General features: G+C 45.5%; 2 protein-coding genes and 1 pseudogene across 7 annotated transcripts in view; all 3 read left to right on the forward strand.

Annotated features, from left to right (window-relative positions):
- LOC139535531 (SLIT-ROBO Rho GTPase-activating protein 2-like) overlaps positions 1-18,901 on the forward strand; it is a 119,421-nt gene extending 100,520 nt beyond the window's left edge. For 3 of the 4 annotated variants that reach the window (XM_071335020.1, XM_071335021.1, XM_071335023.1), the window contains 17 exons: positions 919-1,140; positions 1,527-1,628; positions 2,137-2,334; positions 2,568-2,652; positions 3,470-3,497; positions 5,811-5,841; positions 6,559-6,619; positions 7,372-7,449; positions 7,613-7,747; positions 7,869-7,974; positions 11,000-11,224; positions 11,964-12,040; positions 13,113-13,311; positions 13,624-13,752; positions 14,058-14,283; positions 14,564-14,674; positions 14,797-18,901. In XM_071335020.1, the coding sequence (XP_071191121.1) occupies positions 919-1,140; positions 1,527-1,628; positions 2,137-2,334; positions 2,568-2,652; positions 3,470-3,497; positions 5,811-5,841; positions 6,559-6,619; positions 7,372-7,449; positions 7,613-7,747; positions 7,869-7,974; positions 11,000-11,224; positions 11,964-12,040; positions 13,113-13,311; positions 13,624-13,752; positions 14,058-14,283; positions 14,564-14,674; positions 14,797-15,303 (2,520 nt within the window). In that variant the 3' untranslated portion in view covers positions 15,304-18,901. The remainder of the gene's footprint in view (positions 1-918; positions 1,141-1,526; positions 1,629-2,136; positions 2,335-2,567; positions 2,653-3,469; positions 3,498-5,810; positions 5,842-6,558; positions 6,620-7,371; positions 7,450-7,612; positions 7,748-7,868; positions 7,975-10,999; positions 11,225-11,963; positions 12,041-13,112; positions 13,312-13,623; positions 13,753-14,057; positions 14,284-14,563; positions 14,675-14,796) is intronic. The other variant, XM_071335022.1, reaches the window with a different exon arrangement.
- Positions 18,902-19,167: 266 nt separating this feature from the next.
- Positions 19,168-39,394, forward strand: LOC139535532 (inhibitor of nuclear factor kappa-B kinase subunit epsilon-like; annotated as a pseudogene).
- Positions 39,395-54,388: 14,994 nt separating this feature from the next.
- On the forward strand, positions 54,389-121,696 carry LOC139535534 (ras association domain-containing protein 5-like). 3 transcript variants are annotated; one of them, XM_071335027.1, is made up of 6 exons: positions 54,389-55,282; positions 91,271-91,395; positions 118,065-118,169; positions 118,398-118,728; positions 118,879-118,994; positions 119,229-121,696. In XM_071335027.1, the coding sequence occupies exons 1-6, from the start codon at positions 54,436-54,438 to the stop codon at positions 119,370-119,372; spliced, it is 1,668 nt and encodes a 555-aa protein (XP_071191128.1). In that variant the 5' UTR covers positions 54,389-54,435; the 3' UTR covers positions 119,373-121,696. The 3 variants fall into 3 exon arrangements, with proteins under 3 accessions (XP_071191128.1, XP_071191126.1, XP_071191129.1); XM_071335025.1 differs by having other exon boundaries at positions 54,391-55,282; positions 118,062-118,169; XM_071335028.1 differs by lacking the exon at positions 54,389-55,282 and adding an exon at positions 81,368-81,590 and having other exon boundaries at positions 118,062-118,169.
- Positions 121,697-121,896: the final 200 nt, after the last annotated feature.

A 121,896-nucleotide genomic window follows, 5' to 3' on the forward strand; every position in this document is an offset into this window, starting at 1 on the left:
GTAGCATACCCTCACTATCATGAATGACGATGTAGCATGTAGCATACCCTCACTATCATGAATGACGATGTAGCATGTAGCATACCCTCACTATCATGCCCTCACTATCATGAATGACGGTGTAGCATGTAGCATACCCTCACTATCATGAATGTCGGTGTAGCATGTAGCATACCCTCACTATCATGAATGACGATGTAGCATACCCTCACTATCATGAATGACGGTGTAGCATGTAGCATACCCTCACTATCATGAATGACGATGTAGCATGTAGCATACCCTCACTATCATGAATGACAATGTAGCATGTAGCATACCCTCACTATCATGAATGACGATGTAGCATGTAGCATACCCTCACTATCATGAATGACGATGTAGCATGTAGCATATCCTCACTATCATGAATGACGATGTAGCATGTAGCATACCCTCACTATCATGAATGACGATGTAGCATGTAGCATATCCTCACTATCATGAATGAAGATGTAGCATGTAGCATACCCTCACTATCATGAATGACAGTGTAGCATGTAGCATACCCTCACTATCATGAATGACGATGTAGCATGTACCATACCCTCACTATCATGAATGACGATGTAGCATGTAGCATACCCTCACTATCATGAATGACGGTGTAGCATGTAGCATACCCTCACTATCATGAATGACGATGTAGCATGTAGCATACCCTCACTATCATGAATGACGATGTAGCATGTAGCATACCCTCACTATCATGAATGATGGTGTAGCATGTAGCATTTTTGAATGGACATCAACGGGAATATCTCATTACCAAAGATGTATTGCTTTGATTTTACCCATGCCTTTCTCAGCTATTTGCTGAATTGAACAGCTCTCTCTCTCTCTCTCCCTCTGTCTCCCCCACCACATTCTCTCTGTCAGTGCTGTGACCTGGGCTACCATGCCAGTCTCCACCGTGCGTTGCGGACCTACCTGTCAGCCGAGATGAACGTGGAGGCATCTAAACACAGCGGTCTGGAGGGCCTGGAGAGGGCAGTAGAGAGCCTGGAGCCCAACGGGGACAAGCAGAGACTGATGGAGACCTACAACAATGTCTTCTGTCCCCCCATGCGCTTCGACTTCCAGTCACACATGGGAGACACGGTACGTGAGTGCGGTGGGGGGGATATACGTGCTGTGGGGGGAACGGGCTGGTTGTGTTGGGTGAGGGGTGGAGGGGTTAGTAAGTGTGTGAGTTTAAATCCGGAATCCGTAGCGATGAAACCGCCACGTCCGTTTGTGATAGAACAGCAACAAAGATTTGACTTCAGTCGACAAAGACAGTTTTCCCCTGTGACATGATTGCACCCGCGGTAGAACACTAGAATATGTACTGTGATTATTTTTTTTGTTACTATGAATGCGCCTGGGGCGACCAGCATGTGGATCTCAGCTGTAAACATATTGTCTGTGTCTTTCTCATTCTCGCTCTCTCTCTCCCTCTTGCTCTCTCGCTCTCCCTCTTGCTCTCCCTCTCTCTCTCTCTCTAGATGGGGGTAGTATGTGCCCAGCAGCCATTAGAAGGGGAATTACTCCAGAGGTGTCAGCAGCTGCAGTCCCGTCTCTCCACCCTCACGATCGAGAACGAGGAGGTTGAGACCTGCACTCCTCCGCCTCATCACTCCATTTTACCCTCTTCATCTCCCCCATCTCCCCCTTCATCACTCCATCATTTCCCCTCCTCCTCCGACCTCCTCTCTCACTGCGTCTGTCCGTAGCCTCCTCTGTTCTTCGGGACAGTTTGGATTCGTCTGTGGCTTCCCACTCACACCGTTTTCACCCACATTTAGAAGAGAAACAAGAAAAGGAAAAGGAAAAAACACCCTTTCCTTGTCTACATTCACAGTCTTCTAGCCAGCTCTGACTCTGCTGATAGCTACTTTTATCGAGGAGTAATGTCCTTGCTATGACTGAGATATGTGCTTGTCTCACCTAGTGATCTTAAAATGGAAACACTTAACTGTAAGTCGCTCTGGGCACGAGCGTCTGCCAAATGACACAAATGTAAAATGTAAACATCTGTAAACCGAGTTTATGAAACCATCTCTCTCTCTCCCTCTCTCTCCCACCCCCCTCCCTCCTTTCTCTCCCTCTCTCTAGGTGAAGAAGACTATGGAGGCCACTCTGTCGACCATCCAGGACATGGTCACCGTGGAGGACTATGACGTCAGCGAGTGTTTCCACCACAGCAACTCCATGGAGTCGGTCAAGTCCACCATGAGCGAATCATTCCTCAGCAAGCCCAGCCTGGCCAAGAGACGGGCCAATCAGCAGGAGACGGAGCAGTTCTACTTCACGGTGAGAACCAATAACAGAGCAGAGATGTGCGGGGTTGAGGACAGCGGGGTGTTATGGTGATACACGTACACACGTTCAGCTCAGGGAAGAGTCAGTGAGGTGTTGCTGTGGTGATGGGCACATTCACATGCGCTGCCTAAGGAGGGGTCAGTGATGTGTTGATGACACATACTCAAACACTGTGCACAGTTACTAACTTCACCCCCCCCCCCCCTTCTCTCTCTGTACTGTAGAAACTGAAGGAGTTTCTGGAGGGGCGGAACCTGATCACCAAACTGGAGGCCAAACATGAGCTGATACAGAAGACTCTGGGAGAGAGTGAGACACACACACACACAGTCACAGATGGCATCAACTGGATGTTTTTAACTGAGCATGTCACTGCTAGGACAAATAGTTTGAACATGTTTCCAATAGCGTGTGAGAGAGCTGTTTGTGTGTGTGTGTGTGTGTGTGTGTGTGTGTGTGTGTGTGTGTGTGTGTGTGTGTGTGTGTGTGTGTGTGTGTGTGTGTGTGTGTGTGTGTGTGTGTGTGTGTGTGTGTGTGTGTGTGTGTGTGTGTGTGTGTGTGTGTGTGAGAGAGCAGAGCATAGCAGGGATTGGAGGACGGGGGGGGGGTGGGGGAGGCCACAGAGAGCAGGCGCGTGTTGGGCCACACGAAGGGCCACACTGGGGAGCAGGATGGGGCAGGGGGGATAGGATATGTGTCGGCTGGAGGGAGGAAGAGCACAGCTGCAGATTGGAGGGGGGGATCCTCTGGGATAGCTGGAGTTATGGCTCCTACAGGAAAAACCATGTGTGTGTTAGTGTGTGTGTGTTAGCGTGTGTGTGTGTGTGTGTGTGTGTGTGTGTGTGTGTGTGTGTGTGTGTGTGTGTGTGTGTGTGTGTGTGTGTGTGTGTGTGTGTGTGTGTGTGTGTGTGTGTGTGTGTGTGTGTGTGTGTGTGTGTGTGTGTGTTAGCATGTGTTTGTGTGTTTGTTTGTCAGCGGGTGTTTGTGTGTGTGTATTCCAGGGGAAGTCTGTCACAGTTTGCTGCGGCCATTTCCCTCTGCCTCTGTCTCTTGCTTCTGCTATAACTAACTGTTTTTCTCTCTCGCTTTCTCCCCTCCCCCTCTTCCTGTGTCTTCACTGCTTTAGGTCAGAAGACTGACTGTTGTCTTGCCAGGTAGGTGAAGGAAGGAAGCACACACACTTCCCATCAGGAGGTTCTATAGTAGACTCTACGGTCTGCTTGACTGTCTACAAGGGTGTATTTATGGACACATACTCATTATTCTGTTAGCGCACATTGTATGTGTGTGTGTGTGTGTGTGTGTGTGTGTGTGTGTGTGTGTGTGTGTGTGTGTGTGTGTGTGTGTGTGTGTGTGTGTGTGTGTGTGTGTGTGTGTGTGTGTGTGTGTGTGTGTGTTCACATACACTCCCCTACGTATTTATTTGGACAGTGAAGCTAAAACGTTTAATTTGGCTCTTTACTGCAGCATTTTGGATTTGGATTCAAATATTTCATAATGAGGCAACAGTGCAGAATGTGACCTTTTAGTTGAGGGTATTTTTCTGTTTTACCATTTTGAAATGAAGGCACTTCATGTGTCTAGTCCCCCCATTTGAAGGTGTCAAGAGTATTTGGACAAATGTACTTATAGTGTATTAAAGTAGTCAAGAGTTTAGTATTTGGTCCCATATTCCGAGCACACAGTCACTACATCAAGATTGTGACTCTACAAACTTGTTGGATGCTTGTTTGTTTTGTTTTGGTTGTGTTTCAGATTACAGAGCATAAAGTATTCATAGCCCTTGACTTTTTCCACATTTTGTTGTGTTACAGCCTGAATTTAAAATGGATTAAATGTATATATTTTTTTGTCACTGGCCTCACAATACCCCATAATGTCAAAGTATTTTTGTTGTGTATCCTTTTTTACAACTGAATTAAAAATGAAAATCTGAGGAGTAAAAATGTGCTTAACAATACACATAACATGAACATAACATGAACATAACATGCACTAATAGTATTTAACATGATTTTTGAGTGACTATCACATCTCTATACCCGACACATACAATTATATGTAAGGTCCCTCAGTTGAGCAGTGAATTTCAAACACAGATTCAACCACAAAGACCAGGGAGGCCTTGCAAAGAAGGGCACCTATTGGTCGATGGGTACAAATAAAAAAGCAGACATTGAATATCCCTTTGAGCATGGTGAAGTTATTAATTACACTTTGGATGGTGTATCAATACACCCAGTCACTACAAAGATACAGGTGTCCTTCCTAACTCAGTTGCCGGAGAGGAAGGAAACTGCTCAGGGATTTCACCATGAGGCCCATGGGGACTTTAATAGCTGTGATAGGAGAAAACTGAGGATGGATCAACAACACTGTAGTTACTCCACAATACTAACCTAATTGACAGAGTGAAAAGAAGGAAGCCTGTACAGAATAAAACATATTCCAAAACATGCATCCTGTTTGCAACAAGGTACTAAAGTAATATGGAAAAATATGTGGCAAATCGATTGCAACACATTACTGAGTACCACTCTCCATATTTTCAAGCATAGTGGTGGCTGCATCATGTTATGGGTATGCTTGTAATCGTTAAGGACTGGGGAATGGAGCTAAGCACAGGCAAAATACTAGAGAAAAACCTGTCGGTGAATGGCAGAGTTTACAGCTTTGATTTAAATATGCTTGAAAATATATGGCAAATGTTCCACTATCCAGGTGTGGAAAGCTCTTAAAGACTTACCTAGAAAGACTCACAGCTGTAATCACTTCCAAAGGTGATTCTAACATGTATTGACTTAGTTGTTTGAATACTTATCTAATGAAGATATTGTTTTATTGTTTGTTTGTTTTTTTTTACAAAATGTTCACATTTTTCTTCCACTTGGATATTAGAGAGTATTTTGTGTAGATAGTTGACAAAAAAATGAAACCCATTTTAATTCCACCTTCCACAAAATGTGAAAAAAAGGAAAGGGGTGTGAATTCTTTTCTGAAGGCGCTGTATGTTGTACCCAATAGAAATGAATGGTAAATAATGTATTTTTGTCATTTTGGAGTCACTTTTATTGTAAATACGATTAGAATGTTTCTGAACACTTCTACGTTAATGTGGATGCTACCATGATTACGGATTATCATGAATGAATCCTGAATAAGGATAAGGAAAGTTACAGAGGACAAAGATCATACCCCCGCAAAGAAATGCTAACCTCCCCTTTAATTGGTAATGGTGAGAGGTTAGCATTTTGGGAGGGGGGTATGATCTTTGTTCCTCTTTAACTGTCTCAGTATAGAGCCAAATGTACACATTTTTAGCTACGCTGTCCAAGTAAATAGATCATTTCCAGAGTTGTGTATAAATAGTATCTCTGGAGGCGTAATGACAGAACAGTGTTCTCTCTCTCTCGCTCTCACCTTCTCACTTTTTATCTCTCTCTCTCTTTCCCTCTCTTTCTCTCCAGCGACAGGAGGAACTCTGCACTACGGAAGCAGGTAATTGTCTCTCTCCATTCAGAGTGTGGTTTCCTGTGTGTACGTTGCTCTCTCTGCGTATGGGGTTTTTACCTTTGTCCTGGTCTCACTGTCCACTGCTCTGCATATTATGCACCATCCCCATGCCATTCTCTTGCTAGGTCTACAGACCACACCATCTGAAACAGTTCTGCAGATAAACTGTACTGTATTAGAAGGGTCAGTGCTATCCTGGATCCTTGGGACATCCCTACCCTAACCCCTAACTCCATACCCTAACCTTAACGATATCCCTTACCTGACCCTAACCTTAACTTTAACCTTAAACCTTACCTTTAATGGGGTAAAGACTTCCCAAGGACCATATCAGAAGAGATAGATTCCAGTTCTATTATAACATCCAGTGAGTCTAGCTAGCGCCCCTAGTGGGAGCCTTTTGCTATGATCCTCTACTGTCACCCCCCCCCCCCCACCATTCTGTATTCTCGCGCTTCCCTCTCCACTATGAAACCTCTTCCACCTCGGTGTGTGTGTGTGTGTGTGTGTGAGTGTGCGTGCGTGCGTTCAAGCATGCGTGACTCCTTTTGTATGTGCCGGGTGCCTGATTGCGTATGTGATTCTTGTATCCGTGTGTACAGAGGGAAATGGTCAGGGAATTGTCCTCCCTCTCCTGGTTACCTCCGCGTTGTATTCTCTCCTCCTCTAATCCCCCTCTCCTCTCCTCCTCCTCTCCCTCAGGATGCTGGCCAGGTCATCCCTCTGATGGTGGAGAGCTGTATCCGCTTCATCAGTCGCCATGGTGAGGACGCCCTGCTACGTGCTCTCATTGGCTGGGTCTCTGTTGAATAGGTCAACGACTGGCTGTGTCTCTGTTGGCTGTGCCAATGACTGGCTCTGCCTGTGTGGATAGGTGTTTTGTGGTTGGCTTTAATAATAATAATAATAGAATAACCTTAAGTATCAAGACATTGCAATATAAATAATTAAAATACAACAGAATAATGAACAGCCTGTCTCGGTGGTCTGCTGTCTAGACGATCAGTAACATCTCTCGCTCGCTCGCTCACTCACTCACTCTCAGTTCAATTCAAAGGGCTTTATTGGCATGGGAAACTTATGTTTACATTGCCAAAGCAGGAGAAATAGATTATAAACAAAAGTGAAATAAAAAATATAAAAAAATTGCAGTAAACATTACACTCACAAAAGTTTCCAACGGAATAGAGACATTTCAAATGTCATATTATGTATATATACAGTGTTGTAACGATGTGCAAATAGTTAAAGTACAAAAGGAAAAATACATTAACATAAATATGGGTTGTATTTACAATGGTGTTTGTTCTTCACTGGTTGCCCATTTCTTGCTGCTGTGATGGCACAGGGGACTCTTCTTCAGGTTCGTCTCTCTGTAGGTGATGTCTTTGTTATGGAAGGTTTGGGAATCGCTTCCTTTTAGGTGGTTGTAGAATTTAAAGTCTCTCTCCCTGTCTCGCTCTCGCTCTCTCTCTCTCTCTCGCTCTCTCTCTCTCCCCCGCTCTCTCCCTGCAGGTCTGCACCATGAGGGCATCTTCAGAGTGTCTGGCTCTCAGGTGGAGGTCAACGACATCAAGAACTCCTTTGAGAGAGGCAAGACTACACTACCCAGAAATCCCAGCTCCAGCGATAGCATAAATAGAAGGACCTGCTTATCTCACAATACTTCTTCTTTACCCCCCCCCTCCCAAATGTCTTTCCTTTCCCCTCTTTCTTGTTCTCTCTCCTCCATCCTCCCTTCCTCCTCTGTCTGTAGGCGAGGATCCGCTGGCAGGGGATCAGAATGATCACGACATGGACTCCATCGCTGGCGTTCTGAAGCTCTACTTCAGAGGCCTGGACCACGCCCTCTTCCCCAAGGAAGTCTTCCATGACCTCATATCCTGCGTCTGTGAGTCTCCCCCCAGTGCCACGCCTTTTTACCATTATCTTACCCTACAAAAAGACCACTGTCCACTGGTGAGTGTGTGCGTGTGTGTATGTGTTCACCCTTTGTGTGTGTTCTGTTTCAGCTATGGAGAACCTGCAGGAGAGGGCTGTCCACATCAGGAAGGTTCTGCTGTCTCTGCCCAGCAACACTCTCATCATCATGAGATACCTGTTTGCCTTCCTCAACTAGTGAGTAACGCTGCACTAACGCTATTACAACACAAATGGAACGTTACCACAGGTCCGTGAGTAACACTACTGGTGATCCCACTGCACTACCAAAGCTGTGCTCGGGCTAATCTGGAATGTTCTATTCAGAGTCTCCCGTCCCTCTATCCTTCCCTTTCATCCCTCCCTCCCCTCTCTGCGGTCTGCGTCTAGCCATATGGTTTCTCCAGCCAGCGGAATCTGTTCCAGTTTCACTATCATTGCCAGAATGAGGTGTGTGTATGTGTGTGTGTGTGTGTGTGTGTTTCCCATGCTGGTATAAATGGCTGCTCTGTGTCTGTCCGCCTCTCCCCTGGGTCATGCAGAACACCAGACATGCCAGTGTCACCCTTTACTTCTGCTACTATACACACACACACACACACACACACACACACACACACACACACACACACACACACACACACACACACACACACACACACACACCTACAAGGGGCCTCTCAGCTTTGATGACTAAACCCTCCACTCTTGGGGTGGAGGTAGAGAGAGAGAGAGAGAGAAGGAGTGAGGGAGGAGGAGAAAAAGAGAGGGAGAGGAGTGTAACTTGAGCACCCAGACAGGCCTCTTATGATAAAACCTGTTTGGAGCTGGTCCATTTTGTCCAAGTGATTCAACATGACCCCCAACACTCCTGGCCCTCTCTACCCCCTCCCCCCTCCCCCATGGCTTATCATCTGCTCTCTGTCACCATACCATGTGGGGGGGGGGGGGGGGGGGCTGAGAGTGTGGTCAGACTGTCTAGCCTTGTCCCCGAGAGTGCACTCATCCACACAAGATTGAATGGACTTGCAGACCTTTTGGGTTGGAAACTCCCTTTAAAGCACCAATCCAATGCATGGTTGTTATGGGGTCTGGAATAGAAAAGCAAGTAAGAGACCAGGCAGTTTAAAGAGGTAATGAACTGCCTGAGAGCTTTATAGCACATTCTGTAGCCTGAGAGCTTTATAGCCCATTCTGTAGCCTGAGAGCTTTATAGCACATTCTGTAGCCTGAGAGCTTTATAGCCCATTCTGTAGCCTGAGAGCTTTATAGCACATTATGTAGCTTTATAGCACATTCTGTAGCTTTATAGCACATTCTGTAGCTTTATAGCACATTCTGTAGCCTGAGCGCTTTATAGCACATTCTGTAGCCTGAGAGCTTTATAGCACATTCTGTAGCTTTATAGCACATTCTGTAGCTTTATAGCACATTCTGTAGCCTGAGAGCTTTATAGCACATTCTGTAGCCTGAGAGCTTTATAACACATTCTGTAGCCTGAGAGCTTTATAACACATTCTGTAGCCTGAGAGCTTTATAGCACATTCTGTAGCCTGAGAGCTTAATAGCACATTCTGTAGCTTTATAGCACATTCTGTAGCTATATAGCACATTCTGTAGCTTTATAGCACATTCTGTAGCCTGAGAGATTTATAGCACATTCTGTAGCCTGAGAGCTTTATAGCACATTCTGTAGCCTGAGAGATTTATAGCACATTCTGTAGCCTGAGAGATTTATAACACATTCTGTAGCCTGAGAGATTTATAGCACATTCTGTAGCCTGAGAGCTTTATAACACATTCTGTAGCCTGAGAGCTTTATAGCACATTCTGTAGCCTGAGAGCTTAATAGCACATTCTGTAGCTTTATAGCACATTCTGTAGCTATATAGCACATTCTGTAGCTTTATAGCACATTCTGTAGCCTGAGAGATTTATAGCACATTCTGTAGCCTGAGAGATTTATAGCACATTCTGTAGCCTGAGAGATTTATAGCACATTCTGTAGCCTGAGAGATTTATAGCACATTCTGTAGCCTGAGAGCTTAATAGCACATTCTGTAGCTTTATAGCACATTCTGTAGCTTTATAGCACATTCTGTAGCCTGAGAGATTTATAACACATTCTGTAGCCTGAGAGCTTAATAGCACATTCTGTAGCTTTATAGCACATTCTGTAGCTTTATAGCACATTCTGTAGCCTGAGAGATTTATAACACATTCTGTAGCCTAAGAAATTTATAGCACATTCTGTAGCCTGAGAGATTTATAACACATTCTGTAGCCTAAGAAATTTATAGCACATTCTGTAGCCTGAGAGATTTATAACACATTCTGTAGCCTGAGAGCTTTATAGCACATTCTGTAGCCTGAGGGAATGGAACCCTGCTTTCCACTAATCCTGGTTAAAACATTACAGTCCTGCACCCACCCACACACACACACACACACACTCTTTCTGGTTTAAACATTGCAGTCGTATACACACAGAGACACGGACACAGATGATGGGTAATGATTTCAACAGGAATGCGATAAAGGCGGTACGTGTGTGTGTGTGTTCATGTCTGGGTGTTCGTGTGTGTGTTCGTGCTTAACCCTCTTCTCTCCCCAGCCTGTCCCGGTACAGTGACCTCCTGTCCTCTCTCCCCAGCATGTCCCAGTACAGTGAACTCCTGTCCTCTCTCCCCAGCCTGTCCCAGTACAGTGACCTCCTGTCCTCTCTCCCCAGCCTGTCCCGGTACAGTGATCTCCTGTCCTCTCTCCCCAGCCTGTCCCGGTACAGTGATCTCCTGTCCTCTCTCCCCAGCCTGTCCCGGTACAGTGACCTCCTGTCCTCTCTCCCCAGCCTGTCCCGGTACAGTGTTCTCCTGTCCTCTCTCCCCAGCCTGTCCCGGTACAGTGACCTCCTGTCCTCTCTCCCCAGCCTGTCCCGGTACAGTGACCTCCTGTCCTCTCTCCCCAGCCTGTCCCGGTACAGTGACCTCCTGTCCTCTCTCCCCAGCCTGTCCCGGTACAGTGATCTCCTGTCCTCTCTCCCCAGCCTGTCCCGGTACAGTGACCTCCTGTCCTCTCTCCCCAACCTGTCCCGGTACAGTGACCTCCTGTCCTCTCCCCCCAGCCTGTCCCGGTACAGTGACCTCCTGTCCTCTCTCCCCAGCCTGTCCCAGTACAGTGAGGACAACATGATGGATCTCTATAACCTGCTGTCCTCTCTCCCCAGCCTGTCCCGGTACAGTGAGGACAACATGATGGATCCGTATAACCTGGCTATCTGCTTCGGGCCCACACTGATGTCAGTCCCAGAGAGCTGTGACCAGGTGTCCTGCCAGGCCCACGTTAACGAGCTCATCAAGACCATCATCATCCACCACGACGGGGTCTTCCCCGGGCCACGGAACCTGCAGGGGCCCGTCTACATCAGCCCAGGGGCCACTGACGAGTACTGGTGAGTGGGGGCGCAGGAGTAGGGGACAGTGTGTGTGCGTGTGTGTGAGGCAGAGAGGTGCAGGGGCCCCTATACGAGTAGTGAGGTAGACACAAGGGACCTGTTTAATACTGAGGAGAACTGGTGAGCTGTGTGTGTGTGAAAGGTAGAAAGTGGTAGAGACGGGACTAGGGGATGGTGAAGGGTTTTAGGGTTTTGGGGGGGGGGGGTGTAGTGATTTAAGGGTCTGGTCCAGCCCAGAGGAGCCAGGAGGATCCGCTTACCCACAGAGTGCTGATCTAAGGCCCAAAAGACACACACACACCTCTGGAATATCCAGGCCTAGGTTGGACCAGTCCATTAGTGTAACAGTAGAAGTGGCAGGTAGGCAGGCATGCCGGCCAGCTTGCCAAAGCAACCCAGAGACACTACAGTAACGTCGAAGATCTCTCCAGTGAAGAAGATCTCCGTCTCTGGCCAGACCTGAAGTGTCTGTTTGTAACTAGATAAATGGAAGTATCTGATGTTGTCATATTGAAACCATTTCATCTCTCATCCTCTCATTCATAAACACATGAGCTCTTTTAGCTGAAATGTGTGTTTATCAGCTGTAGGTGGTCACGTGGTTTACACACTGACACACACACCCTCAGGGAAAGCACATGTACATCTCTGCTCTGTTTTGCTGCATGACCAGCTGTTTCACCAGTTGCTCATTTTCCCACCCCTATTCAAAATCACATCTCTCTCTCTCTCTCAGTGATCCCCACTGTGAGCCCCCCCTGGTGGACATACCTGCTCCTGACACCATCTCTGTCATCCACAACAGCGATGATGGTGAGTACACAGCAATATGTACACACACACACACACGCTGTTGATTGTTTTTCTCACATAATTCTTCTTTGGACTGTAATGAGCCAAAGCTTGCCCACTGATGGCAAACATGATGCCCACGGATGCCATGCTGCCCTCCCTCACTCACTCACCCACTCACTCACTCACTCACTCACTCACTCACTCACTCACTCTGCCCCTAACTCTAAAGCTGCTTCTATCAGCAACATTCTGCTTCTGACACCCCTTGCCCCCTGGCCACGTCATACAGCCACACTCTGACCTCTTACTTCATAACAGCTGTGTGATCACTCTATGACTGTGTGCTCCCCAACCTCTTCGTCTGTAACCAACTGCTGTGGCACTAACCTGCTTGATACTAACATGCCTCCCTCTCTCTACCCCTGCCCCTCCTCCCCTGTTTCTCCCCTCTCTCTCCCCTGTTTCTCCCCCCTCTCTCCCCTTTTTCTCCCCTCTCTCTCCCCTCTCTCTCCCCTCTCTCTCCCCCTTTTCTCCCCTCTCTCTCCCCTGTTTCTCCCCTCTCTCTCCCCTGTTTCTCCCCTCTCTCTCCCCTGTTTCTCCCCTCTCTCTCCCCTTTTTCTCCCCTCTCTCTCCCCTGTTTCTCCCCTCTCTCTCCCCCTTTTTCTCCCCTCTCTCTCCCCTGTTTCTCCCCTCTCTCTCCCCCTTTTTCTCCCCTCTCTCTCCCCTGTTTCTCCCCTCTCTCTCCCCTGTTTCTCCCCTCTCTCTCCCCTCTCTCTCCCCTCTCTCTCCCCTTTTTCTCCCCTCTCTCTCCACTTTTTCTTCCCTCTCTCTCCCCTTTTTCTCCCCTCTCTCTCCCCTATTTCTCCCCTCTCTCTCCCCTGTTTCTCCCCTCTCTCTCCCCTGTTTCTCCCCTCTCTCCCCTGTTTCTCCCCTCTCTCTCCCCTGTTTCTCCCCTCTCTCTCCCCTGTTTCTCCCCTCACTCTCCCCTCACTCTTCCCTGTTTCTCCCCCCTGTTTCTCCCCCTGTCCACCCCCATTTCTCTCTCTCTTTATTTCTCCCTCCCCCTTCCTACCCTCTCTCTAACTCTCAGGCTCATTGGTCGTTTCAGAATCGGACCCAATAGAGGCCATTGCTCGCTTCGACTTCTCCGGACGGACCAACCAGGAGCTGTCATTTAAGAAGGGCGCGTCTCTCCTACTTTTCCAGCGAGCCAGTGATGACTGGTGGGAGGGCCGCCACAACGGAGTGAACGGACTGGTGCCTCACCAGTACATAGTGGTTCAGGACATGTAAGAAACCACAAGACCAGTGGACACCAGTTTACACTAGTACAGAAGGTTTCAGACCAGTACAGACCTGTTCAGCTCACAATAAACCAGTACAAACCACTTTAGACCAGTACAGACCTGTCGAGATCAGTATAGATCCATTTAGACCAGTACAAACCAGTATAGACCAGTACAGACCTGTCCAGATCAGTATAGATCCATTTAGACCAGTACAAACCAGTATAGACCAGTACAGACCAACATAGAGAAGATGAGAGAAAGGAGTTCTAGTTGGCTTGGCTGTAGTCTGATGTGTGTGTGTGTGTGTTCCAGGCCGGACGGGGGCAGAGGCAGTCCGAAGACTGAAGCAGAGTTGCAGGAGGAGAGAGTGTCCACTAGGGGCACCGCTGCCTCTCCTACTGGAGCTCATGTAGCGGACATCTACCTAGCCAACCTCAACAAGTGAGACACACCAGGCACCAATCACAATACAGCATCTCGTCATTTACACCTTCACTGACTCAATCAGATCTCAGTCTGTTTTCACCTTCTCACTAACCATTCTGATCTCTCCCTCTCCCTCTTTCGCTTTTTCTTTCTTTCTCTCTCTCTCTCTCTCTCTCTCTCTCTCTCTCTCTCTCTCTCTCTCTCTCTCTCTCTCTCTCTCTCTCTCTCTCTCTCTCTCTCTCTCTCTCTCTCTCTCTCTCTCTCTCTCTCTCTCTCTCTCTCTCTCTCTCTCTCTCTCTCTCTCTCTCTCTGTCTGTCAGGATGAGGAAGAGGCCTGAGTTGGGGAGTATTCGTAGGACCTTTTGGGGGTCTGAGGGGGTCCAGGGGGGTGATGTGTCCCTGTCTGGGGCGACAGGAGGGGGCGTAAGGACGGCCAGTCTGCCGGTGGGAGGGGCTCTGGTGAAGGAGGGCGGCGACAAGCGACCGGTCAGCGCCCACAGTGTCCTCAACTCCTCAATCACGCGTCACTCCTCTCTCAAGACCAAGGTAGCGTCAAAAACATAGCTTCTATTAGTACCGTACTATCGTTCTTTTTCAGTTGTTGGGTATTATTATCTGTCAGTGGAGGCTGCTGAGGGGAGGACGACTCGTAATAATGGCTGGAATGTAGTCAATGGACTGATATCAAAGACATCAAACACGGGGTTTCCATGTTGTTTGATGCCATTCCAGCCATTGTTATGAGCTGTCCTCCCCTCAGCAGCCTCCACTGTTCTCTGTTAATTATTGTTATTGCTGATTGCAATGACTCTTATTTGTTGTGTAGGTGGAGAGCCCTCAGTTCTGCAAGGCGACTACCACGGGCCGGTCTAAGAGCTTCAGCAACCACCGGCCCCTGGATCCTGAGGTCATCGCTCAGATGGAGCCCACCTCACAGGTGCGCCCATCTCTGACCTCTGACACCGCACCTCTCACCTTTGACCCCTCACCTCTCAGCCAAATGTGTGTGTGTGCGTGTGTGTATTCTGATTTGTATCTGTCCGATATCTCCTGTTTTAGGATATCGAGGCGGCTATGAGCTCTGCTCTGAGTGAGCTGAAAGAGCTGGAGAGGCAGAGCAGTGTCAAGCACACGCACACCCCCGACGTGGTGCTGGACACACTGGAGCAGCTGAAGGGTGTGTGTGGGGGTGGCGGCGCGTCCGAGCCCTCCAGTCCCCTCCACTCCCGTCTGCTGAGGGACAGCGAGGGCGCAGGGTCTCCACACTCACACCCCCTCCAACGCAGCGCCTCGTCCGCTAGCGACGTCCCCTCCTCCTTCCGCCCCTCCAAGCCCAGGAGCCCCCTGCCCTCTTCCGCGTCCTCCTCTCTCGCCTCCTCAGCCCTCTCTGCCTCCACTCCCTCCTTCCGAGAGCCTCGCCCTCCAGCCACGCGGCCCAAGCCGGTGGTCTTCCCCAAGGGTGGAGGAGGCGGCAGTCCGGCTATGGGCTCCCCAACCACCACTGTCCCCCCAACCCCTCCTCCCCCACCCCCACCCCAGCCCAACGACAAGTCCTGCCCCGCCTGAGGGCACTCACTGTCACACCCACCCACCCACCCACCCACCCACCCACCCACACACCCACACACCCACACACACACACACACACACACACACACACACACACACACACACACACACACACACACACACACACACACACACACACACACACACTCCCCTTCGATCCACACACCCTGTCCCCATCTCCCCTCACCCCAGTGATAAGTGGGATAGCTCTCATCTTGGATCAGCTTACCCTCGCAAACTCTTAACCATTTATGGGGAAAACCCCCGAACCATATGTAAAGCATCCATGACTCAACTCTGCCCCCTCTTGGGAGCTTCAGTCATCACACCTACCTTCTGACTGACACGGACTAATACAGAAAATCAATCAAGGCATCAAAATGGACAAACAGCCTGACAAAAAGAGATATGGCGCCTGTACTGTATATACTGGTGTGAGGTGTGCCTGTGTGAGGTGTGTGTGTGTGGCATACCTTACTCTTGAGTGAGAGCACTGTTTGATTTTAAATAGATGGGACATTTATCCCCAACTAACCTTGAGAATACTGGAGTGGACGGGAGGAGTGGTTCACCTGGTTGTCTGTGTGTGTGGCAGTGTGACTCCTGGATTCCACACTCACTGAGAACACACAGACCGACTGTGGAACAGAGAACACTAACTAACTCTGTAGAAACTCCGTGACATGTTCACTCTGCTGCTTCAAGACTGGGGCAAGACTGGATCTGCCAGCCTGGACAGAAAGAGAGAGAGAGAGAGTTGGACTGATAGATGGATGGGTGGACAGATGGAGGGACAGAAATGAGGAGAGGACCAGAGGATAAAGCAACTCCGGGTGAAAAGCCGGGCTATATCTCAGATAGAAAAGCACTGGAGTTGAGAGTGCAGGGGGAATGCCTGTTTCTATGTGAGGAGGAGAGAGCTAGGTTACATCTCTGATCCTCCTAGTTGTCTGGGCAGCAAGCGGCGTGTCGTGGGGATTCATTTTAACACAAAACGCTAACCAGTAGAGTTGCTTTACACTAGGGTCTTTTCTACTGTACTCTCCTAGACTCTCCATCAGGGCTTTTCAATTAGCGGCCCTCAGTGGCCAAAGTAATGCTGATTCTCTTTACTAATTGGAAATTGATTGACCAACTAATGTCATTGATTTGCCAGAGAGTCCAATCACCTGTTTCCCAGGTGGGAAGGAGTCCCTAGAATTGAATGCAGTAGTGACGGGCCCTCTCCAGGATCAGAATTGAATAGCCCTGTTCTACATTCAGTACAACCAACATAGTGCAACGCTTGTCTGGCTTTCCAGCATCACCTCCTGCTGGTGCATAAGGGCACGACGTGGCCTTGCTCAATAACCACCCTGTCTTTAGCAATAAGAGTCTGACAGAGACTCATCAACTCATCAGCATGCCAGGCCTGCTGCTTCTCTCACCCTTATATTCCCGGCATTAATATACACTCTATTACAGAAGTAGAACACACACACACACGCATGCATGCATGACGTGTGTGTGTGTTCTGTGGCAGCTAAATGCCTTTTCAGGTTCTCCTCGCATGCTGGGGCCACAGCAGTCGCAGTGCTGACTGACTGACTGCATCTATCTACAATACAAGCAATGCACCTCTTCGACCAGCTGCACGCAAATTATGACTCCAAACAAAATCCGCAAACATGTTCTTTATCTGTGTATATGTTTAATAATCATGATGCTAACTGGAAAAGTGCAGATGAGGAATCTCAGTGAGGTGGAAGAGTTTGTTTAGACACGAGCACAAACAAACCTCGTCAAGCACATTCGGAATAATTACATTATGCTTCTTTTTTTCCAGTTGTTAGTTAATCCTCAGAATATGTAATACTGAACTGTGTCTGTCAGTGACTCTTCACAGCTCTTGGAACTTAAAGGGAAAACCCACTCCCCAAAATAATTTGGTATTTGTTTCATTAGTCCACTGTTGATACAGTCCCGAACTTGACTGTTGACCTTCAAAACATTTTCCAGGATATTTTGCGTCATCGGGATGATGTGGCCGGTGACACTTTTCTTCTTGAAACTCCCAATATCTTGAAAAGTTGACTGTTGACCTTCAAAACATTTTGGGACTGTATCAACAGTGGACTAATGAAACAAATACCAAAATATAGTTTTTAAGTGGATTTGCCCATTAACTGTGCATCATGAAGGGAACCAACTAATGGCAGCTTTCTGGGGACAGGGGGACCAACAGGAAGGGGACACCACAGACAGCATAGCCACTTCCTGTGTCACCAGAGCCACTCTGTTACCAGCATCACTGCTCACTAGGCTTAATGTTTGTGTGACTGACTAGTACTCAGTCCCAGTCATTTCAGCCATTTCTGGAAAAGTGTCACTCTGTTGTTCCTCTACCAATAGCATTGGTGTGTATCATGGCGGACCAGCATCCAATCATTTATTGGATTTATATAACCCAATGACATGAGTTAAAGCAACAGCCCTGAGGTCTGTTCTGTTGTGCTCGTCTTTAAGAGAACCTCTGCTGTGACTCCCTAACTGTCTGTTACACAACTCTGACTGTCGCATCACGTGGTCAATGTCAAAACAGTCCTGTCCTGTCTGTCACTGTGAGATCATTTGCATTTTCTGTAGTCCGAACTGTGATTTGTCAAGGGGGAGGTGACAGAATGTTTTGATTGGTCAGTGGGAGGCGGGATGCTCTAGTGATTGACAGCTTTAACACCCGGTCTGAGATCTTCAATGACAGGGCTCAGAGAACCCTCAGGGGAGAAGGGCAGAACAACCAGTTAACCATGCAGACATTTCTGTCTTTCCCCCTCTCCCTATCACCCTCCTCTCTCTGTACATTTCTCCTTCTCCTAGCATTCTCCCGCTGTTCCCACAGACATGCACCTTTTCCTTACACATTTCCCTCTGTCTAGTCCCTTCCTCCCCACCCTGCAAACCCCAGGTATATAATTGTATTATTGCAATCCCAAATGCTATGTAACAGGTGGTTGAATTCTTAAATGTAATGTTTTATCTCTGTGTGTATTTTCAGATGTATTTCACGATGTATTTTACATAGGGTTGCTCCCCTTACCTCATCTTTGGCCACTGGGGCGATTAGGCATTAACACACATGTCATACGAACACACACTCATGGGTGATGCTTTGTGGTTAGAGTCTTTGTTCACCTGGCTTCGCTGTATAGGAGTTAGGAGCCTCAGTCTCCACAACGCAGTATCAGTTCATCTCCAATCAATCATCGCACACTTGACATTACAGTGTGCTCACGGGCTGATTTGAGTGAGGATGATTTTTATTCTGATTTAACTATTGTTAAATATGCATTTCTTGCCCATTTGAAAACACAAGACCTAAAAAAAAAAAATGGCTGTAATGTCAAATATATTTATAGTTGTCTCTGTATTACCGGAGAATCCTATGTTAAGATGTACTTTGTATATACAATGTTGTACATTACAGAGGTACACTGTTTTTCTGGTACAATATTGTACAGTAATAGCAATAGTAGTTTAATCAAATAGGTCTTATATAATTCTATGTCTAGTTCTTGTAGTAGACTTTTTTTTAAATAAACATCGCTTGCTATAAAAAGTCTCTGCGTTGGCGGGGAGATTGTGATGACAGTGACGGGGACGACGACGATGGATCGCAATGCATCTGGTTCTGTCTTTTCATTGTTTTTCTCTCTCTCTCTCTCACAAACACTCATAGGATGAGACTTTTTGCATTCACCACTTGTGTCTTCAGAAGTGCTGCATCCACAGGGCTGTGTTACGGAGAGAGGGAGGAAACACGGTGTCTGTGTCAACGAAGAGATGGTGAGGAAGTATATGGTGTAGTCTACCAGGCAGGTGAAAGTGATAAGACTGTTTCCAAAACGGCTTCCTTCTCGTCTCCTCCATCAGGATGTGGTTTGAGACGTCCTACCATAGATAGGCAACATATGTTTATTAGGGGTCAGGAGATCATTTAGTATAGGAAACCTCAAGGAACACCCCTCACAGTTCTCTCTAATAGTCCAGGCCTGGACATCATAATCAATATGAATATTATTATCTTTCCTTCATTTTCAAAATGGAAATGTCCAATAAATTACAGTAGGCCCTGTGAAACCTGAAAACCTATCGATGTGGTAGTGGTCTCGGGAAATCAAGACCAAGGAGCTTTGTGGGAGGCAACCCTACAGTATAGAGCGATGTAGTAGACAATATAAACCACTAAATGTCACCAAAGCCGGCTGGTTCAAAATTCGGATGTTGCAGCACTGCACCGAAACTTGCATAGAATCAAAGAGTATTCATTATATTGATAAGATAGTCGAGTGATCGCTCTAACAATAGAAATACCTGTCCTCAAAGGTGGAAGGCAGGGACGAGGTGGGACCATTCTAGCCAATGAAAGGGCAGGTACGCGTCTGAACAACAAGGTACAATTGAGTTGGTTTCGTTCACTCATAACAACCTAACCATTACGAAACTTCTATCAAAGCGGCAATTACATTTTTTGTCAAGCAAATTCGACACTCTGTCATTGATCTCCATACAAAAATGATTCAACTCGTTTTCATGGACAGATTTTGGGCAGAGTAAACCGTATTTCCACTGAAATCTTCAAACATAACCCCATTCAGTGACGGACAATACATTGGGAATTGTCATCGGATTTGTTGGGAAACGTCAGAGAAATGTGTGCAATCGAATAACGTTAGTTCGAAGTTGTTTGTCACTTCTCACCACTGTGGGGAGAATCGAGGCTGGTAGGATACTTTTATTCAATTAATCGAGCCTTTATTTTGGACAAAATTGGCAATACTTTCCTATCCGTTTTCAAAGATGTATTTTACAATTGTCTGCAGTGTTGTGTAGAAAATAGTTTTCTGTGTCTATTTTCTGTGTTTAACACCGCCCTGTCAGAAATCCCATCACAGTTGTGACAACACCTGGCGGGTCTCGTCTGAGAACGTTTTACATTGTATCCCCGGCTGCAACAGATGTGTATCAACGGTACCATAGACGTATGATTCGAAGCAGTTGTATGTATTGTAACGACCCTGGGTTTATAAGCGCGGAAATCGACTCTGCCGCACGAGCATGCTTTTGCGGCACAGTCGATAGCTCGCCGGACCTCGGGCTAGAAGGTTGAGGGTTCGACACCTGCTCCCTGCCTGTTTCATGACAGTATCATATAATGTAACCGGTAGTCTCTCTATTCACTTGACAATTTGAGAACTTCGTTCACTTGTTTACCTTTCTGACAGGAACGAAGTCCACATTTCCTCAGACTTTATATGAACGCCTTCATTCTTAATTTCCTGTCAATAGGTTTCATTCTGAAGAGAAAGTGTTTCTGTTCTTGACACACAGCCTACATTCCATACCTCAGCCAACCAGACTCCTCCAAAAATGACAGAGAAAATGATTGTGAGCACAGCCAACTACCTGTGGTCACTGGAAGATGTGCTTGGGCACGGGGCCACAGCCAGCATCTATAAGGCCCGCAACAAGGTAGGACTCCAAACTCCCCCTTACAAAAAAGATTGCAGTTACACTTCTTCCTCTTCGGCCATGTTTATAGGCGCTTGGCATCCAACGTTATGGTACATTACCACCTATTGTACTGGAGTGTGGGCCAGAGACAGGGAGAACATATATATTTTTAAATTTAACATTTATTTAACTAGGCAAGTCCGTTAAGAATAAATTCTTATTTACAATGACGGCCTACACCGGCCAAACCCGGACGACGCTGGGCCAATTGTGCTGCGCCCTCTGGGACTCAAAATGGGACTCACGGCCGGTTTTGATACAGCCTGGATTCGAAACCAAGGTGTCTGTAGTGACGCCTCAAGAACTACCTGCCAGGCCTGTTGCTCTTAAAGATAACAACATATTTGAGACTATATCTAATTATGTGCTACTCAATATACTCTGAACTCATTTCCTGTATCCACTTCTCCCTCATACTAGATGTCAGCCTCTCTCTTTCCCTCTGATACTCCCCACGCTGTAGCAATACATGCTCCACGGTCTCTGTTTCCTGTCAATAATCACACTTTCCTGTTGGATGCTTTCCTATCATATTTAAAGTCTTATTCAACCGGCTGTGTCCCACCCTTAATCTACTGGCTGTGTCCCACCCATAATCTTGTAAAAATAGCCTCCTCTCTTCTTTCCCTTCCTGCCGTCCTCCCCTCCCCGACTTTCATCTGTACTTGAAATAAATGCCTGCCCTTATTATCTCTATTCCACTGCTCCTGCCATCTCTACACCATCACTGTCCATATCAGGCTTTTTGCCTCTGCCTTTCTCATTAAAACTACAACATCAACATTCCCACTACTAAGTGCTTGTTTAGCCAGTATATCAGCTGCCTCATTCCCCTCCACCCTCACATGGGCTGGGACCCAAGTAAAGCTTGTCTGTATGCCCATCTGTCTAATCCTGCCGTGGGTTTGTAGCACCTCATAAAGCAGGTCTTGTCTGCTACATGAGCTAAAGGACTGCAGACTCATCAACACTGCACATGAATCAGAGCAACAACTAGTCTGTCTGGCTTGACTTCCTCCTCCTGCTGCAATTCCAACAGAATGGCCATCAGCTCCGCTGTATATACAGCCAGATGATCTGTAATACGTTTCCTGACTGCCACCCCACATTCCTGCACTACAAATCCTGACCCAGTATGTCTTGTCCTTGGATCTTTTGAACCATTGTGTAAATGGCCACAAAATCCTGATACACAGTATCCAGACGACTCTTAAACAAATCAGATGGATCAACACCCTCCCTATCTTCCTGTAGTCTCTCCAACACTTCTAGATCAACTACTGGAGGCGGGAGTAGCCATGGTGGATTTACAGGAATAGCTACCGTTGGACTAAACTCCCATACAGTCCCATCTCCTTCGCCTGGGTATTACCCACCCACCCAAAGCTCGTCCTCCTGGAAAAGAACACTGAGTTCTCTCTACAGAGAACCTGAATCCCCCAAATTAATGCACACCACTCTACCTCATCAATTGCTTCCTGTACCTTCCTGACTATGTAATGGCACATTTGCCATCTGCAAATAACGACCTCCCAATATCCGGCCGTACCTTAGAGTAAACATAATTGATCATGATTGAGAACAATAGAGGACTAATCACGCTCCCCTGCGGTGTACCGTTATCCACCAGGTAGCTGCCTGATAGAGACTTCCCCACCCTCACCTGGATAGACCTTCCGAACAGGAAATCCTTTATCTTTCGTCTACCCCCATAATATCAAGCTTGATTAACTACCCCTCCTTGCACATCAAATCAAATCAAATGTATTTATATAGCCCTTCGTACATCAGCTGATATCTCAAAGTGCTGTACAGAAACCCAGCCCAAAACCCCAAACAGCAAGCAATGCAGGTGTAGAAGCACGGTGGCTAGGAAAAACTCCCTAGAAAGGCCAAAACCTAGGAAGAAACCTAGAGAGGAACCAGGCTATGAGGGGTGGCCAGTCCTCTTCTGGCTGTGCCGGGTGGAGATTATAACAGAACATGGCCAAGATGTTCAAATGACCAGCATGGTCAAATAATAATAATCACAGTAGTTATCGAGGGTGCAGCAAGTCAGCACCACATCATATCATATGGCTTCTCCACATCAAACAAGACAGCTACAACAGTCTCCTTGTTCACCTGAGCCTTCCTGACCTCTGCTTCTAAGCAGAGTCCATAGTTCCCCTACCCTTCCTGAACCCACTCCGATGTGGCGATACTAGCCCCCTGCTCTCCAGGAAGTATTGCCCCCACACTCCTCCGTCCACCATGGGACTGCTTTCCCCCTCCTCCCTGAACTCTTAGGTATAGCCTCAGTAGCTGCCCCCACTAACGCTGTTCTCACCTAGTTATTCATACTATCCACATCCCATCTCATATCCACTCGAGCCATCACCTCACTCAGCTCTTGAAACTGATCCCACTTTGCCCTTCTAAACACCCACCTGCCTACGCCATCCACTGACACTTCCTCCTCCCTACTGTGCATATTATGAGGTAATGATCACTCCCTACTGTCGACTCCTCCCATACCTCCCACTCACAGATTCCTGCCATTGCATTAGATACCAGCGTGAGGTACATCCTGGTCCCTCAGCCATCATTCAGACACACTAGATCTTTCATTTCTATCAGATGTTCCATCACTTGGCCATTTCCATCTATCCGTTTCCCCCCAAGAGCGTGTTGTGGGCATTTCAAATCCTCACACCACATTACCTTACTTCTATTCTGGCCCTCCACCCTCTCCAGCACTTCCAGGTCCAATATCTGGATTATAGTAGTTCACTATCACCCCTCCTCTCAACCACACCACCACCACATATTCCTGTTCAATACCTCTGCTTAGCATCCTGTAGGCAAGTCCTTGCTTCATGAAGGTGCCCCCCCCCCCCCCCCCCCCCACATCAGGCTTAACTGGCAAATCCACAATGAACTGCTTGAACTCCTGCCCATTAGCCAATAGGCTTCGAGCATTCCATTGTAGTACTAACACCATAACTAAGATCCAGTAATACATGACTCCACCCTCGGCTGATTGAGGCCTCTTCCCAGGTCAACCCTGTCATACTCAGATGTCTCCCAGCAGCCTTCACTATTAGCTGAATCCTCTCTGTTTTAGACTCTACTTTAGCTACTTTACTATTGATAGCTCCTGCTATAAATTATCTATGTCAATATCCATATTGATGCTCCAACCCATGTCTCCCTGGAACCTGTATCTCCCTGGACCTGGACCACCCTCACTGCCTCAGCATATGACACCCTTCTCTCCACTCGCACCTGTTGCACCTCCGCTACCTGCTTCCTTGCCTCACACCCACTGTATGCCACGCTATGAGCACCCACACAGCTGCAGCGCGTAGGCTGTTCACCATCCCCACACATCCCATACTCATGCCCCTCCACACCTGGCACATTTTCTCTTTACATGCTGTTGCCACATGCCCAAACCTCTGGCAGTTATAATGTCTTCAAGGCTTCGGTACATGAGCCCTCACATAATAACTCGTATATCCTATGGTTACTTTATTTGGCAGTAACCGGTCCTTGGAAGTGTAACAGAATAGACGGGCTGTCTCCTCTCACTCCACCCCTTGTTGCTGGCAACCTTTGAACATTCACTAGAGCTCTTCCTCTCAAGTTGTGGCTTTTCTCTTTTATTACTGACTCTCACAGGCCCTCCTGTTATCACCCCTTTAATCCACTGCTTCCCTGCTCGATCAGTCCAGCTGCTCCACACCCCCTTAGACTTCCCTATTTGCTTTGCTCAGAGCTGTTTCCCTCTGCGCCATGTCCTGACAGAACACCAACAAACTCCCATCTCTTAACACTTTAGCATTCACAACTTCCCCAGTCAACTCTTTTGTCACAGCCGTCAACCTTATCGGACTCATCGCCCCTACTCCCCCTTCCACCCTAAACTTCAGAATCCCTTAATGCTCCTCTTCACCTCCCTGCCCCCCTCGCGACTTGTCTTACCCTTCCTCGGCACTCTCTACCTCCTCTCTGCTGCTAGCGTTGGAAACTTTTTTGCTCTCCTAAAACTTCCTTTCCCGCCTCCTCTCTGCCTCCATAGACCTCTCGCTCCCCTTCAAACCCCTACACCCTTTCTCTCCCGCTTTCATTTTCTCTTTCTTGCCCCCCCCCCCTTTATTTGTACCACTGTGCTCCATACTTGCTTCACTTTCTTCTCTATCACTATCTCCTACCGTCTCTGACCCAGTCACAGCACAGCCGTGACGAACCGCCACCACACCAATAAAGTTTGATTGTCTGCAGTTCCAGTAGTATGACAGGTGTCAAAGTGATCCTCAGAGCCACATCCGGCACACACAGTTGGCTCCCAGGGTCCACATTGAGAATCACTGACCCTGATATACGCCATGTACCATTATATGCGCCAGCATCTCCCCAAATTACACACATCAGCGCGAACACGCACTGTTAAAGTACATCAGAGTATAAGCAAACTTTACTGAATACAAATATAAACGCACCAATGTCCATTACAGGTCATACAATGAAATCAGTCAATTGAAATAAATTCATTAGGCCCTAATCTATGGATTCCACATGACTGGGAATACAGATATGCATCTGTTGGTCACAGATTGCAAAACAAAAAAGGTAGTGGTGTGGATCAGGAAACCAGTCAGTATCTGGTGTGACTACTATTTGCCTCATGTAGCGCGACATCTCCTTCACATAGAGTTGCTCAGGCTGTTGACTGTGTCCTGTGGAATGTTGTCCCACTCCTCCTCAATGATGTGCGAAGTTGCTGGATATTGGCAGGAACTGGAACACGCTGTCGTACACGTCGATCCAGAGCATCACACACATGCTCAATGGGTGACATGTCTGGTGAGTATGCAGGCCATGGAAGAACTGGGACAATTTCAGCTTCTAGGAATTGTGTACAGATCCTTGCGACATGGGGACGTGCATTATCATGCTTAAACATGAGGTGATGGTGGCGGATGAATGGGATGACAATGGGCCTCAGGATCTTGTCACGGTATCTCTGCATTCAAATTGCCATCGATAAAATGCAACTGTGTTTGTTGTCCGTAGCTTATGCCTGCCCATTCCATAACCCCACCGCCACCATGGGGCATTCTGTTCACAACGTTGACATCCGCAAACCGCTAGCCCACACAACGCCATACTCATGGTCTGCGGTGTGAGGGTGGTTGAATGTACTGCCAAATTCTCTAAAACATCAGAGGAGGAAGCTTATGGTAGAGAAATTTAAATTCTATTCTCTGGCAACAGCTCTGGTGGACATTCCTGCAGTCAGCGTGCCAATTGCAAGCTTCACCAATACTGGAGACATCTGTGGCATTGTGTTGAGTGACAAAACGGCACATTTTAGAGTGGCCTTTTATTGTCCCCAGCACAAGGTGCACCTGTGTGATAATCATGCTGTTTAATCAGCTTCTTGATATGCCACACCTGTCAAATGGATGGATTATCTTGGCAAAGGAGAAATGCTCACTTACAGGGATGTAAACAATTTTGTGCACAAAATTTGAGAGAAATAAGCTTTTTTTGTGCACATGGAACATTTCTGGGATCTTATATTTCAGCTCATGAAACATGGGACCAACACTTTACATGTTGCGTTTACATTTGAGTTCAGTCTAGATCAAACACAACAAAGGGTGAGTGAGATGTCATGCGATCGCTAACTTTTGATAACTAACTTGGGGTGTGTGTGTGTGTCCGTGTCCCGTGTAGAAGACAGGGCAGCAGGTTGCAGTGAAGGTGTTTAACCTGGTGAGCTACAGTCATCCATACAATGTTCAGATGAGAGAGGTCGAGATGCTCAGGAGACTCAACCACAACAACATTGTCAAGCTCTTCTCCGTGGAGGAGGTGAGGAGGGAGGAGAGGAACCGAGGCAGGAGGAGAAGATGGGTAGCAACAAACAAGTTTTTTACCTTCATCAAACTCGATTAGTCATGCCCCCCCCCCCCCCCCCCCCCTCTCTATCTGTCTCTCTGTCTGTAGCTGAAGAGTAAACAGAGTGTGTTGGTGATGGAGTATTGTTCAGGAGGCAGTCTGCTCAGCCTGCTGGTGGAGCCAGAGAACGTCTTCGGTCTACCAGAACCAGAGTTCCTCATAGTACTACATTGTGTGGGTGAGTGTGTGTGTGTGGATGGATGGAGGCGTAGAGAGGTTAGGAGCCGGGGGATGAGAAGGTGCCCCCGCCCATCATTTGGTTGAACCATTCGTCCTATTTCCTCTAGTGCACGGGATGAACCATCTGCGTGAGAACGGGGTGGTGCATCGGGACATTAAGCCTGGGAACATCATTCGTCAGGTGGGAGAGGACGGGAGGTCCATCTATAAGCTAACAGACTTTGGAACAGCCAGAGAACTAGAGGACGATGAGAAGTTTGTCTCCCTCTACGGAACAGAGGAATACCTGGTGAGAGAGAGAGAGAGAGAGAGAGAGAGAGAGGAGAGGAGAGGAGAGGAGAGGAGTACAGAGCGGAGTGAAGAGGAGAGGTAGTGGAGGAGAGAAGACAGGGAGACTATGGGGAGAAGAGGGGAAAGGTAAGCGACAGCGTAGTTTATTAGGATCCCCATTAGCTACTGCACATGCTGCAGCTACTCTTCCTGGGGTTCACATAAAACGTACAAATACTTGACAAAGTACAGACAAGTTATAGACAAGAACAACAGGACGGAGAGGAGAGATTACGTCGAATGTTGTCTCAGACCTGTCTGAGCGTGCAGTGTTTCCTAAGCCTCAGCAGATAACATAAGTTAGGGCAGGTTATGGTATTTAGGGCAGGCTGTGTAATTTAGCGTGTGTGTGTGTGTGTGTGTGTGTGTGTGTAGCACCCAGACATATATGAGCGTGCAGTGCTGCGGAAACCCCAGCGAAAGGCCTATAGTGTGAGTGTTGACCTGTGGAGTATTGGAGTGACGTTTTACCACGCTGCCGCCGGTACTTTACCCTTCACACCCTACGGAGGACCCCGCAGGAACAAACCCACCATGTAAGTCTGTGTGTGTTGTGTGTTTCATAGCTCCAACAGTTGGTGTGTATGTAATTACTATGGGCAACCTGTAATTACATTAAAATGAACAAGTTATTGCTATTTAATTGATTTGGGATTCCTCAAAACACAACACCAGATGAAACGGGACAATAAAACGCTAGTGTGTTCCTTCTCTGCTCCCACTCTCCCCCTGTCGGTGCCATGTAGGTATAAGATCACCACAGAGAAGCCGGTTGGGGCCATTGCTGGAGTCCAGAGGGTTGACGACGGCCCTATAGAGTGGAGCTACCACCTGCCACAGAGCTGTCAGCTCTCTCAGTCAGTACCTTGTTTGTGTGTGTTTGTGTCAGACATTTGAGGGACAACTCTTTTTTTTCTTCTCCAAATCCCTCTCCTCTCACTCTTCCACTTCTTCTCCCCCCTCCCCTCTGTGTGTGTAGGGGTCTGAGTGGTCAACTGGTGCCAGTGTTAGCTGGGATACTGGAGGCTGACCAGGAGAAGTGTTGGGCATTTGACCAGTTCTTTTCTGCCACCACAGACATATTACAGAGAGTCTCAGTCCATCTGTTCTCCCTGCAACAGGCCACAACTCACCGCATATACATTCACCACCACAACACGTGAGTATACACCCAAACACACACACACACACTTGCCAGTCTTCACTCACACCCACCTGTGCCCCCACACCTCTCCCGTCTCCCAGGGCGGCCATCTTCCGTGAAGAGGTGGCGTGTCAGACGGGGGTGGGGCTGGAGCAACAGCACTTCCTGTACCTGGGTCATGACCTTTCCCTGGAGGGCTCCATGAAGATGGTCGACTTCCCCCCGACCTCGCCCTCCCAGCCCCTACTGCTGCTCAGCCGCGCCCCAGAGACACACGCTGAACTCCCTTACAGAGAATGTAAGCTGATCCTCCTGGCCCCTTTGGCCCAGACCCTTAAATCACTAACCCCCCCCCCCAAAAACTAAAACATTCACCATCCCCTAGCCACTACTGTGGCCCCCATCTCTACCCCACACAGACACACATGTTTTTCTAATTGATTTAAAACCTGTAAAAAAAAAAAAGTGTTTTGTCTTCTGTAGCAGAGATGCCCATTATCCCATCCCGGTTTGACCTTGTGGCTGACTGCTCTTTCTGCAAGGTAGGTGTGTCACTCCACACACAGGTCGATCATAGGATCCAGCAGTGTTTGACCAACTGGAAGAGACAGTTAAAACTCTCTGAATGATCTGTTGATGGTGGGGGTTTTCTATTTAGTAAATAAATCACTCTTATTAATCAACCCCCCCCTTTTTTCTCTCCCATTCTCATCCTCTCCTCCCTCTCATCCCTCTTTTCTCCTCTGTCTAGGCGATCGTAGGAGTGGTCCAGCAGTACCTGAGGATAATGCGTTCCTTACAAACAGACAGAGAGGTGCTCTTACACGGATACTACAGCTACATGTGAGTCACACACACACACACACACACACACACACACACACACACACACACACACACACACACACACACACACACCGTTAGAACAAACCAGAAACATCCCATCAATCAGCCATGATTGATGCTCTCCTCTCTGTCCATCCGTCCCCCACCACTCCCAGTGAGAAGGTGCGTAGGGAGTGTGGCGACGTGATACTTGGTATCAGCACGGTCAACACGAGACTGCAGTCCTGCCACAGCTCTGAGCACAGGCTACACACACTGTGAGTGACAAGACCACGTACACACGGTCGCATACGAACACTTACAATCTCAGTCATTGTAACATTGCGAGCAATGAACACCTAAACCTGTTGTAGCAATACTTTCATGTATCTATCACCCTGCCTCCTGTCCTCCTCTCATCCTGTCCTCCCATCCTCTCCTCTTGCAGAGGCCAGTTAACCATTAACACTACAGACTCCACTGAAAACATCCAGAAGCTGCGACTGGTGAGAGATATCAGGTTGCAACCACATGAGGCTGCTGAAGAGAGAAGGGCTCATACTAATGTCCGGAACCGAGTCAATGGAATGGCATCAAACACCTGAAGACCATGTGTTTGATACCATTCCATTAATTCCGCTCCAGTCATTACCACAAGCCTGCCCTGATTACCCCTCCCCCCCCCCCCCCAAATAAGGTGCCACCAACCTGAGGTTGAAACTGACTGGGGAATGGTACTTGGTCTTGGCTGTCTCTCTAGAGGACTGGTGTTGTTTGTCCCTTTTCTCTCCATGTAGATCAGGGAGAACCTGCCAGTGTACACCGGGGCGATCCGGGAGTTCCAGACCCGTTTACAACACCTTCACTTAGAACTGGCCACACACTCTGAGTGTCTGGCTGAGGACAAGAGGTGAGACTTTCTTCATAATGTTTATATCTATCCCTTATTCACATCCTATAGACGGATCTATTCAAGGGCTCTGGGCCAAGGGATTGTAGTGTGCAGAGAGCTGGGGTTAAAATGGTGTCTGATGTGAACTCTGACCTCTACAGCATCCAGAAGATGGAGGTCCTTCTAGAGAAAATCATGGCCATTCACCAACAGTACCGCAAAGACCAACTGACTAGAAGTACGTTGTGTGTGTGTGTGTCCTTGCATGTCTAACATGTGCCTCCTGTGTATTGTGTGCTTATTACATCTATGTGGTTGTTCTAGCGCTTCTCTTCAATGATGAGCAGATACACAAGTTTGAGAAGTGAGTATGTCAGCGTTGTTTCTAAGGAAAATGTGTGTGTGTATACATACATACATACATGCATGCATGCATGCATACACACACACACACACACACACACACACACACACACACACACACACACACACACACACACAGTCAAAAGTTTGGACACACCTACTCATTCAAGGGTTTTCTTTATTTTTACTATTTTCCACATTGTAGAATAATAGTGAAGACATCAAAACTATGAAATAACACATATGGAATCATGTAGTAACCAAAAAAGTTTTTTAATCAAAATATATTTTATACTTGAGATTCTTCAAAGTAGCCACCCTTTGCCTTGATGACCGCTTTGCACACTCTTGGCATTCTCTCAACCAGCTTCATGAGGTAGTCACCTGGAATGCATTTCAATTAACAGGTGTGCCTTGTTAATTTGTGGAATTTCTTTCCTTCTTAATGCATTTGAGCCAATCAGTTGTTGTGACATGGTAGGGGTGGTATACAGAAGATAGCCCTATTTGGTAAAAGACCAAGTCCATATTATGGCAAGAACAGTTCAAATAAGCAAAGAGAAATGACAGTCCAGCATTACTTTAAGACATGAAGGTCAGTCAATCCAGAAAATGTCAAGAACTTTGAAAGTTTTTTCAAGTGCAGTCGCTAAAACCATCAAACACTATGATGAAACTAGCTCTCGTGAGGACCGCCACAGGAAAGGAAGACCCAGAGTTTCCTCTACTGCAGAGGATAGGTGCATTAGAGTTACCAGTCTCAGAATTTGCAGCCCAAAATAAATGCTTCAGAGTTACAGACACAGATCTCAACATCAACTGTTCAGAGGGAACTGTGTAAATCAGGCCTTCATGGTCTAATTGCTGCAAAGAAACCACTACTAAAGGACACCAATAAGAAGAAGAGACTTGCATGAGCCAAGAAACACGAGCAATGGACATTAGACCGGTGGAAATCTGTCCTTTGGTCTGATGATTACAAATTTGAGATTTTTGGTTCCAACCGCCGTGTCTTTGTGAGACGCAGAGTAGGTCAACAGATGATCTCCGCAGGTGTGGTTCCCACCGTGAAGCATGGATGAGGCACACTTAACCAGCATGGCTACCGCTGCATTCTACAGCGATGCACCATCCCATCTGGTTTGGGCTTAGTCCCACTATCATTTGTTTTTCAACAGGATAATGACCCAAAACACCTCCAGGCTGTGTAAGGGCTATTTGACCAAGAAGGAGAGTGATGGAGTGCTGCATCAGATGACCTGGCCTCCACAATAACCCGACCTCAACCCAATTGAGATGGTTTGGGATGAGTTTGACCGCAGAGTGAAGGAAAAGCAGCCAACAAGTGCTCAGCATATGTGGGAATTCCTTCAAGACTGTTGGAAAAGCATTCTAGGTGAAGCTGGTTGAGAGTGCTAAGAGTGTGCAAAGTTGTCATCAAGGCAAAGGGTGGCTACTTTGAAGAATCTCAAATATAAAATATATTTTGGATTTGTTTAACACTTATTTGGTTACTACATGATTCCATATGTGTTTTTTCATAGTGTTAATGTCTTCACTATTATTGTACAATGTAGAAAATAATAAAAATAAAGAAAAACCCTGGAATGAGTAAGTGTGTCCAGGCTTTGACTGGTACTGTATGTGTAACACCTCTCTCTGTCTGTCCCAGGATCAGCCTGTTGTCCCATATAAAGCGTGTAAAGTGTCTCCTTAGAGAGGACTTTCTACAGAAGTACCGAGACCTGCTGGCCTCAGCATCTACCTGGAGCAGGTCAGACACACACACACTCACTAACACATATACACACACCGTTTAGAGATATCAACTTTGTTCCTCTCTTCATGCTATTGTGTTTTTCTTTATTTGTGTATTTGTTAGTGTTCTCCATGAGATGCAGTGCAGGCTGTCAGAATTGGGCAATTTCTCCCGAGGGCTGATGGGGGACCTGGAGATATGTGAGGAGCGCCAGAACAAGGTTGACCCTTAACTATAATATTTTTGTATTTTTTTAAAGATATTGATGGGGGAAAAATGGACCCTTAAAGGCCCAGTTCAGTCCAAATTCAGTTTTACCTGTGTTTTATATCATATTGTACAACGGATGAGGAAACTGTAAAAGTGTGTATTTTTTTCAGTGTTATGTCCTGATAGTTGCTGGTTGAAAATACAATCTACAAAGGACCTAATCAGCAGGTTTGCATGGGCAGGAGTTTCGGCTTTCCATGGTGACATCACCATGCAGTAAATTGGTTAATCGACGAATGTCAGAGTTCCAAACCTGTAACAGTAACCGTAACAGCTAGTTTCAGTTTTCCCCTCCCCACTCAGACAGTCCTAGCAAAATTCTTGCTTGTTGTTGTTGCTTAAAGCTATTTTGCCCATTTTTATGGAAATCTATTAGTTAGATATTTATATAAAAACGTCTGCATTGGGCTTTAAAAAATAATAATATATACAGTGCCTTTGGAAAGTATTCAGACCCCTTGACTTTTTCCACATTACAGCCTTATTCTAAAATGTATATATTTTTTACATCTCATAACAGAGCAAAAACTGGTTTTTAGAAATGTTTGCTAAATTATAAAAATACTAAAAACGATCTAATTTACATAGAGTACCAGTAAAAAGTTTGGACACACTTACTCATTCCAGGGTTTTTCTTTATTTTTACTATTTTCTACAATGTACAATAATAGTGAAGACATCAAAGCTATGAAATAACACATATGGAATCATGTAGTAACCAAATAATTGTTAAACAAATCAACAAAATATTTTAAACAGTTGAAGTCGGAAGTTTACATTCACCTTAGCCAAATACATTTAAACTCAGTTTCACAATTCCTGACATTTAATTCTAGTAAAAATTCCCTGCCTTAGGTCAGTTAGAATCACCACTTTATTTTAAGAATGCTCGCACACGCTTTTTCAGTTCTGCCCACAAATGTTCTATAGGATCGAGGTCAGGGCTTTGTGATGGCCACTCCAATACCTTGACTTTGTTGTCCTTAAGCCATTTTGCCACAACTTTGAAAGTATGCTTGGGGTCATTGTCCATTTGGAAAACCCATTTGTAACCAAGCTTTAACTTCCTGACTGACGCCTTGAGATGTTGCTTCAATATATCCACATAATTTTCCGTCCTCATGATGCCAACTATTTGTGAAGTGCACCAGACCCTCCTGCAGCAAAGCACCCTCACAACATGATGCTGCCACCCCCATGCTTCACGGTTGGGATGGTGTTCTTCTGCTTGCAAGCTTCCCATTTTTCCTCCAAACATAACGATGGTCATTATGGCCAAACAGTTCTATTTTTGTTTCATCAGACCAGAGGACATTTCTCCAAAAAGTACGATCTTTGTCCCCGAGTGCAGTTGCAAACCGTTGTCTGGCTTTTTTATGGCGGTTTTGGAGCAGTGGCTTCTTCCTTGCTGAGCAGCCTTTCAGGTTATGTCGTTATAGGACTTGTTTTACTGTGGATATAGATACTTTTGTACCTGTTTCCTCCAGCATCTTCACAAGGTCCTTTGCTGTTGTTCTGGGATTGATTTGCACTTTTCGCACCAAAGTATGTTCATCTCTAGGAGACAGAATGTGTCTCCTTCCTGAGCGGTATGACGGCTGCGTGGTCCCGTGGTGTTTATACTTGCGTACTATTGTTTGTACAGATGAACGTGGTACCTTCAGGCGTTTGGAAATTGCTTCCAAGGATGAACCAGACTTGTGGAGGTCTACAATTTTTTTCTGAGGTCTTGGCTGATTTATTTTGATTTTCCCATGATGTCAAGCAAAGAGGCACTGCGTTTGAAGGTAGGCCTTGAAATACATCCACAGGTACACCTCCAATTGACTCAAATTATGTCAATTAGCCTATCAGAAGCTTCTAAAGCCATGACATAATTTTCTGGAATGTTCCAAGCTGTCACAGTCAACTTAGTGTATGTAAACTTCTGACCCACTGGAATTGTGATACAGTGAAATAATCTGTCTGTAAACAATTGTTGGAAAAATTACTTGTGTCATGCACAAAGTAGATGTCCTAACCGACTGGCCAAAACTATAGTGTGTTCACAAGAAATTTGTGGAGTGGTTGAAAAACGAATGTTAATGACTCCAACCTAAGTGTATGTAAACTTCTGACTTAACTGTGTATATATATATATATATATATATATATATATATATATATATATATATTGATGGGGGAGGTTGACCCTTAGTCTTTAACCCCTTACAACTAATCTCTAGCATCAACCCCACACCAATAGGTGGCTTTGAAGGTAACATTGACCATCGTTCTCCTCAGGCCCTGGACCAAGTCCTGCTCAGAGCTCAGCCAGGACAGACAGGATCAGGGGGAGGCCATAGAAACACCCAGGGACAAGGACCACATGTTCATCAGGTACGTGTGTTTTTGGTTTTACTATCCCTGTGGGGATCGGAAGTCCTCAAAAGAATAGTAAAACAAGGAAAATTGGGACAAGTGTGGGCATTTCCCCACAAGGGAAAAGGCTATTTTAGGCTTCGGGGTTAGGGTAACAATTAGGGTTAGGTTTATGGGTTTTGGGTTAAGGTTAGGGTTTTAGGTTTTATTTGCACCAAAGAAAAACAAGTGAAAGACAAAACAGACTAATTGGTATTTGTAGATGAAAGTGCATAATTGGAGTATATTAATGTTGTAGATAGACAATATGAGTTTCTTAAACAGAAGGGAGAGTTAGAGGTGGCTAGTCTTGCAAATGTATTCTGTGTGATGAATCATTTAGGTAGGTAGGAACCATATGTACTGGCCCAGACAATATTGCAGTAAATGAGATATGGGTAAATAAAGCTGTAGTATAGTGTTACATGCTGACCGCACTGCGTACACGTGCACCATCGCTCGCATTTTGATTTTGTCCACCCGCAACAGACGCGATCAGGACACGCAGGTTGAAATATCAAAACGAACTCTGAATCAACTATATTCATCAACTATAAGCGTTAAAACATTTTTGGCAATTTAGCTAGCTAGCTTTCTGTTTATTTGTCCTGGGATATAAACATTGGGATGTGCATTTCAGGTAAAATAACAAGGTCTTCTACTGGGACAATTAATCCACATTTAAAAGGGTAAACCCAGTTTGTTTCTAGTAATCTCTCCTCCTTCAGGCTTCTTCTTCTTTGGACTTTATATGGCGGTTGGCAACCAACTTTAAGGTGCATTACCACCCCCAACTGGACTGGAGTGTGTACCTCAGTTCATCTTTCAATCACCCACGTGGGTATATGCTCCTAAAAACCAGTGAGGAGATGGGAGAGGTGGGACTTTTTTTATTTTACCTTTATTTAACTAGGCAAGTCAGTTAAGAAAAAAATCTTATTTTCAATGACTGCCTAGGAACAGTGGGTTTAAGTGCCTGTTCAGGGGCAGAACGACATATTTGTACCTTGTCAGCGCAGGGATTCGAACTTGCAACCTTTTCGGTTACTAGTCCAACGCTCTAACCACTAGGCTACCTGCCGCCCCTTGCAGTGCATTAAGCGTCACAAAGAGAACCAAGTTCTATTTTAGCGTCTGGCTACGCAGACACGCGCAAGCTGTGTAGGTGCAGTGATTGAATAACATGTATGTACATTTATTTTCAGCGCTTGTGCATGCGACGTGGGCGGTGTGGTCAGCGTGTTAGAAAACAAGCCTGATGAACAATTTTTTTTTCCTGATGATCCCGACGGACTTCACCACGTTGCTGCAGACAAAGTGTTTATCTTTCCAGGACAACTTTTCATCAACTAGAACACCAATTGAGATTGCGGCTCTCTTTTTTTTATTTTTTTTTAAACAACATTTATTATTCTTACCAGTGACTACAATTTTGATTCACTAATCAATGGGGCCAACTCAGGCATGGCCAAGTTTTCTGAATGGTTCCAGAGAAACAAATGATTTCTCGGATTTAAGAAAAACATGGTGGTACAGATATTTGGCCATAATTTGTCAAATATCTTAGAGTTATAGAGGGCGACAATTTTGGCACTTTTCAAAGATTTAGGAACAATAGCTGTCTTATTTCCAACATTAAATTGAGATGGGATAGCTGTAGAAGCCTTTTTCTTATTCAACAGATTGATGATTTTCCAAGTTGACTTTACTGTATATTGTTTGAAGATTCTTGGAATTTGGTAGTAAATATTTCAAGGGTTAAAGGTCTTCACGGATCCACCTGTACCCGATCTGGGACCCGAGCGGGTCCGGATCCAGAATTTTAAATAATGTCTCAGGTATGTGTAATTTTAACTGACTTGTCCAGGAGGAACCCATACAGATGAAAGAGATCCTTGCCTTTCACGAGAGTGGCCAATCGTAAGTCATCGAAACGGCAATAGGCTGCAGTCATAGAGCCTCCGTGTGTGATAAAAGTTAGGAGATGTCTAATCAATAGCAGATGGAATTAAAAGTTGAAGGATGCAACGATCAAGAGCCAACAGGTAGGCTGTTCTTAATATATAAATATTAAATATTATAATCATAATATATAAATATTATAAATCTAATATAAATATTATAAATATTCTGAATGGAGTTGTTAGGATGAGAAATATTCTGAATGGAGTTGTTAGGATGAGAAAGCGTTAGCTAGCTTGTCCCGGTTTGATGCAGTCAAGACAGATACTACGTAATCATACATTATATTTATATATATATATATACACATATATTTATATATATGTGTATATATATATATGTGACTTTCAACGTGGTACTGTCATAGGATGCCACCTTTCCAACAAGTCAGTTTGTCAAATTTCTGCCCTGCTAATGCTGCCCCGGTCAACTGTAAGTGCTGTTGTTGTGAAGTGGAAATGTTTAGGAGCAACAAAGGCTCTGCCACGAAGTGGTACGCCACACAAGCTCACAGAAAGGGACCGCAGAGTGCTGAAGCACGTGGCGCGTAAAATTCTTCTGTCCTCAGTTGCAACACTCACTACCGAGTTCCAAACTGTCTCTGCAAGCAACGTCAGCACAAGAACTGTTTGTCTGGAGCTTCATGAAATTGGTTTCCATGGCCGAGCAGCCGCACACAAGCCTAAGATCACCATGCTCAATGCCAAGCGTTGGCTGAAGTGGTGTAAAGCTCGCCGCCATTGGACTCTGGAGCAGCGGAAACGCATTCTCTTGGGTGATGAATCGCACTTCACCATCTGGCGGTCCGACGGATTAATCTGAGTTTGGCGGATGCTACCTGCCCCAATGCCTAGTGCCAACTGTAAAGTTTAGTGGAGGGATGTTTTTTTCTCTTCATGGTTCCAGTGAAGGGAAATCTTTATGCTGGAGTATACAATGACATTCGACACAATTCTGTGCTTCCAACTTTGTGGCAACAGCTTGGGGAAGGCACTTCAGCATGATGATGACCCTGTGCACAAAGCGAGATCCATACATTTTATTTATTTTTTACATTTTAGTAATTTTAGCAGACACTCTTATCCGGAGTGACTTTTAATACTTTTTCCGTACTGGTCCCCTGTGGGAATCGAACCCACAACCCTGGCGCTACAATGCTCTACCAACTGAGTTACACGGGACTATACAGAAATATTTTGTCAGAATCGGTGTGGAAGAACTTGACTGGCCTGCACAGAGCCCTGACCTCAACCCAATCGAACACCTTGGATGAATTGGAACACCGACTGCAAGCCAGGCCTAATCGCCCAAAATCAGTGCCCGACCTCACTAATGCTCTTGTGGCTGAATGCTGCGGGGACTTGCTTCCAATGTTCCAACATCTAGTGGAAAGCCTTCCCAGAATATTTTCTGCTGCTTCCCTCACTCTGTTTGGATCGGACCAGGTGTATACGGAACGGGTGTAGTTGTCCTCGGGTCCGTTCGGAACGGGTCTTTTATATATAAAATATGTATTTATGCGGTCCAGGTGAGAAAGCCCCAGGTCCATTTTGGAACGGGTCCAACTTTTTGAGCCCGTGAAGACCCTTAGTTATGTCTAGGGAAAATAGGATTTTGAATGGGAATCAATTGATTGGTCCCCACAAGGATAGTAAAACAAATGTGTGTGTGTGTGTGTACGTAACTACGTGTGTCAGTTTACATACATATGTGCGTGCGTAAGTGATTGGCTGCCTGCCTTCCTGCATGTGTGTGTAAAACCCTGTGTTTTTATTGTTGTGTGTCCAGGATGCACCGGCTAAAGGGGAAGATTTAAGATAGTGGTGATAGTTGCCATGCAACAACAGAATCATCATTGAGTGGTCAGTGGCCTTAACCCCTAACGCCTAAGTTTAGCGCCTAAACCCTAACCCTTAACTCTACCGCTAACCTCCTATCCCTGCGAGATTACGCATAGTTGGCCCCTCAGTTGTTTCATCTGAAGGACAAACTGTAGTATCACTCATTAAGACGTGACTATTTGTCTCCTGCAGTTCTGGAGCTGTTAACTCTGCAACCATGCTGGAGCCTGATCGACCCAGACCCATGGGACTGTGACCAGGCAACCACACACACTGACTCAGAGAGCGAGGAGAAGGAGGAAAGGACAGAGACTCCAAATGTGAACCTCATAATTGTCTTCCGTGTTAGCTATAGTAGTATTTTTACTAGACTGCCATGATGTGATAGACTGCTCTAGTAAGAGTTGGATGTCTCTAACTCAGCTGCTTTGGAAGTCGCCGACCTTTCTCCTCTAATCTCAGAGTAACAACGCTAACTGAATAATTCCTAATGAGAAACGAACATAATAAATATTGACATCTGTCTCTGTTCTGCTTTGTGATGAGAGAAGAGGACAGAGACAGATGGACTCATCATACTCATTACTATGTGTATACCATGAATAAACCCATTCATGAACCAATGTGAAATCATATGATTTGTGTATGTTGTGATTGCCCTACGTCACGAGGGAGGACATCCAGTGAGTGACATCAGCTGCCTTCAGACATGCAGCACGAGGGGATTAAATACAGTGCATTTGGAAAGTATTCAGACCCCTTGACTTATGCCACATTTTGTTATGTTACAGCCTTTATTCTAAATTTTTTTTTTTTTTTTTTATTCCCCTCATCAATCTACCACATAATGAAAAAGCTAAAAGTCTTTTTTTTTAAATTGTTGCACATTTATTACAAATTTAAAAAACGTAAATATTACATTTACATAAGTATTCAGACCCTTTACTCAGTACTTTGTTGAAGCACCTTTGGCAGCGATTACAGCCACGAGTCTTCTTTGGTATGACGCTACTGTCAGGACCCGGTGAGAGAAACAGTCACTAATAGTCGGCAGAACCCAGAAGATGAGGCAGACTCAGCAGTATTAGAGATGGTGGTTTAATTAAAGGACAAGATCTTCAAGCAAAGAATATAAATCCACCACGTCCAAAAATAAAGCCAAGAGGCACAAAATGGAAATCCTCCAAAATACAAAGAAACTCCACAAAGTGGTAAAAACAGCAGGGAAAAACAAACCTCGAAAGACTACTCAAAAATACACAAGCACTAAACCAGAGAACCTCTGGAAAATCCAATAGGAGAAAAATATGTTCACAACAAGGCTGGGGCTGGGTGCTAACATACAAACACTGAGCAAAGAACTGAGGAACACACAGGGTTTAAATACTAACAAGGGAACGACACACAGGTGCAAACAATAATTAGAGCAAGGAAAAAACAAAAGGTACAAAAAAGGTGCAATGGGGACATCTAGTGACCAAAACCAGAACAGTCCTGGCCAAAACCTGACAGCTACAAGCTTGGCACACCTGTATTTGGGGAGTTTCTCCCATTCTTCTCTGCAGATCCTCTCAAACTCTGTCAGGTTGGATGGGAGCATCGCTGCACAGCTGTTTTCAGGTCTCTCCAGAGATGTTCGATCGGTTTAATTCCAGATTCTGGCTGGGCCAATCAAGGACATTCAGAGACCTGAAGCCACTCCTGCATTGTCTTGGCTGTGTGCTTAGGGTTATTGTCCTGTTGGAAGGTGAACCTTCGCCTCAGTCTGAGGTCCTGAGCGCTCTGGAGCAGGTTTTCATCAAGGATCTCTCTGTACTTTGCTCCGTTCATCTTTCCCTTGATCTTGAGACTAGTCTCACAGTCCCCTGAAAAACATCCCCACAGCTTAATGCTGCCACCACCATGCTTCACCGTAGGGATGGTCTGAGAGTCTTTAGGTGCCTTTTGGGAAACTCCAAGCGGGCTGTCTTGTGCCTTCTTACTGAGGGGTGGCTTCCGTCTGGCCACTCTACCATAAAGGTCTGATGTGGTGGATTGCTCCAAAGAGGAACTCTTTGAGGTCACCTCCCTGACCAAGGCCCTTCTCCTCCGATTGCTCAGTTTGGCCGGGCGGCCAGCTCTAGGAAGAGTCTTGGTGGTTCCAAACTTATTCCATTTAAGAATGATGGAGGCCACTGTGTTCTTGGGGACCTTCAATGCTGCAGAAATATTTTGGTACACTTCCCCAGATCTGTGCCTCGACACAATCCTGTCTTGGAGCTCTACGGACTATTCTTTTGACCTCCTGGCTTGGTTTTTGCCCTGACATGCACTGTGTAAGGAATTGTATTAGATATTGGTAACTTGTTTTAACAACTTCTCAACATTAGCTATGGTTGACACAATATACACACTCCCTCTTTCTATTGGACATATGCTGGACTCATTGGACACATGCACGACACCCACAACTTCCCTCCCCCATGACAATCACTCAGACACTCACAACTCAGGGTTGGAGCTCCAGACAACGAACAATCTCAGGAACCAATGGAACGTCGACATCAGGCCGAACAGGAATACCCACGACCCAGATCGACCAATCGGAAGGCCAGACTTCAGATCAACCTACTTTACTAGTTGTCTATATAATCTGTGTGTACTGTGTAGAGCGCTCTCTCTTCCGGACGATTTCATACAAATCAGACAGAAAGAGCCGTGCTGCACGCTTTGCCTAATATCTTTACACTTGAATAAAACGGCCTTATTATACAATTATCCACCTCGTCCTATGTCTCCACTTGGTCTCCTGTCTCAAGTAAAACGAATTATCAACAGACTTGGTAAGCAGAGGATGGTCAAAACATATTTGAATTCGGCCCAATAGAAAATTCATCGGACAGGAGACGAGAGGGAGAAAGATTCAAGAAGGAGAGGTGACCCGCTCGAGGGAGACGTCGGCGATTCAACTCACCCAGGAAACTGATCAAAGAGCTCGAAAATATTAAGGTAAGCAGAGCCGGTTTAATCAAAATCTGCATATTGTATTATAGCCAATATCTAAATTCAATGATCAGAAGTACTGAGGTGAGTGTGAATTGTTGCTAAATTTATGTGGAATTGTTTAGAATCTAAGGCATTGTGTAAAGATATTTGCGAAGTATAAAATCAAGTCGAATTAGTAATCTGGAACTAGTTGAATTATTCTTCAACTAGGAGTATCGGGGATAAATCTAAGCTTGACGCGATTCAAGTTGCATTAGTAATCTGGAACTAGTTGAATTATTCTTCAACTAGGAGTATCGGGGATAAACCTAAGCTTGACGCCGTTCAAGTCGAATTAGTAATCTGGGGCTAGTGGACATGGCACCCCACTAGGAGCATCGGTGATAAACCTAAGCTTGAAATAGGAGTAATGGTATTAAACTTGAAACTCAAAGTGTTGAAATGTAATGTAGCCTGTTCAAGTCGTATTAGTAATCTGGGGTTAGTGGAAATGGCACCCCACTAGAAGCATCGGTGATAAATCTAAGCTTGGCGTATTGGGATTCAAGTTGCATTAGTAATCTGGGACTAGTCGAAATATTCTTCAACTAGGAGCATCGGTGATAAATCTAAGCTTGAAATAGGAGTAATGGTATTAAACCTGAAACTCTCCAAATTAATGTGAGTGATTGAACGTTCCACGAGACCGATTGCTACTATTTAGCCATATGCTAGGTTGAGGCTGTGTTTAAGTGACCGCCGAGTCAGATGGTGGGAGCTGCTGTGAAGCAGCTATTTTTCTGCTGATAAATTGACCTGGTTTTTCCCTCTGGTGCTGTTGGTAAATCCTTAAGGGTTAGAATTAATTTGATAATTATTCTAGAAGCACTAGGATACACCATATATTGTCCTAAAAGGACACGTTTGAAATACTTTGGGAAAGTATTTAATTAATTAAGTTAGTTTTTGAGTTTTCAGTTTTTTAATTAGTTTTTGAGAAAAATGAGTCCTAGAATTAATTAAATATTTATTCTAGAAACGCTTGAATATACTAATATAATGTCACGAAAGGACATTTCTGAAATGTTTTGGCAAAGTATTTAAATAATTGAAAAAGTGAAAACGAATAATAACTGTTTGAAAATAGTTCCTAAAATTATTATTATATTTAAAATAGAAGCGCTAGATAATACTAGTAGAGTGTTCCAAAAGGATATTGCCGAAATACTTTGGGAAAGTATTTAATTAATTCGCCAAACATAAAGCAATAACATTCTTTGTACACAAGGGGGAGACAGACACCAGAGATAAGACTGTGTCAGCACCAGAGATACATTGTTAGTTTTGGCCAGTGATGGGCTAAGTGCACCAAAATAGCATAGAGCCAGACATAGCTTAACGACAAAATGGCCACGACCACCGTCCCCAAACACAAATTCAATGAATACTTAGATCAGAGAATGAAAGATAGATCAGGGGGAAAGATGCAGTATAAGGAAGTTAAGAAGGTTTGGGAAGGTGTGAGGCTAAAATGGACCCAAGCAGGATACCTCAGTGGGGTGGCCCCATCAAAAGGGCAACTCCTCACTATGGAGAAGGAATTAGAGGAAGTAGTGAAAGAAGGGATAGAACGTGAAGTTGAAAGGAATAAGAACCACTTATTCAAAAAGGAAGGAACAAAGCATAGGGAAAGAGCAGAGGCTGAGCTGAAAATAGGAATTTGGGCAATTGAAGAAATTAGAAGAGCACTCCCGTACAGGAAACCTGATATGATGGGGGTGGCCACTGAAGCCCCAACTGACACCAAAGAAGGCAGGCCCAACAATAATGATGCCCCACCTACCACCATAGCAACCCCATCGGCCCCCACCCAACTATACCCGGAACTGCCACAGGGAGAGAAAATAACACCACCTCCCTATTCTCAAAATCCATTCAGCCACCTCCCTCAAAACCCTTTTTTGACCCCTGCTGTGGTACAGGCACCAGTGTTTGTGGTGCATGAAGGACACCTAAAAGGAAGCATGACTTTAGGGATCCAAGAAGGGCAACTTGTGTGTGAAGAGAGGCCTGATCATCGAGAAAGGAAGGAGAGGGACAGAGCGCACACACAGGGACGTGGGGGTGGTTCGAACCCCGCCTCACTACAGGGACATGGTGGGTCTCTACTAAACAACCCACAAGAGGGGGGTAATGGGTCTCAACCAGGCCCTTTGAAGAGAGAAGACAGAGAGCTGATTCAGTTTTCTTCCACTCCAAACCCAGACTGGTTCAGAAACAGAACACAGGGGGATAGTCAAATAGTCTCTGAAGGGTCATGGTCGTCACCAGGACAATGTTCCTCTGGGGCCTCATTAAGAAGGAACCACAACAAGGACGATGTAGGTGAGAATAAAACAGGACAAGATGAAGAGGAGGTGGAGCGAGACCTCAGGGAGTCACTGGCACTGGCCAGATCTATGATAGAAGATGCTGAACGTGGAGAGGGCTCGTACCATATAAAAGGGGTAATGTTGGGGAAGGTGACAGATTTGGTCGAACCTATCAGACAGTCCGTACGTCTCAGGGAACAGAACAGCAGGGGTGTCTCGTCCAGGGCAGACTGGGATCTCCAATATGGTGGAAAGGAGATGCAGATGCCGTTGAGGCCCACTCCGGACGGAGGGCATGAAGAATACCAACCCTGGAAAATAACAGACCTTACCACTTTGATGGGACAATTACCCAGTCTGCATGGGGGTGCCTCTGCATGGCTCCTTCAACTGCAAACACTGACATCAGGCCTACGGCTCTGTCTAGGTGACATGAGGGCCCTTCTGGCTAGAGCAACAGACCATACCACCATGAGTGTTCTGATAAGAGAGGCAGATCTTGCCACAGCCCCGGCTGCACTGGCCCAGGAAGACTTCCGAGCGGAATTGTGGGCAGTGTTGAGAAGGGCATATCCCACAGAACGAAACCATGCAACCCTTTCATCATTCACCATCAATCCAGGGGAACAACCGGCAGCCTATCTCGACAGAGCGAAGACCACATGGAGAACTGTTCATGAAGAACCATATGACCATACTGGCACCACGGTCAGCATGTGGAAGGAGATGGTGGTGAGCGGTGCCCCAATTGAGGTCCGAACTAAACTTAGGGCCACGGTGGGGTTAATGGCACTTCCCCAGGCTCAGTTCAATTCCCATGTGCATCACCACATCACCCAATACAATAAGGATAAGGGAGGGGCTGAAACACAAGTCCAGTCCCTACAGGTACAACTTTTGAAACTACAATTGAAAGAGGCCCAGAAAGGAGAAAAACCCAAGAAACAGATGGTGGCTGAAGATCAACCAGACATCTCACAAATCATTGAAAAAACGGTTTCACAAATGATACAGCAACAACAACCCCCCATGTCAACCCCACAGGGACCTAACCTACCATCACAACTCCTGGATCAGCCATTACCCATGGACATCCCACCATACTATCAACCAACACAACAAGACTATCCTTCAACATGGGGACAACAACCACGATACCCATCACCCTGGGGGACAGGTCAAGCACGACCAATGAACTGCTACAATTGTAAACAAACTGGACATATGGCACGTCAGTGCCCATACCCATTGACACCGACCCAACATTACTGGATGACCAATCGGGCACGACAAACCAACCCAAGAGGACGTGGAGGAGTCCGGCCACAGATGTACCAACCACGTGCGGGCCCTCAACCTGCATATAATCACCCAAACCCAGACCCAAATCAGCAACCACCTCCTCTTTTCCAGGGCATGTCAGATGAATATGCCCCATGGCCCTGAAGCTGCCCACCACCACTGAACGAGAATGGGGGTCAACATTTTCCACTCCACACCGAACCAACTATCATGTGTGAGGTGGAGGGAGTGACCCACCAATTTTTGGTAGATACAGGATGCACGTATTCTGCCATAAGATCTCGTCAACCACTCTCTTCGGAAACAATACAGGTGGTGGGGGTATCAGGAACACCCGAAGCACAACAAAAAAACGTTCCGTTGCTCTTCTCCTGGGGCCCATCCAAGCTAAAGCATCAGTTCCTATACTGTCCCAATTGCCCAATCAACCTCCTTGGGAGAGACCTGTTGTGTAAACTGAAATGTTCAATTTACCTTACTGAAAGGGGCGTGGAGGTCTCCATTGATCCCATTCCTTCAACACCGGAGCACCCTGTTAGGGTGCTGATGTTACCCATCATCCCAACCCCTGAGTTGTCAGCAACACAAGAAATCTACTGGCTAAAATGCAGGGAGACAGGAACTGGGACTCCAGAGGTCCAGTTTAAGTTCAATCAACTGAAATCACAGATCTATGCATTACACCCATACAAGACCCCACAAGCTGAAATTCACTGTACACTGAATGTGACAGAAAATGACGAGAACACATACACTGATGACTGGGATGAGAACATGATGCACCTAACGCCATCCATTAGGTGTTGCACCATTGTGTGCGGACAAGAAGGAGTAGCAGCACCAGTCATCTTACCACCTCATCTGAAATCCTGGTACCTACTAGGGGAGGAGTCGGCTCCCCATGTTACACTAGCGGTGGGAAACGGTTTCGAAGCAAGAAGCCTGGGCCCTATGATCAGAAGAGCATCCAAACTTCAGTGGGAACCCACCCAAACACCGGGGATTCAAAAGGCCACTACTGAGAACATGTGGAGGTTCATGACTGTTGACACTGAAGAACACTGTCTTCCAGAACGATTTACCCTGCCAAGACACCATGGCAAGCCATACACTGACCACCCATCTACCAAAGCATTGATCTCCACCATAGATGAAAGAATATGGACACACACCCCTTTTGATGTGGGCCAACTACAGGTGGAACCAGTCACCATCACCCTGCTATATCCAGGTCAAATACCTATCTACCGATCACAATATCGTTTGAAACCCGAACAGATCATGGGGATAAAACCGACCATTGATGGGTTACTGAGAGCACAGGTTATCTATCGAACTGTATCTCCATGGAACACGCCGATCCTACCAGTGCTGAAAGCTGGAGGAGTAACATACCGGATGGTTCAAGACTTCCGAGCAGTAAATGACGTTACTGCACCGATAGATCTACCTGTCCCTGACCCTCACATTACTCTGAGTAATCTGTCACCAAAACACCAATACTTCACGGTGGTGGATCTGGCTAATGCTTTCTTTAGCATCCCACTTGATGAAGCCTCTCAGCCACTCTTTGCTTTCACGTATGAACATCAACAGTACACTTATTTTGTTTTACCACAGGGTTATAGGTGCTCACCAGGAATATTCAATCATATCCTTAAGACACACCTGGCAGAGCTGAAAATCCCAGAAGGTGTGATACTGATCCAATATGTAGACGACCTTTTGTTGGGGGCTCCCACTTCTGATCTCTGTCTACAGATGACAAAAACGTTACTGGACTTCCTTGCTGTCAAAGGATACAAGGTCAAAATGAGCAAAGTCCAGACCTGTCGCAGAACTGTCCTTTTCCTTGGCAGAGAGATCTCGGGAGAAGGAGCAGGACTCTCCAAAACCCACAGAGACTCTATACTTCATCATACACGCCCCATCACTGTGTCGGGAATGTTGTCCTTCCTTGGCTTGACAGGGTACAGCCGAACTCACATCCCAGACTACACTGCCAGAACGGAGCCACTGAGAGAGATAGTGCGAGAGGCGGGACCAAGGAACCTACACTCGTCATTGACATGGACCACTGAAGCATCAAAGGCTTTTGCACTCTTGAAAACAGATCTCTCAGTGGCAGCAGCTCTGACAGCACCTGACTACAAGAACAAATTCCATCTGGATGTTTCTGAAAAGGAGGGATTCACATCTTCCATCCTTTTTCAGAAACAAGAGGGGGAGAGAAGAGTGTTGATGTATCACTCCTCCAAATTAGACCACATCGAAGTAGGACAAACTACATGTTCCAGGTATGTAGCTGCAGTGGCAAAAGCTATTGAAAAAACAGCCCACTTGGTAATGTGCCATCCATTGGAAATCCACACCCACCATGGGGTTGCAGCATATCTGATGAGCAAAGAATTCACGTTCAGCGCTGAAAGAAAAACAAGAATCCAGAATAAATGCACACAATCACACATCACTTTTGTCAACACTGACAAAAACATGGCAGACGCACTCAATGCTGAAGAAGGTCTACCCCACTCCTGCACAGAAAGAGCTGCACAAGAACTGAAACTGAGACCTGACCTGGGGAACGAACCACTCACCAACCCTGACCTATGGTTGTACACAGATGGGTGCTGCTATAGAGGAGAGGAAGGGAACATAGCAGCATACGCAGTGGTGCAGCAGCTTCCGGATAGATCACATGTGACTTTGGAATCTGCCATTATCACACAACCTGCATCAGCCCAGTTAGCTGAAATCATAGGGTTGACACAAGCTCTGGAAAGAGCTGAAGGAAAGACTGTAAACATCTACACCGACTCAGCGTATGCTCATGGAGCAGTCCATACTGATGGACCACAATGGGTTAGACGCAACTTCACCACCACAGGAAACATGCCAATCAAACACAAGACTCAGATGGAAAAACTGATCAAATCAGTCTCACTACCTAAGAAGGTGGCCATCATGAAGTGTAAAGGACATCAACAACTGAAAAACAGAGTCAGCGAGGGAAATGATGCAGCTGACAAAGCAGCCAAGAAAGCTGGTGGGTACACCCCGAGACAAATGATACTTCAGATCCAACCAGCTCGAACTGAGCTCACAGGGCAGCACATAAAAGAACTCCAGTCTTCAGCAGGACCCTATGAACATTCAGTATGGGGACAGAAAGGGGCCACCAAAGGACCTGATGAACTGTGGAGATGCCATGATGGCAGACTAGTGGCCCCTGCAAACCTCTGTCCAGAACTAATACGAGAAGCTCATGGGCCCACACACGAAGGCAAACTGAAGACTTTACAAAAGGTGTCCCACATCTGGTGGCACCCCCACATGAAAGACATGACAGATTTGTTTTGTGACGAGTGCAGCATTTGCGGTAGCCACAATCCAAAGAAACCATATCAAACGCCCATGGGTTCATACCCAGTTCCAAATGCTTGTTTTCAGGACATCAGCATAGATTACACAGATATGGGGCAAGACAATGTGACAAATGGGAAAAGGTACCTGTTAGTTATGGTGGACAGGTTCTCTAAATGGGTTGAGGCCATACCAACAGCAAGGGAGGATGCAAAATCGGTCATTAAGTGGCTGCAAACCGAACTCATACCAAGGTATGGAGTCCCCAGGCAAATCAGATCCGACAATGGATCCCACTTCAGTAACAAACACCTGAGACAGGTAGAGGAAAGATTTGGCATTGTACACAAATTTGGGTCAGTGTACAAGCCCCAATCGCAGGGCCTCGTGGAGCGCTCAAATCAGACCCTTAAGGCTAAAATAGCTAAGGTATGTGCAGGTTCGAAGTTGACGTGGGTTGAAGCCCTGCCCCTGGCATTGATGGCCATGAGAGCCTCGCCAGGTGCAGGCACTCATCTCTCTCCTCATGAGATAATGACTGGTAGAGTCATGCCGGGTCCACCAAGGGAGGGAGGTCATATGCCCGCCCTTGATGTACAACAAATTGTAATGTCTGAATATGTGAGAAAACTGACGGAACTTTCTGCAGCTCTCTCCAAACAGATTCACAAGGTCCAGCAGGGGGAGCTGACGGGAGATCCTGCACCACAGAAGGTAAAAGTTGGCGACTGGGTAAGGGTGAAAGTCCACAAGAGAAAGTGGCTAGAACCCAGGTGGACTGGACCGTTCGAAGTGAAGGAAGTTACTTCACACTCAGTCCAGGTCAAGGGTAAATCGGGCGCACCTTGGCATCACCTTACACATTGTACACCAGCCCCAACTCCTTCCAGAACTCTGACTGAAGTCAGGGCCGATTTGGCCAATCTCAATTCGACTCCAACCAAACAAACCTTAGTTGGTGAAAATGGGACGCCAGCCCCAGTTTCCGCGAACTAAGGCTACTTGCCTAGGACAGGGATATCTCAATCCCTGGGAGAAACTGGGAATTTCAGGTCCCTTGTTTGTTATTTTCATAATCATTACTGGAGTGTCCCTAGGAACTCTCACATGGCTTATACAACAGCTCACACATCCACCCCACGCACATCTTACAACTACTAATGTCACGTCCAACATTACCCTCGATCTCACTAGTCCTGCCATACACAAACGAAGCACTACAACCACCGACCAACCCTGCACTCCAACAGAGGTTAGAAGCACCACCTTATGTGTACCCGTAAATGTGACCACCACCATTACACTGTCTTGGGGGTTATTGGGAAAAGCTAGGAATGGCCTGGGAGGGCATGCATTGGAGTACACCAGATTTAACTGGTATATGACAAGAGGGGGGTTTCAGGAGTGGTCATGGAAGAGCCTGGTCGCTGAGACTGGTCCTGACTGGTCCAGTTATTCATCAGGGCAAGCAGTTCTTATCTGGCGGAAAAGATTGTTACTGACTAGGACTAAATTGCGTAATTGGGGTTTATCACTAATTATCCGACCAGGTACTGGGACGGGTTGTCAGGATTTTATACTAGCACCTCAGGTAGAGTCTAGCAAGGATCTACTCTATTGGCCATTAAAAATCTGCATTACACAGCAGACTCAGCCCTCTGCTGTTTCTGACCGGTTTACTGTTTTAACATCTAGGGGGAAAGGTGATTGGGGTCCTATTAATATGGTCACCACTCCTACCACCCCTGATGATATCATTCTCACTGCCACCGGAATCTCAGGGTTCTCTAACAATTGGCTCCTATTGACTGAACAAGCAGCTAATATGACCCTGCAAAGCTGCGTCGTTTGTATGGGAGCAAGGCCATTGCTCCGCATAGTCCCAGCCGCTATTAGCGGAGACTGTCTAATGCCCCTTATGGGCAAAGACAACCCACCTGAAGAGTGTTCACAGTGGGACGCTGTTTATCCGGTAGTCACTACGGTGGTCAAGAAACCGTTATTCTCCTCTAGTGTGGTTAGAGCTAACTTCACATGCATAACCATGACAGGTGGAGGGACATTGTTGGGTAAGCTCCCTGTTAGTTGGTGCTCGTACACTCACATGCTCACGGCAATCTTTAAACCAGTGTCTAGAGCTGATGTGTGGTGGTGGTGTGGGGGAACTAGTCTGTTGGACAGACTTCCCCACAATGCCACTGGTACCTGTGCACTTGTAACTCTTCTGTTGCCCATCTCTGTTTACCCCATAGGCGTCCAAGATCTCCTCACCCGTATACAAGCCCTGGGTCCTGAAATTTGGCCTATCAGGACCAAGCGCACGGTGGGCCCCTCCGCTGGGGACCCAACTTACCTGGATGAAATTGGTGTCCCCAGGGGGGTACCAGATGAGTATAAATTGGTTGACCAAGTAGCCGCGGGTTTTGAATCATCATTTTGTTGGTGGTGTACAGTTAATAAAAATGTGGACAGAATTAACTACATTCATTTTAATGTCCAGAAACTGGGCAATTGGACTCAACAAGGCTTCGAGGCGGTCCATGGACAATTGGCAGCCACATCCCTGATGGCATTTCAAAATAGAATCGCGGTGGATATGTTATTGGCAGAACGGGGGGGGGTCTGTACTATGTTTGGTGAACAGTGTTGTACTTTCATTCCCAACAACACGGCTACGGATGGGAGTCTGACTGTAGCATTGGAGGGACTTCGTACCCTTAATGGTAAGATGAAACAGCATTCTGGAGTGGACACTTCTATGTGGGACTCATGGATGGATGCTTTTGGTAAATATAAGACGTTGGTTTCCTCTATCCTAGTATCTATTTCCGTTTTTGCAGGCATTCTTGTACTTTGTGGATGCTGTTGCATTCCATGTGCGCGGACGCTTGCTAGCCGTGTTATCACTGCTGCCATAGACCCTAATCAGGAAAGGGCCCAAATGTTCCCATTGCTTGATGATGGGGAAGCTGGACCTGTCTATCTATTTGAGGACTAAGAAACTTTTATGTCACGTCTCTTGTGAGACGTGAAGAGGGGGAATTACAAAATTTGTCCTCTGACAAATTTTATCCCATAGTTTTGTTTTTTTTTACTTTTATGTCATGTCTCTTGTGTGATGTGTAGAGGGGGAATTACAAAATTTGTCCTCTGATAAATTTCATCCCATAGTTTTTGTTTTATACTTTTATGTCACGTCTCTTGTGAGACGTGAAGAGGGGGTTTTGTAAGGAATTGTATTAGATATTGGTAACTTGTTTTAACAACTTCTCAACATTAGCTATGGTTGACACAATATACACACTCCCTCTTTCTATTGGACATATGCTGGACTCATTGGACACATGCACGACACCCACAACTTCCCTCCCCCATGACAATCACTCAGACACTCACAACTCAGGGTTGGAGCTCCAGACAACGAACAATCTCAGGAACCAATGGAACGTCGACATCAGGCCGAACAGGAATACCCACGACCCAGATCGACCAATCGGAAGGCCAGACTTCAGATCAACCTACTTTACTAGTTGTCTATATAATCTGTGTGTACTGTGTAGAGCGCTCTCTCTTCCGGACGATTTCATACAAATCAGACAGAAAGAGCCGTGCTGCACGCTTTGCCTAATATCTTTACACTTGAATAAAACGGCCTTATTATACAATTATCCACCTCGTCCTATGTCTCCACTTGGTCTCCTGTCTCAAGTAAAACGAATTATCAACAACTGTCAACTGTTGGACCTTCTATAGACAGGTGTGCGCCTTTCCAAATCATGTCCATCAATTGAATTTACCACAGGTGGACTCCAATCAAGTTGTAGAAACATCTCAAGGATGATCAATGGAAACAGGATGCACCTGAGCTCAATTTCGAGTCTCATAGCAAAGGGTTTGAATACTTATGTAAATAAGGTATTTCTATTTTCTATTTTTAATACATTTGCAAACATTTGTAAAAACCTGTTTTCGCTTTGTCATTATGGGGTTTTGTGTGTAGATTTTTTTTTTTTTCCATTTTAGAGTAAGGCTGTAACGTATCAAAATGTGGAAAATGTCTGAATATTTTCCGAATGCACTATATATAGAGAGAACACTGACAGTGCATAGTCTGTAGTCTGTAGACACATCTAATTGCTATGTTTTCTTCTGGCTTGTGTGAAACATGTTTCACTTGAGAAACGGGGAGAATCCAGGGAAATTCACAATCAACCACTGCCTCCCTCTCGAATCAGACCAGGTCAATAACTAGATAAACACATCGCAACACACACTTTCATATTCAGGACATCACGGTGACTTCATTGTACAAGTACTGAATATGTACAACCTCCTAAATTCACTCAGTGCCAACGTGTTTGAGGATGACCGATAAAGAGTAAGTTGACAATGGGAGAAGTTTTCCAGATCAAACAAGAAACCACTGAACTCTTCACAATATGAACTAAATACTCTGTCAGAATGCGAAAGTGAAAGTGGGAACATCGTGGTTTCTCATAACGCAGATGATGTATTGTGACATGGAGATTTTCATAATTTTCCTCACCGTAATTTAAAAGACACAATGTACTGTCTATTGTACTATCCTCTGTTTCTGTTTGCATTATTCTGTATTGTACCTAAGACTGCATTATAATATTTTCTAGAACCAACCTCCCACAGGCTCTAAATATGACAGTGTAACATGATGTCACTCACTGACGCTGCCTGGGAAGCCCCGTGTTTATAAATTAAATGTAGGCAAATTCCAACAGAAAAAGTTCAAAAGATCATGTTTTTTTTGTCTTTGGGCTTAGTCAGACATTTTTATTTTGTAAATTATTGGAAAGAATGGTTCAAAATAGGCCTCTGTCACCTTCATCTGTAGTAGCAGTAGTAATATAGTGTTGTAGTAGTGATTTAATCTTATTTAGCCTAAACTGTCGTAGTAGGCCTACTGTAATAGTAGTAGGAGGCCAGTAGACGCTGTAGTAGTAGTTTATTTCCTGGTTAGTCTAAACTGCTCACTTGGGTTCAAATACTATTTCAAATATCTAAATTACTTTCACATACATTCAAGTAAATATTCAGATGTATTGTACTTGAAAAGACAAGTAGTTTAATATTTTAATATATTCAGAAATACACTTGGAAAGTATTTGAAAATACTCAAATACATTGACTCAAATAGACTCCCATGTATTTAACCCAGGTATTTGCAAAATAGTAGCCTATTTGAAATAAGTATTTGACTTAGTATTTTCTATTTTACTATTCGATTTTTACAAATAACAATTCAAATACTCAAATAAAAGTAATTGTTTTGGGCTGTATTTCAAAAAATATTCAAATACACAGACAAAAGTATTTAAAATACAAGGTACTCAAATACGAACTCAGGTCTGCTACATTGTCATGCAATTCTGTAACAGTAGGCCTAGAAGTAGGTTAGTAGTAGTAGTTTAATCCCTGGTTAGCCTCATGCCAAATCAGAAATCACCGATTAATCCCTGGATTAGGCGCGCGGCCGCTTTAAGAGTGCTCGTGCCTCTCTAGCCGGTGGCATTTAAACGTTTATAGATTCATCGTATCGTAGGCGTCACACTGGCTGCATGCGTGCCTTGGCTGGTGCTTCCATTTAGAGTTTACATTCACCGCACACACTCACTCACATACACAGAGCCATGGCTTCAGTAAGAGTGGTAGGACCAGGACAACATCGCCCGGCTCCCGACCACCAGCTAGTCTTTCATAAACTAAAGGCCACCGGGAGGAATAAAATAACGTTACCGTGGAAATCCTCCGTGGAGATCATCCTCGGGAAGAGCTCCGTGACGCGGGAGTGCGGTTCGGTTTCGGCTGTATCAGCAGTCACAGGATCCCCACTAAACCCGTCCCTGACCCCGAGACAACAAGGAGCCGCAGCCGGGGTAAGGTGTGAGGCTCAGCCGGGGCTGGTGCCACGTAGTTCAGACAGAGAGAGCGACAGCAGCAGCCATGCCTGTGGGGACACCGAGGGAGACACGACAGCGGCGAGGGAGGACACTGGTCAAATCGGACGGAGCGGCAACGGGAATGACTCAACCCGTGATCGAAGGAGTTCCCTGAAGATCCTCACAAATGTTATGTCAAGCACATCAGCTAACACACAGATGACAGATGTCAAGTGTGACAGATCAAGCGCGCCAACAAACGGACACATGGTAGCACACTCACATCAGGACCGTCTGGTCAGAAGGCGCGCATCCCACAGCCCCCATGGTCAGACCACCGGGCTGGTGACCAAAGGGGACACCGGGGGACCGCCGCTGGAGCGGTTGACACAGGGAAGGACAGGGGTCGTTAAACTCGCGCGCACAGAATCCCACCGAAGGGAGGTCTGGTCAATATTTGGCTCCCAGGAACAGGAGGACGCGCGCGTGCGGTCGGAGACAGGAGAGGGACACAAGTTTTGGACCAGAACCGTGACTCAGGACTGGTGCGACGTCTGTAACCAGCGGATCAGTGCTCAGCAGGCTCTCAAGTGTAAAAGTAAGTAGGCTAGCCTCTAGGCTAGGACAGTAGAAGACAAATAAATTCCCAGGTCTGCCAGAGGAAGATTTGCCATCTGTTGCTTTACTACCAGATGATAGAGATGGTTTGTGGTTGATTGCTTTTCCGTTACCTATAGCATAATTGCTTTGACGGGTTGCTGTGACGTCATGGTTTGGCGTTGAGGCTTGGATATCGACCTCATTCCAAGGTGGATGCTGCTGGCTCTTGTTGTGACCGGTTTAATGTTAAGGGCACTGTCAGGCCAGGACTAGAATAGCAATTGGTCACACTTTATTTGGATAGTCTGGATAGCCCATCTGTAGATGCTCTACAGATGGTCATACTATCAACAAACTAGGCTATATTTTGATAAACAACTGCTTGCTTTAAGGTTAGGATTATGAAAAGGGTTAAGTTTAGGGTTAGGATAAGGGCTAGGGACAGGGATAGTAAATAGTTGAAATGTTACTGAGAGTCTGTAGAGCATCTTACATATGTACACTTCTGAGAGAGAGAGAAAATGTGTGTGTGTGTGTGTATGTATGAGAGAGTGCGTTAGTGTGACTCTGCCAAGCATTCAGAGCTGCAGCCAGCAGCCTCCTATGGAAACCTAATTATCTTGTCCTCCCAGCCTCGTCTCTCTGTCCCCCTCTCCTCCTCCAGCCTCCCTCGCCTCTGTGTCACAGCCAGATTTGCAAGCACAGCTTTTGGATTGTTTATTTCACTTTTGTTTCTTATCTATTTTGCTTGGTTTGGCGATGTAAACATATTTCTCCCATGCCAATAAAGCCCATTAAAGCGAGAGAGATGCAGAGAGAGAGAGCAACATGATGGGAGCGAACAAAGTTAGTTTAGGGAGTTAACAGTGTTTCGTATGTGTGTGCATAATATTAATGGCCTACTGCAGTGAACGTGTCAGTACTGTTACTGTAGGACATCTGCCATTGTCACATCTGTACGGGGGTATTTTTGGTCACAGTTATCTTGTCACGTGTGACTGCTCTGGAGGGTAGGGGTGGCATGTGTGTGCCCATGCCTTCATAGTGTGTGTGTGTTTTAACAGGAGGGGTAAACAGACATGGCTCAGGTGTCATCTGCCCTACATTTAGTCTTACTGTAGACTACTCTATCACAACTGTTCTCTCACACATAACCTCACACACTACTTTCTGCTCTAGATCCACAATGCAACAACAATCCGCCACTGACTCTTCCATGACCACCTCCACTCTTTCTCTGTCCTATGAAGGCCCTATGTAGGCTCTATGTAGGTGCTATGTCAGCATGCTCCAATGACATAATTGGGTTGTCCTACAGGGTGCATAGAGGAGAGAACAGGTCATCGATTAGAATGATATAACACACACCTGCACTGTTCTGGGCTGCAGAGGGTTAGACCAAGCAAGCGTGTTTGACCTGGCACTTTCTGTGGTGTGTGTGTGTGTGTGTGTGTGTGTGTGTGTGTGTGTGTGTGTGTGTGTGTGTGTGTGTGTGTGTGCGTGCGTGCTGAGCTGGCAGTGTGTCAGCAGCCCTCTGTCATGGGGAGCTGCGACTGCAGAGGACTTCGATATAAACGAGGGAGGGGGGGTGGGGGTAGAGCGAGCGAGCGAGAAGATGAATTGGATGGGATGAAGACTGGAAAGAGGGAAGAGCTGAGCAGAGTGAAAAGAGCTGGAGGAAGAAAGGAGGAGAAGTGTTGATGAGGAGAAAGGAAACAAAGGGGAGAGAGCGAGGGAATAGGGCGAGCGCGAGGGAATAGGGCGAGAGCGAGGGAATAGGGCGAGAGCGAGAAAGGATAGTTAGAGTCGAGGACAAAATGGGAGGGAGGGAGGAGAGGGGGAGAAAATAATAGAGAGAGAGGGAGGAGGGAGAGTAAAAGAGCGGAAGAGTGGATGAGGGATAGAGGAATGAGAAGGGGAGAGAGAGAGAGAGAGAGAGAGCCCAGTACTGCAGTGCTCTCTGATTTAATGTGCTATCAACAGGAGCTGACTGGAGCGAGACCAGGGACACGCTATAGCTACTGATCAACACTCTAGCAACTCTGAGTGTTATGTGTGGAGTTGTTGACAGTGCTTTATTCTAGATCCATATAGTGCAATTGTTTATAATCTCCATAACACGCAGGTTATAATCTCATAGAGCAGTTTGGGCTAGACACACTAATCCCTCTTTATGTATTCATCTTGTGTGTGTGTGTGTGTGTGTGTGTGTGTACAGTTTCTTACTTTAACCATCCTTAGTCTTCAACTGAAGCCACACAAAATGCATTATCAATGGACAGGAACAATGGAGTGGGAGGAGTTCTTGGCTAGGGAACAAGGGTTGAATGGTGTGTTTGGGGGTATTTGTAGTGGTAATGAACTTGGCCCCTCAAACTAAAAAAATATTATGGCTGGGTCTTTAGGTCAGTGTAGTTTCACACACACACACACACACACACACACACACACACACACACACACACACACACACACACACACACACACACACACACACACACACACACACACACACACACACACACACACACACACACACACACACACACACACACACACAGCTAATAACAGGGAACTGTGGCTGAGACTTTCATAACCATAAACAACCATCGTTCTCTCTCTTTTCTCACTCTAATTTATCTCAAGTGTTCCGTCTTTGTTGGTATTGTTAAATACATAGCCTATATAAATTAACCCTCTGTTTAGTCCCCTTGGAAGAGCACTTCCTGGGAATCATATGGCCTGCAGTACAATTCTCATCCTTAGTTCTGTGTTCCAACAGACTTCTCCCCATCTTTACAACCATTGAACCAAATGTTTTGACCATGACAGTTTACAATATAAGGTAACGCCAGTTAATTTAGTCTCCTGAACTTGTTCAACAGCCACACCATTCACGACTAGATTCAGCTGAGGTCTAGAATTAGGGAATGATTTGTACCAAATACAATGCTCTTAGTTTTAGAGATGTTCAGGACCAGTTTATTACTGGCCACCCATTCCAAAACAGACTGCAACTCTTTTGTTAAGGGTTTTAGTGACTTCATTAGCTGTGGTTGCTGATGCGTACATGGTTGAATAATCAGCATACATGGACACACATGCTTTGTTTAATGCCAGTGGCAGGTCATTGATAAAAATAGAAAAAAGTAGAGGGCCTCGAGAGCTGCCCTGCAGTATACCACACTTTACATGTTTGACATTAGAGAAGCTTCCATTTAACCTTTTCACGAGTGTTCCAAATATTTCTAACGGTCGCCCCAGTGTGAGTTGTTTTATGCACGTGATGTCAGAATGCACTCACTGTTCCAAAATGTGATTGTTACGCAACAGAACAGTTCATTATTTTCCAACAAGTTTTATTTTCTAACAGTTTGAATTGTGGTTCCACCTCCTCATTAATTCACATAGAAGTAGCCCCTTTCACTGTTGCCAATTTATGTTTGAGGCTTTACTGAGCCATACAAACGTCTCTCTTTGATGAGAGTTCAAGCACTTCCCAGTGATTCCGCAAATCAAGTATGCAGACATTTGCACAGTCTTGCACAAACCTTTTCCCCCTGACACATTTTTTGGCTGGCACTCGCATTGCCTTCATTGTTGTTTTCCTTACAAATAATAATTTTGGACAAAGTGCCTTATTTTCTGCATAATGTGTTTACTGTTTCATTCACATGTTTTCAAGTATTGGTGACAAATCATGCATTCCGATTGTTGAATAGATGATGTGTTTAAAATACTTTTCTGAAGGTTGTACTGATTACGATGAGCTAATGCTAAGCTATTTGCCAGGTATGTGTGGAGCCATGTTTGTTGACATTATACAATGCATTCTGGGTGTCACAAATGTCTGTCAGACTAAAGATGTTATAACAAAATGAAGTGAAGGAATGGTTCACTCAACTTTCGAGTAGTGAATGATCGTAGACGAAAGACCCCTTCAACATGCAAACAGACCAAACTCATCTTGTCTTCTTTAGTTATCTTTGGTTGGTGCGCAAGAAATACCCATCGTCGGATTACTTTTGATTTTTAGAAAAATTTAATTATTTAGATCAAATCTAATTTTATTGGTCACATACACATGTTTAGCAGATGGTATTGCGGGTGAGCTGAAAATCGGAGCTGTTTGGAGTGTGCCTATGGGCGATGTGCTATAGCTTGACAGTGCCAGTGGGAAGGCTGCTGTTACACAATCTGTAATAACGCAGGTCGTTTACCAGTCTGTGCACACTCTGCGTGAAGGAGGGCAAGTCATGCTCCAGTTTGTGATGATGTGATGAATTGTAAATAGTAATTGCTATTAGCTAATTCATATTGTGCTTTCTGTCAGCCGAGAGTTAGCTAAATATGACCTGTGTTACTTCAATCTTTCCTCAGTTAGAGCTAGGACTAATTTAGCCTACATTTTCCGGTTTGGATTATTGTGTTATGCTGTCTCTACTTCTGTGAATGTCTGAACATTCCATCTAAAAATAAACTGGTCACATTCAGGACATAACTTTGTAAGGAAAGTGTTTGTTTCTGTGAAAAAACAGTGTGGCCAGCTCAAACGCTGACTGTTGCGTCAATCATAACTGGACGTTCAAAATAAACGTTCTAATCATAACGGTTTGAGTGTACGCTGCAGGAAATACTGTAGATTGATCACACCTGTTTGTTGGTATGTGTCAAAGGGTTAAAGAAAACCCTCTGAGTTTTATTAGATAGATGGCTCTGAATGCTTAATATGGCAGAGGTTGAAAAGCCATAGCACATATGTTTTCTCAACAACAGGTTATGGTCAATAATATCAAAGGCTGCGCTGAAATCTAACAGTACAGCTCCCACAATCTTCTTATTATCAATTTCTTTCAACCAATCATCAGTCATTTGTGTCAGTGCAGTACATGTTGAGTGCCCTTCTCTATAAGCATGCTGAAAGTCTGCTGTTAATTTGTTTACAGAGAAGTAGCATTGTATTTCAAATAAAATGTTATTGGTCACATATACATATTTAGCAGATGTTATTGAGGGTGGGGTGAAATGCTTGTGTTCCTAGCTCCAACAGTGCAGTAGTATCTAACAATTTACAACAATACACATATCTAAAAGTAAAAGAATGCACTTAAGAATTATATAAATATTAGGGCGAGAAATGTCAGAGTTGCATTGACTAAAATACAGTAGAATAGAATACAGTATATACTATGATCCTTAACTAGCCTCACAAAGCACTTCATGATGACAGAAGTGAGTGCTACGGGGCGACAGTCATTTAGTTCAGTTACCTTTGCTTTCCTGGGTACAGGAACAATGGTGGACATCTTGAAGCAAGTGGGGACAGCAGATTGGGATAGGGAGAGATTGAATATGTCCGTAAACACTCCAGCTAGCTGGTCTGCACATGCTCTGAGGACGCGGCTAGGGATGCTGTCTGGGCCGGCAGCCTTGCGCGGGTTAACACGCTTAAATGTCTTACTCACGTCGGCCATGGAGGACGAGAGCCCACAGTCCTTGGGAGCGGGCCACATCGGTGGCACTGTGCCATCCTCAAAGCAAGCGAAGAAGGTGTTTAGCTTGTCCCGGGAGCAAAATGTCGGTGGCTGGTTTTCCCTTTTGTAATCCGTGATTGTCTGTAGACCCTGCCACATACATCTCGTGCCTGAGCCGTTGAATTGCGACTCCACTTTGTCTCTGTACTGACGTTTTGCCTGTATGATTGCCTTACAGAGAGAATAACTACACTGTTTGTATTCAACCATATTCCCAGTCACCTTGCCATTGTTAAATGCATTGGTTCGAGTTTTCAGTTTTGCCTTGAATGCTGCCACCTATCCACGGTTTCTGGTTTGGGTAGGTTTTAATAGTCACAGTGGGAACAACATCCCCTATACACTTCCTGATGAACTCAGTCACTGTGTCTGTGTGTAACAGTTTTCCTTCCGTCCCTCTCCTCACCCCTACCTGGCCTCAAACCAGGGAGTGTCTGCACACATCAACAACTGCCTCCCACGAAGCATCGTTACCTATCGCTCCACAAAAGCTGCGGCCCTTGAAGAGCAACGTCTCAGAGCGAGTGTCGTCACTGATTGAAATGCTATTAGCGCGCACTTTGCTAACTAGCTAGCCATTTCACACCGGTTACACGTGTATACGTCAATGTTATTCTCAGAGGCTACCCGGAACATATCCCAGTCTGCGTGATCAAAACATTCTTGAAGCATGGATTCTGATTGGTCAGACCAGCGTTGAATAAACCTTAGCATGGGTACTTCCTGTTTGAGTTTCTGCCTATAGGAAGGGAGGAGAAAAATGGAGTCGTGATCTGATTTGCCGAAGAGAGGGCGTGGGAGGGCCTTGTAGACATCCCGAATGGGGGAGTAGCAGTGGTCAGGTGTTTTTCCAGTACTACAGTCAATGTGTTGATATAACTTTGGTAGCTTTTCCTCAAATTTGCTTTGTTAAAATCCCCAGCTACAATAAATGTGGCCTCAGGATATGTGGTTTCCAGTTTGCATAAAGTTCAGTGTAGTTCCTTGAGGGCCGTCGTGGTATCGGCTTGAGGGGGAATGTACACGGCTGTGACTATAACCGAAGAGATTTATTTCACAATCACACCATGAGTGGTTAATCATGAAACATACACCACCACCTTTCTTCTTCGAGGAGAGTTCTTTATTCCTGTCTGAGCGATGTACTGAGAACCCAGCTGGCTGTATGGACGGGGACAGTAAATCCGGAGAGAGCCATGATTCTGTGAAACAGTGTATGTTACAGTCACTGATGTCTCTTTGGAAGGAGATCCTCGCCCTGAGCTTGTCTACTTTATTGTCCAGTTTTGGAATGGACATTAGCGAGTAATATACTTGGAAGCGGTGGATGGTGTGCACGCCTCCTGAGTCGGACTAGAAATCCACTCCGAATACCTCTTCTCCGCCGGCAGCGTCTTAGAGTAGCCTCTTGGATAAGTTTAATTGCCCTGGGGGGTACGAACAAAGAATCCAATTCGGGGAAAGTTGTATTCCTGATCGTAATGCTGGTGAGTTACCGCCGTTCTGATATCCAAAAGTTCTTTCCGACTGTATGTAATAACATAAATAAACGTTCTGCGCTAATGTAAGAAATAACACACAAAAAACTAAATACTGCAATGTTGCTTAGGAGCCAGAAGCAGAGTTGCCATGTATGTTGGCGGCATTTCTTTCTGATTTGGTCTAACACCATTTTTCCCAACAGTTTGCGAAGAGCTGGCAGCAAGATGATAGGTCTGCTGATAGAACCAGTAAAGACCGCTTTACCATTCTTGGGTAGCAGAATGACTTTGGCTTCCCTCCAGGCCTGAGGACGAACTTTATTTTAGGCTCAGCTTAAATATATGACAGATAGGAGTAGCTATAGTCCGCTACAATCCTCAGTAGCTCTCCATCTAAGTTGTCAATGCCAGGAGGTGTGTCATTATTGATCGAGAACAATCATTTTTCCACCTCTCACACACTAACTACAAAAATATAAAATTCAAACTTGCAATGTTTTTCTTTCATTATTAGTTTTTTTTATACATGAGCACGATGGCTCACTATTCGTTGTTGGCATATCCTGCCTAAGTTTGCCCACTTTGCCAATGAGGTAATCATTAAAAGAATTGGCAACATCAAATGGTTTTGTGATGAATAAGCCATCTGATTCGATGAAAGATGGAGTTGAATTTGTCTTTCTGCCCATAATTTCATTTAAAGTACTCCAAAGTTAGCTATATTGTGATCACTGCATCCAATGGGTACGGATACAGCTTTAGAACAAAGTTCTACAGTATTAGTAAAAATGTGATCAATACATGTGGATGATCTTTTTCCTGTAGTGTTTGTAAACACCCTGGTAGATTGATTAATTACCTGAACCAGATTACAGGCACTGGTTACAGGAAGAAGCTTCCTCTTGAGCGGACAGCTTGATGAAAACCTGTCAATATTCAGGTCCCCAAGAAAGTAGATCTCTCTGTTTACATCACATGCACTATCAAGAATTTCACGCATATTATTTAGATACTGACTGTTAGCACTTGGTGGCCTATAGCAATATATACCCCAAAAGAAAAGGCTTTAGATGTGAACCTGCAACCACAACACTTCAATAACACTTGACATAAGATCTTCTTTAACCATTACAGGGATATGGCTCTGAATATTTATATACAGTATATACAGCCACACCTCCCCATAAGCATTCCTGTCTCTTCTATAGATGTTATATCCTTGTATAGCTACAGTGGCATGCGAAAGTATTCACCCCCCATGGCATTTTTCCTATTTTGTTGCCTTACAACCTGGAATTAAAATATATTTTTTTGGGGGGGTTGTATCATTTGATTTACACAACATGCCTACTTACTTTGAAGATGCAACATTTTTTTATTTATTGTGAAACAAACAAGAAATAAGACAAAAAAACTGAACTTGAGCATGCATAACTCTTTACCCCCCCCAAGTCAATACTTTGTAGAGCCACCTTTTGCAGCATTTACACCTGCAAGTCTCTTGGGGTATGTCTCTATAAGCTTAGCACATCTAGCCACTGGGATTTTTGCCCATTCTTCAAGGCCAAACTGCTCCAGCTCCTTCAAGTTGGATGTGTTCCGCTGGTCTACAGCAATCTTTAAGTCATACCACAGATTCTCAATTGGATTGAGCTCTGGGTTTTGACTAGGCCATTCCAAGACATTTACATGTTTCCCCTTAAACCACTCAAGTGTTGCTTTAGCAGTATGCATAGCACTATGTCATTGTCCTGCTGGAAGGTGAACCTCCATCCAAGTCTCAAATCTCTGGAAGACTGAAACAGGTTTCCCTCTAGAATATCCCTGTATTTAGCGCCATCCATCATTACTTAAATTCTGACCAGTTTCCCAGTCCCAGCCAATGAAAAACATCCCCACAGCATGATGCTGCCACCACCATGCTTCACTGTGGGATGGTGTTCTCGGGTGATGAGAGGTGTTGGGTTTGCGCCAGACATAGCATTTTCCTTGATAGCCAAAAAGCTACATTTGAGTCTCATCTCACCAGTGTACCTTCCATATGTTTGGGGAGTCTCCCACATGCCTTTTGGTGAACACCAAACGTGTTTGCTTATTTTTTCTTTAAGTAATGGCTTTTTTCTGGCCACTCTTCCGTAAGCCGTACACTTCACAGAGCTGGGCTTTAAAGTGGTCCTATGGACAGATACTCCAATCTCCGCTGTGGAACTTTGCGGCTCCTTCAGGGTTATCTTTGGTCTCTTTGTTGCCCTCCTTGCCTGGGTGAATACTTTTGCAAGGCACTGTACTGCTGTATCATCAAATTAATTATGTAAGTGAGTCTCAGAAATGGCTAATATATGAATGTTATCTGATGTTAGCAAGATATTGATTTCGTGAACCTTATACTTGACTACTATCGGCCTGGGCCTGTCACCAGGGCCGGTGGTGGGTTTTCCAGTCCTGTGTGTGCGCTCCACCTCAATCTTCCTGTGGTCCATCTTCAATTTCTCAGAGGTCATTTGACTCACTTTGTCCTCAGACTCCGTCCAGGTCTCATGTGGAGATTCTGCAATTGCGTCCACAACCATGTTATTCCGCCTTGATTGTGCCTCGAGATAATCTGATTCCTCTGTCAGTATCATGGAGTCACATACAGAACTGATGTCCTCTCTCAATGACTTACAGATTGCTGTCATCTTGCCATTTTCCTGTTTAAACTCATCGTCCTGACCCTGGGAGAACTGCAAACTGTTCTTCAGGTCCTGGACTTCTCTGGTCAGGTCTTCCATTCTTTTATTAGTTGACTCCACCAGTGTTTAGACAAAACACTTGAAGCTATTTTCTTGTTCTAACAATTACTTCTATAACTGTTTGTTTGTTTCAAAGATCCTCCACCTTTGATAGAGAGACACCACTGTCCTCAACGGTACTCCCGCTGGCTTTGGTCTTTGTCATGGTAACAACGTAGGTTACACTGTTACTCCTCGCAGTCCCAGACAGGGCAGGTCGCAAGGAAGATTGAAAAAGACAACAAGGGTAGCTAGCTAATAACCAAACTTTTTCAATAGAATTTTCAAAACTTCCCAAAAAACCAAACTGAGCTCTCCCTCGTTTCGAGTTCAACAGGAAGTGGTGATGTTATCCATGGCAGACAGACAGACAACTATAATACTTAGAGCAGACATCCAGTCTAAAAGGCTGGTGACAGACAGAGACCTATAAGACCTATGACAGACATTAAACATCTCATTATGTCTGTCTCTACGACACTAATCTGGCTAGTTTAGGATCACTCCTCTCCCCCGCTATCCTCACTGGCTTTCCTTTCGCTCTTCCCCCTTTTCCTCTCCCTATTTCCTTCTCCTTTCCTCTCCATCTCCATTTTCTCTCTCCACTTCCTCTAGTCTTTCTCTTTCTCTATCCCATCTTCTCTCTGTCTGTATATCTCTTCGCTCCCTCTCTCTGTTATGTTATAGTGACTGCAGTGGGTTGTTAATCCCAGATGAGGCAGCTTCTGCCAGGCGATTAAGACTGGGAGAGCAGTCAGACGTCAGATGAAGTTTTAATTGAAGGTTTCTGAGGTCGCTGTCATAGAACTACACATACAGTACCAGTCAAAAGTTTGGACACACCTACTCATTCATTCAAGGGTTTTTCTTTAATTTTACTATTTTCTACATTGTAGAATAATAGTGAAGACCTCAAAACTATGAAATAACACATATGGAATCATGTATTAAGCAAAAAAGTCTTAAACAAATCAAAATATAGTTTATATTTTGGATTCTTCAAAGTAGCCACTCTTTGCCTTGAAGACAGCTTTGCACACTCTTGGTATTCTCTCAACCAGCTTCATTTGGAATGTTTTTCCGACAGTCTTGAGTTCCCACATGTGCTGAGCACTTGTTGGCTGCTTTTCCTTCACTCTGCGGTCCAACTCATCCCTAACCATCTCAATTGGGTTGAGGTCTGGTGATTGTGGAGGCCAGGTCATTTGACGCAGCACTCCATCACTCTCCTTCTTGGTAAAATAGCCCTTACACAGCCTGGATGTGTGTTTTGGGTGATTGTCCTGTTGAAAAACAAATGATAGTCCCACTAAGAGCAAACCAGATGGGATGGCTTATCGCTGTGGTAGCTATGCTGGTTAAGTGTGCCTTGTATTCTTAATAAATCACAGACAGTGTCACCAGCAAACCATCCCCATACCATCACACCTCCTCCTTTATTAGTGGTTTCTTTGCAGCAATTCGACCATGAAGGCCTGATTCATGCAGTCTCCTCTGAACAGTTGCTTGAACTCTGAAGATTTATTTGGGCTGCAATTTGAGGTGCAGTTAACTCTAATGAACATGTCCTCTGCAGCAGAGATAACTCTAGGTGTTCCTTTCCAGTGGCGGTCCTCATTAGAGCCAGTTTCATCATAGCACTTGATGGTTTTTGTGACTGCACTTGAGGAAACATTCAAAGTTCTTGAAATTTTCCACATTGACTGACCTTCAAGTCTTAAAGTAATGATGGACTGTCGTTTCTCTTTGCTTATATGAGCTGTTCTTGTCATAATATGGACTTAGTATTTTACCAAATAGGGCTATCTTCTGTTATACCACCCCTACCTTGTCACAACACAACTGATTTTGCTCGAACGCATTAAGAAGGAAATCAATTGCACAAATTAACTTTTAACAAGGCACACCTGTTAATTGAAATGCATTCCAGATGACCACCTCATGAAGCTGGTTGAGAGTGCCAAGAGTGTGAAAAGCTGTCATCAAGGCAAAGGGTGGCTACTTTGAAAAATCTCAAATATATTTTGATTTGTTTAACACCTTTTTGGTTACTACATGATTCCATATGTGTTTTTTCATAGTTTGGATGTCTTCACTATTATTCTACAATGTGGAAAATAGTAAAAATAAAGAACAACCCTGAGTAGGTGTGTCCAAACTTTTGACTCATACTGTATGTTTATTTGCTAAAGCTGGAGGGTGATGCAGAGCTGTCTGAAGACTAAAAGGCTGCGATCGGGTCTTTGGCTGACATGTGGGACCTCTCTGGGGTCACAGCCGAGAACAGAAAATGGCTGTTCATCCGTCTACTACAGCATGCGGTAATCAACCTTTTCCAGAGATCGTTCTCTGAACGACAGTGACTGTTAACCTAGCTTAGTTTTTTTAATCTAGTTATGTATACCTTATTCCTGCTTTTATTTCAGTTTTTTGAAGTTAGATTGTGTTGGAAATATTTAATTGTGTGTGTATTTTCTTTTTATGACCAAGTGAAAACATGTTTTTAGAAATCTTTGCAAATGTATTGAAAATGAAATACATATCTTTGGCACCTTTGGCATTGATTACAGCTATGAGTCTTTTGGGGTTATTACCTAAGAGCTTTCCACATTTGGATTGTGTAACATTTGCCCATTATTCTTGTCAGTATTCTACAAGCTCTGTCAAATTGGTTGTCAATCATTGCTCGACAACCATTTTCAGGTCATAGATTTGAAAAAACAGTACCTCGACCACTCAGGAACATTCACTGTCTTCTTGATAAGCAACTCCAGTGTAGATTTGGCCTTGTGTTTTAGGTTATTGTCCTGCTGAAAGGTGAATTCATCTCCCAGTGTCTGGTGGAAGCAGACTGAAGCAGGTTTTTTCCTCTAGGATTTTGTCTGTGCTTAGTTCCATTACATTTCTTTTTTTATCCTGAAAAACTCTCCAGTCCATAACGAGTACAAGCGTACTCATAACATGATGCAGCCACCATTATGCTTGAAAATATGGAGAGTGGTACTCAGTAATGTAATGTGTGGTATTGGATTTGCCCCTAACATAACTTTTTGTCCTGAATACAAAGTGTTAATTGCTTTGCCACATTTTTTTTGCAGTATTGATTTAATGCCTTGTTGCAAACAGGATGCATGTTTTGGAATATTTGTATTCTGTGCAGAGTTCCTTCTTTTCACTCTGTCAGTTAGGTTAGTATTGTGGAGTAACTACAATGTTGTTGATCCATCCTCACTTTGATCATATCACAGCCATTAAACTCTCTAATTGTTTTAAAATCACCATTTGTCTCATGGTGAAATCCATGTGTGGTTTCCTTCTTTTCCGGCAGCTGAGTTAGAAAGGACCCCTGTATCTTTTTTTTTACCCATCTACCAATACTGTAGGTGCCCTTCTTTGCGAGGCATTGGAAAACCTCCCTGGTCTTTGTGGTTGATTCTGTGTTTGAAGTTCACTGCTCGACTGAGGGACCTTACAGATCATCGTATGTATGAGGTACAAAGATGAGGTAGTCATACAAAAATCATGTTAAACACTATTATTGCAGTGAGTCCATTCAACTTACTATGTGACTTGTTAATCAAAGTTTTACTCCTGAACTTATGTAGGCTTGCCATAGAAAAGGGGTTAAGTACTTATTGACTCAAAACATGTCTGATTTTCATCTTTAATTCATTTGTAAAAAATATTATAAAAATTTGACATTTTGGGGTATTGTGTGTGTGGGGGGGACCTGTTTTTTTTATTTTTATCTCAGTTTAATCCATTTTAAATTCAGGCTGTAACAAAAACAAAATGTGGAAAAAGTCCATGGGGGTGAATACTTTTCTTAAGTCACTGTAACTTCCAAAATAAAGGAAACACCAACACAAAGTGTTTTAATAGTATGTTGGACCACCACAATCCAGAACAGCTTCAATGCACCTTGGCATAGATTCTACAGTGTCTGGAACTCTATTGGAGGGATGCGACACCATTCTTCCATGAGAAATTCCATCATTTGGTGTTTGTTGATGTTGGTGGAAAACGCTGTCTCAGGCGCCGCTCCAGAATCTCCCATAAGTGTTCAATTGGGTTGAGATCTGGTGACTGAGACACACACACACACACACACACACACAAAATGCTTTATTTGAATCCACCAATCAAATTTACAAAAGAATTATCCAAACATTTCAAAGGCACCTCCTTCTCAAAACGGCTAGGCTGCCCACAACAGCTGAAACAGAGCAGTACCTAGCCAATTGATTTGCTCTAGTTTTTGTCAGGCCCGCAATCTGCAAGTCTGTGTACGTGGCCGAGACTGCCAAATATCAGCGCCACCAGCTTGCGCCTACACCCGAGGCTGTCCAAGCGTGCCACGAGTGGCTGGTATTTTAAGCAGCTTGTCGGTAAAGGCCATGTAGCCATCAAATGAGCAGCCCACTTCCAAAAGGAGCACCTCCCCCTGGCCTCCACCCACAACAACAATATCTGGCGTGTTTGGCCCACAGGAAAACAAATCAACAACAACATCACACCAGCTTCCCCTTACACAACAATGTTTATTAACGTGTGCTGTTGGGGAGACTAGTCTCACAGCGCTATCAGGTCGATAAGGCGGTAATGTCTAACAATGTACAAATCCTTGTATGAACAGCAGCCATTCATAGTCCATTACGTTTGACTCATGTAGAATACAAAATGGGTCATGGTTTGCAGGGTACCAGAGTGGTAGATTATATTTTGTTGGCAGAACTTGCAGCCTTGCCTTAACAGTAAAGATGACACACACACACTTTAAACCCCCTATGCTCCTTTGAGACCCCTCTTTCAAAGTCCCTGAGATGGCTTTATTTTTTTTATTTTTTTACGTCAAATACAAACATACTGTCACAATGGCGTGTATAAGTGGCAGGGAAGTCAGGCGCAGGAGAGTCAAATAGAGTGTAGAATGGAGTACTTTAATAAAAGTCCCAGTAATCTGCTCCATAACACTCACGGGAAAAACATAAAACAAATCTGGGTACGAAGACCCGTCGCACACCTATACACAATCAACACAACACTTGACAACGAACAATCTCTGACAAAGACATAAAGGGAAACAGAGGGTTAAATACACAATAGGTAATGGATGGGATTGAAAACAGGTGTGTGGGAAGACAAGACAAAACCAATGGAAAATGAAAAATGGATCGATGATGGCTAGAAGACCGGTGACGTCGACCGCCGAACACCGCCCGGACAAGGAGAGGCAACGACTTCGGCAGAAGTCGTGACACATACACATACGAACAACAACGTAGACGCACAAACAACGACTACATCTCCTCTGCCCAGACCTGCATGCTCACATCTCCATCCCTAGTCCCTGCATTATTGTTTGCCTTAAATTGTACCAATTCGTTTTTCTCGGTCGCCCATGATGTTTCAATATTTAAATAATTTGATTTTTCTATTGTGTTAATGATGGCGGATTGATTGATTTCCAAATGTTGTATATACGTTTTATTCAAGATGAGGGATGAGAAGAGAATAGTCCATCCCATCGGGTATCTCGCTACACCTCCAATTGGTCATGTCTTGAAATATATAGACAGACGGATTAAAAGTAATTTTACATTGTAATACTTCTGACAGCCAACTTTCTAGCTCCTCCCACAACTTCCAGACTTTATAGAATTCCCCAGAAGGCATGGATTATTGAATCATTGTTAGTTTTAAACTTAAGACATCACCTGTACATTGGAGGGCCTTGGTATAGCATAACCAACGGGCTGCCTACTAAACTACCTGTTGGGGCCGGCAAAAACGGCAGTGTGGAAGATCAGGAAATATGAGATGCAGGGGACGGGGTGTACTGACACCAGAGCTGTGCTGCTGAGGCTGGTGCGGGCTCAGCTCACACTGGACCATGTATATAGGGTGCTGGGGTGTGTGGGCGTCAGGAGGGTGCTATTTTTTTCATTTTTTCATTTTTTTTTTTTCACCTTTATTTAACCAGGTAGGCTAGTTGAGAACAAGTTCTCATTTGCAACTGCGACCTGGCCAAGATAAAGCATAGCAGTGTGAACAGACAACACAGAGTTACACATGGAGTAAACAATAAACAAGTCAATAACATGGTAGAAAAAAAAGAGAATCTATATACAATGTGTGCAAAAGGCATGAGGTAGGCAATAAATCGAATAATTATAATTTAGCAGATTAACACTGGAGTGATAAATCATCAGATGATCATGTGCAAGAAGAGATACTGGTGTGCAAAAGAGCAGAAAAGTAAATAAATAAAAGCAGTATGGGGGGTGAGGTAGGTAAATTGGGTGGGTAGTTTACAGATGGACTATGTACAGCTGCAGCGATCGGTTAGCTGCTCGGATAGCAGATTTTTAAAGTTGTTGAGGGAGATAAAAGTCTCCAACTTCAGAGATTTTTGCAATTCGTTCCAGTCGCAGGCAGCAGAGAACTGGAAGGAAAGGCGTCCAAATGAGGTTTTGGCTTTAGGGATGATCAGTGAGATACACCTGCTGGAGCGCGTGTTGCGGGTGGGTGTAGCCATCGTGACCAGTGAACTGAGATAAGGCGGCACTTTACCTAGCATAGCCTTGTAGATGACCTGGAGCCAGTGGGTCTGACGACGAACATGTAGCGAGGGCCAGCCGACTAGGGCATACAGGTCGCAGTGGTGGGTCGTATAAGGTGCTTTAGTAACAAAACGAATGGCACTGTGATAAACTGCATCCAGTTTGCTGAGTAGAGTATTGGAAGCTATTTTGTAGATGACATCGCCGAAGTCGAGGATCGGTAGGATAGTCAGTTTTACTAGGGTAAGTTTGGCGGCGTGAGTGAAGGAGGCTTTGTTGCGGAATAGAAAGCCGATTCTTGATTTGATTTTGGATTGGAGATGTTTGATATGAGTCTGGAAGGAGAGTTTGCAGTCTAGCCAGACACCTAGGTACTTATAGATGTCCACATATTCTAGGTCGGAACCGTCCAGGGTGGTGTATGTACAGTGTACAGTGGACGAGAAGGGGGGCTTGGTTCTAACTTTCTAGGTCCGTTAAAATGAAGGGAAGTTTGTGCTATTAATTATGTAACTATTTGGGATTTATTGGCATGGAGTTTGCCAAAAGGCACCTAAAGACTCTCAGACCATGAGAAACAAGATTCTCTAGTCTGTAGAAACCAAGATTGAACACTTTGGTCTGAATCCTAAGCGTCACGTCTGGACGAAACCTGGCAACATCCCTACGGTGAAGCATGGTGGTGGCAGCATCATGCTGTGGGGATGTTTTTCAGGGACTGGGTGACTAGTCAGGATCGAGGCAAAGATGAAAGTAAAAAAAGTACAGAGAGATCCTTGATGAAAACCTACTCCAGAGCGCTCAGGACCTCAGACTGGGGGCGAAGGTTCACCTTCCAACGGGACAACGACCATAAGCACACAGACAAAACAAAGCAGGAGTGGCTTCGTCTCTGAATGTCATTGAGTGGCCCAGCCAGATCCTGGACTTGAACCTGATCGAACATCTCTGGAGAGACCTGAAAATAGCTGTGCAGCAACGCTCCCCGTCCAACCTGCAGAGCTTGAGAGGATCTGTAGAGAAGAATGGGAGAAACTCCCCAAATACAGGTGTGCCAAGCTTGTAGCGTCATACCCATGGAGACTCATGGCTGTAATCACTGTCAAAGGTGCTTCAACAAAGTACTGAGTAAAGGGTCTGAATACTTATGTAAATGTGATATTTCATTTTTTGTTAAATATAAATTGGAAAAAATGTATTAAAAAAAACAGTTTTTGCTTTGTCATTATGGTATATTGTGTGAAGATTGATGAGGGGAAAAAACGATTTAATACATTTTAGAATAAGGCTGTAATGTAACAAAATGTGGAAATGTTAAGGGGTCTGAATACTTCCCGAATGCACTGTATAGTTTGTATTTACAATGGTGTTTGTGATTCACTGGTTGCCCTTTTCTTGTGGCAACAGGTCACACGTCTTCCTGCTGTGATAGCACACTGACGTATTTTACCTAGTAGATATGTAAGTTTGTCTTTCAAATTATTTTTGCGTCTGTAATCTGAGAGAAATATGTGTCCCTATGGTCATACATTTAACAGGAGGTTAGGAAGTGTAGCTCAGTGTTCACCTGATTTTGTGGCCAGTGGGCACATAGTCTGTCTTCTCTCAAGAGACGGGTCTGGCTATGGCGGCCTCATAGTCAAAGCTTTCCTTAATTTTGGGTCAGGTATTCTGCCACTGTGTGCTCTTTGTTTAGGGCCAAATAACATTCCAGTTTGCTTAGTTGTTTTGGTTAGTTCTTTCTACTGTGTCAAGTAATTCTCTTTTTGATTTCTCATGATTTGGTTGGGTCTAATTATGTTGCTATCCTGGTGCTCTGTGGGGTCTGTTTGTGTTTGTGAACAGAGCCCCAGGACCAGCTTGCTGGTTTTGGCTTTGTTATGGAAGGTTTGGGAATCACTTCCTTTTTAGGTGGTTGTAGAATTTAAATGCTCTATTCTGATTAGCCTGTATCGTCGTAATTCTGCTCTGCATGCATTATTTGGTGTTTTACGTTCCACATGGAGGATGTTTTTGCAGAATTCTGCATGCAGAGTCTCAATTTGGTGTTTGTCCCATTTTGTGCATTCTTGGTTGGTGACCTCACAACCATAAAGGGCAATGGGTTCTATAACTGATTCACCTATTTTTTACCAGATCCTAATTGGGATGTCAAATTTTATGTTACTTTTGATGGCGTAGAAAGCCCTTCTTGCCTTGTCTCTCAGATCGTTCACAGCTTTGTGGAAGTTACTTATGGCGCTGATGTTTAGGCCAAGGTATGTATAGTTTTTTTGTGTGCTCTAGGCCAACCGTGTCTAGATGGCATTTCTATTTGTGGTATTGGCGACTGGACCTTTTTTGGAACACCATTATTTTTGTCTTAATGATATTTACTGTCAGGGCTCAGGTCTGGCTGAATCTGTGCAGAATATCTAGGTGCTGCTGTAGGCTCTCCTTGGTTGGGGACCGAAGCACCAGGTAACCAGCAAACAGTAGACATTTGACTTCAGATTCTAGTAGGGTGAGGCCGGGTGCTGCAGACTGTACTAGTACCCTCTCCAATTCGTTGATATACATGTTGAAGAGGGTGGGTCTCAAGCTGCATCCTTGTCTCACCACACGGCCCTGTGGAAAGAAAATAGTTTTTGTTGCCAATTTTAACAGCGCACTTGTTGTTTGTGTACATGGATTTTATAATGTTATATGTTTTTCCCCAAACACCGTTTTCCATCAATTTCTATAGCGGAGCCTTGTGCAAAATTGACTCAAAAGTATTTTTTTAAATCAACAAAGCATGAGAAGACTTTGCTTTTGTTTTGTTTGTCAAATAGGTTGTCAATTTGTCAGTTAGGTTGTACCGGGTGAATACGTGTTCTGTCGTATGGTAATTTGGTAAAAAGACAATTTTGTTATTTGCTCAGAACATTATTTTCACTGAGGTGTTGAAGTTGTTTATGGTAATGCCGGGGATTTTCCCGAGGTTGCTGTTGAGTCATATCCCACTGTAGTTATTGGGGTCAAATTTGTCTCCTTTGGGGTCATCAGTCCATGGTTCCAAATATTGGGAAAATGCCACAGCTGAGGATGATGTTAAAGAGTTTAAGTGTAACCAATTGGAATTTGTGGTCTGGATATTTAATAATTTCATTTAGGATACCATCAAAACCACAGGCCTTTTTGGGTTGGAGGGGTTTGTATTTTGTCCTGTAGTTTAATCAATGTAGTTGGATAATCCAGTGGGTTCTGGTAGTCTTTAATAGCTGATTCTAAGAGTTGTAATTGATCATCCATATGTTTTTGCTATTTGTTCTTTGTTATAGGGTCAAAATAGATTGGAGAAGTGGTTTTAGATAAATGTCTCTTCCTGTTGTTGTTTGTTAAATAAGTTCACATTTTCCCCAAAGTGGTTAGATTCTATGGAATCTTCAATTACATTGAGCTAGTTTCTGACGTGCTGTTCCTTCTTTTTCTTTCGTGTATTTCTGTGCTGTTTTAGTGTTTCACCATAGTGAAGGCGTATGCTCAGGTTTTCTTTGTCTCTGTGGATAGGTTTCTCAATTTATTTCTTAGATTTTTGCATTCTTCTTCTCTCTCTCTCTCTTGTTCTCTCTCTTGTTCTCTCTCTCTCTTGTTCTCTCTCTTGTTCTCTCTCTTGTTCTCTCTCTCTCTCTCTCTCTCTGTTGTTCTCTCTCTCTCTCTCTTGTTCTCTCTCTCTCTCTTGTTCTCTCTGTCTCCTGTTCTCTCTCTCTCTCTCTCTCTCTCTCTCTCTCTCTCTCTCTCTCTCTCTCTCTCTCTCTCTCTCTCTCTCTCTCTCTCTCTCTCTCTCTCTCTCTCTCTCTCTCTCTCTCTCTCCAGGCAGGCAGGTGTGGGGTCGGTCTCTGGTCACTGCTCCCACAGGAAAAGATGTGGAGTGACACTGCCACCGATAACACAGCATGCAGGTAGACAAGCAGGGGACATTTGAGCAGAAACAACCATCAATTAGTTAAATACAGAACGAAAACTGAAAGCAAAGAAAATAGGAGATCAACCGCCCTTCTCGTGCAGTGAGCCTGTTTATTTTGGCCTGTAGCGATGTGTGTCACTGTTGCGTTATGCCTTACAAAGCTCTTTCCGTTGGGATCTCGTTTATGGAGGTAAATCACCTTCCATACGCTACATATTCCCCTCCTATGCCCTCCCTACAGTATAACCTCTGTCCTCCCCTACCCTTCATATACCGTGTACCTTTCCTATGCTCCCTACCCTAAACCCTATGCCCTCCCCCATCTCCTACACAGTGCTGGCCTTGTCCTCAGCAGCAGCCATAGTAGTATGACTGGGGGTTTCTTTCTCAAAGTTCCGTGGACTCCAGCAGAGGAAGTAGAGTGTGTTAATATCTCTTAGCTTCCTGTACTAACATACCACTGCCACCAGCATAGCTACAAATGTCTAACATAACCCCTCCTGACCACGCTAGTCTCGTCTGAGCTGAGAGTTCAACATTGGGCCAGCCAGGCAGGAAGATATTTTCAAAGTGTGTGCAGGTCGGTTGTATGTGTCAGTCATAGAGAAGTTGCTGACTCTGAGCTTTCAATTCACCCCTTCATGATTAAAAAAAAAAAAAAGTTTTATTTAGACTTTATTTAACTAGGCAAGTCAGTTAAGAACAAATTCTTATTTTACAATGACGGCCTATCCCGGCCAAACCCTCCCCTAACCCAGACGACAGTGTGCCAATTGTGCGCCACCCTATGGGACTCCCGATCACGGTCGGTTGCGATACAGCCCGGGATCAAACCAGGGTCTGTAGTGACGCCTCTAGCACTGAGATGCAGTGCATTACACCGCTGCACCACTCGGGGGCCTCATAAAATGATGAGTGTATGGCATGCATGGTTAGGGTTGAGCCAGGGAGCTAGTGTTAGGGTTAGGGTTGAGCCAGGGAACTAGTGTTAGGGTTAGGGTTGAGCCAGGGTGTGAACATGGAGCTAGTGTTAGGGTTAGGGTTGAGTCAGGGTGGACATGGAGCTAGTGTTAGGGTTAGGGTTGAGTCAGGGTGGACATGGAGCTAGTGTTAGGGTTAGGGTTGAGTCAGGGTGGACATGGAGCTAGTGTTAGGGTTAGGGTTGAGTCAGGGTGGACATGGAGCTAGTGTTAGGGTTAGGGTTGAGTCAGGGTGGACATGGAGCTAGTGTTAGGGTTAGGGTTGAGCCAGGGTGGACATGGAGCTAGTGTTAGGGTTAGGGTTGAGCCAGGGTGGACATGGAGCTAGTGTTAGGGTTAGGGTTGAGCCAGGGTGGACATGGAGCTAGTGTTAGGGTTAGGGTTGAGCCAGGGTGGACATGGAGCTAGTGTTAGGGTTAGGGTTGAGCCAGGGTGGACATGGAGCTAGTGTTAGGGTTAGGGTTGAGCCAGGGTGGACATGGAGCTAGTGTTAGGGTTAGGGTTGAGTCAGGGTGGACATGGAGCTAGTGTTAGGGTTAGGGTTGAGCCAGGGTGGACATGGAGCTAGTGTTAGGGTTAGGGTTGAGCCAGGGTGGACATGGAGCTAGTGTTAGGGTTAGGGTTGAGCCAGGGTGGACATGGAGCTAGTGTTAGGGTTAGGGTTGAGCCAGGGTGGACATGGAGCTAGTGTTAGGGTTAGGGTTGAGCCAGGGTGGACATGGAGCTAGTGTTAGGGTTAGGGTTGAGCCAGGGTGGACATGGAGCTAGTGTTAGGGTTAGGGTTGAGCCAGGGTGGACATGGAGCTAGTGTTAGGGTTAGGGTTGAGCCAGGGTGGACATGGAGCTAGTGTTAGGGTTAGGGTTGAGCCAGGGTGGACATGGAGCTAGTGTTAGGGTTAGGGTTGAGTCAGGGTGGACATGGAGCTAGTGTTAGGGTTAGGGTTGAGCCAGGGTGGACATGGAGCTAGTGTTAGGGTTAGGGTTGAGCCAGGGTGGACATGGAGCTAGTGTTAGGGTTAGGGTTGAGCCAGGGTGGACATGGAGCTAGTGTTAGGGTTAGGGTTGAGTCAGGGTGGACATGGAGCTAGTGTTAGGGTTAGGGTTGAGCCAGGGTGGACATGGAGCTAGTGTTAGGGTTAGGGTTGAGCCAGGGTGGACATGGAGCTAGTGTTAGGGTTAGGGTTGAGCCAGGGTGGACATGGAGCTAGTGTTAGGGTTAGGGTTGAGTCAGGGTGGACATGGAGCTAGTGTTAGGGTTAGGGTTGAGCCAGGGTGGACATGGAGCTAGTGTTAGGGTTAGGGTTGAGCCAGGGTGGACATGGAGCTAGTGTTAGGGTTAGGGTTGAGCCAGGGTGGACATGGAGCTAGTGTTAGGGTTAGGGTTGAGTCAGGGTGGACATGGAGCTAGTGTTAGGGTTAGGGTTGAGCCAGGGTGGACATGGAGCTAGTGTTAGGGTTAGGGTTGAGCCAGGGTGGACATGGAGCTAGTGTTAGGGTTAGGGTTGAGTCAGGGTGGACATGGAGCTAGTGTTAGGGTTAGGGTTGAGCCAGGGTGGACATGGAGCTAGTGTTAGGGTTAGGGTTGAGCCAGGGTGGACATGGAGCTAGTGTTAGGGTTAGGGTTGAGCCAGGGTGGACATGGAGCTAGTGTTAGGGTTAGGGTTGAGTCAGGGTGGACATGGAGCTAGTGTTAGGGTTAGGGTTGAGCCAGGGTGGACATGGAGCTAGTGTTAGGGTTAGGGTTGAGTCAGGGTGGACATGGAGCTAGTGTTAGGGTTAGGGTTGAGCCAGGGTGGACATGGAGCTAGTGTTAGGGTTAGGGTTGAGCCAGGGTGGACATGGAGCTAGTGTTAGGGTTAGGGTTGAGTCAGGGTGGACATGGAGCTAGTGTTAGGGTTAGGGTTGAGCCAGGGTGGACATGGAGCTAGTGTTAGGGTTAAATATAAAACATAAGGAAGTGGTTGAACTGTAATGGCTGCCCGGGGGATGCATATCCCCCGGGCAGCCCCGTGTGCCCCGTGTGGTCCCGTGTGGCTCAGTTGGTAGAGCATGGCGCTTGCAACGCCAGGGTTGTGGGTTAATTCCCCACGGGGGGACCAGGATGAATATGTATGAACTTTCCAATTTGTAAGTTGCTCTGGATAAGAGCGTCTGCTAAATGACTTAAATGTGTCACGATCTATCACAAGGATGACGCTGGAGAGACGAAGCAGGTACGGGGAGTAACATTTAATAAATAACGGACATGGAACGAGACATAAACAGCTTAGCAAACAGAAAAACAATCAATGCAGAAGCGGGGAACAGAGCTGGGGAACTGACACATATAGGGGAGGAAATGAACAGGTGATAAGAGAGTCCAGGTGAGTCCAATAACGCTGATGCGCGTGACGAGGAAAGGCAGGTGTACGTGATGGATGGCAGGAGTGAGTGATGCAAGGCATTCTGGCGCCCTCAAGCGCCAGGGGGAGGGGAAGAGCGGGAGCAGACGTGACAGTACCCCCCCACTAGGGGCGCCACCCGGCGTCCCACCTGGGCAAACCGGCCGAGACATGGGCGCTGGGCAAGCCGGTTGAGGCGTGGAAGCCCGACGAACCGGCTGGAGCGTGAGAGCCTGGCGAGCCGGCTGAGGCATGGGAGCCTGACGATCCGGCTGAGTCCAGACGCCTGTCGATCCCGCTAAGGAAACCCGATGATCCGGTGGATTGTGACGTGGGATGGGAAGCCACCGAGCCAACCGAGGCAATGAAACCTCTCGAGCCAGCCAGGGCATGAAAGCTCGACGGGCTGGCTTAGGCACCCCCGGTTCCATCGGCGGCAGAATCCACCCCCGACGTCACCGACAAAACAAACAACAAACAAACAAAAAACTCCTGGACAGGCTGGGCAGACAAGAACTGACGATCCAGCTGAGGCCCGACGTGGGATGGGCGCCATCCGAGCCAACCGGGGCAAGGAAACCTCTCGAGCCTGCTAGGGCGTGGAAGCCCGACGAGCAGCTAGGCACCCCCGGTTCCATCGGTGGTGACCCAGAGCCGATGCCACTATACCAACCAGAACGCCAGTACTCCCCGATGCTTCGTGTGATGGCTTCTGCATTCAACAAAAGGTACAAAAAAGGTGCAAGGGGGACATCTAGTGAACAAAACCTGAACAGTCCTGGCCAAAACCTGACAAAATGTAAATATTAACAAGTGATGTTGTTTTCACGTAAGAGCCTCCTATATCTGTTACTAACGTGTGTGTGTGTGTGTGTGTGTGTGTGTGTGTGTGTGTGTGTGTGTGTGTGTGTGTGTGTGTGTGTGTGTGTGTGTGTGTGTGTGTGTGTGTGTGTGTGTGTGTGTGTGTGTGTGTGTGTGTGTGTGTGTGTGTGTGTGTTTAGGCTGGTGCAGTTCTCCTGTATGTGTGACAGATCTGTGGGGAGTTTTACTCAGTCTAAATTTAGGGTGCCCTTGACAGGTCCTGGGACTGCTCAGAGGTGTGTGTGAACTGCCTTGTCTTAAAGGATGTTAAAGAGAGGAGGAGAGGGCACACAGCAGGCGTTTCAGCTACCGCAGAGACCAGTGCTTAAAGGGATACTGCGGGATTTTGGCATTGAGGCCCTTTATTAGGGTTGGAGGGTCTCCAGACTTGCATATCGTCACACCATCCTTGTCTCACCCCGGGATTCATGGTATTACCGGTTTAGTACACAAGTGAGTCCAAAAGGGGGATGTGCAACTCAATATTAGTGTATAATATAGATTATTATGTCATATGTGTGTGTGTCTGTTTGCGTGAGTGTGTGGCTGCGTATGTTTTTTGAAAATGTTAATTAATGGTGACATTTACATGCAGTGTAAAGAAGTGTGTGATCGATGAGGGCTGGTACATCCTGTGTCTCCAAACTCCTCAGGCTCAGAAGTAGGGCAGCCCTCTCTCTTTTTCTCCAGCGCATATTAATAGCCATTAGAGTGTGTATCATATACACCAAGATACGCACGCAGACACACACGTCACAAACACACACACACACACAGCCGGTGCGATGCATGTCATTTACAATAATACGATTTCCCACCATCTCTGTGATGTTTTTGTGGTGAATCATTTCAGTTCATCAGGCTGACACACACTCACACACACAGAGAGAGAGAAAGAGAGAGAGAGGCATTCATTGGGGCTCTGTCTCTTTAAGCTGTTTGCTGCTGCAGAGTGTGTGGGTGCTGCAGCAGAGGCACTGAGAGATAGAGAGAACGCGAGAACCCCGGAGTCCGTCAGCTACAAAACAAGTGAATGAGAGAGAGATATCCCAGTGGAGGGGACAGGAGAAGCGTGAGGGTAGTGGTATGTGTGGGGAGTAAGGAAGCGGTTGGCAGGAAGTAGAGACAAGCGGAGGTTTGAGGACTTTGAAGGGTAGAGGTGTGTGTGAACTAGCGGAGTGGTACGGGAGGAAGGGGTGCGGATCATGAGTGTGTGTATGTGTACGGTAAGAGCCGTGTAAGTGTGTGTGTGTGTACGGGGTGGCAAAGCGAGAGGTGGACGGGGTGCTGGTTCGGAGCGTGGCACAGCTGGGCGAGTGGTGGCGCTGGGATGGCGGGCACTGGGGAGGCTGGCGAGCTGGCAGCCCTCGGACCGACAGGGAGCCCCTCAGCCGCGGGCAGGAGAGGGGCAGAGGGCACACGCCAGGGAGCGCTGTTGGGCTCGGGTACAGGACGGCGCCCGCTGGGTGGTGCCATGCTCCCAGACAGGCACAGGTAGCGCCGTTGGTTACGAGGCGGCGGGTAGAGGTGGGGGAGCGAGAGGGGGAGGCGGGGGAGAGCGGTGAGGGTGTGAGCCAGGTAAGAGCTTCTCAATCCTTGTCTCTGCGTGTGAGGGCTGAGGTGGGTGGTGAAGGAGAGGGGGAGTTGGGGGGTGAGGATGGCGATATGGGCAGTGCGTGTTTCGGTCAGGTGTCCAGGCGTTTGGGCAGGCTGTTACGGCGCCTGCCCAAGTCTCGCTCCTGGAGTGACGGACTTCGGATGCTTCGCAGAACCAGCTCCAATGGATCACTCATCAACTCTTCCTCAGGTATGGAGGGAGGGAGGGAGGGAGTAAGAGAAGATGGGGGATGGATAGGAGTGTCAGAAAGAGTTGGGAGAAGATGGCAAGATGTGGAAGATGATAGGATTTACAGGGATGAAGGAGGATGAGGAGACTGGACAAGAGGTAAGAGCAGAGGAAGAAAAGGATACAGAAGAGAAAAGAGGGAGGTGGTGTGTGTATTGTTACATTGTGTGTCACAGGGGACAACTCTGCAATGACCATTTTGTATGCTGGTACTCTGAATCTCTCTCTCTCTCCCTGTCTATCTCTCTGATCTCTCTCTCTCCCTCTCTATTGTGTCGCGTAAATGTGTGGGGATGAATAGATAGAGGGATACAGAAAGACAGTCGTCAACACAGTGGAGCTTCTGGAACTCTTCCCCCAAACAGGGCATAGGACTTATCCACACACTGTTCAGTGAACTGACTCCCCTCCACTGGCAGCATTCTATCACAGGCCATCCAGGTCATGCATGTCTCTGAATATCAGCCCATGATAAATGTGTTATATTAAACCTGACCTGTAAACTGATGGGACGATACCATAAAACCAGATTATAGATGTCCGCCTGTGGTCTGTTGTGGGAATATGATATTCGAGCTGACTGTTTAGGGGCCCGGAATGGAGTTTAGCATCGATCCTAGCGCGTGTTTGTTCACAGAGAAGGGAAAGACTGACGCAGTTGTTTCGACTGATAAATATAGATGGCACAATGGTAGGAGAAATAACGTAATAAGGCAGAGCCAGACCGATAGATTTACATAGGGAAAGAAGAAAAGAGACTGAAGTGTTTCTGTGTGTGCACCCATGCCTTTGTGAGTGTGTATACCATTTACTTCAACGCTGCCCCAAGAGCTTTGGGGCAGCTACCAAAAGGTCGCCGGTTCGAATCCCCGAGCTGACTAGGTGAAAAATCTGTCGACGTGGCTTTGAGCAAGGCACTTAACCCTGATTACTCCTGTAAGTCGCTCTGGATAAGAGCATCTGCGAAATGACTAACAAGTAAAAATGGAAGGGTCTTTTTTCTAGACCTGTCTGTGTAGGGCTGATAAGGTCCTGACCAGAACTCATCACTACACCTGTATGATGCCACGCCCTCTAGAGACTCCTATATCAATCAGGGCTAGTGGAGAAGTTTAAATAGGTCCGTTTAAGAGCAGTTTAAATAGCTCCGTTTAAGAGCAGTTTAAATAGCTCCGTTTAAGAGAAGTTTAAATAGCTCCGTTTAAGAGCAGTTTAAATAGCTCCGTTTAAGAGCAGTTTAAATAGCTCCGTTTAAGAGCAGTTTAAATAGCTCCGTTTAAGAGCAGTTTAAATAGCTTAAAGAGCTCCCTCAGATTCCACAGTTCCTTTTCTACTTAATCGTAGATCATTGTATCAAAACATGGAATTATCTGAAATGAGTCTTTATTACTGGCTGACTTCTCTTCTCCTCTAGCTGTCATTGACATGATTCTGTGTACCAGGGCTTCTGTGTTGACCTAACTAACTGACCAAGATGGCGGATGGAATCCCGTCATCTTCCGGCCCCACCTCCCCTGCTGTCCCCCGTTCTGCTTTACAAATAGAACTGTTGACTTGCTGCTTCTGTTGTCTCTGGTGTCCTCCTGTCTAGGGGCCCCAGGGGCCAGAATATTTTTTTTCTTCAGGAAAACCTCCTGGCCTCCAGTCGTTGGTGTGTTTTTCTCGTTGGACTGCTGCTTCCTCTGCCCTGACACGCTGGTTATATCTGGTGTGTGTGTGTGTGTGTGCACGTGCCATTTCATACCATGAATTCTGTCTGAAAAACATTGATCTGGTATATTTTATTCCTATTGTGTTACTATTGAATTGTTACTATTAAAAACTGTTTGGAATGGGCTCGTAAGCACGTTGTATTCCGCACATGTGACAAATACAATTTCACACACCTTTTATCCATCTCTCACAACATCTCCCTTTCATTGGCTATCTGTAGTTCTCTCAACATCTCCCCCCTGTGTGTGATTTGGCTAGCTGCGTTTTCAGGGGGTCTCTCTGCTCTGTGTGATGTCAGCTGTAGACAAGCACACAGATGCGTGTGATATGTGTGTTCTGTTAGATAATGTCCTGGCCTTCTCTCCTCTGTTGCCTGGGAGACGGGGACAGTTCTGTGTTTTGGTTTGGCCTCCTGTGGGAGCTGTAGCCTGTAAGAAATGTGGAAGGAAGGAGGGATAGGGAGATTCAGATTGGTGTTACTGTATCCAGCAGAGACCAAACACACACACCGGAGCTTCAGAGGGGCAGAGCAGACCATTTTGGTTAAGCTTAAGGGTTTGTTGACTTTGGCTGGTGTAGGCGGGTCAGAGCACGAGCTGTTTATTCAGGCTTTATCCAGGCTGGGTGAGCGGCTGGTGGGCACAGATGGATGTATGAGAGAGAGAGAGACTGAGAGACAGAGAGAGAGAGATAGAGATGGGAACAGGGAAGTGTCCGTGATGGAGGAGAGGTGTGGAGGACTGTAGCAGTGCTACCACAGAGGGACATAGCTGGTCTCAAGGTTACAGTCTCTGGCACCAGAAAAGTCTGCTGACGGAGCTGAATCTGAGAGAAAAGGAGGCGGGGAGAAAGAGGGAGAGATACAGAACAGAGTAGGAGAGAGAGAGGGGTGTCAGCATAAAAAGGTCCTGGCGACTGTCACACGGAGGGAGGGAGGGAGGGGGGGGGGAAGAGAGAGAGAGAGAGAGAGAGAGAGAGAGAGAGAGAGAGAGAGAGAGAGAGAGAGAGAGAGAGAGAGAGAGAGAGAGAGAGAGAGAGAGAGAGAGAGAGAGAGAGAGAGAGAGAGAGAGAGAGAGAGAGAGAGATCAGTGTTTCCCCTCTTTCGTAAAAGCCCCCCTGAGTTCCAGGTACTGCAGGGGGATTCTCCAGCTCTGACCACAGCACGGCTCAGGGAAGTACCACATCGCCCCATAGTGTTCTGTCCCTATAGGGGAAGGGGTTCTGTGGAACCCAAAAGGAACGAGAGGGAGAGAGAGCAAGGAAGACAAATAGAGAGAGAAGGAAGGAAGTAGAGAGAGAGAGAGGTTATACGAGTTGTGCTGGGGAAAGTCCAGTTCGTCAGTAGTGCCTGTAGGGGAAGTGAGGTTCAGTACAGTAATGTCACAGTGCGGTGTGGCTCTGTGACTCTTTAGACAGAGGGCTTGTTTGACAAGGAGGAGATTCCTTATGCTGGCTGGGGGAGTTTAGAGCTCAGAGCCTCAGGGAGGAGGACTGTGTGGGGTTTCAAAGTGTATTCGCCACGTACACAGGATACAACAGGTGTAATACGAGACAGTGAAATTCTTACCTTTTGAAATTCTTAGCTCGTTCCCAACAATGCAGTGATAAGAATAATGGGAAATAGAATAAAAATTAAAAGTAAGAATAAAAACGACACAAGAACTAATGAGAGTTAAAGAACACAATAATCCAGGTTTATACAGGTTAGTACCAGTACCTTATTCAATGTGCAGGGTTACTGGAGCTGTTGAGGTGGGTTTATACATGAAAAGTGACTGGGAGCAGGAAATCCATATAGAGTTGAAGTCGGAAGTTTACATACATTTAGGTTGGAGTCATTAAAACTCGTTTTTTTTCAATCACTCCACACATTTCTTGTTAACGAACTATAGTTTTGGCAAGTCGGTTATAATTCTTGTAATTCACTTATATTCACTTATAATTCACTGTATCACAATTCCAGTGGGTCAGAAGTTTACATACACTAAGTTGGCTGTGCCTTTAAACAGCTTGGAACATTCCAGAAAATGATGTCATGGCTTTAGAAGCTTCTGATAGGCTAATTGACATCATTTGAGTCAATTGGAGGTGTACCTGTGGATGTATGTCAAGGCCTACCTTCAAACGCAGTGCCTCTTTGCTTGACATCATGGGAAAATCAAAAGAAATCAGCCAAGACCTCAGAAAAAAATTGTAGACCTCCACAAGTCTGGTTCATCCTTGGGAGCAATTTCCAAATGCCTGAAGTTACCACGTTCATCTGTACAAACAATAGTACGCAATTTTAAACATCATGGGACCACGCAGCCGTTATACCGCTCAGGAAGGAGACGCGTTCTGTCTCCTAGAGATGAACGTACTTTGATGCGAAAAGTGCAAATCAATCCCAGAACAACAGCAAAGGACCTTGTGAAGATTCTGGAGGAAACAGGTACAAAAGTAAAACAAGTCCTATATCGACATAGCCTGAAAGGCCGCTCAGCAAGTAAGAAGCCACTGCTTCAAAACTGCCATAAAAAAGCCAGACTACGGTTTGCAACTGCACATGGGGACAAAGATCGTACTTTTTGGAGAAATGTCCTCTGGTCTCATGAAACAAAAGTAGAACTGTTTGGCCATAATGATCATTGTTATGTTTGGAGGAAAAAGGGGGAGGCTTGCAAGCCGAAGAACACCATCCCAACCGTGAAGCACCACGGGGGTGGCAGCATCGTGTTGTGGAGGTGCTTTGCTACAGGAGGGTCTGGTGCACTTCACAAAATAGATAGCATCATGAGGGAGGAAAATGATGTAGATATATTGAAGCAACATCTCAAGACATCAGTCAGGAAGTTAAAGCTTGGTCGCAAAAGGGTCTTCCAAATGGACATTGACCCCAAGCAAACTTCCAAAGTTGTGGCAAAATGGCTTAAGGACAACAAAGTCGAGGTATTGGAGTCGCCATCACAAAGCCCTGACCTCGATCCTATAGAAAATTTGTGGGCAGAACTGAAAAAGCTTGTGCGAGCAAGGAGGCCTACAAACCTGACTCAGTTACACCAGCTCTGTCAGGAGGAATGGGACAAAATTCACCCAAGTTATTGTGGGAAGGCTGTGGAAGGCTACCCAAAACGTTGGACCCAAGTTAAACAATTTAAAGGCAATGCTAAGAAATACTAATTGAGTGTATGTAAACTTCTGACCCACTGGGAATGTGATGAAATAAATAAAAGCTGACATAAATCATTCTCTCTACTATTATTCTGACATTTCACATTCTTAAAATAAAGTGGTGATCCTAACTGACCTAAGGCAGGGAATTTTTACTAGGATTAAATGTCAGGAATTGTGAAAAACTGAGTTTAAATGTCTTTGGCTAAGGTGTATGTAAACTTCCGATTTCAACTGTAAATTGGCAAAAATATCTAAAAACCTGTTTTCATTTTGTCATTATGGGGTATTGTCTGTAGATTGCTGAGAATAAAAAAATGCCATCCATTTTAGAAGAAGGCTGTAACTTAACAAAATGTGGAAAAAGTCAAGTGGTCTGAATACTTTCTGAAGGCACTGTATGTAAACAGGAGTACTAGTGACCAGTAGCAGGATAAATACTAATGGCAATCAATAATCAATAATCAATGGACTGCAGCGTAATGGTGTAATACAGCTAATCAATAATCCTAGCCACAGCATAGGTTGTGTCTGAGTGGGTAGAGACCTGCGGATGGGCATAGTGTATGTGAGCTCTTAGGAATGCTAACTGTGTGTGTTTGTGTGTCTGTATCTGTGTGTGTGCAACACTTTCAGGAATGCTGACCGGTTCCTCCGCAAACTGTGTGAACCACCTGAACGGAATGATCTGTGCCAGTATGGACACAGGAGACGAGGTCTGTCTGAGCAGTTAGCAGCAGATACACACAGTCTGTTGGCTCTCAGAAGTTTCACACTTTAATGAAGACCTCAAATCTGTAATTCATCAGTATCATTAACCTGAAGTTGTGTGTGTGTGTGTGTGTGTGTGTGTGGCAGGTAACCTAGTGGCTCAGAGCGTTGGACCAATAACCGAAAGGTGTGCATGTATGTGTCTTTGGTGACTGTTGGCCCAACAGCTCTTAATACCCGTACTTTTCCGTCACGGATGAGAGGGAATGTTTACTCTTTCAGAGAAAAGGAAAGTAGAGGAGTGCTGACTCTCTCTTTTCATCCTCTCTGTCGTTTCAGTTTGATGGCTTTTCCCTGGGGGGATTTCCAACTGTCACTGTCTCTACTGTAGAGAGCGTTTGGAAACTCCAGCTCTGGCTTTGAGGTTTGATTATTTTGTTAGATATGGGTGTTTTCAGGTAAATCCTGTGAGAAAATGGAATCTCCTGCTTTACTGTCTTACTGTCCTACCTGCAGAGGGAGAGCGAGAGGGAGGGACTGGGTAAGGGAGGGGGAGGGAGGAGAGGGGGAGAAGTAGAGAGAGGGAAGACGTGTCTGAGTCAGTGTGAGGTCAATCAATTGTTCTGCTCAAACCAATCAGGCTTCTCACTTCAGCACTTGGGCTCCGTCCTCATTGTAGATAGAGGACGTCGACCACATCTCTGCACCCACTGCTGTTTCTCTCTCTCTTCCTCATCTCTTCCTCTCTCCCTCACATCACCACTCATCTCCTCTCTCCCCCTCCCTTCCTCTCTCCTATGCCATAGATTTTTCCCCTGCGTCTAGTTTTGTGAGACAATGCTCAAGGAGCCGGAAAATCTCAGCTCATCTCTGCGTCTGTAACCCGAGACGCCCTGTGTGTGTGACCAAGGCTGGGCCAGGCGATACGGAGGGGAAGAGGGGGGAGGAAGGGATGGGGTTGTTTGTGATGGCCAGGGGAGGGTACAGATAGTCTGCATCCTGCCCAGATTAGCAGGAGGGCAGACTGAGACGTGGGACAGACAGACAGACAGACGGCTGGGTGATGGTGGCAGGAGGAACATATGTTTACTGTGCTCCTCTGGGTAGGGGGTAGTCTCTTTCGCAGCAAGCAAGACTGTAGGGTAGAATAGGGGGAGTATAGGGGGAGTAAATTAACAAAGGTTATAGGATTCGTAAGGGGGTCACAGGGGTGGGAGTTGAATTTCTAGGGGTACGTGGGTAGAGGGAAGGCGGCGAGGAGAGAGGGTGGTACAGTTAACTCAGTGTGGTTTCAACGGCAGAGGGGTTTAGACAGTAAAGACCCTAATACTGATGGGGTGTAGGGAGTTTACTCACTAATAGTCCTAATGTGTGTTCTGGGGGTCTTACCAGGACCTCATGGGGTCTTTGGGGGGCTTTGAGTCCTCTAATCCACTCTGAGCCTGTTTGGGACATTTAATTGCATCCCTCTGCAGAGACACAGAGGCTGTCACGTTCAGCCCTGTTCTGCTGTCTTCTTCTTCTTCAGGCTGGAGTTATGAGAGTGTCTTTATTCTCTTCTTAACGTGGCTTAGTCTGCACTCCCAGCTGAGCTCTTCAGGGTGCGACGCTTCATCAACATGCCGCGCGTGTGTGCAGAGTGAATACAGTATGTGTGACCATTATCAGACTGTACATTATCCTCCCCTGTTGACAGCAGTGTATCAGAGGCAGGAAGAGGCGGAACAGACAGACGCCCAGGCAGCTTTCCATCCCGCTGTGCTCTAAGACGGGGCATCTATCTGTCAGACTGGATCCACCCTCCTGCTCCTCTGTCTCCGAGCCTGTTGACAGGCCAGGGTTGTTCACCTCTTAGATCTATAAATCACATCAACACTCAAACAAACAGGCCTCAGCGGATCCTTATTATGGGACGATTAGGTGCAGCGCCAGACCTACCCTGGGGAACGAGCAGAGTTCTGTCTGACGTGAGTGGGACAGATAGGGTGTCACCTAAACCTGAGGGGCGAGATGTGAAGAGGACAGGATGGGAGAGTCTCCTCCCAAAATGCATTTCCCCTCTCTGAGTGTTTGGGTTGGCCTGCTATCTCTTGCGCTCTCTCTCTCATTCTCTCTCTCTGACCTCTAGTTCCATCAACACTGAGAATCTCTTTCCCAGGCTCCTCCCTCCTATCAGCACGGCATCCCACCCTGTGGCTCCCACTGGTTCCCCCAGAAAGGATGTTTTGCCTTGGTTACCGTGCTTCTGTGTAGCTGTCAGTGTGTCGCTTCTGACTGTTGACCCTTCTTTTTGCTTTAATGGGAGAGCAGGCTGTCGCCTTCCCTTCACAGATCAATCTCTTCCTTTCCTCTGCTCCTTTCCCCCTGACCTCAGATCTAAACACGTTCAGCAGTGACAGTCTTTTCTATGTGTACCGTGTTGATTTTGTTCGCGCCACACACTCTCTCATCTCTATCGGTGAGATTTTAGCTCTTTGGCACCATCTAGTGACATCTGTCATAGAGCATCACTGTACTGTACTTAAAGGGATAGTTCCCATCAAAGTGCTGTGTAGAAAGCATACAGAGAGCAGCCTTCTAGGTGGCGCCACAGGAACACGTTTCTCAGGCAGAAGACTGAACTGAACACAGGAACACGTTTCTCAGGCAGAAGACTGAACTGAACACAGGAACACGTTTCTCAGGCAGAAGACTGAACTGAACACAGGAACACGTTTCTCAGGCAGAAGACTGAACTGAACACAGGAACACGTTTCTCAGGCAGAAGACTGAACTGAACACAGGAACACGTTTCTCAGGCAGAAGACTGAACTGAACACAGGAACACGTTTCTCAGGCAGAAGACTGAACTGAACACAGGAACACGTTTCTCAGGCAGAAGACTGAACTGAACACAGGAACACGTTTCTCAGGCAGAAGACTGAACTGAACACAGGAACACGTTACTCAGGCAGAAGACTGAACTGAACACAGGAACACGTTTCTCAGGCAGAAGACTGAACTGAACACAGGAACACGTTAGCAGATTTGTCTGAAATATGGTGAAAATACACATGCTGGAGACCTGAGTCATTGAATCTATTTCATCATTATTCCCGGAGAAATGATTTGTATGCGTGTGCTGTCGTAGTTAGATGTTGTTACATGGGTGTTGTATTGGAAAACGTCCCTAGACCTTGACTCATTCCTCTGCTCTGAGAAAGAGGTCTCTGCCTGCTGGCTACATGGCTAGTGTATGATTCTTCAATAGACTCACACACAGAGCAATGCACTCTGTCAGCATTACAGTACGCCACACAAAGACAAAGGTGATACAAATGGTCAAACAATGAATGAGGGGATTTGATTCAACTGGCCAGGGTTATACCGGGCTATGGTCCATCACGTGACCGGGCAAGGCGGTGAGGGAGTCACGCCTTGTTCATATCGAACAGTTTTCATTGGGTACGGCAGATGAAGCGTTCAAAAAGAAATAAACAGTTTTCATTGGGTATGGCAGATGAACCGTTTAAAAATAAATAAAAAACAGTTTTCATTGGGAAGGCAGATGAAGCATTTAAAAAAAAAAAAAAAAAAAAAAGTTTATTGGGAAGGCAGATGAAGAGATTAAAAATAAATAAAAAACAATCACTTTTGCATGTGAGAACACATCCTACTCATTACTCTCCACGTCAGGCTGCTGAGGGGAGGACGGCTAATAATAATCCCTGGAATACAGTCAATAGAATGTATTTGATACCGTTCCACTAATTCCGGCTCCAGCCATTAACACGAGCCCGTCCTCCCCAATTAAGGTGCCAGCAACCTCCTGTGCCGACATCACTTTTATTTTTGAGCCAACTTCACCATCAGCCAGAACAGGGCACCTAGCTAACCACCTAGCTAAAGCACAGAAGCCCAGTTCCAAAACGAATGCAATCTGTTTTCATCTGGTGCAAACTACACCATCTGGGCCAGATTAAGGGAATCCTCTCAGTTCCAAGAACAATGCGTTATCATTGCTGCTCTCTAATTGGTGCCCTGTGTGTGGACCCAGTCATTGATTGGTCTGTTTGTGTGTCCGTCAGACTGCAACTACACTTGTCACCAGGAGTGTGGCGGGCGGGTCCAGCTGGACTGCAACCAGAGAGACAGCAACCCACAGGAAACTACATCTCCCAGAAGACACAGCTCCACGCCTCCTCAGTACAAGGTAAGTTGGACCTAGAGCTAAATCAATTAGGTGTGCACTGTGTGGTGGGGGTAGTTGTAGGTCACGAGCTGTTTGACAGGCTGCTGCTGGTCTTGTTGGATGTGAAGGACTTGAGCTGATGACACACAGAAAGTCAATGCAGCAGACTCACATTTGTTTTACTATCCTTGTGGGGAGCTAACAATTGATTACCATTCAAAAAACTATTTACCCTAAACGTAACCTTAACCCCTAACCCTAAATTGTAACACTGAACCTAACACCTAAGCCTTTTACCTTGTGGGGACCGGCGAAATGTCCCCACTTGTTCCTTGTTTTACTATCCTTGTGAGGTCTTCTGGTCCCCACAAGGATAGTAAAGCCAAACACACACACACACACACACACACACACACACACACACACACACACACACACACACACACACACACACACACACACACACACACACACACACACAGGAGACAAAGATATAACATCCACTCAATCACTATAGATTTTCTTCATTGATCCACTATTCTTGTGAGTGTGGCGCAGTGCTCTGCATGGTCAGGAGATTACCCTCAGCTTGTAAGCCTATTGTTTGTTTGTCCAGTCTGATCAACGCAGAAACAGTGCTTATTTCTCTTTATTTTTCCAGATTATCACCATTTAGAAGTTTTAGTCGAGCACCCAATTCCCTTTTTTGTTTAAGCTGGACTCAAGTGTTTGGGTAAACTTTTGTTCCTTTTGTCTATAGTCTATATCATCACTGCTATATATTTCTCTCATACTGGCGGTTGCTCTCAGTGATGGGGTTAGTGTTTTAGTGTTTGGGATGGGATTTTCAATGGATTCATTTTGTTGAGTCTCAGGTTGTTATGTAACTAATAGGAATCCTCCTGAGGCCCTGCTTTCTTCATCACACTCTCTCTCCCTGTCTCTCTCTCCCTGTCTCTCTCTCCCTGTCTCTCTCTCTCTCTCTGTCTCTCTGTCTCTGTGTCTCTCTGTCTCTGTGTCTCTCTGTCTCTGTGTCTTCTCTCTCTCTCTCTCTCAATTCAATTTGCTTTATTGGCATGACGTAACAATGTACATATTGCCAAAGCTTACTTTGGATATTTACAATATGAAAATAATGAGAATCAAAATTGTCAACGGGACAACAGTAACAACAATAACCAAGGGTCAAAATAACCATACATTGAACAATAACAATAAGCATACAGTAGAGTACATGTGCAGGTTGATTGGTCTGTCAGACACTGTCCCTCAACTTATGGCAGGCAGCAATGTAGTGCGCTGCCAACCCACAGCTCTCTGCGTCCCCCCCTAACAGGACGGGTAGCCTACTCTCATCAGAGAGGTCTTTGAAACCTTGAATAAGGGTTTCAAATTTGGGGAAATGACACTAATTGTTTTATATTTTTCACATTTTGTCAGGAAATGCAGCTCCGTCTCAGGTTCTGCTGTTGTGCAGTGGTTGCACAGCCTTTCCTCTACAGGGAGCCAGGTTTTCCTGTGTCTACCCTTCTCAATGGCAAGGCTGTGCTCACTGAGCCTGTACTTTGTCAAGGTTTTTATAAGGCTTTGATCAATAACCATGGTCAAATAGTTCCCTCTACTCTCCCCTCCTGCTGTCTACTCCTTCCCCCTACTCTCCCCTTCTGCTGTCTACTCCTTCCCCCTACTCTCCCCTTCTGCTGTCTACTCCTTCCCCCTACTCTCCCCTTCTGCTGTCTACTCCTTCCCCCCTACTCTCCCCTTCTGCTGTCTACTCCTTCCCCCCTACTCTCCACTCCTGCTGTCTACTCCTTCCCCCTACTCTCCCCTTCTGCTGTCTACTCCTTCCCCCTACTCTCCCCTTCTGCTGTCTACTCCTTCCCCCCTACTCCCCCTCCTGCTGTCTACTCCTTCCCCCTACTCTCCCCTTCTGCTGTCTACTCCTTCCCTCTGCTCTCTCCTCCTGCTGTCTACTCCTTCCCCCTACTCTCCCCTTCTGCTGTCTACTCCTTCCCCCTACTCTCCCCTTCTGCTGTCTACTCCTTCCCCCTACTCTCCCCTTCCGCTGTCTACTCCTTCCCCCTACTCTCCCCTCCTGCTGTCTACTCCTTCCCCCTACTCTCCCCTTCTGCTGTCTACTCCTTCCCCCCTACTCTCCACTCCTGCTGTCTACTCCTTCCCCCTACTCTCCCCTCCTGCTGTCTACTCCTTCCCTCTACTCTCCCCTCTCGCTGTCTACTCCTTCCCCCTACTCTCCCCTCCTGCTGTCTACTCCTTCCCTCTACTCTCCCCTTCTGCTGTCTACTCCTTCCCCCTACTCTCCCCTCCTGCTGTCTACTCCTTCCCCCTACTCTCCCCTCCTGCTGTCTACTCCTTCCCCCCTACTCCCCCCTTCTGCTGTCTACTCCTTCCCCCTACTCTCCCCTTCTGCTGTCTAGTCCTTCCCCCTACTCTCCCCTCCTGCTGTCTACTCCTTCCCTCTACTCTCCCCTCTCGCTGTCTACTCCTTCCCCCTACTCCCCCTCCTGCTGTCTACTCCTTCCCCCTACTCTCCCCTTCTGCTGTCTACTCCTTCCCTCTGCTCTCTCCTCCTGCTGTCTACTCCTTCCCCCTACTCTCCCCTTCTGCTGTCTACTCCTTCCCCCTACTCTCCCCTTCTGCTGTCTACTCCTTCCCCCTACTCTCCCCTTCCGCTGTCTACTCCTTCCCCCTACTCTCCCCTTCTGCTGTCTACTCCTTCCCCCTACTCTCCCCTTCTGCTGTTTACTCCTTCCCCCCTACTCTCCCCTCCTGCTGTCTACTCCTTCCCCCCTACTCCCCCCTTCTGCTGTCTACTCCTTCCCCCCTACTCCCCCCTTCTGCTGTCTACTCCTTCCCCCTACTCTCCCCTTCTGCTGTCTACTCCTTCCCCCTACTCTCCCCTTCTGCTGTCTACTCCTTCCCCCCTACTCCCCCTCCTGCTGTCTACTCCTTCCCCCTACTCTCCCCTTCTGCTGTCTACTCCTTCCCTCTGCTCTCTCCTCCTGCTGTCTACTCCTTCCCCCTACTCTCCCCTTCTGCTGTCTACTCCTTCCCCCTACTCTCCCCTTCTGCTGTCTACTCCTTCCCCCTACTCTCCCCTTCCGCTGTCTACTCCTTCCCCCTACTCTCCCCTCCTGCTGTCTACTCCTTCCCCCTACTCTCCCCTTCTGCTGTCTACTCCTTCCCCCTACTCTCCCCTTCTGCTGTCTACTCTTTCCCCCTACTCTCCCCTTCTGCTGTCTACTCCTTCCCCCTACTCTCCCCTCCTGCTGTCTACTCCTTCCCCCTACTCTCCCCTCCTGCTGTCTACTCCTTCCCCCTACTCTCTCCTCCTGCTGTCTACTCCTTCCCCCTACTCTCCCCTTCTGCTGTCTACTCCTTCCCCCTACTCTCCCTTCCGGCTGTCTACTCCTTCCCTCTACTCTCCCCTCCTGCTGTCTACTCCTTCCCTCTACTCTCCCCTTCTGCTGTCTACTCCTTCCCCCTACTCTCCCCTCCTGCTGTCTACTCCTTCCCCCTACTCTCCCCTTCTGCTGTCTACTCCTTCCCCCTACTCTCCCCTTCTGCTGTCTACTCCTTCCCCCTACTCTCCCCTCCTGCTGTCTACTCCTTCCCCCCTACTCTCCCCTTCTGCTGTCTACTCCTTCCCCCTACTCTCCCCTCCTGCTGTCTACTCCTTCCCCCCTACTCTCCCCTCCTGCTGTCTACTCCTTCCCCCTACTCTCTCCTTCTGCTGTCTACTCCTTCCCCCCTACTCTCCCCTTCCCCTCCTGCTTCCCCTCCTATCCCCTCTCTAATGTCGGCAAACAGTGGTAGCGTCAGTCCTCATATCCTCAGACCCCAGTCTTTCTGCCTAGGGCTCTGTATGCTCAGTCATTAGCCTAGTCGTAGCCTTACGCCAGCCTGGCTGTGCTGTCTCTGTGAGTCTGGGAGCAGGGCACCCCCTCCTCACCCCCAGAGCTACTCCAAACATGCCCGGCCTTCTGTCTGAACTGTCACAGAACTCATCTACTGTGTGTGTGTGTGTTGCTGTGCCCTTTGTGTCAGTCTCTCAGCGTGTGTATGCTCTTTGTGTTAATATAGCCTCTCTTTTGTGAACAGACACTGTGCTTTAGCAAGCAAGCTGCTTTAGCTAACAGTGTGTATTATAGTGGCTGTTGGTCACATGATGAAGGCTCTTGGTCAGATGAGTAGGGCTATACTCCTGGTTAAATTGTTGCCATAGAATTAGGAATTGGAATGCTAGAATGGACATGAACCTTCTTATGACGGTCCAAAGGTCAGCCATGTTGGTCAGGGAGTTGGATAACCATGGTTTGCCAGTGCTGTGATCAGAAGATATTGTGTAAAGCAATGAATGGGAAGAAGGTAGCTAACCAGCCAGTTTTAGAGGAATGATGATTCCATACATTTTTCCAATGAACTGCCACTATACCAACATTCACAGCAATATAGTCAATCCACAGCATGAACCAGTATAAACTGTAATGATAATAGTTATGACGATACTTTAGCTTTACTATTTGTATTTATTATGGATTATGGATCCCCAAGGCAGCAGCTCCTCTTCCTGGGGTCCAGCAAAATTAAGGCAGTTATGCAATTTAAAAAAACATTACAATACATTCCCAGATTTCACAACACACTGTGTGCCCTCAGGCCCCTACTCCACCTCTACCATACAAAGTGTGTGTGTGTGTGTGTGTGTGTGTGTGTGTGTGTGTGTGTGTGTGTGTGTGTGTGTGTGTGTGTGTGTGTGTGTGTGTGTGTGTGTGTGTGTGTGTGTGTGTGTGTGTGTGTATGCGTCTGTGCCTATGTTTGTGTTGCTTCACGGTCCCCGCTGTTCCATAAGGTGTATTTTTATCTGTTTTTAAATCTGATTTTATTGCTTGCATCAGTTACTTAATGTGGAATAGAGTTCCATGTTGTCATGGCTCTATGTAGCACTGTGCGCCTCCCATAGTCTGTTCTGGACTTGGGGACTGTGAGTAGAGGCAGCAAATGTATCACCTATGCTTCTACTGCCATTCATTCCAACTAGACTAGTTTTGGATTCCTCCCTGACCAAGATGGCTGCCATTATGGAACTTTGAGGGTTTATGACATAGTCCCTCTAGTAATTTAATGAGACCTCTAACGGTTCTTGGCCTCTGTGAGCACAGATACATTAAATGTTTGTCTGCCTACACTGCCTACTACATGGAAGCACACACACACATGCGCCCGAACACAAGACATGCACACACACTCACACAGACACCAGAAGAGGCTTTCTCACAATCCTGCTTTCGTGTTAGCAGACTCAGATCTTGCTGATTTAGCTATCGAGGTCATAAATATTTTCAGGTGTTCACGCGCGCACATGAAGTATAACTGTATCTCTCTATCAAATTAATATCTGGCCTTTAACTGAGGGTGTCTATGTGTGAGCAGGTGTAAATGTGGGCCTGAGTGTTTCTGTTGTGATACTGGCACCTCTGCTCTCAAAGCCCACACATTCTGGCACTGCCTAGAGTGAGCCAGATAACACACACACACACATCTCTATCAGTGTGTAACGAGTGCGCTGGCAACTGTAGCCATGCTTAGCGGCCAAATACCACACTGCATCATGCCAGGTAGTCCTGAGGCATGGTCCTAAGGCTCAGGTCCTCTGAGAGAGAGAAAGAAAGAGAGAAAGAGAGAATTAGAGAGAGCATACTTAAATTCACACAGGGCACCGGATAAGACAGGAGAAGTACTCCAGATATAACAGACTGACCCTAGCCCCTCGACACAAACTACTGCAGCATAAATACTGGAGGCTCAGACAGGAGGGGTCAGGAGACACTGTGGCTCCATCCGATGATACCCCCGGACAGGGCCAAACAGGCAGGATATAACCCCACCCACTTTGCCAAAGCACAGCCCCCACACCACTAGAGGGATACCTTCAACCACCAACTTACCATCCTGAGACAAGCCCACAAAGATCTCCGCCACGGCACGAACCCAAGGGGGGGTGCCAACCCAGACAGGAAGATCACGTCAGTGACTCAACCCACTCAAGTGACGCACCCCTCCTAGGGACGGCCCCTGTAATAGGGTTAGAGGCAGAGAATCCCAGTGCAGAGACAGCAAGGGCGGTTCGTTGCTCCAGAGCCTTTCCTTTCACCTTCACACTCCTGGGCCAGACTACACTCAATCATAGGACCTACTGAAGTCTTCAGTAAAGACTTAAAGGTTGAGACCGAGTCTGCGTCTCTCACATGGGTAGGCAGACCATTCCATAAAAATGTAGTACTATAGGAGAAAGCCCTGCCAGAAATTCTAGGGACAATTAGGAGGCCTGCGTCTTGTGACCGTAGCGTACGTGTAGGTATGTACGGCAGGACCAAATCGTAAAGATAGGTAGGAGCAAGCCCATGTAATGCTTTGTAGGTTAGCAGTAAAACCTTGAAATCAGCCCTTGCCTTAACAGGAAGACAGTGTAGGGAGGCTAGCACTGGAGTAATATGATAAAAATCTTTGGTTCTAGTCAGGATTCTAACAGCCGTATTTAGCACTAACTGAAGTTTATTTAGTGCTTTATCTGGGTAGCCGGAAAGTAGAGCATTGCAGTAGTCTAACCTAGAAGTAACAAAAGCATGGATACATTTTTCTGCATCATTTTTGGACAGAAAGTTTCTGATTTTTGCAATGTTACGAAGATGGAAAAAAGCTGTCTTTGAAACAGTCTTGATATGTTCGTCAAAAGAGAGATCAGGGTCCAGCGTAACGCCGAGGTCCTTCACAGTTTTATTTGAGACGACTGTACAACCATCAAGATTAATTGTCAGATTCAACAGAAGATCTCTTTGTTTCTTGGGACCTAGAACAAGCATCTCTGTTTTGTCCGAGTTTAAAAGTAGAAAGTTTGCAGCCATCCACCTCCTTATGTCTGAAACACAGGCTTCTAGCGAGGGCAATTTTGGGGGTTCACCATGTTTCATTGAAATGTATAGCTGTGTGTCATCCGCATAGCAGTGAAAGTTAACATTATGTTTTCGAATGACATCCCCAAGAGGTAAAATAGTGGTCCTAAAATGGAACCTTAAGGAACACCGAAATGTACAGTTGATTTGTCAGAGGACAAACCATTCACAGAGACAAACTGATATCTTTCCGACAGATAAGATCTAAACCAGGCCAGAACTTGTCCGTGTAGACCAATTTGGGTTTCCAATCTCTCCAAAAGAATGTGGTGATCGATGGTATAAAAAGCAGCACTAAGGTCTAGGAGCACGAGGACAGATGCAGAGCCTCGGTCTGACGCCATTAAAAGGTCATTTACCACCTTCACAAGTGCAGTCTCAGTGCTATGATGGGGTCTAAAGCCAGACTGAAGCATTTCGTATACATTGTTTGTCTTCAGGAAGGCAGTGAGTTTCTGCACAACAGCTTTTTCTAAAACTTTTGAGAGGAATGGAAGATTCGATATAGGCCGATAGTTTTTTATATTTTCTAGGTCAAGGTTTGGCTTTTTCAAGAGAGGCTTTATTACTGCCACTTTTAGTGAGTTTGGTACACATCCGGTGGATAGAGAACCGTTTATTATGTTCAACATAGGACGGCCAAGCACAGGAAGCAGCTCTTTCAGTAGTTTAGTTGGAATAGGGTCCAGTATGCAGCTTGAAGGTTTAGAGGCCATGATTATTTTCCTCATTGTGTCAAGAGATATTAGTATTAAAGCACTTGAGTGTCTCTCTTGATCCTAAGTCCTGGCAGAGTTGTGCAGACTCAGGACAACTGAGCTTTGGAGGAATACGCAGATTTAAAGAGGAGTCCGTAATTTGCTTTCTAATGATCATGATCTTTTCCTCAAAGAAGTTCATGAATTTATTACTGCTGAAGTGAAAGCCATCCTCTCTTGGGGAATGCTGCTTTTTAGTTAGCTTTGCGACAGTATCAAAATTAAATTTAGGATTGTTCTTATTTTCCTCAATTAAGTTGGAAAAATAGGATGATCGAGCAGCAGTGAGGGCTCTTCGATACTGCACGGTACTGTCTTTCCAAGCTAGTCGGAAGACTTCCAGTTTGGTGTGGCGCCATTTCCGTTCCAATTTTCTGGAAGCTTGCTTCAGAGCTCGGATATTTTCTGTATACCAGGGAGCTAGTTTCTTATGACAAATGTTTTTAGTTTTTAGCGGTGCAACTGCATCTAGGGTATTGCGCAAGGTTAAATTGAGTTCCTCAGTTAGGTGGTTAACTGATTTTTGTCCTCTGACGTCCTTGGGTAGGCAGAGGGAGTCTGGAAGGGCATCAAGGAATCTTTGGGTTGTCTGAGAATTTATAGCACGACTTTTGATGCTCCTTGGTTGGGGTCTGAGCAGATTATTTGTTGCGATTGCAAACGTAATAAAATGGTGGTCCGATAGTCCAGGATTATGCGGAAAAACATTAAGATCCACAACATTTATTCCAAAACTAGGTCCAGAGTATGACTGTGACAGTGAGTAGGTCCAGAGACATGTTGGACAAAACCCACTGAGTCGATGATGGCTCCGAAAGCCTTTTGGAGTGGGTCTGTGGACTTTTCCATGTGAATATTAAAATCACGAAAAAATTGAATATTATCTGCTATGACTACAAGGTCCGATAGGAATTCAGGGAACTCAGTGAGGAACGCTGTATATGGCCCAGGAGACCTGTAAACAGTAGCTATAAAAAGTGATTGAGTAGGCTGCATATATTTCATGACTAGAAGCTCAAAAGACGAAAAAGTCTTCTTTTTTTTGTAAATTGTAATTTGCTATTGTAAATGTTAGCAACACCTCCGCCTTTGCAGGATGCACGTGGGATATGGTCACTAGTGTAACCAGGAGGTGAGGCCTCATTTAACACAGTAAATTCATCAGGCTTAAGCCATGTTTCAGTCAGGCCAATCACATCAAGATTATGATCAGTGATAAGTTTATTGACTATAACTGCCTTTGAAGTGAGGGATCTAACATTAAGTAGCCCTATTTTGAGATGTGAGGTCTCGTAATCTCTTTCAATAATGGCAGGAATGGAGGAGGTCTTTATCCTAGTGAGATTGCTAAGGCGAACACCGCCATGTTTAGTTTTTCCCAACCTAGGTCGAGGCACAGACACGGTCTCAATGGGGAAAGCTGAGCTGACTACACTGACTATGCTAGTGGCAGACTCCACTAAGCTGGCAGGCTGGCTAACAGCCTGCTGCCTGGCCTGCACCCTATTTCAATGTGGAGCTAAGGGAGTTAGAGCCCTGTCTATGTTGGTAGATAAGATGAGAGCATCCCTCCAGCTAGGATGGAGTCCGTCCCTCCTCAGCAGGCCAGGTCACTCCTCAGCAGGCCACACACACAATGTAATCTGCTCCCACACATGCCACGTGTGGGAGAGAGAGAATGAGCGAATGTGAGAAATAGCGTGACAGAATGTCGATGGGGTGACCTTGCAATCGTCACTAGAGTGAAAAAATAGACCCCTTATCCAAATGTGGTGCTCATGTAGTATAAGTGTAATGTGCTACAGTGACACAGACCTGTGTGTTAGAGCTGAGGGCTGCAGTGGAGGGCCAGTTGATTATCTCTGTAACCTGGAGTCATGTTAAACTCTTGTCTGGTGTGCAGGCTGCCCGGTGTCTTGGCCTTCAGTCTGACTCAGAGGCTGTAATGGTCATCGCGGCTGGAGGTGTACACTATTACTGCACCAGAGACCTGATGAGAGATGACCGCTCACATCTCAAGGCCCTTCTCCCTTGTCAACTCTATACTCTGTCTCTCTCTCTTCCCTCTCTCTCTCTCTCTTTTCCTCTCCCTCCCACTTTCTCTTTCTCTTTTGTGCTTACACCAGCAGAGATCGATCCCCCTTTTCGCCAATAACTCCACATACCCATTGTGTTTCACTGAGTCAGACTGGAGCCTAGTAAGGGTTGGCTGGGCTTTATCGACTCTGGGAAAGGTAGGGGTTTTGGGGGGGCTGAGATGGGATGGGGGCGTGGTCTGTCAATGAGCTCCTCTCAACCTCCCCACCACCCACTGTCCCCATCTGTCTCTCTCCGTCCCCATCCTTCTCCTTCCACAGTGATGATGGTAATGGTGTTGACGGCTGTCTCTGCTGGTAGACTAATTTGTCGTCAGCTGATACTGACCTGGAGAGAGGCAGGCAGCTCTCTGCCTGTCTGTGGTTACCACTGGAGAGAGACAGACAGCTCTCTGCCTGTCTGTTGTTACCACTGGAGAGAGATAGACAGCTTTCTGTCTGTCTGTGGTTACCACTGCAGAGAAACAGACAGCTCTCTGCCTGTCTGTGGTTACCACTGGAGAGAGACAGACAGCTCTCTGCCTGTCTGTGGTTACCAATGGCGAGAGATAGACAGCTCTCCCAACAATCTTTCAGAATCTAATCAACCTCTGACAGGGGGATGGCTTGAGGAGATGGACAGGCTCCATCTCTTTAATGGAGGATATGTCTCCTCTGACGGAACAGCCTCCCTCTCTTTGACAGACTGACAGAGTTCACCTGAACAGCTGTCTGTTAATCGAATGTTTTAATGAATAACCTGCTGTATGCCTTGAGTTGGTTGTGATTTAGAGAAAGACCATAGCTAGATATTGTTCTCTGACTTAGACTCACACACATGCACGCACTCGTACACACGCGCACACACACGTACACACACACGCCGTACAGACACACACACTATTATTTGGTCGTCTATTTTGACAGGGGCATTAGCTGGACCCTGTTCATATGGTCAAGACCAGGGCCACAGGGCAGAGGGGACAGGTCAGGGGTCAACGAAAGGTTAGTGGTCATCTTCATCACTGACCCCTGGGTGATAATTACGTGACCTCCATGCATGGTTTCTCCTGAAACCAACAGACAATAGTACCCATGTTTACAATTCCTCTTTATGGAACTAGACCTCATGAAGTTCTCTGAGATTTCTGTTCTTGATCATTGCCAGTGCTTGCCTTGGAGTTAAATGGGTGCCAGTACTCATTTTGGGGGCTGGTACTGTTTATATTTAGGTGCAGGAACTCCACAATAATGTTGAGCTAATATTCTATAAGAGGTACAAGAACTCAAGCAGTAGGACCTGTACTTGATTCCGCTGTTTTTCTGAGCATGTTGATAAGAGTGTATGTATAATGCAGTAAGATGACCCGTACATTATAAATCTGGAGGTTTCTCTCATGCAGCATTGGTAGCGCTAAGGCAGAGCACAGCAGCCATGTTACTGAGTGGCTTCCTGCTCATGCATATCAGGTGTTATGAGCTGCGAGACCGCATCTCTCTCTCTCTCTCTCTCTCTCTCTCTCTCTCTCTCTCTCTCTCTCTCTCTCTCTCAGAGGATGTGGCTGGGCTGAGCTGGGTGCCGTTGCTTGCAGGAAGAGAGAGAACGGGGGGAGGGTGTTTTTGTAGCTCTGCAGAAAGCTCGTTGGCAGATAAGACTCAACCACAGATGGTTGAGCAAGGCTGCGAGAGAGAGAGAGACAGAGAGAGAGAGAGAGAGAAAGAGAGAGCAAAACAAACACAAAAGGAGAGATAGCGAGTGGGAGGTGCAGCGCAAAGGCTTCTCTGTTAGTCCGTGAGTCTGAGAAGAAGAGAGGAGAAGAGAGGAGAAGAGAGGAGAAACCGCTGAATGTCAGAAGCCTGCAGCAGCCGAGGTCTCTTCCCCAAGAACCAAGGACTACACACACACAGCCATACAGCACAGGCCCACTGCAGTCTGGAGCCACTGACCTGAACTACAGTTACCGGAGTGTGTGTGTGTGTGTGTGTGTGTGGGAGAGAGCCTGTCAGAGTAATTGATGTGAGCGTGTGTCTGAATGGGTAAGCAGCAGTGACCTGCTGAAGTAATTTGTGTGTGTGCACCCATTCACAGTTCTTATTAGCTGATCAGCACAGACAGCTGCAGGGCAGGAGGGGGTTGAAGGGGCAGTGTGTGTGTGAGGCATTCAGGTGAGCAGGGTTAACTGACTCTGTGACACCAACGTGTGTGTACAGTATGAGTGTGTGTGTGTGATATTGGGGTCAGAGCACACACACGACAGGAGGAAGTGACACGTCTCTACTCGCGCTCTCGGATTTCCTGAAGCCTCTCCGGTGACACGAGGAGCGCTGGTAGGACCCGAATCTGAGCTGACCTCACCCCTGATTCTGGAGCCCAAGCTTATCTGGGTACCTACAGACACAAGACTGTGGAGTACTGGCAGTGGATGTTTGGAATCGAGAGGCGCCACTTGGACTGTGAGCCGTACGTGTGTCCCTATACTGACCTACTGAGGTGACTGACTGTGGATGCAGAGTGGATGTGAAGAGCTCTGGGACTGTGAGCGTTGTGAACAGTGTGACTGAATGCCTCTCCAGACAGAGTATTTCCCCCCTGGGGACAATCAGGTTTCCTCCTGCTGCTCTGCTGGGTGTTTATAGGCAGCCGAGGGCTCAAATTGAAGCCCTTAAATGACGGGCAGCAACAGCATGAGCAGCGGCTACTGCAGTCTGGATGAGGAGGGCGAAGACTTCACCTTCTTCACCGCAAAGACAAACTTCTTCCGCCAGCCCCCAAAACTGGTTAAGGTACGACAGAGATAAAAAAAAAAAGATGGAGGGAGGGGAGGAGTGGTATGTTTCGCTTCATGTTGTGTCCGTTTTTGATGCCTGAAAAAGGAGAAGCGTTGAGCTAAGAGGAAGTGTGTGTGGTAACACTATGTGGATGGCCCATCGGTAGAGGCTCTACAGACTATCAGTAACATTTCAACTAACTATCTGCTAGCCCTAACCCTTATCCCTAACCGTAATCTTAGCAAGCATTTGCTTATCAACAGATAGGTTGACCATCTGTAGAGCATCTTCAGATAGAATATCCGGACTATCCAAATAAAGTGTGACCGTTTGTGTTTTACTGTGTGTGTGTGTGTGTGTGACAGAGAGGTGTGCCTGCATTCGATCAGCTATCCATGCAGCCTTCCTTGTAGGAGCTAGCCCCTCTAGGACAGTTCTTCATGGCTTAAAACGCAAAGGACTGCATAGCAGCAATATGGTAATGGGTTCATCGAAAGCCCTCGCCTGTCGCTGTTTCCGTAGTAACAGGGAAGTTAGTTAAATAGTTACACACATCCGTTGTTCAGTGTGAGTTTTGCTATAGGTCTCTCTGTCATTCTCGCTCTTCCACGTTCTTTCTTTTCGCTTAGCATAATTCAGCTGGTCAATGTAACCATAGCAACGGCGATTCTGCTTTGAGATCAGATCTCCACAGGAGCGCGCGCGAACACACACACACACACACACACACACACACACACACACACACACACACACACACACACACACACACACACACACACACACACACACACACACACACACACACACACACACACACACACACACACACACCCTTTTAATGTTGCACAGCAGTGGTGATGCCGTTTTTGGAGCTTGTTTGTCTGTTCATGTAAATAGTAAGCAGTTGTATAACATAGGACTGCAACTGTGTTGGTGTAAAGTTACAGAATAATATGTACTACATGTTTATGCAGAAAACACCCCCACACCACTCTCACACCCCCACTGGGAGATTGTTCTTAAGGCTTTTAACGGGCTACATGACCTTCTCTCTATCTCACACACACACACACACACACACACACACACACACACACACACACACACACACACACACACACACACACACACACACACACACACACACACACACACACACACACACACACACACACACACACACACACACACACACACACACACACACACACACACAAGGATGTGTAGGAAGGGAACGTTTGCTGATTAGGACAGAGGGCATAGAGATGCTGTTGTTTTACAAACACACTTACACAGACACACACACAGACACTTACACAGACACACACAGACAGACACTTACACAGACACAAACAAACACACACTTACACAGACACACACACACACTTACACAGACACACACACACAGACACTTACACAGACACACACACACACACACACACACACACACACACAGACACTTACACACACACACACACACAGACACTTACACACACACACACACACACACAGACACTTACACACAGGCCTTTGTCAGTGTGATCTCAATATCTGCAGTGCCTCTGCTCTCTGGTTAGGAAAGAGCACCATCATTAAATAATTCAGCCCCAGCCCTGTGTCTGTCAGTTTGGAGTTTGGGTTGCCAGGGTGGAGACTGTTGTGTGTTGGTTACTTTGGAAGGCCAGAGTGGAGATTGTTGTGTGTTGGTTACTTTGGAAGGCCAGAGTGGAGATTGTTGTGTGTTGGTTACTTTGGAAGGCCAGAGTGGAGATTGTTGTGTGTTGGTTACTTTGGAAGGCCAGAGTGGAGACTGTTGTGTGTTGGTTACTTTGGAAGGCCAGAGTGGAGATCGTTGTGTGTTGGTTACTTTGGAAGGCCAGAGTGGAGATCGTTGTGTGTTGGTTACTTTGGAAGGCCAGAGTGGAGATTGTTGTGTGTTGGTTACTTTGGAAGGCCAGAGTGGAGACTGTTGTGTGTTGGTTACTTTGGAAGGCCAGAGTGGAGATTGTTGTGTGTTGGTTACTTTGGAAGGCCAGAGTGGAGACTGTTGTGTGTTGGTTACTTTGGAAGGCCAGAGTGGAGATCGTTGTGTGTTGGTTACTTTGGAAGGCCAGAGTGGAGACTGTTGTGTGTTGGTTACTTTGGAAGGCCAGAGTGGAGACTGTTGTGTGTTGGTTACTTTGGAAGGCCAGAGTGGAGATCGTTGTGTGTTGGTTACTTTGGAAGGCCAGAGTGGAGATTGTTGTGTGTTGGTTACTTTGGAAGGCCAGAGTGGAGACTGTTGTGTGTTGGTTACTTTGGAAGGCCAGAGTGGAGATTGTTGTGTGTTGGTTACTTTGGAAGGCCAGAGTGGAGACTGTTGTGTGTTGGTTACTTTGGAAGGCCAGAGTGGAGATTGTTGTGTGTTGGTTACTTTGGAAGGCCAGAGTGGAGATTGTTGTGTGTTGGTTACTTTGGAAGGCCAGAGTGGAGATTGTTGTGTGTTGGTTACTTTGGAAGGCCAGAGTGGAGACTGTTGTGTGTTGGTTACTTTGGAAGGCCAGAGTGGAGATTGTTGTGTGTTGGTTACTTTGGAAGGCCAGAGTGGAGATCGTTGTGTGTTGGTTACTTTGGAAGGCCAGAGTGGAGACTGTTGTGTGTTGGTTACTTTGGAAGGCCAGAGTGGAGATCGTTGTGTGTTGGTTACTTTGGAAGGCCAGAGTGGAGATTGTTGTGTGTTGGTTACTTTGGAAGGCCAGAGTGGAGATCGTTGTGCCCCAAAAACAAAGGACCCAGTCTTAAACCACAACCCAAAGTTTCCAATTCCCCATAAACTGTAAGAACGATACCGTGCGGTAGCAACAGTCTCTCTGTACAGGAAAACCACCCTGTCACTCACTAACGTTTGAATATGAAAAACAGACATGCAAATATAGGCAAGCCACAGTTTGCCTGTACTCTCTGACACAATCTACTAGAGTGCGTGTCAGTTTACTCTTGTTGTTGACTACAATGGCGCCAGCCACAGATCTAAAATCAGCTTAGAATCAGCTCCCCAAACCCAAACCCTGACCATAATGGAGAAACCTCAGGGTTTAGGGGCTTTTACTTCCTACTCCCCAGCCCTACTCCATCAACTTAATGGACATGGCAGTTTCACTGCTGCGGATTCCAGCTTTAATGACCTCTGAACTGGAAGCACTTTGCCTCCCACAGAAGAAACGCAGAAGGAATGGCGCCAATGCAAACCCAGAGAAACAGACACACGCACATTTACATGCATTCATAAACTCTCTCTCTCTGTCTCTCTCTCTCTCTCTCTCTTGAACGCTGTCTCACTCACCCTAGCTGAGTGTTAAAGCTGGCTGATCTGGAGCAGTTGGCTCATCTCTTGACATTAATTCACAAAGAAAAGAGGACCTCTAATCTCCTCCCTCCCGTCCTGATGAGCATGTTCGTCAGTGTTATGTGCGTGTGTGTGTGTGCGTGGATCAGTGTGTGTGTGTGGTTACTGCTGTGGAGCGCTCCCTTGCTCTAAAGGGAGCTTTGATGTCGTGGAAATGAATGAATGAATTAGTAAAATCACCAGTGTTTATAATTAATGTCCTATATCTGTTACTAACGTGTGTGTGTGTGTGTGTGTGTGTGTGTGTGTGTGTGTGTGTGTGTGTGTGTGTGTGTGTGTGTGTGTGTGTGTGCGCACACCGAGCTGTGAAATGGAATCAGTGCTGGGGCTGGATCATGTGTTACTTCCATTCGACACTTGACCCACTAACAGAGCTCAGCTAAGGTGGTCAAGCAGGAGTGTGAGTGCGTATTCGTGTCTGTCTGGCGCTTGCTGATCACAAGAGAAGCGAACGTGATTGGGGGAGATACGACACTGAATGAACGTATGAAACTAGTAGCACAGGGAAACACACACACCTGGTCTACTGTATATGCCGTCTGTGAAATGGGAAACGAGGCATGGGTTAGAGCTTCCATTACAGGATCTGTGCCTCTCTTTTCCCCTCCCTCCCTCCCTCACTCAGTCACTCCCTTATGTCACCTCCACTGCTCATTATCCTAGCAGCACTCTGCTATCGCAGCTGTCACAGCTCATCTACAGGAGTTAATTTGGCTATCAGAGACTTGGGGAGCTAAGTGTGGTCTCCTCTCCTGTGTGCCTCCTTTACTGGAGCAGTCTGCTCAGGGATCAATGGTTTTGTAGACCGCCGTTATACCAGCCCGGATCCATTTCAGAGAGATCATTTCACAGAATTGTACGTGGGTTTCATTCTCTGTGATGTCTATATGGCAGTATTGTGGGATGTGAGTCCTCTACAGGCTCACTCTAGACCGTAATGGCCACAGCGGTGTGTGACACCAGGGGTGTTGTGTTACCTGATCACGTCCAACGACCATGTGCCACTACAGGAAGTGGGTTTTGTGTTGCCGTGGTAACGATGACGTTTAGAACTGAAGCATAGCGCCTCAAGTACAAAGACGTACTTTGCTTTTTATTTAAAAAATATTAATATATGATATGTCTGCTAAGCCCACATGCCCACTATCTCTATGTATGTAATGTATACCATAACTATGTATTTATAATATGATCCTCCCATTACATGAAATGCCCACCGCCTTCATATGTCATGTCTGCTAAAATGTTTTACTTGGTTCTTCAATGATAGATGGAACAGATAAGGTTAACTTTGATTCTATACAAGTAAAGACCAACAAAATCCAACTTATCACATGGAATGTGCATGCGCTCCATGATGGGTAAAAAACATATGTTTCTTGAACATTTAAAGAGATATTGTCAGCTGATGTGGTTTTCCAGCTAGAGTTACATATTTTTTTTTGTTGAGAAATTGAACATTTAAAGAGGAGCTGGGTTGGAGAGGCCTATGCTGCCACGTACTGTAGTAACAGCAGAGGTGTAGGCATCCTGATAAATAAGAATACACCATTTTCCGTTATATCCCAGCACATGGACCAAGAAGGCCATTTTCTAATGATGAATTGTACCTTACATGGTGAAAATTACACATTGATTTTATTGTATATTCCACCAGCGACAAATCTGCTGGTTTTAGATAGAAATCAAGCTATATGAGATTAAATCCAGACAGGAACTATTATTTTAGCAGGGGACCTAAATTATACATTCGATAAGATGAACAGACATATTAATAAAAAAGGCTAATTTAGGGAGCCTCCAAAGAGGCTGAACATGTTCATCTCTACACATATTTTACAGAACACCTGGAGATTTATTCCCAACTACAAAAAACTATTCATTTTTTTCTCAAAGTAAGAAACCTATTCAAGAATTGACAACATTTTTTTTCCTGAAATACGCTCAGCAATTTACTGGATTAAAAAAGTAATGATATAGTGATATCGGATCATTACACCAATAGAAAATACATATAGCGACAGAATTTGGAGAATGAACAGAGCACATGTATTAAATACGTAAATTAAAAGTACTTTGGGATACCTTTAAGGCATACGTTAGGGGGATGATAATCTCATCCTCAGTAAAAAATTCTATCTGGTTTAGAAATTAAAATGAAAGAAAAATAAATAAATCACCATCTTAGAGAAAGCACATAAAAAATATTCACAAGGTAAAGAAGAAAATATCATTTCGGAACTTAATCAGGAATACAATCTTTTACTTTTGAGAGCCAACAACTACAGGTTAAACTCAAATAAAGCATACTATGTAATGGCAAATAAACCTGATAAATATATTGCACCTCTCACAAAACGAATACATGCTAAACCAGTTATAATTGTAAGAGATAAAGTTACAAAAGCTGTAATCACAAATAACAATGTTTAAAAGTTTCTATGAAAATGTATACAAATCTGAATTGTTGGACTGATCCTTCTTAGACTCAACAACTCTGAAGCAATTATCAGCAGACAAAAAATAATCACTAAAAAGAGAGGTCACCTAAAGATAAATACTAGATACTGTTAGAACATTAGCAGGAGAAAAGCACCAGGTATGGATGCTTTTCCTATAGAATTCTATTCAACATTTTGGGACAAAGTAGCCCCCTTATTTACACAAATGACAACACACGTCACTCAATTCTGTACTTCCTAATTCCATGTATCAAACAGTTATTTCAGTTATATTAAAACCAGGAAAATCTGGAGGATCCCCTGCTCATTATAAACCCATAAGTTTAATAAATTGTGACAATAAAATAGTAACAAAGATCAAAAGCAATAAAATGGCAAAAGTCTTACTAGACATGATGCTGTACATGTCAATCAAACAGGGTTTGATACTTACAAAAAAATACGAACATGTTTAAGTTTAATACAATACGCAAAAAAACAAGATATAGATTTATTAATAATGGCTGTTGATGCCGAAAAGGCTTTCGACTGCCTTGAATGGCCTTTTCTATTCAAAACTTTGGAAGCTTTCAACTTTCCAGCTGAAATAATACATTGTAAAAAAAATGTTGTATACATGACCTAAAGCAAAAATATACACAAATAAAACATTATCTGATTAAATTGCTTTAGAAAGGCGCACAAGACAGGGGTGTCCCTTCTCTGGCAATTGTTCCGCTTGCAGAAAGAATTAGACAAGACCCAAATGTAACAGGTATCTGTATTGGTAAACATGATTATAAACTAAACTTATTTGCAAATGATCTCCTGATATACCTGACCAATATTGAAAACTCAATGCCCCCTTTGCTAAAACTATTTTCAGAATACTCAGAAATCTCAGGATAAAAAATTAACACGGAAAACTCCCAAAATAATGGCAATAGGAAAAAGAAAATAAATATCTCACGATCTACAGCAATCCTTTAAGTGGACCACAAAAAATATGACATACTTAGGATGCTTAATAAGTGACAACAAACAACAAATATATAAAAATAACTTAATTCCATTACTCAACAATCTGAAAGCAGATTTAATTAAATGGAATAATCTTCCCATAAATTTTACAGGTAGAATAAACCTCTTTTAGAAGTTTTTGTATTTATTTTCTGTAATACTAATGACCCCACCGAAGACACAAAAAAGTATACTCTGTCATAGGACTTTTATATGGGCAAATCAAATGAATAGAATAAAAAGGAAGTTTTACATCTTCTTAAGTCAGAGGTTTTAACCTTCCAGATGTTGAACTGTATCAACTCGCTACTCAAGACTTTTACTTGCGACCATACAGTTAAATGCACTAAAGAGGAATAATGGGTACATATTGAAGATGTGCATGCTCATCCCCAGGATCTGTTTAGGTGTCTGTTTTTAAACGATAAAGCTAAGCTCATTAACAACTTCATAGTTAAGAACACTATAACAACATGGAGGCAAATGAAACGTATTCTACAAGAACCAATATCCCTTCCTAAAAACAATACTTGGTAGCTTTCAGAATTCACCAATGAATTTGTCCACATTGAAAACTAAAGGCATAGAAATTGTAAATTACTTGGTTAAAGGAAATGCATTTATTTCCATGACAGAATTAAAACGTCATTTTGGACTAACCAATATACAGTGTGTAGATAGTTTCAAATACAAAATACATCCAAATACAATACAATAGTTACAAATACCACTTTGACATCTTATGGACATCAGAGCAACCTTGAGGGAAAAGGATGTTCATATGACAGGAAATATATACAAAACCTTGCAGAGAGCCTATCCAACTGAGAATCTCTTAGAAAAAAATATAAACTATTGGAACCAAGACTTAAAAAGAACTGATGTTGGTGCAATATGCAGGGAAAGTTTGAGTATAACTAACGAAGTTACAGTTAATGAAAATGTACACTTAATCCAGTGTAAACTAATGTATAGAATTTATTATACGAGACACAATTCTCAAATTCTACAGTACAACAGCAGAGTCAAGTCTTAAGTGTAAAACGAATAACGACTCAATAATCCATGCCTTCTGGGAACGCTGTAAAGTCTGGAAGTTGTGGGAGGAGCTAGAAAGTTGACTGTCAGAAGTATTACAATGTAAACTTACTTTGTAATCTGTCTGTCTGCATATTTCAAGACATGCCATATGGAGGTGCAGTGAGATACCCGATGGGTTGGCTGATTCTCTTCTCAATCAATCATCTTGAAAAAATGTATTCTAAAAGAAATCAATCCGCCATCATTAACACAATGGAAAAATCAAGTCCGTCGGCTACAGGGAGAAACTAAATGGTTCCGTTTCAGGCCATGTGGCGGAAAGTGATTCGGGCACTGGAGATGGGGGTGTGTGTTAGTGGGTCTGGGCAGGTGTGATGTGGTTGATGTTTGTATGATGTTGTCTGTTGTTTATAAAATGTTTTTTTAAGTAAAAATAAAGACCTAACGTTCTGAGACAGTCTGAGATGAGGGTGCAGCTCAGGTTAGGGTTAGGTAATCAAGTATCAGGACGCCCACAGACATCACTTAAAGTTCTATTTTGGAAAATGTTTATGACACTAAAGTGCTGGAACCTTCTGTAAGCTGGTATCTGAGAGTGAGCCACGGAGTACCCAGGCGAATATGAGTCATCACCATTTACCGTTGTGGGGAAAGTTTAGTAAATGTTGAATGTTAAGCTGTTGTGTTTGTTGCGTAAGCTACAGTAGAAGGCCTGAATCTGTTTGTAATGTTTCTGGGGCAACACTCCAGCCTCAGATGACAGTGGGCGTGTCCGAATACCCATACTAGCGTACTACATATTTAAACTGTATATTATGTACTTATTGCCGCATACTATTTAGCATGTACCATTTAGTAAAAAGTATGCAGTATGCCATGGCCGCAACGCAGTAGATGCTCCTGACTGGCTGAGTAGGTGGGGCAGGGGTGGGGACGAGTGCGATGGATTTTTCTAAATTCAACAGACGTGCATCACATTAACCAGCCTGATAATAGCTCATTTCCAATTCGATTAATTTTCTCTAAACTCTGAATAGGAATGGAGTTTTAGGCCTACTCAGGCTGGTTATAGTCAGACGATTACATTCAACCTATAGCGTAGCGCATATAGCCCATCTACCCTAATTAAAAAGGACTGAAGACAGAAACAGATCATTTGGTTCCATTACAACATATTTATTCGTGAAACCAAAGTGCTCTAACATACAGTATCAGTCATACGTTTGGACACACCTACTCATTCAAGGGTTTTTCTTTATTTTGACAATTTTCTACATTGTAGAATTAGAGTGAAGACATCAAAACAATGAAATAACACATATTGAATCATGTAGTAACCAAAAAAGTGTTTAACAAATCCAATTATATTTTGTATTTGAGATTCTTCAAAGTAGCCCCCCTTTGCCATGATGACAGCTTTGCACACACTTGGCATTCTCTCAACCAGATTCATGAGGTAGTCCCCTGGAATGCATTTCAATTAACAGGTGTGCCATGTGAAAAGTTAATTTGTGGAATTTCTTTACTTCTTAATGCGTTTGAGCCAATCAGTTGTGTTATGACAGCGTAGGGGTGGTATACAGAAGATAGCCCTATTTGGTAAAAGACCACGTCCATATTATGTCAAGAACAGCTCAAATAAGCAAAGAGAAACGACAGTCCATACTTTAAGACATGAAGGTCAGTCAATCTGGAAAATGTCAAGAACTTTGAAAGTTTCTTCAAGTGCAGTCGCTAAAACCATCAAACACTATGATGAAACTAGCTCTCATGAGGACCGCCACAGCAAAGGAAGACCCAGAGTTACCTCTGCTGCAGAAGATAAGTTCATTAGAGTTACCAGCCTCAGAAATCAGAAATGAACTGCACCTCAGATTGCAGCCCAAATGAATGCTTCACAGAGTTTGATCCTGTCAAAGTGGGGGCAACAACAACCTCCAATGTGTGAGCCATGTGCACTTTCCCTGGCTGTGGATGTCTGGGAGCCCTGGGTCTGAGTTTGGGTATTCTGGTTTACTTTCCCTGGCTGTGGATGTCTGGGAGCCCTGGGTCTGAGTTAGGGTATTCTGGTTTACTTTCCCTGGCTGTGGATGTCTGGGAGGCCTGGGTCTGAGTTAGGTTATTCTGGTTTACTTTCTCTGGGCCTGAGCTCTGTGTGGGTGTGGTTGGCCATGGACCCGGCAGGGGTGAAGGGTTCAGTATTGTCCTACTATTCTATTGTCCTCTGATCATTCTCTCTCTCACTTCTAGAGGAATGCACAGAGGGGAGGGAGATAACTATATTTAGCAGTTAGGAAACATCAAGCCACAAACACAGGAATTCCTGAGAGACTTGATAGTTTTCAAGAACTAAGAACTAGTGGAGGATTTTTCAATTCTGACCCTGGAATCTTGTATCTCAGCCTCATGGCAAAATGTGTAGAATAGCAGGAAATTAGCTTTAAAACTGCAAAATGTTTTCTCATCTTCATGGCAAAATCAAATCAAATTCAAGTTGTCACATGTGCAAAATTCTTACTTACGAGCCCTTTACCAACAATGCAGAGTTAAAAAGTAAGAAAAGATTAGCAAATAAGAAAACTATTTTTTTTAACAATAACGAGGCTATATAGAAGGAGTACCGGTACCGAGTCAATGTGCAGGGGTACGAGGTAGTTGACATAATTGTGGTAATACGTACATTTAGATTGAGGTGACTAGACAATCAGGATAGATAACAGAGTAGCAGCAGCGTATGTGAAGAGTGTGAAAGGTTGTCTGTGTGAGTGTGTGTTTTATGTGTGTGAGTGCATGTAGTGTGTTGGAGTGTCAGTGTAGTATGTATGAGTGTGTGGGTAGAGTACAGTGAGTGTGCATAGAGCCAGAGCAAGAATGTCAGCACAAAAAAAGAACAGAAAGAGTGCATGAGCACTTTCTCCCTCTCCATCAACTCCATTCAAATTGCATCCAAAATAGATCGTCCTGTTCTAGGTTGATACAGTATATAGCCCTATATATAGACGTCCTAGCCTACCTATTTCAGGTAATACATTCATTGCAGTATTAGCCTTATATGTAGCTAATTAATGATGGGTTAAGCATAATACACTTCTAACTTATTGCCTCTGTCTCTTGCGCAATACCTGTGCTCCGCTGGCCTCTCATTAAAAAACTCTCCTTAGCTCTTGGAGTCCCATGCAGGAAAAGCTAGACTAGAATAGCTTGCTGGGCATCATTTCTTATAACAGTAGACTACTCGAAGAGGAACACAAGCTCTTTTTTGCTGAATGTTAAATACAGCGGCCAGTAGAACTCACTGGTAGTTTGAAAGAAGAGCGAACGCGCTAGGTTATAGCAGTTATTTTCTGGTCTCTCCAGAGATGTTCAATCAGGTTCAAGTCCGGGCTCTGGCTGGGCCACTCAAGGACATTCAGAGACTTGTCCCGAAGCCACTCCTGCGCTGTCTTGGCTGTGTGCTTAGGATCGTTGTCCTGTTGGAAGGTGAACCTTCGCCCCAGTCTGGGGTCCTGAGCGCTCTGGAGCAGGTTTTCATCAAGGATATCTCTGTACTTTGCTCCATTAATTTTTGCCTCGATCCTGACTAGTCTCCCTGTCCCTGCCGTCTGAATACTTTACGAAGGCACGATGCATATGCTTTATAATGATTTTGAATGACACTTCCGGTTTTGGCGGGAAATACCAGGTTACCCTGGAGAAAAGTCATTTATTTTCAGGATGGAACATTTGTAAAATACATCGAAAATATTCAACCCTAGTTTAGATCATGATCGAGCCTTAGTGATGTGAACACCAAGGAACTTGAAGCTCTCGACCCACTCCACTACAGCCCCATCAATGTGAATGGGGGCATGCTTGGTCCTGTAGTCCACGATCAGCTCCTTTGTCTTGCTGACATTGAGGGAATGATTGTTGTCCTGGCACCACACTGCCAGGTCTCTGCCCTCCTCCCTGTAGGCTGTCTCATCGTCGTCGGTGATCAGGCATACCACCGTTACGTCGTCTGCAAACAAAATGACGTGTTGGAGTCGTGCTTGGCCACAGTCGTGGGTGAACAGGGAGTACAGGAGGGGACTAAGCACGCACCCTTGAGGGTCCCCCGTGTTGAGGGTCAGCATGGCAGATGTGTTTTTTCCTACCATGACCAACTTGGGGTGGCCCGTCAGGAAGTCCAGGATCCAGTGTCAGAGAGAGGTGTTTAATCCCAGGATCATTGGAATATCTTATTGAAGAATAGCATGAGATGAGCTATAAAACAGCAGGGGGGGGTTGGGGAATTAGGTGCCTCGGCATCCCAAATGCCGTAGTCTGACCCTGCCTATGTGTGAGGCAGGTGTGTGTGTTCAAAATGCGTCTCTATGGCATAGAGCAACTGTAAGGTATAAAACAAAATGCATACAGTCTGCAGTGGAGTATTTTCCCCATCAGCAGACATTGAGTTGCACATAATACAGTAATGCTGTGCCAATCCTCTAGTTTTGATGTTGCAGGAATATTCATGCTGTTTCAAGGTCTTTGTGTTTAGTCTCACGGCTGTTTAGAGATGGTCAGTTTGACATTTTATACCAGTTTGCCCAAAGCTCCCTCTGCGTTCTCACATCATTAACTCTTACTGCACTGGAACCTGCCAAGATAAACACACACACAACACACTAAGCCGTAAACGCACACTAAACATAACTCTCCGCCCGAGCAGATTGTTCATGGAGGAGAGAAGTTAATGGTCTGTCATGCGACAAGAGAGGAGTGAAGAAAGGGAAGACACCACGTCCTGTTCAGACTGATCCTACTCCCCATCTCTGCTAAACGCAAGCCAAGATATACTGCACCCTCACCACACACACACACGCGCGCGCGTATACAAAGCGACTGTACTGAATGAAGCAGACTCTGTCCCCTCACGCCCTGAGGACTCCCATACATAAATGATTCCTGCCCTGCATTCTCTCTCTCTCTCTCTCTCTCTCTCTTCCCCTAGCTGTCTGTCGCTCACACTACCGTTTCCCAGAAAAAGAGAGTGAAAAGGAGGAGAAAAAAAGAAAACAGCATCTACATAAGAGGATGCATCTATAAATAACCCAGTCAAACTCTGTGTTGCTAAGGCTTGCTCAGCAACCATGCCTCCCCATATTCTCTCCTCTTCTCGCCTTCTCTCCCCCATTCTCATCTTCCCTTCGCGCCTCATCATCCCCCCTCCCTCCTTCATCTCTCCCTCACCCCCATAATGAGCGAGCCTCATGATGAGCCCTTCACTCACACTGCATGGTGGGAGGGGAAGTTTTGTGCTTTTTCGTGGCCGTAGCAGTGGGAGAGATTGGAGCTGTCCGAGTGACTGCTTGATGTGTCTGTCAGTGGGGATGAAGAGGGAGAGAACGGGGGAGAGAAAGAGGGAGCGAGACTGAGAAAAAGAGCGACACAGAGTCATAGAGTCATAGTGTCAGTGTAATTCTCTATATCTCTGCTCCATTCAGAATATTTCCTGCCTCCTGTTCAGTCTGTGGGGGCAACTGCAGTGTTGTCATGCTGGGGCTTGGGTGGATGGGAGGAGGAGGAAGGGAAAGGGAGACAAGAATGAAGAGTCACGCAACATTCTATAAATGTTAGAGCCCAATGGGCAATGTCCAGAAGTGTGGGGGTGCATGCGTGCGTGTGTGTGTGTGTGTGCGTGGACGTGTTTAACTATTCTTGTGGGGACCAAAAGTCCCCACAAGAATAGTAAAAAAATAACAATTCGACCAACTGGGGACATTGTCAGTCCCCACGAGGTCAAATGCTATTTCTAGGGGGTTTAGGGTTAAGGTTAGAATTAGGGTTAGAATTATGTTAAGGTTTAGGGTTAGGAGCTAAGGTTATGGTTAAGGTCAGGTTTTTGGGTTAAGGTTAGGGTAAGAGTACAGTTAGGATTAGGGAAAATAGGATTTTGAATGGAACTGAATTGTGTGTCCCCACAAGGTTAGCTGTACAAGACTATGTGAGTGTGTGCGTGTGCGCGCACACAGTGCACCCTGGGTTCTTAGGTCTAAGTGGAAACTCCACTGTGCCTGTCTGAAAGACAGCGCCCTCTGCTGTTTGGAGTGATAGCAGCAGACTGAAAGAAACATCATATAGTCCAGGTGTCCTCAGGTCTGAGTCATAATGACTGCTCTGTCTGTCTCAACTTCCCCCTGTACTGCAGTTCCTGTTTCTCACACAGCCTGCTGTCTGTCTCTCTCTCTGTGTTTCAGCAGAAGGAGGTCGAAGAGGAGAGAGGGCCCAAGGCTCTGTCAGAGGAAGAATTGCGGGCCAGAATAGAGGACTACAACTCTACGGTCTCAGAGAATGGCATGAAACTGGTGAGTGCTACAACACGTTACATATACACATAGCTACATTCTTAGAAAAAACTGTGTTATCTAGAACCTTAAAAGGGTTCTCCTACTGGGATAGCCGAAGAACCCTGTTGGAACCCTTTTTTCTAAGAGTGTACTAGTATGAAGTACTGAGTGGGAATTTACCAATACAGACACACATGAATCTCTCTCTCTCTTTTCTCTCTCTATCTCTTTCTCTCTCTCCCCCAGGGTGCTGATGGTTTGTACACTGGCTTCATTAAGGTCCACCTCAGACTAAGTCGACCAGTCACGGTGCTCGCTGTGGAGGGGACGGGATTAGACGGCCAGGCGGAAAGACACGGTCGGCCAATGACGGTTTCAGAAGGCCAGGAGGGGGCGGGAGCAGGGTTCAGTGAGAAGCGGACGTCGTTCTACCTGCCCAGTGACTGTGCGAAGCAGATCCACATCAGTAGTACTACTACAGTCAAGGAGGTCATACAGGGCCTGCTGAAGAAGTTTATGGTGCAGGATAACCCACGCAAGTTTGCTCTGTACAGACAGACATACCGTGATGGACAGGGTGAGTTACGCACACAGATTACGCGTATATACATTCGCACATTTACATTCTGCCACCCGACTGAGTGTCGGTTTTGAAGATTTCTGATAATATGCAAACGGCTTGGATTTGGAATCTAATGTGTCTTTCCTTTGTCGTGTGTCTGTGTAGATCTGTTCCAGAAGCTTCCTCTTGTGGAGTGTCCTCTCGCTCTGAGACTGGTGGTGGGTCCAGATCCTGAGCTGCTCAGCTTCGTCCTCAAGGAGAACGAGACCGGAGAGGTAGAGGTAAGACAAACACAACACACACACACACACACACACACACACACACACACACACACACACACACACACACACACACACACACACACACACACACACACACACACACACACACACACACACACACACACACACACACACACATACTGTGTGTCCTAAAATCATTAATTGCTACATGAATGCCATCTCTAACATCACTAATACCGCTCTCTCTCCCTTTCGTTCTCTCCATCTCAGTGGCATGCGTTCTCGGCTCCTGAGCTGCAGAACTTCCTGGTGATTCTGGAGAAGGAGGAGGCCGAGCGTGTGCGATTGGTGGAGCAGAGATTCGCAGTCTACCGACAGAGCTTGCAGAAGGCATTACGGGAGGATCAACCCTGACCCCTCACCCTTTACACCTCATCTCTCACTCTGACCTTTCAACCCTCACCCTCTTTTGACCCAGGGAGAGACAGGAGCCCACTGAGGCTTAGGCTACTATTCTCCCCTCAGGAAACGGGCAGCCCCTCCCTCACTCCTCACATCCCCTCTGGAGAAGAGAGGCGGGGTTGAGAAAGCACGGAAAGGGGAAAAGGGACTGTTTGAAGGACGAGTGGACAGGATGCTGGAACAAAAGAAGTCTGTGTATCCCTGCGAGTAAAAAGACACTGAACTGAAGGACCGTCTGACTTCGTTGGGGCTCGGATATCTCGGTTTGATCTGACAATCTGACCTGATGGGTCTTGTAATGTTACTTGGAATCTCAGTTTGGTCTGATAATGTTTTGAAGATTCTGCTGCTGCTGCCGCTGCTACTGCAAGTGTTACTTACGCATGAGTCTCACCTTGCTCTATCTGCCCCGGTGCCCATGCATAAAGATTTAGGACCAGAACAGACGTTACTATTCAAAGCAACGCTCCATGGTGGGTGGACCATCTGGAATGTTCCATTACTTGATGTTTATTATATCAACTCTCATGTTGTCCCTGCATGCCTCCTGTCCAGGGCCGAGGGTAGGATGGGGGGGTTTTATGGTTGGATTTGGAAGCAGGGTTGGTATGGTGGGGTAAAGCTGTGTAGGGTTAGGGTGTGGAAAAAGGAACACCAGAATCCATTCTCATCTTCAGACTCCTCTCATATCAGTCCCAGGGATGTACAGCAGTATTTCTCATAGAACTGCTCTATTGAGCTCAGAAGGCTACAGAATCATAAGAAGACTTGAACATCTCTGTCCTAACTTCTTTATCCAGCACTGAAATGAACCCTCTATCTCAGGCGGCTAACTTGCACTTAACCCTGCATCTCCCTCTACCAGAGTAACCATGCTAGTGTGGGAGGTCTTGTGCAGACAGACGTGTATTTCATAGGTAGATGTTATTCCCATCTCTTCAGATAGCCATTTGTGTACCCTGACAGTAGTCACATATATATATATATATATAGCAACATACAATAGGCCTTCTATACCCAATAGATATCCACCCTGTTATTCATTAACCCATTCTACGTAAGCATACAGTACGTAAACAATCAACACAAGTAAGCATTCCTTCACTGCTTGAACTGTCTGCTGGTGTTATAAGCATTTACAAACAGCTCAATGGGATGTTGATGTTCTGATTCTTCGTGAACTGTTCACCCTGTCATCAGTAACCCCCGACCCCTATCTCCTAACCTGGAAATGGACATTTCCTCTGATGAGAGACTTGCCGTGCTGCTGGCTCTGTGTCTGTGTAGAGCGTATGCAGCTGTAGCTACTGTTGTTAGAGGCCTGTTAGAGCCTGCCACTCTGTGCTGCTGTGACAGGACCATGAAGCCCTGCTACTGAGCCGACTGTTACAGGACTGAGTGAATGAGAGGAACTGATGCTTAAACACTGATTGGAGGTCAAGGGTCATACCGCGAGGAGGTACTCCTGGTCAGTTCATGTGGTCAGGAAAAACTCCTGTCCGTATTGTTCATTGAGAAACACCCTCCTGTTGATCACACCCAAGTGACTCCCCAGCGGTAGTGGGATATCTGACTGGAAATATGACTTATTGTAGAATAAACAAACTGATTCTGGCCACAGGTCTGTAGAGTATCCTAGTGAAGGGGCATGAAATTAGGCATGAAATTAGTGATTATTTTGTAGAAATTGAATTTTATCGTACCAATGATGTTTATCTGAGTGTGACGCATACAGTGAGTTCAGAAAGTTTTCGTACCCTTTGACTTATTCCACATTTTGTTGTTACAGCCTGAATTCAAAATGGATTCAATATTTTCTCTCATCCATCTACACACAATATCCCACAATGACAAAGAGAAAACATGTTTTTAGAAATGTTTGCAAATGTATTGAAAATGAAATACATAAATATCTCATTTACATAAATATTCACACCCCTGAGTCATAGTTGTAGAAGCAACTTTGGCAGTGACGACAGTCTTTTTGGGTAAGTCTCAAAGAGCTTTGCACACCTGGGGCCTCATTTATCAATCATGCAGATGCACAAATCTGTGTGTAAACCATACATGGAGTCGTTTCCACGCAAAGTGTAAGATTTATGAATATGAACGCTTGCTTGAGAGTGTGCATACATTTATGCACGACCATGACCATGCTTACGCACAGTGCCAAATGCTGGAATATGGGAACTGCTTGTTGAGTGTAGAATGGGGAAAATATATGTTGAAAATGTGTGAAATTATCAGAGTAATAATTAAAGAATTTTTTGATTTCATTGTATTTTCATTGTGAATTTATGCAACATACATGCTATATAATTTGACCGCATCGGATACATGTGTTAAGATAATAATCCATATAAAGTACAGTCATTTGTTAAAGTATTTCAAACATTGTTGAAATGCTATAAAAGCCTGAGCTAATGTGAAATGGAATGAGTGATGGCGGATCTTGCTCGGTTTGAAGATTAGGCAC

The sequence above is a fragment of the Salvelinus alpinus genome, chromosome 12 (genome assembly GCF_045679555.1).
Source record: "Salvelinus alpinus chromosome 12, SLU_Salpinus.1, whole genome shotgun sequence".
Lineage (NCBI taxonomy): Eukaryota > Metazoa > Chordata > Actinopteri > Salmoniformes > Salmonidae > Salvelinus > Salvelinus alpinus.

Bases quoted from the DNA above. Each gene is read 5' to 3' on its own strand.
- LOC139535534 (XM_071335025.1), top strand. From the start codon at position 54,436: ATGGCTTCAGTAAGAGTGGTAGGACCAGGACAACATCGCCCGGCTCCC. The intron at 118,170-118,397 runs GTGAGTGCTACA...TCTCTCCCCCAG, and splicing joins CAGAGAATGGCATGAAACTG to GGTGCTGATGGTTTGTACAC. The intron at 118,729-118,878 runs GTGAGTTACGCA...GTGTCTGTGTAG, and splicing joins GACATACCGTGATGGACAGG to ATCTGTTCCAGAAGCTTCCT.